At 47.6% G+C, this 122097-nt stretch overlaps 1 protein-coding gene across 1 annotated transcript; it reads left to right on the plus strand.

Annotated features, from left to right (window-relative positions):
• The first annotated feature begins 47231 nt into the window (after nt 1-47231).
• Nucleotides 47232-102326, plus strand: VDR (vitamin D receptor). The gene is made up of 10 exons (XM_087442491.1): nt 47232-47273; nt 67428-67507; nt 70333-70480; nt 80998-81128; nt 88127-88311; nt 88563-88686; nt 90955-91126; nt 97122-97273; nt 97487-97603; nt 98922-102326. Exons 3-10 carry the CDS (start codon nt 70335-70337, stop codon nt 99179-99181), a joined length of 1287 nt encoding a protein of 428 aa, XP_087298617.1. The 5' UTR covers nt 47232-47273; nt 67428-67507; nt 70333-70334; the 3' UTR covers nt 99182-102326.
• Nucleotides 102327-122097: the final 19771 nt, after the last annotated feature.

The raw sequence follows: 122097 nt of genomic DNA on the forward strand, positions 1-122097 counted from the left end.
ATAGGAGTGGTGAGAGTGGGTACCCTTGTCTTGTTCCTGTTCTCAGAAGGATGGCTTTCAGTTTTTCACCATTAAGTATGATTTGGCTGTGGGTTTCCCATATATGGCCTTCATTATGTTGAGATACTTTCCTTCTATGCCCATTTTATTGAGAGTTTTATCATAAATGGATGTTGGATCTTGTCAAATGCTTTCTCTGCATCTATTGAGATGATCATGCAGTTTTTATTCCTTACTTTGTTAATGTGGTCTGTCACATTGATTGATTTGTGGATGTTAAACCATCCCTGCATCGTTGGTATAAGTCCCACTTGGTCATGGTGTATGATCCTTTTAGCGTATTGATGTATTCAATTTGTCAATATTTTGTTGAGGATTTTTGCATCTATGTTCATCAGTGATATTGACCTGTAATTTTCCTTCCTTGTGTTGTCCTTGTCTGGTTTTGGTATCAGGGTAATGTGGGCCTCATAAAATGAGTTAGGAAGCATTCCATCTTCTTCAATTTTGGGGGGTAATTTGAAACGGATGAGTGTTAACTCTTCTTTGAATGTTTGGCAGAATTTTCCAGAGAAGCCATCTGGTCTTGGACCTTTGTTTTTTGGCAGGTTTTTGATTACTGTTTCTATCTCTTTACTTGTGATCTGTCTATTCAGATTCTCGGTTTCTTCTTGATTCAGTTTTGGGAGGTAATATGAGTCTAAGAATTTATCCATTTCCTCTAGGTTATCCAATTTTTGGCATATAGTTTTTCATAGTATTCTCTTATAATCCTTTGTATTTATGTGGTATCTATTGTAATTTCTCCTCTTTCATTTTTAATTTTATTTATTTGCACCTTCTGTCTTTTTTTCTTAGTGAGTCTGGCTAAGAGTTTGTCAATTTTGTTTATCTTCTCAAAGAATAAGCTCTTAGTCTCACTAATCCTTTCTATTCTTTTCTCAGTCTCTATTTCATTTATTTCTGCTCTAGTTTTTATTATTTCCCTCCTTCTGCTGACTTTGGGCTTTGTTTGTTCTTCTTTTTCTAGTTCTGCTAGGTGTCGTTTAAGATTACTTATTTGAGATTTTTCTTATTTGTTGAGGTAGGCCTGTATTGCTACAAATTACCCTCTTAGTACTGCTTTTCCTGCATCCCATAAGAGTTTGTATGTTATGTTTTCATTTTCATTTGTCTCCAGGTATTTTTTGATTTCTCCTTTGATTTCTTCATTAATCCAGTGGTTGTTCAGTAGCATGTTGTTTAATTTCCACATATTTTTACCTTTCCCAGCTTTTTTCTTTTAGTGATTTCTAGTTTCATAGCATTGTGGTCAGAAAAGATGCTTGATATGATTTCAATCTTCTTAAATTTATTACAGCTTGCCTTGTTTCCCAAGATATGGTCTATCTTTGTGAGTGTTCCACGTGCACTTGAGATGAATGTGTATTCTACTGTTTTTGGACAGAATGTTCTGTGTATATCTATTAAGTTCATTTGGCCTAGTGTTTCACTTAAGGCCACTGTTTTCTTGTTGACTTTCTGTCTGGATGATCTATCCATTGATGTATGTGGGTTGTTGAGGTCCCCTACTATTATTGTGTTGCTGGCAATTTCTCCCTTTAGGTCTGTTAAATTCTTTGGTGATCCTGTGTTAGGTGCATATATATTCATAAGTGTTACGTCCTCTTGGTGGAATGTCCCTTTTATCATTATATACCGCCCCTCGTCTCTCACTGTCCTTTTTATCTTGAATTCTGCTTTGTCTGATATAAGTATGGCAGCACTAGCTTTCTTTTGCTTGTCATTTGCTTGGAGTATCATCTTCCATCCCTTCTCTCTGAGCCTGTGTTTGTCTTTAGAGCTGAGATGTGTTTCCTGGAGGCAGCATATTGTTGGGCCTTGTTTTTTAATCCATCCAGCCCTCTGTGTCTTTTGATTGGAGAATTTGATCCATTTACATTTAGAGTGATTATTGATGTATGAGGGCTTAGTACTGCCATTTTGTCTCTTTCTTTCTGGTTGTTCTATATTTCCGTTGTTTCTTTTCCCTTGTATTTCTGACTGCCATTTCAGTTTGGTGGTTTTCTGTGATGGTTTTCTCAGTTTTCTCTTTATTTATAATTTGTGCCTCTGCTCTGATTTTTTGTTTAGTGGTTACCATGAGGTTTGTATAAAAGATCTCATAGATGAGATAGTCTATTTTCTGATAGCCTCTTATTTCCATTACCCCACGCAGGTTCCATCCTTTCCTGTTCCCCTTCTGAGTTACTGCTTTCACAAATTCTTTTTTGTTTCTGTTAGTTTGTGACTAAATTGAAGTGTTTATAGTTATTTTTGATGCTTTCCTTCCCTTTATGTTTTATGTTATAATGTGTTGGCTAACCTGTCCTGATAGAGAGCTGCAATTTTCTGAGTTTTTCTGTCTGTTTATCTCCTTGCTCAAATCTTTGTAAATCTTTGCCTTTTTGTTTCAGGTAGAAGGGCTTCCTTCAGCATTTCTTGTAAGGCAGGTCTAGTGGTGATGAACTCCCTCAGCTTTTGTTTGTCTGGTAAAGTTTTATTTCTCCATTGTATTTGAAGGATAGTTTTGCTGAATAGAGTACTCTTGGCTGAAAGTTTTTGTCTTTCAGTATTTTGAATATATCATTCCATTCTCTACTAGCCTGTAAGGTTTCTGCCGAGAAATCCCCTAAAAACCTGATAGAGGTTCCTTTGTAGGTTATTTTCTTCTGCCTTGCTGCCCTTAATATTTTTTCTTTGTCATTGACTTTTGCCAGTTTTAATATTATACACCTTGGAGAAGTTCTTTTTGCATTGATGTAATTAGGAGTTCTGTTGGCTTCATGTACTTGTAAGTCCAGTTCCTTGCCTAGGTTTGGTAAGTTCTCAGCTATTATTTCTTTGAACAAGCTTTCTGCTCCTTTCTCCCTCTCTTCTCCCTCTGGAATACCTGTAATCCTTATAGTGCTTCTCCTAATTGAGTTGGATATTTTGAAGAATTCTTCATTTTTTTAAAATCCTAGTTCTCTCTCCTTCTCCACCTGAAGCATTTCTATATTTCTATCCTCTAATTCACTAATTCTCTCTTCCGTAACGTCAGCTCTATTTTTTACGGTTTCTAGATTGTTTTTTATCACATTAATTGTGTTCTTAGTATCCAGAATTTCTGTTTGGTTTTTTTTTTTTTTTTTTTAGAGCTTCAATCTCTTTGATGAAGTATTCCTTCTTATTATTAATTTTATACCTGAGCTTATTGAACTGTCTTTCTGATTCTTCTTGTAACTTGTTGAGTTTCTTTATGACAACTATTTTGAATTCTCTGTCATTAGATAGTAAACTTCTGCGACTTCAGGATTGGTTTCTGGAGACTTGTCATTTTCCTTCTGCTCTGAAGTGTTACTATAGTTCCTCATAGTGTTTGATGAATTGATCCATTTGCCAGCACATTTGTCATTATATCAGGTCACAGATTCCACCTGCCACTGCTGGGGGGTGGGGGCAGGAGCTGTGTTTTCTGATCCCGCCCTGTCTGCTGTAATTGTGCTGGTAGGGCCACTCTGCATTTGTGCAGACTGGCCGCAGCCATTCGGCAGGTTGTGCTCACGTGAGTGGTCCCTTTGCGCTCAGTGGGCAGGTCACGCATCTCAGGCAGGGCCTCTGTGCTCAGTGAGTTGGTCATTCTCCCGCATGTGGGGCTGCTGTGCTGGGCAGGGGACTGGCTGAGCTGTAGCACTAGGCAGGAGGGGTGCTTTGCAGGGGCTGAGCCATCACCCTTCAGTGGGAAGCATTCCCATGGGAGGGACCGCCATGGCATGGTGGGCACTCCTGTGGACTGGGCTACCACTCCTATAGTGTTCACACATGGGCCAGTCTCCGCCCCCAACCCCCCACTTACAGTCACACTGGGCCACTGTGTGACAATCTGAGACCTGGATCGCTGCTGCTGGGGAGGCAGAGGGGTGCACTCACCTAGTTTCACTGCTTCCCAGGGATCCAGTCCACCCACCTTCGTATGTATGGCTGCGTGGATCTTTCAGGCATCCTGTTGTCCATGTAGGGAATGTTAATGTATGTCTATTTAGTTGTAACTTGGAGGGGAGACACAAAGGAAACAACTCACTCTGCCATGATGCTGATGTCACTCCTCCAACTAATTCTTTTTCTGTCTCTCTAGTTCCCTCTGGCCCTACCTCTTTATTTTCCTTTGTATCTCTATGTTGTTTCCCAATTAACTAATTAATTAATTAATTTTCAAGGAGCTATAGCTTGGGCGTAAGGGATCCCCTCCTTGAGTCCTTCATGGGACTGACACATGGGATTTCTTAAAGTTGGATCCAACACCTAATGAATGAGTCTGGATGTACACTTTACACATTTTCCCAGTCACATTTGGTCTAATTCCTAGGGCTGCTCCCTACATGTGCATGCACACACGCAGTCACACATATAGACGCTTGCTTTTACATATTCTCTCACGCATGCTAGCACATGCATTCACACACAAACACAAGCATCTAGATGCCATCCATCTATCTATCCTGTAACAGAAGGCACTGGTGTATCAAGAAAAGCCCCCTTTCACTGGCAGTCTGTGGGAGAATTCATCCTCAGGGACTTTGTCAAAAAACATCCTGATGGGCCATTTGGGTCATGGAAGGCAGTCCTTGAGGGGGATGGGCTTGGACTGAGACAAAGCAATAATCAACAGAGGAATTTGTGGCTGAGGGCTGTTTAGCTTAGAAGGAATTTGGATAAGGAAGGAACCACAGCGTGGTAGGAGGCTTGAGCCCAAGTAGAAGACAATTACCCATGGTGGGAATGTGGGGAAAGGGAATTGCTGAAAGACTTTTAAGAACAAAGAGTCTAATCATCAACATGATGATCTATTCGATTGTGAGGCAAAGGACTCTCCCTTAGTTACTTCCACATCTGCAGGAAAAGTCTACTGCAGCTACTGACCTTGGTGAGTAGCTTGGTGATGTTTTGAAGAAATCATGAAAAATGGACTGAATTAGGTGTTTTGTTTTTCAGTGCAGATGGAGAGTGGAAATGTCCATAGGAGGCAAGACATCAGAGAGAATTCCGTAGAAGCAAGAACTTAGAGCCAGAGGTGACTAGAGAGAAGGGAGGACACAAGGCCAACCGTATTCCCACCCCAAACATTCCTAGAGATATTGAGAGAGACTCTGGATTTCCCACTACCCATGGGATGAATGTTTGGGTTGATATTATCTCATCTCAAAGAACAAAATGACCCAAGCTGAGTTACATGTAAATGCACATATTAAAACAAGTGTGTGTTCACACTCACATGAGCGTTTCTTTCTTCTTGATAGAGTGTGAATGAGGCAGTGATTTGGCAAGTATCAGGTTAATTTTATAAACAAAGACAGCCAAACCAGAATATTTAGGTTCAAAAATCTACCAGTGGCCTTAATTATCTGGTTTGGCCATCTAGACTCAGCAAATTAACTAGAAAATTGCTAAGGTCCTGCATTTGTGCTGGACAGACACAGTTTTAGGGTGGCCTGCCTCCTTGCAGATACATAGATATCCGTCCAGATGTTATTATTAAGTATATCTCTCCACATGTTATTACATCTAATATATATTTGTAACCAACTCAGTGATTGTCCTAGATTATCTAGGACCAATCTTTCATACCAGGCTGGTTTTCTATAGCTACCTATCATGTGATGGAACCAAAGACTGAAAAACTAGGACATGCTAAACAAAGAAAAGGCCATTACTGCTTCTGTTCTCGTTAGTTTCCATTCTCTATTAATGTGTGCTCAGAAAATGCAATGAAGTTTACTATTAGCCTTAATTGCACATAACTGGCAAAGAAAGCCTGCTTTGAAAACAAAACCCCAAATAGGAAAATAAAAAAACAAAGGAAGAAATAGGAAGACGGCAGGTGTAATGACAACCTTTTGGGCCAAAAGAGAGGAGATTTGGGTTTGCACCTCAGTTTTGCTAGGGATTTGCTTTTGAAAATTTGTCAGGGTCATCACTGTTACTGTCATGGAGTCAGTGTAGGCGCTTTGGGGAAGTTCCTTCCAGCTCTAAAATACTGAGACTCCCCAAGAGTGTATAACTCAAGTAGATCATCGATGTTTACGAGGAGTGGTCTGATATGGTGGAAATAGTGCTTCTTAAACTTTAATGTGCAGATTAAACATGAATTGCCTGGGGATCTTGTTAAAATGCAGATTCTGATTCACTAGGTCTGGCTTTGAGATTCCTTATTTCTAACAAGCTTCTAGGGTTGGCGGATGTTGCTGGTCTGTGGATCATACTTGGAGAAGCAAAGGCATAAAACATAGTAGGTCTGGAGTGAAGTCCCAGGTTTCTTATCTTTGCTGCCCATAGTTTCTTATCTTTGCTGAGCCTCAGTTTCCTCTTTTGCAAAATAAAGAGTCTTAAATACATACTTCCCAGAGGATGTTGTGAGGCTATAGAAGATAACACATTTGAAAGCCCTCTCTACATTGTAAAGATCCTTACAAATGTTTTTTGTTATTCTTGTTTCAGGGTTGCTGGCTTTACCTTCCGAGAGACTCCGGATGCTGCTGACGTGGCAGGTGGACTGATGGAGTGATAGTGGTGTGCATCATGCATTTGCTCCACGGAGCGCTCACGTGAAGCTGTTTCCCTGGAAGCTGTTATTTGCAGCGCCAGATGCTCTCTGCGTCTCCCTCCGCCCTCTGATTGTCGGTCTGCTTGTGTTCCTGGCCCGGGACCCAGAGAGGCCACATGGCTTCCAGCTGTGCTGGGGCATCTGTTCACATTCCTCCCCCTCCCAGCTTGTGGGCTCTCACCACACGACTAGGGCTGGCCCTGGGCAGAACTCTGTACTAGGCAGTTTTTCCTCCCTGATTTCCCCTCAGGCAGCCAGTGCCATCATGCCCTCCTGCCCTCCTGCCCTCAGCTCACTCCACCCAACCCACCCCCATCAAACCTCAGGTCAGGAAAGCATCTGATGCTCAAACTCACAGAGTTAGCAATGGCTGATAAGACAGGGTGACCTCTCCCTAGGGGACGAAGCCAAGACGGGAGTGAGAACCACAAAGGAAGGGTTCAGGCCACAGTCCCTAGAAATGGCAGCAATTTTGGAAGGAGTTAGGAGGCCTCTCTACTACCTCTGAAATCCTAGACCATGGTGTCAGATCTGTTTGCCTTGCCATTTTCCAATTCCAGCCAGAAATATCCCAGCCTTGCGGTGTTCCTGATCTTGCTCCTGACCCGCTTGGTTCTTGGCCACGTAAGAACTTGGGCACCCATGTCATTATCAGCCAGGGCTTCTCAACCTGCTTCCCACCAGGACAAGCTCGGCAGTGGGTGCTCACGTGAGGACACAGTCTCCTCCAAGTCCACTGGGCAATGAATACTACCTCTTAGCTATAACTCTACCCTTTTCTCTCTTATTCAGTCCAATCTCATCCAAGTAAGGAAGAATATTATACAGATAACCTTGATTTGCTCTGATTATTATTTTTTCAAGTACAGTGTTCCTAAACTTTGATGCTTTATTTAACATTGGTAACAAACAGTGACATATAATACTCTGTTGAGAACTCCGTCCATAGACCCTGTTGCTCCAACATTGGGGCCACGGACTGCCTGCTCAAGAAGGGGATTTGATTTTATGCAACAAACTCACTGAATACCTATTATGTATCAGGCTGCCAGCCTTTAAAGATACAAAGGTAAATAAGACATGGGCACAGTAGCCAGCTGGAAAGGGAGGGAGCTCTGCCTGTCCTAGGACGCGGCATTCTCTCAGGCTTTTATCTCATCGACACCTCCTCTGGTTGCCATTATGGCTGTTTCTGCCACCTCTTTCATCCTTTCTTTTTTCTTCCTGGATGAATCTTATTTTATTTTTCTTTAAGTTTGTCAGGTTTAGCAATCTTCTCAGAAACTAGCATTTGAGTTTGTCAATTATTGCTCGTTTCTGGATTCATTAATTTTTGCTTTTATTTTTATGTTTCTACTTTCTTTGAATGTCCTCATGATTTTTTAATTGAATACGTAGCTCATTAACATTCAGTATTATTTTATTATCAATAGAGTTTAGACTATACACTTGCCAGTGAAGACTGTTTTCACTGCATCTGCAAATTTTGATGTGTGTTATTATTGGGTTATAATTTTCATAACTATATTTTTCTTTGACCTATAAATTATGTAGGAGAGCACTTGAAGTTTGCCAAATAAAAATTTTATTTATCTTTTTGAAACTGAATTTTTATTTTACTTCATTGGGGTCACAGAACATATAAAAATTATTTTTTGGTCTTTTTTGAGACTTGCTTTATGGTCTATTTTTGTAAATATTTTGTCATGTGTTCTTGAAAAGAATGTGTATTCTCCAGTTTGGGGGTGCAAGATTTCATACATGTCCTTCAGACTAAGACTTAATAATAGGTTCTATTTTAATGATTTCTGATTTCTGTTCTTATTCAATTTTTGACTTCTTAAGCTTTGAGTTTCTGAAAAAGATGAATGGGACCCTCTTACTCAAATTGTGGATTTGTTAATTTCTCCTTGTAATTCTGTCAATTTTTGCTTCACATATTTCAAGACTATATTGTTAAACACCTACAGATTTGGTTACTACTGTGTCTTCCGGACATAATATCTTTAAGTAATGATCCACTTTATCCCTGTAATGCTTGGCTTTTTTCTTGCTTTGAAGTCTATTTGCTATTAATTATTAATAATATTATTATTGCTAATATTAATATTGCTACACCAATTTTCTTTTTATATCATTTCACTTTCAACGTTTTTGTCTTACTATGAATTATGAACAAAATATAGATTGACTTTTAAAAATCCAATCTGAGAATCTCTGTCCTTTAGCAGATCCTTCATATCTATTCACACTATACACATTTAATTGCTGGTATCCTTGGGTTTTAAGCAGGAGGTATCCAGGGGAACTGAGGATGCCATTGCCATTCCCAAGAAAATGAATGTGAATTCTTCTCTCACAGTTCTCCTGAGTCCTGGCCCTGGAAGTTACCTTCTCCTGCACTGATCTTACCTTCTTCTTCCATGAAGGTGCTGTCATCTTCGGTCCCGTCCTCTGTCCCCCACTGCTTGGCTCACACAATCCACAGGAGCGTGTTTTACTGGGGTGTCCATTGCCTTCAGCATGTAGGAGGGATGGACAAAGGGATTGACTTGGTTCAGCACAGGGAGCCCCACTAGCATCTGCAAGTCTGAGCCAAACCCTCTGCTCTCCCAGGGTTTGTCCATCTGGGTCTTCCTCCATCCTTTTCTCCCTGTGTCACTGTGATTTCTGCTATCATAGTTCCCTCCACAACCCTGCAGCCTTGTGCACAGAGGCAGACACACACACACATGCACACAGACACACACACGTGCCTGAAGATTCTTATGCTGGCTCCAATATAAACTGGCTAGGGAGAATTTTGCTCTGATGAGTCCCATTAGCAGGAATATCTCTGCTTTTCTTTGAAGTTGGTGAAGCAGATATTCTTGTTTGAGGGTGGGAGTGGGAAAAGGGGAAGTGTAGGTAGGGACACTGATGTGGTGTCCAAATGGTGTTGATGGGGGAGACTAAAAAGCACCCATGTTTAACTCAGTTGTGAGTCCTGTGTTTCCTGCGTGCAGCAGGTTGGGCTTGGGGTGTCCAGACTCACTCCCCATCCAACCTGAGATTAGACCCCAAAAGGCTGCACTGAGCTTGAGTGGGGAGGTGATATCATTTCTGAAAGTCCCACCCTAGTGGCTTAGGAGTTGGAAACTGTGGAGACTGTGTGAGTGTCTGTGGTCTGGGGAAAGCCCTGAAAGGTAGGAGGCAAGGACCCTGATGTGCATGCAGTACATCAAGAGTCTGCAGGTGACGCGATGTGGGCAAGTCAAGAGAGGCCCCAAGAGACCTAGTGAGCAAAAGAGCACCTAAGATTTTCCTAATGCCTCATTACCTTCTGGCCCAGCAAGAGGGGGCTCTCTTAGGGCATGATCAGGTGCCAGGTGAAGTGTAGGGACCCAGGGAGACAGGGGTAACAGAGCCTGGGGGTGGGAGTGATGACGAGGACTTTGTATCATCAGGGCCATGGCCACCATCCAACCTTCACTGAACTGGCAGGATCTGAAGACCAGCTCATCAGAGACCCTACTGTGGGGTGGCGGCAGGGGATGGCTTCTATTGCTTGAAGGCCTTCTTGCTAGTGGGAAACAATCAAAGGGGCCAGGTTTTCTTGGTAACAAGAGAGTTCCAGAAACTCTAGCCTATGCTTAGGAACCAAAAAACCCCATTCAAAATGTATGTTCACACAAATCAGTGACCCAAATGATACATTGAAACAATTTCTAAACAATGTCCTATGGCCAATCATCCTCATTTTCAGTAACTCAAGGATGGGATTAAAAGTCGGCGACGGTGTGGGTGGGCATGTCTATATAACACCTGCTGCTTAAGCTAAGGGATCAAAGCTTCCACACGTGCTGATTGTGAGCGAGCTCTTTGCCCCTCATCTACAACAGGAACAGGGGCATATTCTTACCTGGTAACTCCCTCCTTTACTTCAGTTCCTCGACAAGCACACCCAGATATAACCCAGTCATCTAGCATCAGCTGGTCAAGACTGACTTGGATGGACAGAGCTAGATAACTACAGCATTCTTGGCTCTGGGAGCAGGGCAGCAAGAACACTGGGCTGGGGGCAGCAGGATCCCCTAATCTTAGGATCTCTTTATCACCCTGGATCTCAGGTTTTCTCCAGGCAGCTCAACACAAACCCAGATCTTTCGATCAACTCTGTGCAGACATCACCCCTGTGTCACCCACTAGCTCGGCTGAGACAGACTTGAGGTTTGTCTGTAGCATCTTGGGGATGGGGAAGAGCTCTCTGTCCCCCTTGACCTGCCTTGGGTCCTGTCTCCTCTGGTGGGGGTGAGGAGGGGAGTCATCGGGAGCAGAGGGTACATGGAGTTCCCAAAGAGCACCCAGGTGTCAGCCCCACTCAGAGCTCTGGAAGAAAGTATCTCAGCAGCGGGTGTGTGGGTGGGTCCCTTCCTCCCCAGCACCGGCAGTTAGAGTAATTGGCCCGATTACTGATTACCACCATGGCAAGTGAGGTGTGTAATTTCACTAGGGTGGGTGTGTGCTGGTGGAGGGCGGTCCTGAACCTAACAAAGTGAGTTTAGGAAAATGAAAGCTGGATTGTTGACAGGGAGGGCACACCTACACCTGGTGCCTCCAGGAGGAAGAATCTGCTCTAGGGGGTTCTTGGGGCCTGGAGTTGGGGGTTAGGGTGTTGATGGAGGTACTAATGGTACCCTGCGATCTCCAACTTTGAGTCGCTTGCTTGCAGTGGGTTTATCTTGCTTATAGTGAAGCTAATGAACTCTAAGTCATGTCCGGCCCTCAGTTTGTCTTTGGACACCAAACTGGGGAGGATCTGATGATGGCTGCTACCCCTGCCCAGTCCCCGTCTCCCCATTCAGCTTTCCAGCCTGCACTTCATGGGTACAAAGTCTGGCTGAGGGCTTCATGCCAAGCTCATGGGCTCCAGGAGTCCCTGGGGAGCCATGAAAGGCCTGGATGGCAGGAGCTATGACGCCTCTGTGTGCGTCTCGCCTGTGGTCTCAGGCAGGCTGCACATACCACAGGACAGCGTGGTCTTAGCCTCAGCCTCCACCGTTCCCACTGGCCACACTGACCCGGGCCTCCCACCTCCACCTTGGCTTGGTTTCCTTGTGTCTAGGGACCCAGGGAAGAGGGCCTGATTGTGCAAGTTTGGGGCCAGACCTCTGCTGTGGGGGTTTTCTCTGGGCTCGAGAGGGAATCGGGGCCACAGGGTAGAGTAAACAGGCTGTGTTCCTGGGAAGAACTGCCCTGACCAGCTGCTTGAGGTTGGGGGAGAGGGCCAGGGCTCCACACCCAGAGCTGTGGGCCAGGCCACACAGAATCATCCGGAGCGAGGGGAGACTGCACTCAACCAAAGGGTGAGCCCTCTCCTGTGCCTAATACCTCCCTGGCCCTTCATTTGAGCCTTCAGTCTGTCTTATCTTTGCTCGAAATCACTGACCTCGTCCTTAAAGTCCCACAGGGCTGGAGAAGCTGACCTCAGTGAGGCTGGGGACCGGGCCAACTGGGGGGTTAGGCCAGAGGTGAGAGATAATACTCAACCTTTCTGAGCCAAACATTGAGAGGGAGCAGGGAGTTGTCCAAACTGGGCAAGGAAGCCCAGTGGTGCATGTGGCGGGATTTGGGTGGCTCGAGGGCTCCATCTGTCCTAATAGTACTGACTTTGGCTCTTTACCAGAATTGATTTTTAAGTCTCTGGTTGGTCAGAAACTTTCCTAGGATCATTCTAAGCCTAAGGAGGATATTTTGGGAAAAGAATGTCCTTATTTAAAGCTGAAAAAAGCCAGTGTGATTCTTGCTGTTCTAGTAAATTTATCAATCCCCTATAATTTTCTTGACCCAAAAGATAACAAACTGTGCTCTTAAAGAAAGACTTAACCACATCCTTCCCCTGTGCGATCTCTTTGCTGCCCCTCTCCCTCCAAAACACAGCCTTACAGCCTGGCAGAAATGGTCAGTCCAGCCCACAACTCTAAGCATGGTTTCCCACCACTCTGAGTATATTGACCCTAAATAGTTCAGGCTGCCATCTCTGGGAAGCCCCTAATGACCTTTGGCTAGAAGCTCCCACAATGACATATGATACCTCTGTGTTTTGTGCCCCTCTGTGCCCCTCTGTGTTTTGTGCTCTCCTGTTCTGGGAGGTGATTGCACTCACAGAGGGTCCCTGAACTGGAGGGCCAAGAAGTGAGCTTTGCTGTCATGGGATCTTTCCCCCTTTGAGATCCTCCCCGCTCTGGGCCCCACCAGCATTAGTATAGCCATAACAAGGGTCCCAGGGTTAAGAATGGTCATGGCCAGGCCCATAAACAGCCCAGCTCATGGCCAAGTCAACATCACGGCAAGGCCAATGAGCTTCTTGGTTCCCTTATGTGCTGATCATTCTCTGTTCCTCACTCTACCTCTCCCCCAGACCCATTCTCCATCTTTCTCTGCTCTGTTCTGTGCTGACTCCTCTGGACAACATCTCCCTGGGCTCCCTTGCTGATTGGCTTCTGACTGGTCCAGGCAGGGGAGGCTCTTTCAGGCGATCAGAGGAAGGAGAGAGAGGAGAAAGAGGTCAGGTATTTCTCCCTGCTCCTCCTTGCTTCAAAGTAATTCTTTGGCAACAGTTCCATGCCCCCAGACTACAGTTCCTGCCGGGTGGCCCATTCTCCATAGTTTCAGCTCTCATTGGTCTCTGGCTACTATTGCTTCCATCATCCCTCGGGCCATTGAGGTCAAGGTAGTAATGATTTACTGCCATTCCCACACTCCATTTTCATTCCCCTAACCTTGCAAACACATCTACCAACTGACTTTTCTTCAAAATCTCTTCATTTGAACCCTCTGGGATGAATTGTGTTTCCTGAGATGACTGATACATCTCACTTCCTCCATTTCCCAAATAGACAGCGCTTCTCTGATTAACAAGATCCTCGGGTCAGTGCTCAGAGCCTTGCTGCCCTTACTTCTTCCAAACCTGCCTAAATGAGACAAGGGCTCTGGTCCACTCTATTCTTTCCATCTGGAGAAGTTGATTCTGCTCCTTCTCACCATCAGCCAGTCCCTTCCAAAGGGCCTGGTGGTGGACGTTAATGAACATTGTCAAGGCTATGGCCACACAAGTATGTCTTCTTCCCACATCATCAGGCAGAACTCCTGCGCATCCTCCTACCTGAAGGGGACAGTGCCAAGAGTGAACAGCAGGAATGATGCGGGTGGATATTGAACAGAACAGAAAAGAAAGACAGAAGCGAAAAAAACTGTATGGACATCCCAGACGTTAGTCAAATAAGAGAAGTATTTCCATGCTGGGCAGGAGATGATGTGGCTGCTGGCGGGAAAGAAGAGGGAGAATGTAGTGCTCAAGAATAAAGCCCAAACTCCTTGACATCCATGAAATTCAATGACTTGCCCAGCCTGGCTCAAACTCAACTTAGTAGACTCTCTGTGCCACTCCCTCATACTCATGCACCCCAAGTTTTCCAGCTACTTGTTCTCCCCTAAAGTCTCTGAGCACTCTAACATCATTGTGCTCATGCTTTGCCCTCTGAATAGAAACCCCCTCTGCAGTATTTTTCTATCACTGTGTAATAAGTATCACATACATAATGGCTTAAAAACAGCACCTGATCTCACCGTTCTGTAGGTCAGAGGTCCAGGTGGGCTCCACTGGGTTCTCTATTTAGGGCCTCACAAGGCCAAAATCAATGTGTCCTCCAGGGTGAGCTCCTATCTGGAGGCTCTGGGGAAGAATCTGCTGCCGGCCTCATTCAGGCTGGTGGCAGAATTCATTTCTTTATGGCTGCAACACTGGGGTCACTGTTTCCTTGCTGGCTGTCAGCGGGGGTCTCTCTCAAATTCACCCACGTTCCTTCTCATTTGGTCCCTCCATCTGCAAAGCTGCAATGGACCATCGGGCCCTTCTCATGCTTCACATCTCTGACTTAGTCTTCTGCCACCAGCTTGATAAAAGCCTCTGCTTGTAAAGGGCTCAGGTGATTAGATTAGGCCCACATGGATTATTTCCCTTTTGCCATATAATCATAAGAGTAACAGCAGGGGGTGAAGGTCATGGGGCCATCTTAAAATTCTGCTCACCACACTTTCTCTCCTTAGTTCAAACGTTGCAGAATTAATGACTCTCCTCACACTTCACTGACACTCCATTCGACCTCTTATCTCATTGTATTATTGAGCAATTTGAGAATAGGAACCATGCCCTACTCATCTTTGTATCTTCTATTGCCCCAATGCCTACCACTTAGGGGCTCAATAAACATTTTTTGAAAGACAAGAAGACAGGAAGGGAGGGAGGGAGGGAGAGAGGGTGAGGTAGAGGCCATAAGGACATAATGACAAGCACCTGAAGGGTCACCGGCTGTGAAGGATCACATTTCTATAAAGATGTTGAGGATACTAGGACCACTTCATTTTTTTTTTGACTTTCCTCTTCCTCCTCCACCTCCTCCTTCTCCTCCTTCTTCTTCTTCAAACTTGGTTTGGAAAAGTTTCAGACTCAGCATTTATTTACTACCCTCGGGAGGCAAGAACTAATGTTTTATACCTTTGTTTCCTACCAAACTGCATAGTCTATTCATCAAAAGAACCAATTCAAGAAATTCGTCCTAAATTGTGTAAGCCCAGTGGTCACTCCCTCTCTCACAGGGCAGGAACCAAGAGGACAGGCCACAGAGGAGAAAACCTGAGAAGTGTGGAAAGTTTTCCGGTTCAAACAGTTATGGATGAGGCAAGGTCTCTGAGTTTAGCACCAAGGTTTTCAGGGGAATGAGAAAAACCCAATCCTTTTCTATTTGGAGAATCATCCATTTCAATAACACGGTATCAGATTTCTCATTTGCATTCCACCAGATGAGGAGTGGGGGCAACGATCCCATTAATGCGGTCCTTCTCTTTCTTTAGTAATAAGGCATGGCCTGCAACACACCACTGATAAGGCAAGTAGCACCAAACCCAATGGCTTAGCCAGGCCCCAACTCCTCCTGCGGGAGTCCAAGTTGGCCCTTTCTTGCTCTTCCCACATGTTTCCAGTTTCCGCTTCTTCCTGCTCCAGACCCAGGTACCAAAATGGAGAGAGGTGACCCAATTAAGGAAGTGCATCCTTTTCATGCACTGACATGAAAAAAAAAAATAAAGGTGATACATGTATATGGTAAAAACCCAAACTATGGGCTGGCCCTGTGGTTTAGCGATTCAGTGTGCGCGCTCCGCTGCTGGCGGCCCGGGTTCGGATCCCGGGCGCGCACTGACACACCACTTCTCCGGCCATGCTGAGGCCACGTCCCACATATAGCAACTAGAAGGATGTGCAGCTATGACATACAACTATCTTTGAGGGGGAAAAAAAAAACATACAACTATCTGTGGGGCTTTGGGGGGGGGGATTAAAAACCCAAACTAAACAAAAAGATTAGACGAAAAGTAAAAATCTCCCTCCACACATTGCTCACCTACCCCAAGGTCCTCTCTCCAAAAGTTGTCATTGTTGACAGTTTCTTATAAAACTCCTTCCAGAGAAAATTTTTTATGGTACCTGCATTTTAGCCTCAATCATAATACTTCTGCAGTGAGTACACAGTTTAATTGGAGCCTGATTTCCATAAAGATCATTTTCTCTCCTCTGAACTATTAAGCCAATTTAGAAGCATTTAGCAAAACCATTTTTCAAGCAAATTAAAGTATTAAACCTGTTTCCAGTTCATATAAGACAAAGATGAGGTGTTATTTTCATTCCCCCAGATAGCAGCTTCCTCTTTTCCTACCCACTGCCATGCCCCTCTCATTTCCCAGTTTATCTGTCTGCTACCCAGATGAAGGCAGTCAAAAAGTTCAGAAAGATATTTCAATATTTTCTCTCCAAAAGATAGAATGTGGACAAAATCATCTCCTTGGCATTTTCCCAGCCTACCCTGACTTCAGCCCTTGATGGATGCAGCAAGAAGGCAATTACTGAGACATTCAAATAAGGAACAGCCATAATGTCAGGGAAGCAGGAATCCTTGCTAGTTACAAAATAACATCCTTGCTAGTTACATTCTAATTTACCTGTTAGGATGTAATTTGGAGGATTTATCAAAGTTGTGTACGTCGTGTGTGTGTAACTCTGTTTTTATTGAGGGTGGTAACTTTCCTGTTTATAAACAAACAGCAGAAGGAAGTGAGTCCAATGCTAGGACTGAGCTGAGCTGGGCCGAGCAAGACCTTAATTTAAAGACATCTCCTAAGAGAGATCTGAAGATCTAGATGTGGGGGTCAATGTTGGGCAAACGTCTCCATCTACTACTTCTGGGATCTTTTCCACTCTCAGTCCCGTTATCTACATATCTTCACTCTATTTATGGCTTCACAGATCATCGCAACTCTCCAATCCTCGAAACTAGCTTTCAGACAGAATCTAAAATTCCTTTAGGTGTAAAGTCATTTACGAAACCTAAAGCAGTGTCTCCAAAAGTATGAACAATGAAAAGGTTTTCACTAGATGCTCCAGGGAACACTTAAGTTTGGAAAACCCTGCAGACTACATCTCCTGCTTGAAGAGTTCCAATACAGACTTGTACATGGAAGGCCCTGAGAAGTCCTGTGTTGAAGAAATCTATTTAACGCTGGATCATTTATTCATTCATTCAAATATTTGTTGAGTTTCTACCATGTGCCAGGTGTTACTCTAGGCACTAGAGCTATGGCAATGAATAGTGTAGATACGGTTTTTCATTTTGATTGGGGGAGCAGATAATAGACAAGTAAAACTGTTAAAGATTGTTATGAAGAGTGATGTGGTGGTGGGGCGTAGCTACTCTAAATGGCATGGTCAGGGAAGACCCTCTCTGAGGACGTGACATTTGAACCGAGGCCTGAATGACTGGAAGAAGATCTGATATGAGGATCTGGGAAGAGCACCCCTGACAGAGGGGCTGACAAATGCAAAGATGCTCAGGCTGGGCTGAGTTTTGCATGTTTGGGGTCTCAAAGATGGAAGGCAGGTGCACCTGGACTAGAGAGAAAAAGGAGTGGTATAAGATGAGATCTGAGAGGTGGGAAGGGGCCAGATTATCCTGGATCTTGTCATCTACAGCACAGCATTTACTTTACCCAGCATTTCCCAAACTTAGTTGATCATAGAACTTTTTTTTCTGTTATAAAACTATCTATTAACATCCCATAGAACTGGTATGCTATGGATCTTAGTTTGCAAAACCCAGCCTAAAGCATTATCCCTCTCAGAATGTTTGCATCCTCTTGGAGTAATTGTGTTCTAACAGAGATTATTCTAACAGAATTAAGCTTTAAAGTTTGTTTAGACTCCAGGTAGCAAATGGGAGAGTATTTTCTTTTCTTTCCTCTTTTGATTTTTGTTTTAATGATAAAACATGTCCTGGTTGTCAAGGTTATTTTAAAAGTTCATAAAAGGTTATTTATGTAAATTATTGGGTTTTGTACATTTTAAATATTTTAATGCCAGTACTTCTCGAATGTTGGCTTTTTTTATTACACGCTAAAAAGGGTTTTTTTGGTGAGGAATATTTGCCCTGAGCTAACATCTATCACCAATCTCCCTCTTTTTGCTTGAGGAAGACTGTCCTTGAGCTAACTTAAGCAGTGCCAATCTTCCTCTATTTTGTATGTGGGATGCTGCCACAGCATCGTTTGATGAGTGGTGTGTAGGTCCACACCCGGGATCTGAACTGGTGAACCCTGGCCGCTGAAGCAGGAGTGTGTGAACTTAACCACTGTGCCACTGGGCAAGCCCCCTGAAAAGTTTTGAAAGCAGTATGATTGAACAACAGAAAGAGAGGAGGGAGGGACAAATAAGTTAAGATTCTTCTGTGTGGAAAAGAGATGAGCAAGTAGGACAGAGAGTTTTCAGCTATTATCATAGAGTTAAAGATAAAGGTCAATTATTCCTTATCCTCACTGAGGAATGAATAAGCAAAAGGGCACGAGCCCAGTAAAAGGAACTGAAATCAGCAATAAGGAAGAACCTTAAGACCAGCAGAAGAATGTGGCACTGTGAGGAATTACTGAGAAATAGCATAGAATGTTCTGGCCACTTAAGAGCTTTTTAGGGCCTGGGCAGGCTCCCCATCTGCCTGGGGAGATTTTAGGCTAACTTCCTGGAATCTCTTTTTGATACTAAGGCAGTGAAAGTGACAATAGGAGGGTAAGAAATTTAGAGAAAGGACAATTTTAGAGTTTAGGAAAGTTAACAAGAAATAGTTTCACCATGAGGAAGAACTCAGCTTCCAAAGCAAATCAATAATATTAAGATAAAAACAAAGGAATAATATCTGACGTTCATTGAGTGCTTGTTACATTTCAGACAACCTGCTAAGTGCTTTATGTGCATTACTTAATTTAATGTTCATGACACTGCTGTGAATTAAGAAAAAATTATCCTTATTATATAATCTAAGAAGCTAGGGCTTTGAGTGGTTGAATAACTAGCTCAAGGTCATGCAGTTCTTAAATGGCAGGACTGAGATTCAAACTTAGATCAGTTTGAGTCCAGAATCGTAATACTTCATTACTACTCTATACTGCCAAGACATAGAGGCAAAACATTGATCATTAACTTGTTGAATTTGAAGGTAAGGTGGGGAAAAGGAACCTTTTTATCCTAGGTTGGAACACAGACCTCTAAGCTAAATTTTTTTTCTTGTCTTCAGAGGAAAAGAACATAAACTGCAGAACAATAAGAAGAAAACTGAGATGCTGTGGGTGGGCAAGATTCCCACCAAAGAAGGTGACCAGAAGTTCACAGGAAACATGGAGACCTTCAGCCTCAGATAACAGGATCAATTTGGAAAGTAGAGCCTGAGGCCTGGGAATGTGCGGAGAGGTCCAGGCACTAACAAATCAGTCCTCATGGGAATAGAGTCGAGCAGATATGATTGTGCAGCCTTGGGAGGAAGCATGTGCCCAGGAATGACAGGGAAGGTCAGAGGGCGCTGATGAAGAAGACACTCTGACAATTGCCTGGAATGCCCGCATGGAACATGAAAAAACTTTAACACAAATTTAAAATGAGAAATTGGGTGGACTAGATAATGGAGTCAGCCTTCGTGTGGAGAAGCGGGAAAGGGATTCTATCCACTGAATGCTCCCAGCTCACTCCCACCACCGGCAATATGACTACTTAGCTTCTGCACCAGAGCATCTTTCATTGAGTTAGTTATTATGGACTAATGGGAACACATGTAATACACAAAGTGCATATTATGATTACACACACAGTTAAATACTAATACTAATATTACAGTGGATACCTATACACCTAGATTAAGAAAGAGAACACTATCAGTTCATCAGAAGCCCCTGTATCCTCCTCCCCCCACAGGTCACCATTATTCTAAACTTTGTGTTAATCATTCCCTTGTCTTTCTTTATAGTTTTGCACCTGTGCATGTATCTCTATTTATTAGATGATCTAATTTTGCATGTTTGAACATTAAATAAATGAAACCACTCTTTATATATTCTTCTGTCACTTGCTTCTTTTGCTCAATATCATATTTTTGAGATTCGCCCATGTGGATATGTGTTGTTGTAAATACCTTCATTTTTCACTGCCGTATGGTGGCATTTTTCAACATGCCACAAGTCATCTGTTCATTATACCATTGATAGATATCTGTTTTCCTCCAAGGCTTTTTTTGGTGACTATTATAAATAATTTTTAGTGAAGGTTTTGAATCTCCTGGTGCACATGAACAAGAGTTTTTCTAGAGTTCCTATCCAGGAGTTGATTTGTTGTGTTGTCTGAGCATATTAAACCTCATTAGGTAGTGATACACTGTTCTCTAAGGTGGTTCCAATTTACCCTGCCTTCAGCAGTGGACGAGAGTTCTGATTGCTCCACATCTTTGCTAAAACTTGAGTTGACTGACTTTTTAATCTGGGAGGTGTGGAGTGGTATTTTGCTGCGGTTTTAATTTGCATTTACCTGATTACTAACGAGGTTGGACTTTTCCCCTCATATATTTATGGACCACTTGTGTTTCCTCTACTGTAAAATGCCTATTCAAATCTTCTGTTTATCCTTTTATGTGATAGTTTGTGGGGTTTTTTTAAATGACTTTTATTCTTTATATATCCTTGATACTGATCCCTGGTTGGTTATCTGTGTGGCAAATATCTTGTTCCACTTTTTGGCTTGTCTTGTCTCTTTTGATGATGTCTTTTTAGAAATAGAAGTTCTCCATTCTAATAAAGTCAAATTTGTTAGTCTTTTCCTTTTAGTTTACCCCTTTTCTTTCTTGTTTAAGAAATCCCCCTTTCTAAACTTTCAATAAACTTTTAATTTTAGAATAGTTTTACATTTATAGAAAAGTTGCAAGAGTATTACAGACAGTTCTCATATACCTCACACCCAGTTTCCTCTATTATTAATATCTCACATTGCTCCAGTACATTTGTCACAACTAATGAACCAATATTAATACATCATTATTATCTAAAGTCCATATTTTATCCAGGTTTCCTTAGTTTTTCTGTTCCAGGATCCCATCCCGGATATCACATTACATTTAGTCATGGTATCTCTTTAGGCTCCTCCAGACTACGATGGTTTCCCAGACTTCCCTTGTTTTTGATGATTTTGACAATTTTGAGGAGTACTGGTCAAGTACTTTGTAGAATGTCCTTCAATTTGAGCTTGTTTGATGTTTTTTCGTGATTAGACAGGAGTGATGGGTTTTCAGGAAGAAGACCACAGAAGTAAACTGCCGTTTTCATCCTATCTTATCAAGTGTATATGCGTTACCATGACATCAATGGTGATGTTAACCTTGATCACCTGGCTGAGGAAGTGTTTATCAGGTTTCTCCACTTAGAGTTATGTTCTCCACTCCTTTCTGCACTGTACTCTTTAGAAGGAAGAGATAATGCTCATACCACATTAATGAGGAGAGAGTTATGCTCCACCTCCTAGAGAGAAGAGTATCTATAGATTATTTGGAATTCTTCTGAATGGAAGAGTTGTCTATTCTCCCCTACTTATTTACTTATTCAATCACTGATTAACATTTATTTATTTATCATGGATATTTATTGATAAAACGTGGGTGATGGAAACCAAATTTGTCACTGTTGGAGAGAGAGGTTACAGCTAAGCAAGGGACAAGGCTGGAGTAAACCTTGTGGATCTGGATGAGAGTTGAAGATGTTAATATGAACTCACGTTTAGCTTAGTATAGATCCTAATAGATAGATATAGAAATAATTATAGATGTAGGCGTGCCTATGTATAGCATATACACATATGTTTCCTGGCTCTGCCTGCTGAGAAGGTATACAATACCCAACAGCAATGAGCAACTTAACACCCAGATCTTGACTTCTCATACCATTCTCCAAAAAAAACAACCAGAGCTCTTTGGAGAAATGGCTGATTCTAGGACTCAGCAGGAAACATACAAGATGAGCATGGAGCATCTTATAGTGCCAGAAAGTGGTCAAAACCCCCCCACAATGTTGGGGGTATGTCAAAGGGACACAAAAGCCTTCAGAGCTCCCTATGGCCAAAGCAGAAACAATTTGAGCAAGAAAATAAAAGATGGAGTATTGGATTATAACCCAAAGGATAAAAGAAATCCCTTTCTAATGTCAATATTCTCCTATAACATTGTCTAAGAGTTTTCTCTTAGAAGGTTTGTATTTTCCCCCATTTAAACCCCTAATCAATTTGCAGTGGGTTTGTGTGTACTGTTAGAGGTAGAGATCCAATTTCATCTTTCTCCACATGGATAACCTGTTGTTCCAGCCTCATGTATTGAATAGCCCATCCTTTCCCCACTAATATGCAATACCCACTCTGTTACAAATAAGTTTCCAAACATTTGTGGATGTATGTTTCAATTCTGATTCATTGGGCCAGTTGTCTTTCACTGCCCCCATATCCCACAATATTAATTATTAGAGTTTTATACTATGACTTGATATTGAGCAGAGTAAGCAAATCACGTTGTTCTTTTTTTTAAATCAGGAGTGTTTTTTCTGCATTTGGCACTTGATTTTCCAAATAAATTTTAGAACTAGTTTACCCAGATCCAAGAAAAACTCTATTGGCTTTTTTATTGGAATTGCATTGAATTCATAATTCAATTTGTAAATAATTGACATCTTTATTATATTGAATTGCCTCAGCCAAGAACATGGTGTATCTCTCCATCTATTTGACCTTACCTAATATATTTCTATAGAGTTTTATATTTTTCTCTTTGAAGAACTCGAACATCTTTTGTTAGATTTTATTCCTAGGAAACTCATATGTTTGCTATTATTGCAAATTGCTTCTTTTCACTCTTTTGATTTTTCCACCAGATAATTGATGGTACATAGAAATGCAATTGATTTTATGTATTAATTTTGTATCCAGCAATCATGCTAAACTGTTATTAATTCTGATATTTATTTGTAAATGACTTTGGGTTTTCTGCACAGATAATCACAACACCTGCAAATAGTGACAGTTTAGCTTCTTCCTTTCTAATCCTCATAGCTTTTTTTTTTAATTTCTTGACTTACATAAACTGGTTAGTACTTCTAGTATGTCGAATAGAACTGGTAATAATGGGCATTCTTATCTTGTTCTAGATCTTAGAAATATTTCAAAGTGTCGTTAAGTATGCTCTTTTCTGTATGTTTCATCAGGTGGTTCCCATCTATGTCAAGTTTGCAAATATTTTTTTAAAAATCAAGAACGAATGTTGCATTTTATTGAACACTTTTTCTTGCAACTATTTAGATAATCATGTGGTTCTTTCCCCTTTAATCTGTTACTGTTTTACACCTTGCTGGATTTGGTTTGCTAATATTTTGTGTAAGATTTTCCTGTCTATGTTAATGGGTGAGATTAGCTTGTAATTTTCCTTTCTTTTACTGTTCTTGTCTGGTTTTAGTATCAAGATTATACTAGTCTCATAAAATGAATTGAGGAACGACTTTTCTTTATTGTCTGCAAGTGTTTGTATAAGATTGAAATGATAGGGTCCTTAAATGTTTGCTAGAACTTACTATATGCATCACCTTTTGTGCTCCACCTCACATCCTTCTGTTACCTCATTTACTCCAGCTATCACAACCACAACCAGCTACGCACTGGGGTAACCTGATGGCACCTTGCCTTGGCTGCCCCACCTATCTCTCACTTTCTGTCATAGGGCTTCTCTTCTACTGCTGTGAGGGGAGCCTGGAGAAACCTCTAGCACTTGAAGGTTTGCAAATCTGGAAGTTCAAGAGAGTTAACGCCCCATGAGGCAACTCATGACCAATGGAGGGTGGAAACTGGTGGATAAATGCTGACTTCTTCCATCCTTTGGGCAAACAATTCTTTTATTTATTTATTTTTTTGCTTTTTTGTTGTTGTTGTTGTTTTTATTATAATTTTTTGTTTATTGCAGTAACATTGGTTTATAACATTGTATAAATTTCAGGTGTACACCATTATACTTCTATTTCTGCATAGATTACATCATGTTCACCACCCAAATGCTAATTACAACCCATCACCACACACATGTGCCGAATTATCCCTTTCGCCCTCCTCCCTCCCCCCTTCCCCTCTGGTAACCACCAATCCAATCCCTGTCTCTATATCTTTGTTTATTGTTGTTATTATCTACTACTTAATGAAGGAAATCATATGGTATTTGACCTTCTCCCTCTGACTTATTTCACTTTGCATAATACCCTCAATGTCCATCCATGTTGTCACAAATGGCTGGATTTCATCGTTTCTTATGGCTGAGTAGTATTCCATTGTGTATATATACCACATCTTCTTTATCCATTCGTCCCTTGATGGGCACTTAGGTCGCTTCCAAGTCTTGGCTATTGTGAATAACACTGCAATGAACACAGGGGTGCATGTATCTTTACGCATTGGTGTTTTCAAGTTCTTTGGATAAATACCTAGCAGTGGCATAGCTGAATCATATGGTAGTTCTATCCTTGATTTTTTGAGGAATCTCCATACTGTTTTCCATAGTGGCTGCACCAGTTTGCACTCCCACCAGCAGGGTATGAGAGTTCCCTTCTCTCCACATCCTCTCCAACACATGTTGTTTCCTGTCTTGTTAATTATAGCCATTCTGATGGGCGTGAGGTGATATCTCATTGTAGTGTTTATTTGCATTTCCCTGATAGTTAATGATTTTGAACATCTTTTCATTTGTCTGTTGGACATCTGTATATCTTCTTTGGAGAAATGTCTGTTCAGGTCTTTTGCCATTTTTTAATTGGGTTGGTAGTTTTTTTGTTGTTGAGATGCATGCGTTCTTTATATATTTTGGAGATTAAGCCCTTATCAGATGTATGGTTTGCAAATATCTTCTCCCAATTGTTAGGTTGTCTTTTCGTTTTGTTGATGGTTTCCTTTGCTGTGCAGAAAATTTTTAGTTTGATGTAGTCCCATTTGTTTATTTTTTCTATTGTTTCTCTTGCCCTGTCAGACATGGTGCTTGAAAATATGTTGCTAAGACCGATGTCGAAGAGCATACTGCCTATGTTTTCTTCTAGAAGTTTCACAGTTTCAGGTCTTACATTCAAGTCTTTAATCCATTTGGAGTTAATTTTTGTGTATGGTGTAAGGTAAGGGTCTACTATCATTTTTTTGCATGTGGCTATCCAGTTTTCCCAACACCATTAGTTGAAGAGACTTTCTTTTCTCCATTGTATGTTCTTGGCTCCTTTGTCAAAGATTAGCTGTCCATAGATGTGTGGGTTTATTTCTGGGCTTTCAATTCTATTCCATTGATCTGTGTGTCTGTTTTTGTGCCAGTACTATGCTGTTTTGGTTACTATAGCTTTGTAGTATATTTTGAAATCAGGGAGTGTGATACCTCCAGCTTTGTTCTTTTTTCTCAGGATTCCTTTAGCTATTCGGGGTCTTTTGTTGTTCCATATACATTTTAGGATTCTTTGTTCTATTTCTGTGAAAATTTTTATGTGAAAAATGTTGTTGGAACTTTGATAGGGATTGCATTGAATCTATAGATGGCTTTAGGAAGTATGGACATCTTAACTATGTTAGTTCTTCCAATCCAAGAGCACGGAATATCTTTCCATTTCTTTGTGTCTTCTTCAATTTCTTTCAGAAATGTTTTATAGTTTTCGGTGTACAGATCTTTCAACTCTTTGGTTAAGTTTATTCCTAGGTATTTTATTCTTTTTGTTGCAATTGTAAATGGGATGGTATTCTTAATTTCTCTTTCTGCTACTTCGTTGTTAGTGTATAGAAATGCGACTGATTTTTGTATGCTGATTTTGTATCCTGCAACTTTACCAGATTCGTTTATTACTTCTAAAGTTTTCTGGTGGATTCTTTAGGGTTTTCTATATATAAAATCATGTCGTCTGCAAATAGTGACAGTTTCACTTCTTCCTTTCCGATTTGGATCCCTTTTATTTCTTTCTCTTGCCTGATTGCTCTGGCTAGGACTTCCAGTACTGTGTTAAACAGGAGTGGTGACAGTGGGCATCCTTGTCTGCTTCCTGTTCTTAGAGGGATAGCTTTAAGTTCTTCACCATTGAGGATGATATTAGCTGTGGGTTTCTCATATATGGCCTTTATTATGTTGAGGTACTTTCCTTCTATACCCATTTTATTCAGAGTTTTTATCATAAATGGATGCTGTATTTTGTCAAATGCTTTCTCTGCATCTATTGAGATGATCATGTGATTTTTATTCTTCATTTTATTAATGTGGTGTATTACGTTGATTGATTTGCGAATGTTGAACCATCCCTGCATACCTGGAATAAATCCCACTTGATCATGGTGTATAATCTTTTTAACGTATTGTTGATGTGATTTGCTAGTATTTTGTTGAGGATTTTTGCATTGATGTTCATCAGTGATATTGGCCTGTAATTTTCTTTTTCTGTGTTGTCCTTGTCTGGTTTTGGTATCAGGGTAATGTCAGCTTCGTAGAATGAGTTAGGGAGCTTCCCCCCCTCCTCAATTTTTGGAAAGTTGGAGAAGGATAGGTATTAAGTCTTCTTTGAATGTTTGGTAGTATTCACCAAGGAAGCCATCTGGTCCTGAACTTTTATTTTTGGGGAGGTTTTTTATTACTGTTTTGATCTCCTTACTGGTGATTGGTCTATTCAAATTCTCTACTTCTTCTTGATCCAGTTTTGGAAGGTTGTGTGATTCTAAGAATTTATCCATTTCTTCCAGATTGTCGAATTCGTTGGCATATAGCTTTTCATAGTATTCTCCTATAATCTTTTGTATTTCTTAGGTGTCTGTTGTAATTTCTCCTCTTTCATTTCTGATTTTACTTATTTGAGCCTTCTCTCTTTTTTTCTTGGTGAGTCTAGCTAAAGGTTTGTCAATTTTGTTTATCTTTTCAAAGAACCAGTTCTTGGTTTTATTAATTTTTTCTGTTGTTTTTTTCTTCTCTATTTCATTTATTTCTGCTCTGATTTTTATTATTTCCCTTCTTCTACTGATTTTGGGCTTTGTTTGTTCTTCTTTTTCCAGTTCCTTTACGTGCATTGTTAGATTGTTTATTTGAGATTTTTCTTGTTTGTTGAGATAGGCCTGTATCGCTATAAACTTCCCTCTTAGAACTGCTTTTGCTGTATCCCATAAATTCTGGCATGTCGTATTTTCATTTTCATTTGTCTCCAGGTATTTTTTGATTTCTTCTTTGATTTCTTCGTTGACCCAGTCATTGTTCAGTAGCATTTTGTTTAATCTCCACGTATTTGTGGCTTTTCTGATTTTCTTCCTATAGTTGATTTATGGTTTCATACCGTTGTGGTCAGAAAAGATGCTTGGTATTATTTCAATCTTCTTAAATTTATGGAGACTTGTTTTGTGGCTAATATGTGATCAATCCTGGAGAATGTTCCATGTGCATTTGAAAAGAACGTGTATTCTTTGGTTTTTGGATGGAATGCTCTGTATATATCTGCTAGGTCCATCCGTTCTAGTGTGTCATTTAAGGCCAATGTTTCCTTATTGATCTTCTGTTTGGATGATCTATCCGTTGGTGTAAGTGGAGTGTTAAAGTCCCCTACTATTATTGTGTTACTGTCTATTTCTCTTTTTATGTCTGTCAATAATTGCTTTATATATTTAGGTGCATCTACATTGGGTGCATAGATATTTACAAGTGTTATATCCTCTTGTTGGATTGTTCCCTTGATCATTATGTGATGCCCTTCCTTGTCTCTTTTTACAGTTTTTGTTTTAAAGTCTATTTTGTCTGATATGAGTACTGCAACCTCAGCTTTCTTTTCATTGCCACTTGCATGGAGCATCTTTTTCCATCCCTTCACTTTCAGTTTGTGAGTGTCTTTAGGTCTGAAGTGTGTCTCTTGTATGCAGCATATATATGGGTCTTGTTTTTTTATCCAATCAGCTACCCTATGCCTTTTAATTGGAGCATTTAGTCCATTGACGTTTAAAGTAGCTATTGATAAGTATGGACTTACTGCCATTTTTTAACTTTTTTTTTCTCAGTGTTTTAGTAGTCCTTCTCTGTTCCTTTCTTCTTCTATACAGAATTGATGGTCTCTTTAGTTTGACCTCTGTCTGAAAGCTCTACTCTTTAACTCCTCTCCTCCCTCCTTTTATGTTTTTGATATCATATCTAACCTCTTTTTTGTGCATTTGTATCCATTATGTTATTATCATGGAAATAGATAATTTTTCCTATTTGTGGTCTTCTTTTCACCTTAAATCAGTCCCTTTAACATTTCTTGTAGCACTGGTTTCTTGGTGACAAACTCCTTTAATTTTTGCTTGTCTAGGAAATTTTTGATCTCTCCTTCCATTTTGAATGATAACCTTGCTGGGTAGAGTATTCTTGGCTGCAAGTTTTTTCCTTTTAGCACTTTAAATATATCATGCCACTCTCTTCTAGCCTGTAAGGTTTCTGCTGAGAAGTCAGCTGATAGCCTTATGGGGTTTCCTTTGTATGTAACTTGACTTTCTCTTGTGGCTTTAGGATTCTATCTTTATCTTTAATTCTGGACATTTTGATTATGATGTGTCTTGGTGTGGGCCTCTTGGGGTTTATCTTGTTTGGGGCTCTCTGTGCTTCCTGTACCTGGATGTCTGTTTCCTTCCTTAGGTTAGGGAAGTTTTCATCTATTATTTCTTGAAATAGATTCTCTGCCATTTTGTCTCTCTCTTCTCCTTCCAGGACACCTATAACACGGATGTTAGTGCACTTGATGCTTTCCCAGAGGTCCCTTAGACTGTCCTCACTCTTTTTAATTCTTTTCTCTTTTACCTGTTCAGCTTGGGTAATTTCTTCTAGTCTTTCGTCCAGCTCGCAGATCCGTTCTTCTGTATCCTCTACTCTGCTTTTGAGTCCCTCTAGTGAATTTTTCATTTCCAGTATCGTATTCTTCATTTCTGATTGGTTCTTTTTTATATCTTCCATTTCTTTGTTGATGTTCTCACTGAGTTCATCTATTCTTCTCCCCAGATCAGTGAGCATCCTTAACACTCTTTGTTTGAACTCTCTGTCGGGTAGGTTGCTCATTTCTGTTTCACTCAGTTCCTTTTCTGGTGTTTTGTCCTGTTCCCTTACTTGGAATGTATTTCTTTGCCTCCTCATTTTGCCTCTTTCCCTGTGCTTCTGTGTACGTATTAGGTAGGCCAGCTACGTCTCCTGCTCTTGGATAGGTGACCTTATGTAAGTGATGCCTTAGGAGGCCTGCAGTGTGCTTCCCTCAGTTCTCAATGTTCCGGGGGTGACCCCTATGTGGGCTACGTGTGTCCTTCTGTTGTGGTCTATTTGCTCTCCCTGTAGGCACCCAGGGAGGCCGAGTTATGCTCCTGGCCAGCTGTTGTAATGCTCAGCTGCTTGTAGTTGTTGTGGGCCCTTCAGTCTCTTTATCAGGTATGGGGAGCCCCAGCACAATTGGCTGCAAGTTCTAATATCACATTTGTGTTGCAGTATTTCTTTTAAGCAAGTAGGCCGCCAGCGTGGCAGGTTGTTAGGCTCAGGGCCTTACAATTGCTATAAGCCTGCAGCCTTTAGGTCTCTTGTCAGCTCTCTGAGGATTGCAGCTGGGTGGGGCTGGCCTCAGGCACGGGAGCAGCTAATTGTTTCAGGCTTTGGAAGGTGGGGCAAACCCCCTAAGTGGGTCTTTGAGAAGCACAAGTCTTGTGCAGCTGACAAGCCCTGCCACCCACAGGTCCACACACACAGTCAACACAGTCCTGCCCTGTGTGCTCGCCCCGACCTCCCGAAGCGGACTCAGTCTCTCCACGGCGGGAGCCCCACACACTCCACCACTGCCCCACACTCTCCACCCGCTCCTTGTGCACGCCCTGCCCCACTGAATTCGGCTCAGTTGCCAGGCTGCAGAGAATCTAGTCACCAATCTATGCAGGCCCACAAGTTGCCTGAGGGCTTGTTGTTGTGTGGGGTCAGTCTCTAGGGTGGGCTGCCTGCCCTGGCTGAGCTGGATTAAATCGGTGCTCTAGTGGATGGGGCAGACCCTGAGCTAGCACGCCTCAGGGAGAACTCCAATGGCGTCTGTGTCAGCATGCCCACACCTGGCCACAACAATGGCCGCCGCCAATGTCCCAGTCCCTGGAGAGGTCTCACCTCTCACCAAGATGCACTCAGGGCCTCTCAGGTGAGTCTCTTTTCACCAAAGCACTGTGCACCTTTCTTTCTGGTGATTTTAGGTTGCTTTCTGAAACGGGTGCGTTTGCTCATGGGCCCTTTAAGAGCCGGTTTTGATTTCTCTGTGAACCAGCTTTTCTGGGGTTACTCCCCAATGTTTCAGTAGCAGGCAAAGTCAGATATTATGCCACTCATCTCAATTGTGGTGGGTCCACAAAATGCCCCCAGTGGGGGCGCTCCCTGGCTCAGGGCCCTGCTCCTCCAGGGAGGGCTGCATACCTTTGGGCTGCTCCCTGGTGGCCGTGAGGCACTGCGGCTGGTGAAGGCGGCATTTTTCCTCTCCAGAAGGGAGTTTCTGCCTCTTCTACCTCAGTTAGGATTGTCCTTTGTTGCAGGAGTTCCTCTTATCCAGTTTTCAGTTCTGTCTCAGGGGTAATTTTTCCAAGAGTAGTTGTAAATTGGCTGTGTCCACAGGAAGAGGTGAGTTCAGAGTCTGCCTACGCCGCCATCTTGACTTCATCCCTGGTCAAACAATTCTAAGGTACATTCCACCTGGCAGGACTGAGCATGAGCTGCCCATAGTGGTCACACCATTGGGTTGGCTGTCCCCCTTTCTCTGTTTCATTTTTCCTAATTCCTTACTCACTCTCCAAAAAAAACACTTCACTGCCCCAAATAAACCATCTGCACCCAAGCCCTTGACTCAGGCTCTGCTTTCTGGGGGAAAGCAGGCTACAACATCTACTTGTGATTAAGCTGCTTGGGCTGCTATTTTCTTTGTGGGAACATTTTTAACTGCCAATTCAATTCTTTTTCTCTAATTCTTATACATCTATTCAGGTTTCTATTTCTTCTTTAGTCAGTTTTGGCAAATTTTATTTTTCTAGGAATTTATCCACTTCTAAAACTTCAAATTTATTGGCTAAAATTGTTTATAATAGTTTCTCAACTATTTAATTTCCACAGTATCTCTAGTTAGACCCCCCTCCTTTTAATCTCTAATATTGTTTATTTGCATCTTCTTTTAGTCTCGATTAATCTTGCCATGGGTTTGTCTCTATTATTAGTTGTTTCAAAGAACGAATTTTAGACTTTGTTGACTTTTCTCTATTATGTATCTTTTTCAACTTAATTTCTACACTTTTTTCTTTTCTTATACTGTTTTGAGGGTCATTTTGTTTTCCTCCCCTTAACTCCTTAAATAAGATGCTTAGCACACTAATTTTGAGCCTTTAAAATTTTGTCATGCAAGCATTTGCAACTGTAACACACGGACTCTGAAGCCACATTGGCTGAGTCCAGTTCCTGGCTCTGCTACTTGCTAGCTGGGTGGTTTCAGTTCGCTTCTCTGTGCTTCACTTTCCTTATTTACACCTGCCTCAATGGTTGTTATGAGAATGAAATGAATAAAATATGTAGAGTACATAAAACAACGCCTACCTGAGTAAATACCAAGTAAATGTTAGCAGTATCTATTTCTCTCTAAGTACTGTTTTTCGGATACATAGTATTGTTATTAGTAAGTTCTTAGTATTTTTTCTTTTACAATATAATTTATTTTTCAGAAGTATGTTTTCCAATTTCCAGTTGTAAAGATTTTTTCCTGAATCTTTTGTTATTGATGACTGTGGTGTTCATCCATATTTCCAGCTCTGCTCCCTTCCCAGACCTATGGGAGGATCACACTTCACTGACCCCTGATGTTAGTCACAGCCAAGTGACTTGTTTTGGTTAATGAAATGAGAGTAGAAGCATTTAAGAGAGCAGCGTGCAACTTTCCATGCTCTTCCCTTTCCGCAGGGATTGGGAAAACACATGTTGTGATGCCGGTGCCCCCAGATCAGAGCAATCTGGGACACTGAGCCACATACAGAGGAGGCAGCTGCCCTGGAGGGCTGTCCACACCTTGAACAAAAAATGAACATCATTGTGTCAAGCTCCTCAAGTTTTGATATTTCTACTACATCATAATTTAGCCTATTCTATTTGATATTATTTCTATTTTAATTGAATGATAGTCCAAGAATGCAATCTGTTTGAAAGCAGTCCTTTAAAGTTGTTGAGACTAGCTTTATGACCTCCCCTGTGTCCAATTTCCATAAACAGTCCATGCAGGGCTTGAATAGTTTATTCTCTAATTGTTGTGTGCAAGGTTCCTTCAATGAATATTAGATCAAGCTTGTTAACTTCTCAATCCTCACTGATTTTTTGTTTCCTTAATTTATCACTTCTTGAGAGAGATATGTTAGTATCTCGCACTGTGATAGCGGATTTATAATTTTTTGACCATCCTGTCACTTTGTTCTATATTTTTGAGGCTATGTTGTTAATTCATACAAGTTTAGAATTATTTTAGTTTCCTGATTAGTTGACTCTTAATAGCATCTATCTGGAATTTTAAAAATGCAATCTATCTTCATCCTTTACTGGAACTTTAATTACAATTTATTGTGGTTATTGACATATTTTGATTTATTGCTGCCACCTTATTAAGGGCTTTCATTTGATTTTTGTACACATTACTTTAAATATACTTTTCTTGACTTCTTTTCTTCCACTTTACTTGGTTTGAAGGTATCTATTTGATGGTTATCGTAGCTATTTTTTATATTCATCCTTACTTTAATAAAGTCTGCAATTAATCAATTTCTACATCTTCCTCCTGAACAATACAAAGATCTTAGAACACTTTAACCCTAATCATCCCTGCCTGACCTATATGCTTTCATTACCCATTCTTTTACTTCTAGACTTTCCCCACCACCCAGAAATTAGACATTATAATTAGTATTTTAAACAGTTACTATAGTTAGGATTTACCTAGATATCCACCAATCTCTTTATTCAACTTTCCTTCTTGTATGTCAGATGTCCAATAGAAAATCATTTATCTTCTGCTTGAAATAAATTCTTGAGAAGTTTCTTTAGTGAAGATCTGCTGATTGTAAATGCTCTCAATTTTTATTGGAAAACATCTTTCTTTTCCCTCATTATTGAAGGATGGCTGCACTGGATACAGAGTTCAAGGTCCACAGTAATTGTCTTTCAGCACCTTGAAGATGCTACTACATCCCTGTCTTCTACCCCATTTTTGCTGTTGAGAAGTCAGCCAGAAGTCTAATCACCATTCCCCAGCAGGTGATCTGTCTCCTTGGCAATTTTCACAGTCTTCTCCTTTTTTAAAATTTTTTTTTTTGATGTTTAGTTTCCTATGATATTCCTAGATGTGAATTATTTTTTTTTTTATCCATCTTCTTGGCATTCACTGGGCTTCCAGAAGTTCTCCACAGTTCTGGAACCATCTCAGCCCTTGTCTCTTTGAATATTACCTCTTCCCTGTTCTATTTTATACTAGAATTCGATTTTCTCTCTCCTTTATGTCCCTTAATCTTTCATATTTTCCATGTCTTCGTCTTTCTGGTCTATATTCTAGACAATTTTTTCAGCTCTAGCTTCTAGCTTACTAATTTTTCCTTAGCTGTGTCTAATCGACTATTTAATCTAGCTAATCTAACTGAGTTTTAAGATTTAACATTTATTATTTTTTATTTCTGGAATTCTTTTTGGTTCTTTTCCAAGTCTAATTCGTTATTTATAGTCTCTTATTCCTTGCTCACTTTTTTGAGCTTCTCTTTTGTTTCTTTAATAAACCTATTAAACTTAGTTATATTCTGTGCCTAAAAATGGAAATATCTGAAGCCATTATGGGTGTATTTCAGCTAATTCTCACTCAATGTGCTTTATTTCCATGTGTGTTTTGTAACTTTCACTATGAGCTGCAATTTTCCTTGAAATTTCACCTGTGGCAAGTCTTTGAGTACTGGGATGAAGTTGAGTTCCTGCAGAGGATTTACATGTGATTCAGCCTGTGCAGTTCCAACCTAGGATCAGTTTACATTTTCTGCTTGAGTTTTTTTGGATCACACAGCCTATGAAATTGGACCACAAGCCCAGATGAGCACTGGCTTGTGGTTGTGAATTCTGAGGGGATATTTATTATTTTTCCTACCATCAGAATGACCCAAGCCAGTTTCCTTGATGTGCCCTTTTATGAGGAGGTTTATTTCTCATTCTCCTTACATAGAGAGTTCTGGGGTGTACCGTTTGAGGGCCTAACTTTATGCAGAATAATCCCTTGGCTGTATCTCCTGTCCCCATGCCCTGTGAAGCCATCAAAGGGAAAGCTCAAGGTTCCCAGGGTTCTAAATACACTCTCAGGGTGAAGGCTGGCTTTGGTTCATGCTTGTCAACTTGTGTTCCTACTTTCACTTCATTTTGAGTTCTGTCAATTTCTTTCTTTTGTGCCAGCTTGGTGATACATTTAAGATTAATGGTCGTTTAATTAAAATTGTTGTCGTTAAAGTTATTTCAACTGAGAGGGTCATTCAGGGTATCTAATCCATTGTACTGTTAGAAATGAAACATCTTTTTCAAGACTGGGGTTGAGATGAAGGTAATGCAAACTTGACACATACCATTCTTTGTCAATTGTTCTGATTCCAACACCGCTTCTTCTCAAATGCCCTCTACTTAGAAGGTGTTTGCTGTTTGGGAGAAAGAAACATGGCGATAAATCCTTAATTACTGCAGATCAAATGCCATCTGATAGTCTAATACAGTAAGATAACAAGTGATTAGAGAGGAGACTATTATTAATAACAAAGCAGGAATTGTGTCTCCTCACATTCAGAGCTTTGACAAGGAAGTAAACCAGATGTAGGCACCAAATTAGCCTCTCTATATGGCCAGATTGCATTGTCACACTGACAGGGTATAACATATTAGTCCAAAATTTAGGACTCATAGAATGGAGGAGAAGATAGGGGAGGGAAAGGTGATGTAGAGATGGATGTTTCTCTAGGGTTTCAGCTCCCAACATGATGGAAGTGGTTGAAATACTTCAATCATCTCTAGAAAACAACAATGGAGATTTTGACATTTGCCTTTGGGATTTACTTTAAATTCTTGTCAAGATCAAGAATAAGGTTCTTGGGAGGACGAAAAGAGGACAAGGTATGTCAGCATCATGGTGGAGTGAGTTGTTCCCTTTGTCTCTCCCCTCTAAGTTACAATTAAGTGGACATTCAAACCGACAGAGGATTCCCCACACAGCACAGTGGGATGCCTGAGAGATCCACGTAGCCTTACATCTGAAAGTGGGTGGATTGGATCCCTGGGAAGTGGCAGAACTGGGTGAGTGGAGCCCTTGCCCTCCCCGGCAGCAGTGATCCAGGTCATAGGTCATTATACAGTGGCAAGCATGTCTGTAAGATGAGGTGGCGGCAGCCTGGTCTCCGTGAACACTTTCAGAGTGGTGACCTGGCCCATGGGAGTACCCAGCAAGCAGCAGCAGCCTTGCCCATGGGAATGCTCCCCACCAAGTGGCAGCGGCTCAGCCCCCATGGAAGAGCCCTGCCCACCAAGTGCAGCAGCTCAGCTGAGCCACCCACAAGCTCAGAGTTGGCCAGCGCATGAAACAAAGTGCCCCTCCCCTCTTGCCTAGTGCAGCAACTGGCCATTGCCCTGCTGATTGCAATGGTCCTGTCCAGAGGAAAGCTACCCTATGGCGGAGCAGAGAAGCCCACCTGCATGTGAGTGCATGACCTACTAAGCAGCTGAGGCCAGCCCATGCAAACATTGAGCAGCCTTACCAGCACAACTTCCAGCAGACAGGGTGGGATCAGAAAACACAGCTCCTTCCCCCACCCCAGTGGTGGTAGATGGAATCTGTGACCTGATACTACAAGAAATGCACCGGCAAAGGATCAGTTCATCAAACACCATGAAGAACTACAGTAACACTTCAGAGCAGAGGGAAAATGACAAGTCTCCAGAAACTAATCCTGAAGTCACAGAAATTTACAATCTAAATGACAGAGAATTCAAAATAGTTGTCATAAAGAAACTCAATGAGTGACAAGAAAACACAAAAAGACAGTTCAATGAGCTCATGAATAAAATTAATGAGCAAAAAGAATTCTTCACCAAAGAGACTAAAACTAGGAAGAAAACAAAACAGAAATTCCAGACATGAAAGACACAACTAATATGATAAAAAAAAAATCGTCTAGAAACCATAAAAAATAGACCTGACATTACAGAGGGCAGAATTAGTGATTTAGAGGACAGAAATAGAGAAATACTTCAGGTGGAGGAGGAGAGAGAACTAAGATTTTTAAAATGTGAAGAAATTCTTCAAGAAATATCTGACTACATTAGGAAAAGTAACATAAGGATTATAGGTATACCAGAGGGAGAAGAGAGGGAGAAAGGAGCAGAGAGCTTGTTCAAATAAATAATAGCTGAGAATTTCCCAAACCTGGGGAAGGATCTAGACTTACAAGTACATGAAGCCAATAGAACTCCTAATTACATCAATGCAAAAAGATCTTCTCCAAGGCATACGATACTAAAACTGGCAAAAGTCAATGGAAAAGAAAAAATATTAAGGGCAGCAAGGCAGAAGAAAATAACCTACAAAGGAACTCCTATCAGACTTTCAGCAGATTTCTCAGCAGAAAGCTTACAGGCTAGGAGAGAATGGAATAATATATTCAAAATACCAAAAGACAAAAACTTTTAGCCAAGAATACTCTATCCAGCAAAACTATCCTTCAAATATGATGGAGAAACAAAAGCTTTCCCAGCTAAACAAAAGCTGAAGGAGTTTATCACCACTAGACCTGCCTTACAACATGATGAAGGAAGTCTTCCTATGAAATAAAAAGGCAAAGGTTTACCAAGCTTTGAGCAAAGAAATAAATTGACAGGAAACACTCAGAAAATCGCAGCTCTCTATCAGGATAGGTTAGCAAACAATTATAACATAAAACATAAACAGAAGGAAAGCATCAAAAATAACTATAAACACTTCCATTTAGTCACAAACTAACAGATACAAAAAAGAATTTGTGAAAAGAGTAACTCGGAAGGGGAAGAGGAAAGGGATGGAACCTGCTTGAGGTAATGGAGAAAAGAGGCTATCAGAAAATGGACTATCTCATCTATGAGATCTTATATACAAACCTCATGGTAACCACTAAACAAAAAACAGAGCAGAGGCACAAATCATAAATAAACAGAAAACCATCACAGAAAGCCACCAAACTGAAATGGCAGTCAGAAATACAAGGGAAAAGAAACAACGGAAATATAGAACAACCAGAAAGAAAGAGAAAAAATGGCAGTACTAAGCCCTCATACATCAATAATCACTCAAATGTAAATGGATCGAATTCTCCAATCAAAAGACACAGAGTGGCTGGATGGATTAAAAAATAAGACCCAACAATATGGTGCCTCCAGGAAACACATCTCAGCTCTAAAGACAAACACAGGCTCAGAGTGAAGGGATGGAAGATGATACTCCACGCAAATGACAAGCAAAAGAAAGCTGGTGCTGCCATACTTATGTCAGACAAAGCAGAATTCAAGATAAAAAAGACAATGAGGGGCGGTATATAATGATAAAAGGGACATTCCACCAAGAGGGTATAACACTTGTGAATACATATGCACCTAACACAGGAGCACCAAAGTATATAAAGCAACTACTAACAGACCTATAGGGAGAAATTGACAGCAACACAATAATAGTAGGGGACCTCAACAACCCACTTACATCAATGGATAGATCATCCAGACAGAAAGTCAACAGGCAAACAGTGGCCTTAAATGAAACACTAGACCAGATGAACATAGTAGATACATAGAGAACATTCCCTCCAAAAACACCAAAATACACATTCTTCTCAAGTGCACATGGAACATTCTCAAATGTTTCAAAACTGAAAGCCATTCCTCTGAGAACAGGAACAAGACAAGGGTGCCAACTCTCACCACTCCTATTCAACGTAGTGCTGGAGGTTTTGGCCAGAGCAATTAGACAAGAAAAAGAAATTAAAGTTATCCAAATTGGAAAGGGAGAAGTAAAACTCTCACTCTTTGCAGATGACATGATTCTACATATAGAAAACCATAAAGAATCCAACATAAAACTATTAGAAATAATACAACAACTACAGCAAAGTTTCAGGGTACAAAATCAACCTACAAAAGTCAGTTGCATTTCTATACACTAATAACAAACTAGCAGAAAGAATAGTCAAGAATACAAACCCATTGACAATCACAACAAAAAGAATAAAATATTTAGGAATAAACTTAACCAAAGAGGTGAAAGACTTATACACTGAAATCTATAAGACATTATTGAAAGAAATTGAAGAAAACATAAAGAAATGAAAAGATATTCCATACACACGGATTGGAAGAATAAACATAGTTAAAATGTCCATACTACCTTAAGTAATCTACAGATTCAGTGCAATCCCAGTCAGAATCCCAAAGACATTCTTTATGGAAATAGAACAAAGAATCCTAAAATTTATATGGAACAACAAAGGAACCCAAATACGCAAAGCAATCCTGAGAAAAAAGAACAAAGCTGGAGGCATCACAATCACTGACTTCAAAATATACTACAAAGCTATAGTAATCAAAACAGCATGGTACTGGCACAAGAAAACAGGCACACAAATCAATGAAACAGAGCCAAGAGCCCAGAAATAAAACCACACATCTGTGGACAGCTAATCTTTGACAAAGGAGCCAAGAACATACAATGGAGAAAGGAAAGTCTTTTCAATAAATGGGGTTGGGAAAACTGGACAGCTACATGCAAAAGAATGAAAGTAGACCATTATCTTACACCATACACAAAAATTAACTCAAAATGGAGTAAAGACTTGAATGTAAGACCTGAAACCATAAAACTCCCAGAAGAAAATATAGGCAGTACACTCTTTGACATTGGTCTTAGCAGCATCTTTTTGAATACCATGTCTACTCATGCAAGGGAAACAAAAGAAAAAATAACCAAATGGGACTACACCAGACTAAAAATCTTCTGCAAGGCAAAGGAAACCATGAACAAACTGAAAAGACAACCCACCTACTGGGAAAAAATATTTGCAAATCATATATCCTACAAGGGGTTAATTTCCAAAATATATGAAGAACTCATACAACTCAACAACAATAAAACAAACAACCCAATCAAAAAATGGGCATTGGATATGAACAGACATTTTTCCAAAAAAGATGTACAGAGGTCCAAGAAGCACATGAAAAGATGTTCAACATCACTAATTATTAGGGAAATGCAAATGAGATATCACCTTACACCTGTCAGAATGGCTATAATTAACAAGACAAAAAATAACAAATGTTGGTGAGGATGTGGAGAAAACGGAATCCTCATACATTGCTGGTGGGAATGTAACCTGGTGCAGCCACTATAGAAAACAGTATGGAGATTTTTCAACAAATTAAAAATAGAAATTCCATACGATCCAGCTATCCCACTACTGGGTATTTATCCAAAGAACATGAAATCAACCATACAAAGAGATTTATGCACCCCTACATCACTGAAGCACTATTCACGATAGCCAAGATGTAGGAGCAACCCAATTGCCCATCAACTGATGAATGGATAAAGATGTGGGGTATATATATATATATATATATATATATATATATATATATATATATATATATATATATATAATATATATATACACACACACAATGGAATACTACTCAGCCACAAAAATGACAAAATCGGCCCCTTTGCAACAACATGGATGGAACTTGAGGGTGTTATGTTAAGCAAAATAAGCCAGACTGAGAAAGACAAACACCATATGATTTCACTCATATGTGGAAGATAAACTAACACACGGATAAAGAGAAGAAATTAGTGGTTACCAGAGGGGAAGTGGGTGGGGGGAGTGGATGAAAGGGATAAAGGGGCACATATGTATGGTGATGGATGAAAACTAGACTATTGGTGGTGAGCACAATGCAGTCTAAACAGAAACTGATATATAATAATGTATACCTGAAATTACACAATGTTATAAACCAGTATGACCTCAATAAAATTGTTAAAGAAAAAAAAGGGGACAGGGAAGTGGGATATCGAGATTACTTCAAGGACAGCACCCTGCTCAACATCTCCATCCCAACCCTGCAAGGAGCCGATAGCTGGCATTTTCACGACGGGGCACCCGAACTACTTGCTTAAATGTTCTCTCTCGACCCATCCTCATGCACATTTTGGGTTTCATCAGAGGGAAAGGCAGGGAGAATGCGGGGGAGTGTCGGCAAGTGGGATATTATTCTCCTACCTGGGTAGGTCCAAGTCAAAGACTCCTGACCATCAGCTCTGGATGGCCCTTAAACTTCCCAGCACCTGACAGATGAGGAGCCTGGTGATGAATAAGGTACAGAGGTATGTGAGGTACACTGGGGAGCAGAGGGAGGGCAGGAAAGAAAGTTCGAGGGAGTACTTGGCTTGTTCAGACAGAGAAGAAGAGTTGGCAGAAGGAGAGTTAAAGGTTAAAACCTTCCAGTGAGGTAGGGCCTGTGAAGAAGGGATGGAAACCCCTGATGGTTCAGGCCTCTTCGCCACATTCTTTCTGGGCTTGGCAGCTTCCACTCAGAGGTCAGTCAAGCTGGACACCCCTACTCCCCAGGTTCCAGGAACCCCAACTGAGCGACAACTCTCCTCGAGAATGTGGGTTGAAGGAAGGTCCTTGGTGGTGGCCAAGCTTACCCACAAATGGCCACCACACCTTTTCCTGCTGGTTGCCACTGCTCAGAGAGCCTGTCCTGTTTGCCTCTCTCCTTGAATCTGGTTGGGGGACTGTGGCATGAGACTATTGGCAGCTGTGGTCCCAGTTACAGACCATAGTGGAATTCTACCTGGACCTCGCCTCAGGCTCTGCTTAAATAAGCCAAGCAGGTCAAAGAATTTAGCTTCTCAGCCTTCAAGAGATTCTCACTGATACACAGTGTGCTTCAATTTCTCCACGAAGCAGAGGGAAGAGGAGTTTCAGGGTGATGGAAAGAGTGAGACGTGGATGTCAAGGCAGTAGACTTGGTTTCTAGTCCCTGCTTTGCAGCTCACCAATCATAAACGTGGGTGGGTCACCTAAACTTGCTGAACCCTCTGGGTCTAAATCCCACTGAGGTCTGCAAGGGAGGATGCGTTACATGATCCACTGGGTACAAGAGGACAGTATCAAAGGCTTCCTTTTTGATTTGTTTTTTTGTCTTAAAAAAATTAAGCTTTAATATGTTTAATATACAGACTGACACCAGCACCCTCACTTGGTCCTCTTATCAGAAAGTCACGGGTCAGGTATGCTGGATGAGGTCTCTGTGTGTGAGGAAGGAGTGTCAGGGAAGTCAGTAAAAAGTTGCAAAAGTATCAACAACATCATTTGAAATATGAGTTTACATTCATTAATGTTAATGAGGAATCTCACCCTAACTGTATAGTATGACTTGAGATATGAGCTAATGATAGAATTTTGAAAATCATATTCAAATTTTTTTTTTTGCCAGTAGAGTTTTACAATCAATCAAGTTTAGAGACCACTTCTTGGCTCTGGGATGTGTAGATGATACAAAGCAACACAACTCCACTGTCATTTAGTCCAGAGTAAACCCCGCTGGAAGTGGAGGTGGACACCAAAAACAACAGTTTTGACAATGGTGACATCTTTCACAACACAGGACAATGGAGGCAAACACAACAGAGAGGGCCATCCGTGCTTTGTAGTATGTTTATCTCAGGTTAGAGGCCAAAGGCAATGGAGAAGAGCTGTCAACAGCCACATCTTCTGGAGTTGGGGCCCCAGGGAAGAGTTGTTTAACGCATTCCTGGGCTGCTGACGGAGTGTCCTTCCTGTTCTTCTGGAGAAAGACACAGGCGTGCCCAGGATGAGGCTTGCAGGGCTTCTGCTCATTGGTATGAAGAAAGGAGATCATTGCCTAATCATCTTCCCTGGAGACTTTCCTTTGGGGAAGGGGGGCTTCTTTTGAAAACAGTCAGCTTTTCCCTACTGACCTCTTCAGCAGTGATGTGACATTAACTGCACCGTCATCAGCGCCCAGGGTACCTACCCCCATGCCGCAGAGCCTCTCCACTTACCTCCCTCCCTAGGCTCTCCCCTAAGACACTTTTCCCCAGAAGAGCAAAATAAGAATTCCCCAAGGGTTAGGGGTCACTTTATCTCCTACTGGAGTCATAGTTGTTGCAAAACTTACAGCCACGGCAATAGATGTAGAAAGAACCCCAAGCCTCTGGTTTATTCCACGGATCTCTATGGTTGGAGTTGGGGCTGGAAGAGTCATCATTGTTGCTGGGGTTTGGATGGGAGCCCAGCAAATACCTGGGAGCCTAGGAGAGCTCTGGAGCTGCTTCTGCTTAGAGGTGGAGGTGGGAGTCTACACCTTCCTTTGGCCCCTAGGCTCTGCTTTACCATGCCAGCAGACGCTGTGTGTGGGCCAGCAGGCTGGCAGCCTAGGGCTCGAGGATGTGGGAGCAGGTGGGAAAGACAAGTGCCAAAAGCCCCGAGGAGGGAGACATGAGCTGGGCCACCGGGAATGGAGGCCTGGAGCCAGGCGGATTTGGATTGAAAAACCGGCGGTGCCCTACTCTTTCTGGGGCAGGCTGAGTCTGTGGACATTCACTTCTTATGACCTTGCACACAACTCTCCTAGGGCTGTCTCGTTCTTGAGAAGTCAGGATTTCTGAGATGCCATGAAGCATCCTGAGGCTGAAAGAATCCCCCCAAGCTGGTGAATACAGAGCATGGTATGATAACAGCTGAGTTAAGGCCACACAGGCAAACATTGGGTGGACACATACTGCCTCAGTGACCAACCCTGGCCTTGCCGCCTTGGAGGCAGGATCCTCCAAAGCCAGGGAGCCACTACGGGGTTCTGAGGGTGCTCTGTGTAAGTGAGGCTGGTCTCTCAAAGGCCTGTCTGGGAATCTGATGTTGCAGGTTCTAATTGAGAGGATTCCCACGGTGAGAGGGACTTTTTCAAACTTCGGGTCACAACCCATTGTGAGTTGTGAAATCAACTTGGTGGATCCCCAAAAGAAAGATGGAAGGAAGGGAGGGAGGGAGGAAGGAAGGAAGGAAGGAAGGAAGGAAGGAAGGAAGGAAGGAAGGAAGGAAGGAAGGAAGGAAGGGAGGAGACAAAATAAAAAACCTCACAGAGCATTTCTTGTTTCATAAAATTTATATACATGCATGGTATACGAGATCATGATAAAAACTTATTTCTTACTATGGGTTGCAGTTAAAAATTTGAAAAACATTATTCTAGGAAGACCCTTTTGTTTAGGTTGATTTCATTGCTTATAGTTTTTTCCATTCATTCATTCCACTTTCACCATCTGGAACATAAGCAGAGAGAACAGTCCTAACAGGGGTTAGAAAAGATAGATAAGTTAACCTTTCCGGACTTAATATTTTTTTAATCTCTAAAACAGGGGAACTGACTGAGAGGACGGCCTGGTGGCTTCTGTCTCTATGAATCCATGACTCTGTGTCTCTCAGAATGTTCTTTGGGAGTTTGCTGAATTAGAGTCTTCCCTTCATTCCCACCATGCCCATAACCATAAAATATTTAAGGAGAAAAAAGGGCCCTAAAAAAGGGAAAAGCAAACAGTTAGATGGGAGTGCTCCAGAGAGAGCTCAAAGGGCACCTTTTTACCTGGAGAGCAGCCTCTGGAGAGCTTATAAACCTCTGTCCATGGGGACAGGGTCTCCGGGAACCTCACAGGGACAAGGTGATCCACTCCAGCTCTGGCACCATGGCAAGAGGTTCTGAGGGTGCCAGCCAGCCTTGAGGACAGTGACCAGGCTGCAGAAAAGAGGAGCCCATCTGCTAAGGATAGGGTGCAGCCCTGTGGCCTGACTGCAGGCCTGCCCAGGCCACCCGCAGGCACCCATAGCCTGGTGGAGAGGCTGAGAAGCCAGACTCTGCCTTTCCCCAGATTTTGTGAAATGAAGTGCACAGGGGTGGACTCAGCCTGGCACCTCTGGAATCTCTCCTCCTAGGGAGGTCACACCTGGAAGGGCTCTTTTGTTTCTGCACAGACTGTTGAGTCTATAGCATGGTATCCTACACACCGCAAGCGCCTAGTAGATATTCCCTGATATAATTTTTCAGAGATGAATACTGACAAAAAACACAATCCGAACATCCTATAAGGACCACCACCCCTCCCAGGGACAAGTGAGAAAACAAGAACTGTTAACTTCAGGGAAAAGAAAGAGAAGATGAGTGTTTCCAGAGGTTCTGGTACATGTGTCCTGTAGCAGTCAAGCTAGAGGAGTTGAAAGCTATTAATTCTGTAGCACAGGACTGCTGCCTGTCATCAAAGTCTTCACAAGAACAGAATATGGATAGCAACCTCCCTTCCCAGTCCCTGGCTAGGGAGAAGCAAGATCAGGAGACAGGGAGTAATAACAACAAAAGCGGGAGAAGTGAATCTCATGTATTCCTGCTTCTCTACTTTCACAAAATTAAAATTCTTCCTAAGAATAAAGCTGAAGTGAAAAATCCACCTTTGTTCAATATAAATACAAGATGATTCATTATTAGGTGACAAACCAAGCAATATAGACAACACATGCTACAAAGACCAGAGAGTTGACAGGTCATTTTGGCCTGGAGATGTGGTGAGAGGCCTGATGTGATAGACAGGACCTGAAAGAGAACAGGGTCTGGAGAGACAGAGGAGAGAGAGCAGTTCATCTTCCCCTCAGGTACTGGGGGAAGATGAACAGAACTTGGTTAAGGACACAGGGATGGGGCTGATGACAGCATGTGCTAGGGGCTGTAATGAAACCTATATCCTGCAAATCTGCCAAATCCAGAACCTCTGAGTTTTCCAAAGCTTGCTTGCCTAGATTGTGGTCCAACAGGTGAAAAGCCCAAAGAAATATTTTTGGGGGGGGAGGCAGCATGGAACAGTGGAAAGTGCAGAGAGAAGTCCTGGGCTCAAGTGGCTCTGTCACTCTCCCGCCGTAAGAACTTCAACAACTCTGCACATCAGTGGTACCATGAGGAGAGTATTTTCTACTCTGCCTGACTCAAAAGGTCATGATGGACGTCAAATGGAGAGCTGTGAAAAGACACTAACAGTCAGTTACTATGGAATAGTTAGTACTCATCCACTACGACTTTTTTTTTTTTTTTTGCTGAGGAAGATTAGCCCTGAGCTAACATCCATGCCCACCTTCCTCTATTTTATATATGGGACGCCACCACAGCACGTCTTAATCAGCGGTGCATAGGTCCACACCCGAGGTTCTGAACCTGCAAACCCTAGGCTGCCGAAGCAGAGCATGGGAACTTCACTACACCACCGGGCCGGCCCCCTCTACTACTTTTTGATAAGGTTTATTTTTAAGATGCCTGGATCACCCATCTGGCCAATTAAGCACCACAAAAGTGGCTCCTGAGTGATCAACCTCTTACAGAGGCTCATGGAACTTCCTGAGAATGTCCCAAGGTGTTGGCTGCTAGAGATTTCCTCTTATACTTTTTTTGCCATGAGAATCACTGCTAGCTTTCCCGTGATGCTTTGGGCAAGGGGATTTTTTTCTTTTACTTTCATTACAAGCAGAGAATCCATCCATCAGACAGACAGGACCTCCAAAGGGGCACGTCCTTCATCTGTTGCTCAGAATAGATGGTCCATTCCCAAGTTCAATCAAACAATCTGTGTCTCTTCTATTTTTTTAAACCTTTTCGGAGAGACAGTTTCCACACTACTCCCTTAATGAACTGTTTCAGTGGTTAACACACTTCACTGTTTGAAGCTTCTGCCTTCTGTTTAGCCTCAGTCCATTTCTCTTGGTCCGATTATTGAGAGTTTGAGAGGGACTGGTTATCAGACAGTCTAGCATAACTGTTTCAGAGGCCAGGGCACCAGCCGACTTGCTGGGCTCTAGTACTGTCCTTCATTGAATGGCTGTGTAATGTTGGGCAAATCACTTAATCTCTCTATGCCTCAATTTCCCCCTATTTAGCTTGTCCCTTTGAGCCATGGTTTCCTCTTCTGTAAAAAGTGAATGGCAATATCTTCCCTGCCTAAAGGAGGTCACCAATGCTGGATGACCTTGTGGGCATCTCCATTATAGAACATTATGTTGTAAGCACTGTTTAAAACTTATACATTCTCCTACTGGACAATGAGGTGGAAGAAGGAGGGAACCATGTCTTTTTCATCTATCCTGTAGCATCTAGAGTGGTGCCTAGTACATTGCCATGGAAGCAATTGGAGTAGAGTAATTTTTAGCCAAAATATTTTATGGCGAGTTTTCCGCATCCACCTACAATTCCAGGTCTCAGGATGTACTCCTTACCTCCCTCCTTTCTTCACACCCATGTCGGGTAGGGGGGTGGGGGGGGGCTGGGGACCAGGGCCTGGGGAAGTTGAGACTGTGCTCGCTTGGATGAGGTTCGCGACGCACCGGGAACGTGGTCAGCCACGATCGCGGCCGAGAGGACATCGGGCGGGGGCGATGACGCAACTTCAGACTCCGTTTTCCGTTTACTCTTTTATCCTAGCGTGTGGGGTCGGGCTGGGCTCCCTGGCGCTCTGTAGCATTAACACGGCGGCGAGTGGCGCCCGGGATTTCCCACGAGCGCGGAGGGAACCGTTGGTGTCCGCGACAGCCGCCCGCCACCCCAGCGCCCCCCAGACGACGGAGGAGTCCTGGCCGGGTCAGCCTAGGTGCGGGTGACACACCTGAAAGAGGCGTCCGCAGCAGGCTGGGTAGAACCACGGCAGCGGGGATGGGGTGTGGGAGTGGGGGATAGGAATGCATCCCGGATCAACGCAGGCAGAAGCATGGACCTGCACACATACAACCATGGAAAACTCTCAGGCACGGAGGGCAGAAGCCTGCCTTGCCCTACGGACGGCAGTCGTGGAGGACCACACTGGGCAGAGCCTCCAGGCGACGGTGCAGTGGTTGATTCCAAGTCAAGATGGTTGCAGCGCGGCTGGATCGCCGGGCAAGCTAGGACTGGACCTGGGGGCGGGGCCCAGGGAAGGGGCGGGACCAGGGGCGGGGCCTTGCCAGGGGCGGGGCCAGGTGCTGGGCTGTCTCTGCTTGTCAAAAGGCAGCAGCCGAGCCAGAGGCGCCAGCAGCGCGGAGCAGCGTGCCCACCCGCCAGACCAGGTGCGGACCCCGGAGCGGCGGGGAAGGGGGTCCCAGGCTCGGGATTGGGCCCGGGGTGGGGGCGTCGGGGATAGTGGGCCTGAGTGCCCGGGTGCAAACACTAGAATCTAAGTCGCAGGGGCAAACTTGGCGACTGAGATCCGGGCTGTCGTGCCATGAGGCTGGGGCACTGAGGGGACACCGAGGTCTGAGAAAGAGCTGAAGTTCGAGCCAGGCTGGCCAGGGGAGCAGCGACTTCCTCCGCGCTCAGGCAGCCTAACGCAGAAATGCTCCACTAGCCCACTTCCCAGCACTTGGGCAACAAGAAGCATTTGTTTCCTTCCTCTGTCTGGGCACCCTGGCATGGAGTGGAGGAAGAGAAAGGGAGAGATTGGCTGTCGATGGTGCTAAGATCTCCTAGGGGTGGAGTGTGTGTAGCCTTATTATTTCGTAGGACCCAAGGATGATCACTTGCAATGGTAGAGTTGGATCTTTTAAGTAGAGCTTTTTTCTTTTTTTTTTTTTTTTTAACCACTAATGATTTTAGACCTAGTTGGCCCTAGTGCACTGGATTTATTTTTTCAGGAGAGCCTGTCCCTAGATGTCCAGAGGAACTCAGGGGCAAGCGTCTAAGCAAGGAGGGGCTCAGGGAGTAGGTTCTGTTTGGGGAGTGAGGGACCCCACCTTTGTGGGTGGAGGGTGAGGAGGATTCAGGGCCAGTATCTAGGAGGGAACAGCATGCTGTGTCGAGGGAGCAGTGGACATTGGCCCCCCTCCCCCCATGGACCACTGAGGCTGAGACCCAGGCTGCCTGGGCTGGGACAGCCCTGGGTCTCTGAGCCCCGGCCCTTCCCGCATCTCCTCCTCCTCCTTCTCCACCTCCTCTTCCTCCTCCTCCATGTGGTGAGTGAGTCAGCCTCCTGTCTGGGCTCAGTTGCAGCCAGAGGGGCCAGAGCCCAGGCAAGCAGTTGGGCAGGCATTTTCTGAGCTTTGCAGAAGCTCTCCTGGGCAGAGTTCAGCTCTGCTTCTGCTCCCTGCTGGAAGGCCGTCTTCCTCGTGGCTGGTGTGGCCACTCCTGAAGGGGACACCCAACATGGCAATGATTATGGGATGGCTATGGTATGATTCCAGAAGAGGTTGAGTGTGAAGGGATTATGGCTTTGTGGTAAATCCACATCTCTTATCCTTCTCCTAAGATCAGGAGGGGCATCCCAGCACTGCAGATTTTCCAGCCCCTCATTCCATTTCTGCTGAGTGATCTTGTTAGCAGCCGACGTCTGTTAGTGAGGTGGCTGTGCACAAGAAATCGGGAAGGTTCTGGGACTAGGGAAGCCATGGTGTTGGCAAAGAAGGTTTTTAACTCAGGCTAGGAAGTGGGGGTGGTTTGCTAAGGCGGGAATGGATTATCTGGACCCCAGATCCTCAACTCTATGAACTGAGAGTGTTGTGTGTTGGGGGACGTTCCTCAATCAGTCCCTGTCCAAGTGCTGGAGGGGGTTGTGGGTCCTTCTGAAATGGTGTTAGGACTGATGTGCAGCCAGACCAGGAGGTAGTAAGACTGCAAATTTTTCTCTGGCCTTTGTTTTGGGTGCTTCAGATCCTTGAGCAGCAATAGGAGCCCCAGAGCCGATTGCCCCCTACTCAGTGGCCTCTCTGGACCTATTTGAGAAGAATCCACAACCAGGCTGTGGAGCTGACTCAAACTGTAAAAAGCTGGGGAATTCACAGTCTGTGCCCTGGCTGGGTCCCATGGCTTTGGTTTGGCTGGTCCCTGATCAGCCACAACTTGGACCCTTTCCAGGGTAAAGGAAGAACTGGAGAGTGGGATAAGGAAGAGAGTTAGGAAGCTTTCTCGACCCCTCTCAGCTCTTCAGCTAAGATAGTCACTCGTCATTTGTATAAATATTGTGGAGGGCCGGCCCCGTGGCTTAGCGGTTAAGTGCGCGTGCTCCGCTACTGGCGGCCCAGGTTCGGATCCCAGGCACGCACCAACGCACCGCTTCTCCGGCCATGCTGAGGCCGCATCCCACATACAGCAACTAGAAGGATGTGCAACCATGACATACAACTGTCTACTGGGGTTTTGGGGAAACAAAAAAGGAGGAGGATTGGCAATAGATGTTAGCTCAGAGCCAGTCTTCCTCAGCAAAAAGAGGAGGATTAGCATGGTTGTTAGCTCAGGGCTGACCTTCCTCACACACAAAAAAAAAATTGTGGAAAGTCTGGTGCTGTTTGGGGTGCCTTGGTGATTTGTGTTTATGGTTTCTCAGTCTTCTCCCCTTACTCAACCTCAGAACTGATCCTCTTTTTAGAACTAAGTCCTGGAGGAAGCACCAAGAGGACCTCTTGGACCCCCACCCTCCACTCTCAGAACAAATAGCCAGTGTGCAAAACCAATATCTTCCATGTTTGGAGGAAGGCCTGGGGCCTAGTGGGCCAGACCAAGTGGCTATCCAAGACAGGACAGGGAGTCCCAGTCGTTCAGTTCTTTACCCCACATCCTATGGGGGCAGCGACCTCCTGGTCAAGAGCTGCCTCTGGAACCTCTGCTAGAAACCTGCCGTGGCCTAGTCGGGTTCTAGTGGCTGGAGAGTCAGAGTCAGGGGCACTGGAGACTCTGAGGTAGGACGGCATGCCGGTTTGTTGCTGGACAGGATGATTCTAGGACTCCAGCTTTCCATTTGTAGCTGCTGCAAGTCTGTTTTGGAAGCAAGAAGAGGGAAGTAAGGAAATAATGGGATTTGATTAGGAGCTTCTTGTATGCCCAGCATGGTGCTCGGCCCTCCGAGGAATGACAGGAAGCAGAACCCACGAGACCAGACCTCTTCCCCTGAGACGGTCTGAACCCCAGGGTGGGCAGCACTCTCGGGCTCTCTCTCCATTACTGTCTGGTTCTGAGAGGATCTAGCTGGACACAGCTGGTGGCTGTGGCTCTGGACCTCCAGGGCGTTGTTTTTAGTTATGCTTTCCTCTGATTCCTCCGTGCACGTCTCCTGTGTCAGTGCCCTCCTAGATGGGCTAGAGAGAGTGACCATCTAATTTATTGTCCAAACTGGGATACTTTTGAGAGTGAAAGGGGACGCTATTTATAGTTATGTGGGGACATTAGAGATAAACCAAAACTGTCCAGAGCAAACTGGAACATTCAGTCATTCTAGTGAACACCACTCCAAACCCAGTGGAGGCCACAGTGATGAAGAGAAGATGGGTGGGTGTGGGTTTAATGAGGAGAAGAAGATGGGGGTAGTGCTTAATGATGAGGGGAAGATGGGGGTTGCTTCATTCTGAGGGCAGCCTCAACACCCCAGCCTGCTCCCTGGGGTGCAGCCAATTGCAGTCTTATCCTTGAGGGCAGCGCTGCTCCCAGCCACCCTCTCCCAGGACCCAGCCTACTGCTCGTGCGACTTCCCTTCACCCTTGACTTGTGACTGGCCTCGCCTTTGGTTTTCCTGCCCCACCCGTACCTCAGACAGGGACAGGAAGGCCTGCCAGCTCCCCTTCAGCTGCCCCTGGGGGAATTGGGGTTCATACTGGAGCCAAGACATAATCTCATGCTTCCTCTTCCCTCTTCCCCATATCTGCAGCCTCTTCATTTTGTCTGTCCAGCTTCCAGACCTCTGGGGGCCACACCATCCCCCAAGAAAGTCCAGCTCTAAAGCAGGTAAACAACCAGGAAGGGCAAGGTAGTCAAACCTCGCCCATGTGGAAAAAGGGCACAGGTCACTTGTAATCGGGTTCCTGGGAAATGTTAAGCAAAGTGGAGGTCAGAGCCAGAGAGAAGCTTCTTAGCAGCAGATGGGGTCAGTTCCTTTGGACACTGGAGTCTGACTCTCCAGTCTGGTCGGACTATTGGGGAAATGGTCCAGGGTGGGGACAGACTGTTCTTGCTCAACCCAAGCTATAGGCGTTGGTGGCAGCAACTGCATCCTGCCGTGGTGACGTGTGGAAGAGAAACTGCCCCCCTTCTGAATCCTTGGTCTTCTTGGTCCAGATGCTCGGGGCAGGCTCCCTGGAGAGTCCCCAGAGGTCGGGTGTGTGAGTGATTGGGGTGTTGGGCGTGGTGAGGTGGAATCTTCTAATGACTTCGTAATGACTCTGTCTGCTGTGGCAGGAAGGAAATCATTCTCATCAGCAACAAATGAAAAGGGCAGGTGAGGACTTCTTGGGAAGTCTCACCCTTTGAAGTCACTTGTGGGGAGGGGGAAGGGGAGAGACCCCCTGGGCTGGCAGGGGTAGGAGGGGGTGGCTGGTCGGTAAATGGCGGGAGCGAGAGGTAGAAGCAGCAGGCACTTGGGGAGTCTGAGTGTGTGTCATGCTTTTGCAAACCTGCCCTGCAGGTCCCACGCCAAGGAATAGACCAAGCAGTGTTCCCAGAATCGGATACCACACAAAGTCCCCATTCTGCACAGGGAGAGTCTTGGTCCTGAGCAGGGCGTGGGCAGCTGCACCAGCGGGAAAGTGGAGTTTGGGCAGGACCCGGCAGCCAGTTCCTGGGAAGCTGCTGCCTCTCACTGGCCTCCTGATGACAGATTGAAGCTTTGAGGTGTTATGCAAGATGTGACATTCCAGGCACTGTGGGGCACCCAGGAGGCCCAAGGCTTTGCTGGTGACACACCCAGTGTGTGCCACCTGCTGACACTGGAGTTGTAGCTCCAGGAACAGCTACTCACTGAATGCTCAGCTCAGTTATACCAGGTGCCGTGCTGAGTACATGGCCCACGCGGCCACCCAGACCTGCCACATCCTGGTGAGATGGGAACCACTGTTATGTTCCTTTTACAGATGGGAAACTGAGGCTCAGTGAGGTTGAGCAACGTGCTAAGGTGACACAGCTGGCGAGTGGGACAGTCAAGACTTTCGCTTGGGTCTGTCTTAACCTCTGTGGAACTCTACCACGTCTGCATTCATGGGCATTCACGGGCGGCCACAGGGCGTTTAGGGCCATGACTTGCACACAATTTTTGTTGTTGTTAGTGCCATCTAGTCAATTCCGACTCCCGGCGACTCTGTGTACAGCAGAGCAGAACCCTGTGCTGTATTTTTGCTCCGTCCTCTCACCTTCTGGCGCTGTATCAGACAATGCTCCACTGCTATTCATAGGGTTTTCATGGCCCCTTTTTTCAGAAGTACATGGCCAGGTCCTTCTTCCTAGTCTGTCTTAATCCGGAAGCTCCACTGAAACCTGTCCACCATGGGTGGCCCTGCTGGTATTTAAAATCTTGGTGGCACAGCTTTCAGCATCAGAGCAACATGCAGCCGCCACAGTATGACAACCGACAGACAGATAGTGTGGTTCCCTGACCAGGGAAGAAACCCCGGCCGCAGTGGTGAGAGCGTGGAATCTCAACCACTAGACCATCAGGGCACGTAATAGGCCTGCAGTAAACATTTGTGAGCAGCAGGGTTAGATTTGCTGACTAGTTTGAGCAAGTTGGCCTGGGAGCAAGCTCAGTTTGCCCACATGTGACTCCAGGGACAGTGGGCTCTCAGAAGAAGGCTCCCTCTGCCAGCACCCTCAGGCCTCAGTACCTCTCCGGCAGTCTTGGGTACCTTACTCACGTAAAAATAGACAAGAACCTGAGAGAGGTAGCTCTGTGCAGAGAGATTGCATGGCATCAAAGAAGACTTGAATGGTCTGGAAGGCAAATAAGAAGCGCTCTTTCAGTTTCAAACAAGCCACTTTATTGATAACCTGCTATGTGCTAAGTGCACCAAGGAAGAAAAAGCCATGGTCCCATTGGCCAACTGGAGCTATTCTCACCTTGCTTACGTATTCCCCTCCTGGCTACTCCTTCAGGAATCCTCCTGAGCCCAGGCCACCTGGAAGGAGAAATGGACTCGAGCCTCATCTGAGAGCTTCTGCCAGGTGCTGTGCTGACCACTTGTCTTCTTTAATCTTCCCAGCTTCTCTTTGGAGTAAGTTACTGTTGTTCTCTCCAGCATGTATATGGGTAAATCAAGGCTTAAAGAGATGCAGTAACCTGCCCATGGCAACAAAGTCAGTCCGTGACCACTGTTCCACACTGCTTGCTGGTGTTGGGCTTGACCGTACAAGCCACTCCAAGTGCCAGAGCCAAGAGACAGAGGTAGGAGGAGGAAACACTTAGCTTGTTCCTCTGCTGACTTGTCCCTCAGCTGTGGTTCCCAGGGTTCCTTGGTGTATGACTGAAATCTTAGGCAGTGCTGTTAGAAGCTGTGCTATCGGCCTGGTGGAATAGGAGAAACACGGGGTTCAAGTTAGACACACTTGGGTTCAAATCCTGGCTTTGTCACTTTTTAGCTTGTGACCTTGGGCAAGTTTCTTAATGTCTCTGAATCTCGGGTTCCTTATGTGTAAACTGGGGGTTTAGAGTTGCGTGAGGGTTAGAGATGATGTAAGTCAAATGCCTGGCACGAAGGAGGCCCTTGAAAAGCATGTGCAGACAGTCATTCAATAGATATAGACTTCATATCTAAAATGAACAAGTTGTACTAGATGAGTTTCTAAAGCCCGTTTCAGCTGTAGTAATTGCATTGTCCTTCACGTAGGGACCTGGTTTCTGGCTTACGTGTGCACCTGTCTGATGTGCTGTGTACAGGTGGCTGCGTACACGCCACTGCCTGACTCTGAGAGCCCTGTGCAGGGTTTCCCGGTGCCGTTGAAGCCCTTCCTCACTGGACTTCCACCAGCAGTGGGTGAGGGATCCCTTGGTGACACAGCTTCCCCCACACTTGGCATTCTGTTTGGTTCAACAAAGAGCCTGGTGTTAGTGCTGAGCACATTCTAGGTACTCAGTTAGTACCCACAGAGGTATATTTTTGCCAAGTGGATTGGAAGGGATGTATACTTTCCTTGGGCATCGATTTTGAGGAAAGGACATGAAAGTACCAGAACCGTGTGTCTGCCAGCTAGTCAAAGCATGTGGGGCCAGAGCCAGTGATGGGATGTACATCTGTCCAGGGCTTCTTGATCATTTAAAGGCTCCAAGGGAGGTGAACTGAAGTTTAACAGTCTCCATTGGCCAACTGTTTGGAGCCTGGCCTTGTTCTTTGACCCTCTGGCTTGTCCAATCTGAGAAGCAGGGGGTGGCTGGAGGGTTGAGGTGGAAAGAACAGGGGAGGTGCCGTGTGGAAAGGAGCAGAATGCCCACAGAGAATCCCTTCCCATTCCAAGGATTGAACACACTGCCTGGGGTCACTGGGGAAAAGAAGAGTTAGATATACCCGGCGTCCTGGCAGCCACATAAACAGCCAGCTGCCCACCCACCCAGCCACCCACAGGACAGAAGAATGTGGCTGGCTAGGCAGTTGCATGGGCCACCCCAGCCCACAATCCTGTAATTACACATCTGGTCTGTGCCTGCCAGCTCCAGGGGCAGGCGAGTGCCTCTGCCCTGGGCCTCATCTTGGTCACCAAGCCCATGCTGGACTCCGTGGCAGGGCCCCACCTACTCATCAGCCACCTCCCACCCCCGACTCTGCCCCGGTGTCTCTCTCTACACCAAACTTTGACCCTTGTGAGGCTGAGATATCATATAATAGCTGACAATCATAATAAAACAATGGTTATTATAACTTCTATGTTCCAGGCACTGAGTTAAATGTTTTTCATGCATTTTCTCATGTATGTGTCTCAATAGTCTTATGAGGTAGGTAATATTGTTATTCCCATTTTATAGAAGAGGAAACTGAGGTTCAAAGAGATTAAGAGGTTAAATTTCTTGCCCAAAGCCATCAAGTTCCTAAATCAGAACCAGAATTTAAATCCAGGTCTTTCTATGTCCCGAATATATGTCCCTCCTTCACTTGGCCACTGCCTGTCCCACGTAGCGCCCTTCACCCAGCTCAGGCTTCTCCCTTCCTTCCCCTTCCCGTCTGAGGAGGGCTGGAAAAGGGGCAGCAGGTGGTGCCAGTGGAGGGTGAGTGGGACAGTTCCAGCCTGGCCAGGAAGATGCTGGAAAACACCTTCGGGGCAGAGTTCTTTGTTCCAAATGGCTCTGAATTTCCGGACTTCTGCCAGGGGCTGGAAGCTACTTCTGCCCAGCCTATTTGGCAAGCACACCCACCTCTTTGGTGCCATGATGTTAAGAAGTGGGGGATGGGTTGCCTCAGGTAAAATTCCATTATAATGAACTCCATTTGCCATCTGAATGGCTTTGTTGAACTGGAATTATGTTGACTTGTGTGCAGTGGAAGAATCAAGTATGCAGCCTGAGAAACTGGAGGTAAAAAGGAGCTAATTCATCATTGGATGTCTCTTAGTAAAGCTCCAGAAAGGTTTAGAACCTAGAAGGAGAAGAGTCAGACGCCCTTCTGGTTCCTCCTTGAATGCCAGTCTCCTGGATGGTTGGGGGGTGCGGGGGGCAGGGGGAGAGCTGTGTGCTGAACTCCACCTGGCAGTACTGTGACTCTTCAGTTGTGCATTTCACCTACTCTATTGTGAGCCCCTGAGAACAGGTCTGCATCCTATCTCTGAAGTGTCACCACTCAACACAATACCTAACACATCACAGATACGCTCAATAGATGTTTCTTGGATAGAAATATATTTGTAGGTAGACCGGGTCCCCGAGCGAGAAAGGAGAGTTGAAGGGCAATTGCTTTGTGTGGCGAAAACATCTTAAAAAATAGCTGAGCTGCAACTCAGATGAATTCTCCCCAGTTATTGAACCAATTGTGTGCAATAACAGGCACTAACATTTCCCGAGCAGGTACCTCATGCCCGGCAGCGTGCTAAGCACTTCACACGCATTATTATCTCATTTAATCTTCATGGGCTTATGAGGTAGGTATTGTTATTTTGCTCATTTAACAGGCGAGAAAACAGAAGGATAGAGAGCTCAGGTCATTGATTCTGGTCACACAGCTGGCAGAGAGGGAAGCCAGGGCTGGCACCCAAGCAGGCTGTCTCCAGAGCTCAGTGTCTTAACCATGTCTCCCTGACCACAAGGCTCTGCTGTCACTGTGGGCTGGATCTGGGGACCAGGGCCAGACGGGTAATGAGTGAGGCTGGAGGGATGCAAACCCTGGTGGGGTGGACCAGAGGGCACAAGCCTGGCCTACAAGGGCAGCCTCACTTCAGACCGGCAGAGTTGCCAATGGAACTACAGCCCAGTGTGGCCAAATGATCCAATTTTTTTTTATAGGAAGCTGGACATCCAGACTTTTTTCAAAAGTGAAATCTATTTTTTTTTTAAACACTGACAACTAATTTAAAAATTTATCATCACTGGTGGTGATCGGGGGGTGATGGTGGGATGGCGAACAGAACACATCCACGGTCAGGTTGGGCCTGCGGGCCTGCAGTGTGTCCTCTGGCAGTTTCTTTATTTTAAGCAGTGACTGTTACATAGAGGGTATTGTTTATATAGAATTCCTTCCTAAAGGCGGGAATGATCACTCTCCGTGGGCACTCCTCCCAGCCAGTGATAATACTTTAATGCAGAGTGTTTCTTTCTGGAGAGCTATCATGAAATCTTTCAGTCTATGATATTCCATGAATGAATTCTCTCCTTTCCTCCTTCCCTCCCTCCTTCCTCCCCCACTGTCTTCCCAGTCGGATATTTTCCCATAGGTATTAGAAAGAATGTTCTGGGTAGAGAAATCAAAAGGAAACTAACAGCCCAGGAAAGGGTCTCTAGGCAAAGAAAAAGTGGAATTTGGGGACTGGACTTAGAAGGCAACAAACGATGCTTGTCATGCATGATATGAAACCCGCTCTGCACCCTGGGCTTTCCTGGGCTGTCAGGAGCTCGTGCTGCCAGAGGGAGGATCGTGCTCCAAGTAATATTTCAAAACGCTTCTTCACAGCCTTCTACTTTATACGTGGATTTAGTCCTCCTCTTCCTCTTAAATACCCGGCAAATAAGAGTAAACTAATAACTAACGTTTTTATGGAATATAACAATTTTTATAACACACTTTAAATATTTTATCTCAGGCCGGCCCCGTGGCTTAGCGGTTAAGTGCGTGCGCTCCGATGCTGGCGGCCCGGGTTCGGATCCCGGGCGCGCACCGACGCACCGCTTCTCCGGCCATGCTGAGCCTGCGTCCCACATACAGCAACTAGAAGGATGTGCAACTATGACATACAACTATCTACTGGGGCTTTGGGGGAAAAATAAATAAATAAAAAATAAATAAATAAATAAATATTTTATCTCAGCTGCTACAACAATCTTGTGAGATGGGCAAATAGGTGTAGAATCCCCTTTTTGAGGCTTGGTGACGTAGCAGTGTTTTCTTCCTCTTTTTTCCTCCACTCCACAAGAAAGCAGTGGCCTTGGAGGCCTGAAACCCAGGGTGCAGAGAGCCCCCAGCTCCTAAAGGCCTTCCCTCACCTGCCACCCTCGCTCCCCACCTGGCGACCACAGGTGGGGGTAGGGGGGGCAGATAGTAAGTCCAGATCCCTTGACTAAGGTCCCCACCTCCCTGAAAATCCCGCTCCAGGGGGGTGCAGGGTGGGAATGGGAGAGGCCCTCAACTGATGAGTGGCCAGTGGCCAGCCTCCTCCCCAAGCCTACCCCCACCACCTGTCACCCTGAGCTATTGTTTCCAAAGCTGGGCAGAAAGTAGCTCACTGGAGGGAATTATTCCGTGTCTCTTAAACTTCAATCCTGGGCTACTGAAGAGCCTGGCTGCAGAGTTGTTTTCAGGTCAGGGGGAGTTCTGGGAGAAATAAGGGGTGGGGGAGCAAATGGGAAGCAGTGGGTAGAGGGGCCGCCACCTTCCCCCAGGGGTGGTGGTGGGCCATAGCCACTGGCTTCCTCCCCTAGAATGCTGCCCACTGGGCCACCTGACTCCAGCAGACAGAAGGGAGCCTGCCCAGCCAGCTGGAGCAGAGTTTCACTCACAGCTCATTTAATTGAGCACAGGCTCTGAGCTGGTCCATCAGATTCCTTCTCCAAGGATGTTGGCCTCTGCTGGAAAGAGTGTTGGGTAAAGGGAGTGGAAATTCTGTTACCTGGTGCAGAGGCCCGGGTGGGCATCAGGCCTGGTTCAGGGCAGCCCGGGGAGGAGCCTCAGCTAACTGCTGAGGAGAGAAAGGGGTTGTTCCTCTGGAGAGCCTGGATGTAGCTCCTCCTGTGCTCTGAGGCAGCATTGAAAGCTGCTCTGTGCATCAAATCTGTTCCATCTTTGCCTCTGGGTACCAAAGGAAAACCAGGAAGAGGAAGGTGGCCAGTGGGTAGGGCTGGGGGAGCAGGCTTACAGTTTGGAGAAGGTTCACGGGTTGGGACAAAGGCAGCTATTTCCTACCACTTTGTGGCCCTGGAGAAGAATCCTCCAGGCAGATTAGGACATTTTGGCCTGAAATGTTGAAAGAAGAAGGTTATCTTCAATTATAGATCCAAGAGGAAGGCTGGGCTTGTGTTAACGACAGCCAGCTGTGAGTGTGACATCCGTACTCAGGGTTTGGGCTGGCATGTGCACACATGTGTAGGGGACTTCCCACATGTGTCCATGTTGCAAGCTGTTTGTGACCATCGTGTGTTTGTGATTGATACCCTTCCTTAGAGTGATTCCTGGCAACAAGGAAGTGACCCTGTTGACTGGGAGAGAGGAGGGAGCTGAGCGGACTGTGGAGGCCAGTCTGGGCATCTGTGTGGTAACTCAGCTCTCCCCGTGCCCAGCAACCATATCTGGCCACTCTGGACAGATGGATGCACTGAGGAAGGATTGAGCGGGTGACCTGCGGCCGAGTCCTTCACCAACTTCCGTCTGCCCTCGCTGAACCTTTTGTTCTTTCTTTTGGTTTTTTCTCACAAAACCTCTTTTTTCTTATTCAGCTGGGCTGAATTTTCCAGAACTCGCTCTTCTTCCTCTCCCATCCAGCTCAATTACTGATGGTCCTATTCCCAGGGTAAAGGATTCCCCCCAAAGGAGGACAGGGGGTGATGGCTCTGGGTTGCAGGAGAGGCCCACTGCTTTGCTGACCTCCAGGGCCCTTTCTCAATGACCCAGTGTGAGAGAGGCTCCTTTTTATTCTCTTCACAGTGCTCAAGGTCAATTCGGGTTGAAATGGGGATCTGAATTGAGTCTGAAAGTCTTCAGTTTCAAACTATCATTACAATAATTGAAAATTCCTAATATTCCAGACTCAATGGGTTTACTAGAAGAAGTACTCAGTAGAGGAAAGAATGGACCATACTTCTGACAGGTCTTTAAAATGAGTGTGAGCTTTTATTGGTTCATCTCTTCCTGGTGCCCCTCTCTCTCCAGCCGTCAGGGACTAGTTTCTCTGCCTCGAATGCGCCCTTTCCCTTTTGCCCCTTAGCCTTTGCACAGGTGCTGTTATCTGCCCGAAACCCTCGTTACCCTTCTTAGCACTGCCACGTTAAACTACAATCCTTCCTGTCTCAGTTGAAAGGCTGAGAAGCGACCTCCTCTAAAGAGCCTGCTCTACCCGCCAAGACAAGGCCAGGTGCCTGCCCTCCCACGTGCTCCCATCATACCTGTGCTCACCTGTATTGTAACATGGATTGTACCCAATTATAGGTTCCTGTCTGTCTCCCCAAGTAGACTGTAAGCTTCAAGAGGGCAGGGGCTATGTCTTACTCACCAGTGCTTCTCTGACATATAGCGCAGGGCTTGCCACATAGTCAGTGCTTAAAACCAGGCAAGGGTCACCGTCAAAGATAAGGCATCGGAGGCCAGAACCAATGCCCACCACAGTGTGAGGCCAAGAAGAAAGACTGCAGCCTCCGTGGCGCTCCAAGGGGGTTCCCAAGAGGAAATCTACACAGAAGGATGGCTGGAACCCTGACCAAACAGAGGATCTGGAAAAGCCCTTTGGGGAAAATCATTCTAACAGAGGCACAGCCAGTGTCGCCTTGGGGTGACTGCTCTGCCCTCTAAAGAGAATGGAACCTCCCCCCTTGGCCAGGCCCTGAGAACTTCATGGATACATGAGAAGTGTCCACCTCCTCACTAATGACCCAGAAGATCGAGAGGATGTCTTTGGGTCAATCAGCCCCTTTTGGGACTGGAGCTGCCTGGTGGAGAGTTATCCCAGCCCTGCCCCTCTCAGAGGACGCAGGGATCCTTCACTGATTCTGACACATGGCCTCAGCCTCTATCCCAGGATAAGTGAATGGCCTTCCAGGGCCTCCAAGAGCTGGGAGCAACCAGGAGTCCAGGCCCGCTGAGCCGGAGCCAGCCCAGTGTCAGTGTTAGGGGCCACAGCGGGCCAGCCTGCTGCCAGGGCGGTTGCAGCACTGCCACTCCTGGCTCCAGTCCCCAGGCCCCCCACCTCAGCCTTTCCCAGTGCTCTGCCTTCTGCTCCAGGCGATGGGGGGCAGGAGTGGGGTGAGGTTGCCCTGGTAACAGACAGGGGGGCATCACGGGGCTGCTGAGCCCCAGGTCCCGCTAGGGGGAGAACAGATTGTGACAGATGTGTGACAAGCACTAGATGATGGAGGCAGTGGGAGAGAGATGGCACTGGGTGAGAAGAGAAAGGAAGGATGATGGGCAGAAGGGGTTAGTAATCAGTGGCACCTTGGGAGCCACAGTCCTTATCTTCCTTGTGGAGGAAAAGTCCAGTTGTGTGGCTCAGCTTCTCTGTTTGTTGGGGAGAGATTAGAATGATCCATTTTTCCCACCCTGAGCTGCCAGATTTTTGAAAGCCACAGGCAATGAGTGGGGTGGTCGGTTTTTCCCATTTCAGCAGAAATGTGGCTTTCTGGACAACGTTTTATTGGGGTGGAGCATTTGGAACGGAAGGCAGGCTTCCTGCCCTCCACAGTACCTCTCTGGGACCTATGAGTCTCCTCCTTTTCCAGGGCCTGAGCTCTCTGACGATTGTACTAACAACAGTGATAGCTCTAACAATGAGAGCTAACCTCTATAAAGCTACAGTGTGCCGGGCACCGTGCTGAGTGCTACGCAGAGATCTTGGTCCCTAAACAGCCCTGTGACCCAGGCACCGTTGTGTTCCTATTTGTAGATGAGGACACAGGGGTGGGCTTTGGGGGAAGCTAGACAGTAGTCAGGTAGCCAAGGGTATCAGGCTGGCCAAGGTGGTTGCGGAGGTCAGCGTGGGATCTGATACCAAGGATCCCGAATATCTCGGAGCTGGCGGGACCCGGGGTGGGGTGCTGACTTTTTGGTGCAGGAAGAGTCTGAGTGATTCAGAGATCATGTTGGTCCCAGAGGGAAAATAAGGCAAAGAAGGCTGGCTAGTGTGGCCTGGGGTGGGGCGGGCCTCAAAGCCGTCTGTCTGAGCAGGGGTGGACTCGGGCCTATGTGGACTTGGGCTGAGGGCCCAGCACTAAGAAAGATGCTTAGCCTGAGAGAAGCACCCAAGAGCACTGAAAACTGGGCTTGAGTAATACTTGGGAGAAAGAAGCATTTCTCTCCTGTTGTCCTGAGGCCACTTGGTTTTTTTGAAAATCCCATTTAGCCATTGGCTGCATCAGCAACAGCAGGAGTTCGGTCTCCCCCGAGTTGGGCTATACCTGCTCTCTCTGTATTCTTGGTGCTGTCCATTTGGGCTCCCTCAGTTTCTATTCCTTGATCTCCAAGTCACTGACAAAGAGCGTCCTTGTCCCATCAACTCTGGCCTGTAGCAGATACCCTTGGGGAGTACCCCTATCCTCGTATCCCAGGAAAGCCACCCAGAGGAGGGAGAGAGAGCAGGCCAGGTACATCCCACATCCCTCCAAAATACTCCCTGATTGTCTTGAGTCCTTGTCCATTTCTCTATGCCATGGAGTCTGGAGCCAGGAGCTGAAGTGGGTCAGGCAGGAGCGAGTGGGTAACCCTCACCCACCTCTTTGTTTCTCTGTATTGTTTGTGAGGGTGGAGTCAGTGTTGGGTGGTCCCGCTGTAATCTCCATCACAGCTTCCTCCATGGCCTCTCCACAACTCCCCTCCTCTGAAGAATGAAATTCCAACCTCCTCCCATGGCCCATTTTCTCCCCACCTCTGTCCCCCTGGAAGCTGGTGAGAGAGGTCTTGGGACTTTGCCAGGGGGAAGGCAGAGAAGCACTCTTCCTCGTTGTGTGCCCTTGGACGAGTCATTCCCTCTCTGATGGCCTCAGTTTCTTCAGCTGTAAAACCAGAGAGATTGGGCTGCAGCTTATGAATGGGCCGGTTCCCTATGTTTCATCAGTCACTGTCATTGCCCACGCTTTTCGGCAGTGACAGGACATGGCCTGCCTGTTACCTGGAGAGCAGTAATCAACCCAGAAATCTTGTTGACAAAGCTAAGGGCAGAGTTTCCACTGGAAAAAAGCAGCTTGCAGGAATAACTGTTGTTGATAAGAAGTGGAAATATATCTAAGTTATGTATCTCCTGCCCCCACTGCCTGTGGCCTCATGGGTTCCTGCCTCTGGGTTCTGCTCAGCTCCAAGAAGCTGCTAGTGCTCCCGAGAGTGACAGTCAGCCAAGAAAGAGTCTTGGTGAATGGCCAGTAGAGTGCAAGTTTGTAGCCTGGTTTCTATGGAGTGACCTGCTAACTTTGACATTGTATGGGGTGTCAGTCCATCACCTTTATCAGGTTCTCAAAGGTGATGTCTAGTCCCCAAAGGGTTAATTAAGAAGCACCTTCTGGGGTAAACGCCTTCCTGCAATTGTTGGGTCATCCACCACTTAATTTCCCATGGTTCAGTCAGTCATTAAAAAGTTGGATACACCTCATGGTGTTCTTAGAGTTGCGGTGCTGGGAGCCAGCCTCGCCTGGAAACAACTGAGCTCAAGACAGCGGAGGCAGGCAGGGCTGATGGAGCTCATACAGCCACTCAACACTCTTCCACGGAGCCCTTTTCATGGGCGGGAAACTGCTCTTTCCAGGTGAAGGCCATGGAGGCAGACGCTGTCTGCACTCACCACCTAACTTACTGCCTTTGTGGGAATCATGATAATTCCTGGCAAATTTACCAGGTATAAATGAAAATCAAATGTCGCCCAGGCTAAGCTTCTTCTGCTTTTCCCCTGCAATCTCATTCACATCATAGACATTGTAGATTTTTATATTTTTTATGACAATTTTCTGGCAGATGAGGAATGGCCCCCTTTTTCTAATTTGCATATTGGCTCCATGGTGTGGCCCCGCCAATCTCTCCTCCAGAGACCCTGTGGGAATGGCCTAGTAGATTTATCTTAGGTTCATCTTAGATGGCTGCAAAGAGCTGGTCTAACACCAGTGATGGAAAGCTACAGGGACTACTTCATCTGTGCATAATGAAGAACTTTCTAAGCGTAGAGCCATCCAAAGAAAACGGATTGCCATGAAAGATCATACCCCATCAAGAAAAATATTCAAGGACAGGCTAGAAAACTTGCTAGAATATTATAGGAGGGATTTAAGATGATTGGACTAGGTGGTGGTAAGTTTCCTTCCAATCTTGAGATATTCTGAGATGACTGGTATCTATTGGTTTGACTTTGGACATTGTAGTCTACACAAAATAATCTCCATCCATTCTCACCCATATTTAAAATATGTTTGTGTGTAGGAGCTGGGGAGACAATGGGGGCAAGAGGTAGTTTGGACAAGTTCTATTTATACAGTGCACTTTCCTCTCCCCTTTCCTTCTTTTTTGTTCTATTCCCCCTCAGCTTCTTCTGGGAGGTAATGCTGAGACTGATCTGGAAAAAGAATGTGGGTATACATTGGGGATGGTGGAGAAGGAAGAGAGGGACTCACCTTAGCTGCCCATGATATTGCTGTGTCTGAGTTACACTAGAATAAAGAGATGACAAATAAAAAGTCACATAGGTCATCCAGTGTTCAGTACTCTATGCGCAAAGTCGAAAGGATGATGAAATGAGAAACAGCAAGAAAAAGGTGTGCATACACAAGCACATATGCAGTTGTAGCTGGCGTGCACACGCGCCTATCTGCTCCAGAGAGGGCCCACATGTGGTTGACTCTGTGTGTGCCAATTTTAGGAAGAAGAATTTTCTCCTTCTCTTCTGGGAAATCACTTGGCTTTCTATTTCTTTCTAGAGGGAGGAGGAGCTTTGAGCCAATGTCAACAATTAGAAAACCCAGTTTTGGTCACTCCAGTCCCAACCTGGCTGAGCGAGGCCCCCTATCCTGGGCTCCCATTCTCCCTGGGGCCCATTAGGGCCACGTCACTCATCCCCTTCCCGCTCCTTAGCATCTGGGGTGAGTGGGCCTCACCTGCGCCAGCTGTATGTTGGGGCTCATCTGGTTACTGAGGGGTCAGGAAGAAAGCTCAGTGAAATGGTCTTAAGGCCTCACCACGATGGGGATTCTGGCCTTGGAGTTGTGTACTTTCAGAGCTGGAAAAGACCCTAAGGTCAGACCTCTTGTCTACCCCACTCCTCTGAGTCACAGCTTTACCGCCCTCGGGACTCCAAGGAGGGTCCAGGGAATGTGATGGAGTTAAACTGAGCCCAGCAGCACACTGATCCTTGTCTTGCCAGGGCTCTGCCCAGGACCCCCCACAGGCACCACCCCCCGAGACTGTCCTAGGCGAGACTCTTCCCCGGGGATGCCCATTTCGCAGAAGCACTGGAAGATGGCATGATTGTTATGTGAGTTGTCTGGCAGATGTGTAGAAGAGACAGTGCTTGTGGCTTCAATGACTGGAAGGAAACACGTTATCTCATTTCTTGCTAAGGCAAGGTCAGGACTGAGGTCAGGCTCTGCCAGGGGTTTTGATGTGGGATGCAGACCCCGGAGGAATGGAAGCCAGGGGCTTTCTGCAGAGCTGAGCTCCTCCCCACTGCTTTTCCGAGGCTCAGTGCTAGGGGTTTGGGTTTTTCTAAAGCAGGGGTAGGAGGGGGTTGCTCTGGGGACAGCCCCAGCAAAAGCAGTGGGATGTTCTATGTATTCAGAACATGAATTGGGAGTGGGGTGGGGGGTTGTATGACGTGGCAAAGGGGGGTGGTATTAATCTTTTTGTTCCATTTGTCCTTTTTTTACCCTGTGTCTTTGCCCCACTTTCCATGCACTTGGACCTAGAGGCTAAATCTAGCATAATCTCTCCTAAAAGGACCGTCTCGTAGTGCACAATTGCGTGGGGAGGGGAGGCCTGCCTGGTGAATGGGGTTTTCCCGGATAGGAGGGGCTGGCTGGCAGAAAGGGGATCCTGGCTGAGGCCTGCCATCCCTTGATCCTGGGATCCTTGGAAGGAAAAGCGCCACGATGTTCTTCTGACCTGGGGATGGTTTTCTCCCTGACTTAGTGGAAGTGAAGGGCGTCCAGGCCTTAGGGTTGGGGAAATGACTGAGATATATCCCTTAGGAGAGGCAGCAGAGCAGAGCCTCTAAGCTGCCTCAGTTTAAATCTAGGCCCCAAAGACAGTCAACTTCTCTGTGCCTCGGTTTCCCCATGCCTAGAATACAGATAATAGCGATAATAGCAGTACCTGCCTGCGAGGTTGTTGTGAGGATTAAACGAATGAGCGTAGGGAAGAACTTGGAGCAGGGCCCAGCACAGAGCACTAGTGTCTGTGCTGATGGTTATCACCAGAAAGGGAGGAGTCAGGAGGCAAGGGAAGCACTTGGGCATTGCAGACAACCTGTCCTGGCAGGGCAGGTCCCCGCCCCTGCCGTGGGACCCTGGCCAAGTCACTCAAAGTGCTCTGGACCTTGGTCTTGCCATCTATAGAGCAGGACCGTTCCTCACCTCACAGAACTGTTATGAGGCTTACGTATGATCCTGTGTGTAGAGCTCAGCAGGTTGTACATAGTCGATACTCCATGCACCTTTTTTTTAAACTCAAGGGTGGTGGTCCACCTGGGTCTCAAATCTGACTTCTGAAAATCTTAGGGGTTGAGGACACAAAAGCAGTGGTCCTTTCTGTACCCACTTGGTCCTCGCCTCAGTCTTCCTGAGGAACAAGCAGGGAGCCTGGGAAATTGACAAGGCCATGGGGTAGAATCCAGAAGAGCCTGGTCAGCTGGGGGCCTTGGGCAGTACAAGCAGAGGGAGCAAAGGCGAGCCTGGCTTGGGGGTAAGTGGCAATGTGTCTGTCTCCAGCAGGTACGCCTCCTCCGACCACGGTCCTGGGGAGGGGACCAGCCTAGTTCAGATTGCCTCAGCTCACCATCCACCGGTGTTTTCCTCGGCTGTTTCTTGGGGGCTGCCAGTGCCCGAGGGGGTGGCAAATGGGCTCAGTGGGCTGGCAGTCCTAAGATTGGCCCAGGTCTTGGAAGCCCATCGGGCTGTCCCCTTCCCTGCCTAGTAAAGGCACTAAGGGGCAGAGAAACAAAGGCTGGGGATCTGGACCTTCCCCATCTGTGGTTTGGCTTAAAGGCCTTTGCTAGGGCTCGGGGTCAGGTACCTGCACATCTATTATCTCCCCAGCCACCCCCTGTAGGTGTCAGTGAAGGGAGGAAGGAAGTGTGTGTATGGGTGGGGGTGTGTGTGTGTCTGTCTCTATGGGTAGACAAGCAGGGCTGGGTGTGGGTAGAAGTGGGGAGGGTGAAATTCTTGGTGACCCATCATGCAACTAAGACCTCGAGTCTGGGCACCAGAGTCAGCCCACCTTCAGCCTTCGCTGAGGCCTGGGGTGTTGAGCACGTCTGGGGAAGAGCTAAAAGTGGCAGAAAACATCCTGTTTAAAAGCAGTGCGTTGCTGTATTTAACCCCTGCGGCATCTGCTCCGCCTACACCCAGTCTCTGCAGACGGGAGATCCCAGACGCCTTTCTTTGACGCCAGCACAAGAGGCCAGGCCCTGGGCTGCGTCCCAGCCCACACCATTTCCAGGTCCCCTGAGGCTCCTCTGCAATCTCACCTGGAGCGTTGGTCTCCTTCCCGCCCTCAGCAGCGTGCCAGGCCACCTTCTGGCTCTGCTTCCCTGAGCATCCCTAAAATGTAGGGTAGGGGCCATGGGAGCAACAGGGATCCCTCAAAAGAAGCCCTTCCTCCCTCCTGACACCCTCTGCTGCGGAAGGAGAAGGAGAGCCTACAGCAGGAAGGCTGTTTCCTTTTGCCCACGTGCTAGTTGCTGCCCCCACCCCTTCCCACTGCTTCTTACTGCTCCCTGCCTCAAGGGAGGGCCGCTCCTGGCTGCTGCCGGGCTCCCACCCCTCACCCCTGCCAGCGATGACATGGCACACCTGCCCCCAATAAGCCCCTTCTGTCAAGTTTTCAGTCCTTGATCTGAGAATTAAAGTCCCTGGAAGGAGCCTCTCATACCCACTTGTTGGGCCCATTAGAGGACTGGCTACGGGGTCAGTGCTGATCTGTAGATACAATGTTTCCCCTTTTTCATTTCAGAGTCTTTTTGGTTGGAAGTGTCCCGGAGACCTCACAGAAAGGCGCCCAGGGCTGGACTTACCTGCCCCCTGCTCCTTTAGGTTAGTGTACCCTCATCAGCCACAACCTCCCTGGCTTTCTGTTTTCCAGGGACAGGGGTGGGCCTCGGAAGGTAATACTACCCGGGCTTTGCAAATGTGGGTCCTGTGTCAGCAGAATCCACAGCACCCCAGCAGCCCGCAGCTGAGCCCCAGAGCCATGCTGGAGTCAGGGCGGGAGCTCCGAGAAGGGCAAGGAAGGGAGGGGCTTGCTGACTCCCAGGCTGGGACCCCAGGGGGCTGTCCAGCATGGTGATGCTATCCACCTCCTATCCACCTCCCAGCTCCTCTTTCTCTCTCCTGCCCTCCCCTCTCTGCCTGTCATTCCGGGGAGGGCCAGCTCTCAGGCCATAGATGCCTAGGCATCTTTTCCACCTCTGGACTCTGGTCTTGGGCCCTGGCTTCTTGGTAGCAGCAAATAACCCCAAACAGGGCCGAGTTTTCTCTCAGTTCACCTGAAATGGTCCTGTTCACCTAGGCCTCTCGCTGCCAGGTTCAGCCTTCTGTCCAACCTAAGCCAGTGCCTGGGACCCCACCCCCGGGCCAGGAGCCTTCCTGACGTCAAGGCAGTACCTCACCCCATTGCAGGAAGGCGCTGTTGCCGTGCCGTGGTATCATGTTATTCCAACACCTTTGCATCAAAGCCTCTCCAATGAGCCCATGTGATGCTGAACACCTGTTAGACTGATTTGACTGATATTCCCCCCACCCCCACATCTGATTTCTCTTTTTTCCACCAAATTCACCGGATGTTTGGTCGCACGGATGACACAGACTCTGTAGCAACATCATGATGACTAGGAGTTGCAACATCTCAGCCGACCTAGGGTTAAGCCACAAGCATCCTAGACAGTTTCTCCTATTGCCCCACAATGGTACTGGGCCTCTGGGATCCCTGCCCACATCTTGGGTGTGTGCATCACTCTAGAAACCAGGCAGTCAGACTGGACTTGAGAGGGGCCATAGGGACAAGGCTGACAAACCCACAGGCACTTTTTCTTTTCTTTTTAGTTGTTTTAAAATTATAGGACAGGCATATAAAACATAAAATGGTGTTTTAATAATAATAAGATACCATATACCTGCCACTCAAAGAAACAGAATATGGCTACTACATAATGCCTCTGCATGCTCCTCCCGTTCTCACTCCCTGAAAGGTTTCTGTTAATCATTCCTTTGTTCTTTTTTTTTTAAGTGTTTCTGTCTCTGTGCATATGTATATGTATAAACATCATAGTTCAACAAGGATCAGTCTAGCTGTGATTGGGATGGGCCACAATGTAGCTATTATTACATTTAAGTTCTCAGGAAAAGAAAAGCTGAGAGAGAAAGTCTGTCTGTGATCAGGGTCCCCTCTACCCCTTTGGGATTGACGGTATCTATCCTTATCTGTCCCACTTCCTTCCTTTGGCGTGAAGCTCTTTGTGGAATTTTTTTTTTTTAATTAAGTATTTGTTTTGTGCATTTCGTAATTGTAGTTGCTAGAGGTACCTCAGGGTTTGGGCTACTCTGGCCTCATTTGTAAAGAGATTGATGATAATAGGACTCGCCTCATTGGGGTGATATGAAGATGAACTGAAATGAGACTCTACCGGGCTTTGAGATGCCAAACCTTGGCTCAGAGGTCGTGGGCCTAGTCACTGAAAAGAAGCTCAGAGCCTCCGAAGGGCCCCCCAAAATCTACCTCTCTTATGTCAGGGAAAGCTTTCTCTCTTATTTTTCTTCTGACTTGAGGGACCCTCCTGTCCTGGGGCCAAGGGGCCACTTAAACCTGTAATGACCCTTGTGAGGACTCATAAAACTGGGAGGCAGTGGCGTCTGACACTATTTGAGGGGAGGTCTGAGGTACCCCAGAAGCAGCTCTGAGCCTGACAGCGGTCAAGATCAGAGGTGGCAGGCGAAGCTGAGGGCCAGCTGCTTCCTGGGAAGGATTTCCCGAAGCTGTTACATTTTGTTCTCTCTCTCTCGTCTCTCCTTTCCTCAAGCGTGAAATCCATCTCTAGATGATTATGCCATTGATAAAAACCATCTCTGAAAACAAAATTAGTTAATCGCGTGTGACTCATATTACTCAGAAGGATGTTCGGAACAATCTGTTAAATTTGTATTGGAAAAAAAGAGGGATACGATTTTGATTACCTTGGTACCAGGACAGCAGGGCCCCAGGCCTGTCAGTCCGGAGCCGTGTGGCTGCGATGAGCTGGAACTGGAATGACAGGTCTGATTTGGGCCTGTGATCTATTCTGTTCCCCTCGCCCTCAAGAAAAGAAAGGCTGAGAGTTTCACTCTGCATGTGAGGCTGTTGGAGGGCTCCCACTTTTCTCTTGGGGGGTGTTGCTGGGCAAGATGTAGGCGTCTGAGCTGCTGCAGGTCTGCTACTGAGTGGTGTGCATACGTTCATTCATGTAATCCTTCCTCACATCCAAGAAAGTAAACCGCCGTTTATTCTTTGGTGGGGTACAGAGAGGTGGAACACCTCACCCAAAGTAGCCACCTAGTCAGCGGCAGATGCAGCCTTTGAACCCAGGTGGTTTGATTCCAGGCCAGGCTATGAGCGGCTTCACCACAGGGCCCCCCACGGAGTCACTCCAGCCGTGGGTGAGGGAGCCCTGCTGCTGCTCATGGCCAGCGGAGTGTCAGGAAGGTGAGCTGGGGTAGGGAGAGCCATGAAGTGAGGGTGCCAAAGAAATCCCGCTCAGGCCTGGGCCCTGGGGAGCTGCACAGCTTTACTGAGCTCCCGGCAGATGGGGGTGGAGGTGTGCAAAGGATGCCAGCTGGCCCTGGCACTGACTCCAGCTCTGGCCACGGTCTACCTGCTGTTCCTGCAGGGATGGAGGCAATGGCAGCCAGCACTTCCCTGCCTGACCCTGGTGACTTTGACCGGAATGTGCCCCGGATCTGCGGGGTATGCGGAGACCGAGCCACGGGCTTTCATTTCAACGCTATGACCTGTGAAGGCTGCAAAGGCTTCTTCAGGTGAGTCCTCCCCAAGGGCGAAGGGAAGGAGAGGAAGCAAGGCTTCCCATGAAGAGAAGCCCTGCATTTTCCGTGTCTCTTTCCTCACTGTGCCCATGGAATATGCCAGCTGTCACAGCCACTGGGAGCCACAGGGTCTTGGGGAGGCGTATCTTCTTTCTCCCCTCCCCTCAGCTCCAGCTGTGTCCTCTGACCGTCTCAGGAATTGCTTTTCTGATTTTGCTATGTAGGTCCCCATCTTTCCATTACCCATTGACCCATGGTACCCCTGCGCTAACCCATGTGTCTGCCCTTCCGGAGTGAACCTCCTAACCAGTTGATGATCACAGCTTCTTAATCCAAGAGACAGGCATGTCCTTGGAGAATCCCAAGAGTTTGGCCTCAGAGCCTGCCCGCCCATCCAAATCAAACCGTTCCTTGGAATGAGGAAAACTGCATCCCTGGTTGTACATCCGTCCTTGACCTGTGCGCATGTCTTCACCCAGGTCAGAAAGCCAGCCTCAGAATGCCCAGGAATGTCAGTAATGTGCCACCTTCCTGGTTGATCAGGGCCAGTTTCTCTACCAGCTGCCTCTTCTCCTGAGAGCCCAGCATTATAAGTGCAAGAGTATGGGAAAGAACTGGAAGGGCCAAATGAAGGATGTTCCCATCCAGAGCCAGGGAGGGGGGATGGGAAATTGATGAATTGCAGGATGGATGGGAACCATGAGAAATTAACATTTGGCTTATATTGGAGAGAGAGAAAGAGAGAGAGAGAGGTCTGGAAGAAGGCAGCCGAAAAAGAGCTTCTGTATAATAGTCTTGATTGGAGGTGAGTAAAGAGAAGGACAGGGCATTAGCTATCAAAGACAGGAGAGAGTGAATCAAGTCCAGAACAAGGACGCAGAGGTTGGCCTGGTTCTGTGAACTGAAGGGCTCACCAGCTTTGGGGGCCGAACAAATCAGAGGCCTCGGGACTCCCCCCCAGCTCAGGGACTCCCAGGCTTTATAAGGGCATGCTCCTGACTCATTGCCTTGAGCCGCAGGGTGTCTGTGGGTCATAACAGCCTGTTTGGCCAGGCCCGAGTTGCCTGCTTACCTTCCCGGCAGGCTGCTCCCCAGCTCGGGGAACCAGACCAGCAGCATCGCTGGCTCCAGGTCCTGTTGCCACGTCTCTTGTTCCTCTGGCCTAAAGCCTGCACTTCCTGCAGGGTGGGCTTTCCAGAGCCTGGGCTGTGTGTCCCAGGTGCCACCTGGACCCTTTCCTGCCAGGGTCTGGGAGTGGGGAGCTGCCTTCTGAGTGATCATGGAGAGGGAGCCGGGTGCACACATCAGGGCCGCTTCCTCTCATCAAACTGATCAGAAAGGTGTGGCCTGTAGTGCCGGCTGTGTCATTAATTAATTGTATGTCCTTGCGCAAATCTCTTGACTTCTCTATTTCAGTTACCTCAACTAACTATATAGGTGTATTAATATCTGACCTCTCTTGTGTATAGCATTAATGTGAGGATTAACAAGATGACATACATAAAAGAGCTTTAAAAACATAAAGCACAATATAAGTATCTATTTTTTGAGCCTGATGGGTCAATACTCAAGTCCTTGGTGGAACCCTGCCCTAATAAAATAAGCAGAAGTCTCTCTGGCCATTTACCCTCCTTTTATTTTTTCTTTCACACACTCCCTCTCCTGATTTTAGAGTGTGTCTATGATCCAGGCATTGGGCTAGGAGCTGACAATATGGAGACTCTCACCAAAGGTCACATCTCACCAATCTGCAACCCAGAGGTCTCCACGAGCTCTTGGGGCTGGTTTGGTTAGTTCATGGACCCCCACCCCAAATCTCCTCTCTTCCTAGGCGTCAACCCCTGGGATGCAGCTCTGGGAGATGGGACCCTTAGGAGGCTGCTTGTTGGATTAGGACATATTGGAGGTCAGTTCCTCACTATGCACCCCTATGCACCTGTGCTTGCTGCCCTCAGACACACCACTAGGCTCTGAATCCGTGCGAAGGACGTGTTAGGTATCTGGGTAGAGGGAGAAGAGGTTCCCCCATGCTCAGGGCCTGGTGTGGGAGATGGCAAAAGGGACAGGAATGGCACATTTGCCATCTCTCACACCAGGTTTCCTTGTGCTGTTGCTGGCTGGTGGCCACAACCCCTGCCTGTAAGGCCTACCATTGGGGCACAGCTGCTTTTGTCTTGTTACCCTGTCCTCAGTCTGCCTTATGTCTTTACTGTCCCTGTCTTGATGACTGAGCCAGGCTGCACTTTCTGAAGAGCCAACATCCCTGTTGTTGTTTGGCTTGAATTTTGTTTGATACACACACACACACACACAAACACACTCACACACAGTCAATCCTCATTATTCATGGATTCCATATTTGCAAATTTACCCACCTGCTAAGATTTACTTGTAATCCCCAAATCAATAGTTGCAGCACTCTTGTGGTCATTTGTGGACATGTGCAGAGTGGTGAAAAATTCGAGTCTCCCAATGCTCACGTTCCCAGTTGATGTCAAACAAGGTGATGTTCTGCCTTCCGTTTCAGCTCTCCTGCTATAAATGTGTCCTTTTTGCAGTCTACTTATTGCCACGTTTTTCGCATTTGTATGCTTTTTGATGATGATTTCACTTTTTAAGATGGTCCCACACATAGTGCTGAAGTGCAGTCAAGTGCTCCTAAATGCAAGAAAGCTGTGATGTGCCCTGTGGAGGTAATCCGTGTGTCAGATAAGCTTTGTTCAGACGTGAGCTACAGTGCTGTTGGCCATGAATTCAATGCTAATGAGTCAACTATATATATTAAATAAGGTATCTTTAAAAAGAAAACACACATGAAATAAGGTTATGTATTGATCAGTTGATGAAAATGTCAACCAGAGGCTCACAGGAACCTAGCTCTGTATTTTCCCTAGGAACAATGGTTCAGAATTCACTAACTCAGTGTTCACGGTGACTTTATAAAACATAACTACCACAAATAACAAGAATGGACTATGTATACATAATTTCTCCTCTTCTTTTTACCTCCTCTACCCACTTTTCCTTCTTTGCTTCATCCAAATTCTATTTGCTATTTTTCCATTTTAGTTTAGTTCAGACAGTTGTTTGAGAATCCTGTTGTGACTTATATCTGTTTGTGAAATTCTGATCCCAGGAAGGAAAGTCTATGTCAGTGGTGGGTACCTTCTCTGTGACATGCACCACATCCTTGGGAAGACAAAGATAAATGCAGTCCTTGCTCTCAAGGAATTCACTCAGCCCTTTCAGGCAGTTCCCAAGGAAAGAGCATCACTGTAGTATTGGGTCACTGGCAATTTTCCAAGCCCTAGGGGCCAGTACTCCTACTTGACTGTTTAGTGTTTGGTTGACTTCTAAGATAGTCAAACTAAACTGCTCTAGGATCTAGTTGTGGTCATCCCAGCAGGTCCAAGACTCATAGCCAAACCAAAGTATGATTATGAAGGTTGGACAGTGACCACATTCTATTGGTCTATGGTCAGGAATCAGAGACCATTACTGACCAGTTCCTCCTACAAGCTATTTCATGTTGTTTCTGCTTCCTGCTCCTCTGGCATTCATGGACATCCTCAGAGAAAACATTTCCAGTGTGAATAAAAGGTTGGCATGGGCAGGCTTGTAGATGATTATATGTCTTGGCTGTATATTAACAACCATAGTGTAAGTAAGGGCCAGAGGGGGCAAATACATAGGTCCACTACAAAATATAGATATAGTGGATGATCTATGGATGGGGTGGATCTCTGGTCATGGATAGCTTTGTCCAGGCTTTCATATAAAGGGAAAGGCATAAAGGACAGAGAAGAAAATCAGAGGGGCTCTTTTGAGGAAGGGAATGAAGGTTATGGTGAAGTTTAAGAGGTGGTCCTGGGAGGCAATGTTGGGAAAGACTACTGTTGGCCTCTCCATCTTGTCTTCTTCCTCCCTGTTGATACTTCCTTAATCACGACACTGTGAAGCTGCGTGCTACAAACACCAAGCTAACAAAGAGAGTGTGGAGAAATGCCTTCTTGTTTGCTGGCCCCAAAGTTCTCAGGGACCTTGTTAATTATGGGTCTTGTGGAGTTCAGTGGGCAAAAGGCAGGCTGGTGAGCATCCAGGAACACGAGGAATGTTCTGGCTTTCAGGAAGTTCACCCAGCTGATATTTGTAGGAGGCATGATGTGAGGGGAAGCAGAGAAAGGGGGCAGATGTCCAGCCACTTAAAACTCAAAGTGCTTAAAGGCAATAGAGTAAACAGAGAGGAGGGAGGGAAAAGAGAGTGGCTGCCCAGGGCATTCTATGGGCACAAGTGAATGGGTCACCAAGAAGTCCGTGTTGCTGGAGAGAACTTTGTCCAGGTCAGCTCGGCAGCTGGCCTCCCTCCACAGCTGCTCAAGGATGTGAATGGAAGAGAATGAGGGGGGTTATCTGTGGATGGGCCAAGAGTAATCTTTGGAAGCTTGGGTAGAGGATGCCAGAATATTTGGAGAAGGAAGGCCACTGGAGTTGTCAAGAAAGGCAACTGCAAGGATCTGAGATGATCTTGCATTTCTTTTTGGTCAGAGTTTTATTTCTTTAGGAACTCAGCCCTTCTATCAGGGCTCATTGCATGAATTTACTCTCGGCACGTCTTGGGGATCCTCTCTGTGCTTAGGCAGCATAAGGCCAACAGAGAGTATGGTCAGATGTTACCCTACACTTCCAAACCAGCCAACTCAGGTGCTGCCTCCAGCTCAGTGGCTTATTTGTCCTACAGGAGCCCTTCAAACAGCTTCTGCTTCAGGCTCTTGGAATTTGGGGGCATATTTTTGGCTGCTGCTCTGGCTTGGATTGAGACATGGTATATTTATGACGAGGACCATATTATGTGAGAATCCCAGAGGCTTTGGAATCAAACAGATCTTGATTCTAATCCCAGCTTTCACACTTATGGGCTGTGTGACATTAAGCAAGTTATTTAACTTTCCTGTCCTTTTTCATATCACCTGTAAGATAGGGATAATATCTATCCTGAAAGGTTGTTGAGAGCATTAGAGATAGGATGGGGAGTACCGGCATAGAAGGCTGTCAATAAGTGGTAGCTATTATCATCATCCCTTTGTTCTGTCTTAGTTTCTGAGAACAGACAATCCTTTCCTCTCCTCTATTGTGGAACCTGGAATGTGTGTGACTGTGATGTGTTGGCAGGGGTCTCTGAGAAAAGGTCCCTGAGCAGAAGGAGTTCAATATCAGGTGTGAGAAAGGAAGGACCAGGCCAGGGACTCTAAGAGTCCTTCACGTCAGTCATGGGCTCCGTGGGAACTGGCTGGTACTCAGAGAAACTAGACAGTGGTCACTGTAACTCGCACAAGGGCTGTGGGTCTAGACATCAAGAGCAACAACATATAAAGCAACAATGTTCTGAGCCTCTGCTGCCTGCAGAGGCCTGCCCTAGGCACACAGAGAGAGATGTAAGACATGGTGTCTGCACCAGGGTCTCAGACTCTCACTGGGATGGTTAAATACTGCCTTCTCCAGCCACCCTTCAGCACTCCCGCCCACTGCCTCTCGCTGCCAGCTTCTCACCCTTCCTTTTATTTTGTGCTTACTTTGTGTCAGGTGCTGCTTCTTTTATTTAATTCTTACAACAATCCCCCTCTGTAGGGTTGCTTCTGTTTTACAGATGTGGAAACTGAGGCATGGGGAGATGAAGTAACTGGCCCAATGTTGTGCATTAGGATTTAAACCCAAACAGATCAGTCTAACTAAAGCCTGTATGTCATTTTTTAGTTTTTAAATAGTTATAGTGGGTGGTGGATTTTTTAATAAGTAACGCCTATGTATGGTTTTAAAAAAGATGCAAACAGTTCAAAAGGGCATAGAAGTGAAAAGTAAGTCTCCCTCTCAACCCAATTCTTGGGGCCCCACCTCCTCCCCAGAAGCTGTCACTGTTGCCAGCTCATTGTGTTCGCTTGCGGATTCTTTGTGTAAAGTGTGGAAGTGTAAAGTGTGGAAGTGTGTTTGTGTGTATGTGCACACACGTGCATGTATACTGTCCTCACTGTCCTGCATCTTGCTTTTTTGTGTGTGTGTGAGGAAGATTAGCCCTGAGCTAACATCTGTTGCCAATCCTCCTCTTTTTCCAATCCTCTTCTTTTTTTGCTGAAGAAGATTGGCCCTGGCTAACATGCCTGCCCATCTTCCTCCACTTTATATGGGACTCTGCTACAGCATGGCTTGACAAGCAGTGCGCTGGTGCGCGCCCAGGATCCGAACCTGCGAACCCCGGGCCGCTGAAGCGGAGCACGTGAACCTAACCACTACACCACCGGGCTGGCCCCTGTGCATCTTGCTTTTATCAGCTAAAGAATGTTTCTTCAAGCTTGCTCCCAGTTCAGCATTCTTCCTCTGTTCTTTTCACAGTCACGTCGTTTGTGTGGAGGTACTTACTGTGAATTAATGAACCAGTCCTCTGTTGAGGGGCATTTAGGTTCCATCCTCCGCTTCTCCAGACAGTGCTGCAGGCACCACCCTTGTGCATGTGTCTTTGGGCCCATGGACTGGTCTACCCACGGGATGAATTCTTGGAAGTAGATTTACTGTGTGGAAGGCTCTGTGCATTTTACATGTTGGTAGATAGTTGCCAAATTGCCGTCCAAAAGAAGGGATGTGGGCTCTTTACCAGTGTTAACCTACCTTCCTTTAAAGTTGGTTTTTTTAACCCACCTGCTGAGAACACCTTGATGCTACCGCATATGAATGTGCTGTGTAGGTCCCACCTATCAGACCATGTTGGTCTTTCACATCAGGAGCTCCATCAGGCTCCTGTGTCCAGACCAGGCTCTGGGATTGCTGTGACAGTCAGACCTGCAGCGGAGACAAAGCCCAGAGCTGGTACTTGGCCCCAGGCTTGGGTTTTATACCATGTGTCTCTGCTGGCAGGGGTCACCTACTTAGAAGGACCCTCCTGTCCCAGGTGCTTGACACTTTTGTGAGCTGCTTGTCTCTCATGTTTTGATGAATTGGTCTCTGGCACAAGAATCGGTCAATGTCCTCTCTAACCCCTGGCTTTCTAGAAACTGTGTCTATATTTAGTTGCACCACCCCTACTCCCCTTCCTGAGCTGGGGTATAATTGCCAACCGTCCAGAGGATGACAGGGTTCCAGGCTCAGGGAGCAGCTGAGGCAACTGGCTCCCATGGAAACCCGAGGCTCTTGTTTCTCAAAACCAAACCAGCTCACAGGCAATTAGTGTTGGGAAGAAGGCAGGGCAGGATGTGGATCTTCAGGACAAAGCACAGAGCCAGGGCTGGCCAGTCTGGCTGCCCTGACTCCTTGTGGGCAGAGGCTAGATGACAGCCACATGTGTAGAAGTGCCCTTACAAGGCGGGAGAATGGGGATGAACTGGGCCTCAGAGCCCACAGGAACTGTGGCCCAGCAAACAACCATGCCGGGTCGGACGCACCTGCAAGGCAGCTGGATCTGCCTGTCAGAGCTGACGAAGGAGCTTTCCATCCCCCAACGCTGACCCCACAATCCAGACTGTGATGATGCTCTTTGTGATGTGTAACCTCCGTCTTCCCAGCTACAAGTCCAAGGCCTTTCTTCTGCTTCTGTATTTAGCAGAGCCAGGAAAGAGCTGGTTATCATATTTTTTTAATAATAATAATCTATGAAAGTTTTTAGGCTGCTTCTGCATTGCTCAAATAATGTGGGGACACACTGCAAGTTTGGTGGGCTTCCTTCCTTCCTTCTTCCCGTCCTTGTGTCCCTCTCCTCCTTCCTTCCCTCCTTTCCTTCTTTCTTCTCCTCCACCTCCTCCTCCTCCTTCCTCTCCATCTTTCCCTCCTCTTCATTGTCATCATGGTCCTCCCTGTCCTCTTCCTGCTCCTTTTCATCTCAATGCTCTTGGGCTTCATTCTACAATTATAAAGCTGGACGCACGGGCACTGCTTTTCTTCCCCGCTGTATTTTAATTTAACCCAGCTCTGCGTTCTTCTGGATCCCTACCCTCAGCCTCATTAGAGTCCACTCCTGTTGTCAGGTGAAGTTGGGCTGAGCGGCTGTCCCCAACTCTCCTGTATGGGGAAGCCTGGGATTGGGCTTCAAATTTACAACGTGAGAAAAAGAAAAGAAAGATGGTGAAGTTCCAAAATCTCTTCCCGAGCAACCTTGCCATTGGGCGAGGAGCCCTCTGGTGAAGATCAGAGACAGGCCCCCTAGAGCCTGAGGAAGGAGAGGCAGCCTTAGAAGGATGCAGGGCTGCTGCCTCCAGGGCCTTGGGAGCCTCTCAGCCTCCAGCACACAGCTGGAGAGAGGCTTTGGCTCATGGGTCTGTGGGGCCCCAATATGTGCTTCACTTAGTGACCATGGCCCTGGAGAATTAATAGGAAGAGCTCTGAGCCAGACAAGACAGTGGTGGGAGAGTAAAGCAGCCCCTCGGCCCCCAGGCAAGTTGCCTGGTTGTAAAAAAAAAAAAATGAAAATGAGAGTTTGCTCTGAATTAGAAACTCCTGGTCTTTGTGTAGGTTTAGAGAATTATGGGCATTCTGGGGCCTGAGCATTTGTGGTAACAGCTGGAACCTCAAGAAGTACAAAGTGGAAAGGAGTGAAAGAGGAACGAATCTCACGTCCTGGAATAGATAGCTATGTCCCATGGTGATGACAGTATCTCATTTCTGGGTGGCCCTCAAAGTTCTCAGGGTACCTCCATAGTCTCCTGTCCCTCTAGAAAGCTGCAATAGAGGGATAGAGGCTCAAGGAGAAAGGCTTCCTGTTTCCATATAGGCACGCAAGAACCCGGTGTACAGTCTCTCCCTGGGAAGTCACTGCATGGGCTGGATGCAGCCCTCAGTGGACTGGACTTGGGGCTAGACCACCCCCAATAGCCTAGCGCTACTCTACCCCCCATATGGCCTGGTCTGCTGGTGGGCCCCTTGGATGACGAGGGTTGTGACAGGAGTGTCCTGGGGCCAAGGTCCAAAGCGAACAGCAGCTACTTCCGGAACCACTAGGTCGTCCTTTGCCTTGAGCTGTGCTCAAGGGCCAGCTGCCTGGAGCTGTTTGCCTGTGGGCTCAGCTTCACTGAGCACCTTGAGTCTCTGAGGATGAAACAGTCTGTTCAATCCGGGAAGCTAAAAGCTGAGCCTCAGATACCTAAGGGTCCCAACTTGGGAGCCTTCACTTCTTGCTGAATCATTTCACTGATAAGTTTCTCTGCCTTACTGGTCCCATCTAGAAAATGTGGGGGTATATTAACAGTCTCTTGGGTCCCCTAAGGATCTTAGAGTCTGATTACCTGTGACCACCAGGAGAGCTGTTCCTCTGGTCTCTTCTCCACTGTTCCCATAGGTCAAGTTGGTTTGGCCCCCATCCGTCCATGTTGACTGATGGGTGTGATTGTCCTAAACCCGTGTGTGTTCTCACAAATGTGAACAGTGAGCCATTTTTCACCAAGAAACGTAACTAGAGTGTGACATCTGGAGAAGATGACATTACCAGCTCATCCCCTGGAGAGGGAAAGGGTTGATCCTGGGCCTTTGCTTTGAAGGCTAGGGCGTCTCCACAGCTCCTTGGAAGATGCTGCTGCTCATGGAGAAAGTGATTCCACTACCATCTTTCCCTGCTACATCCTGTCACCTGTCCTGCAGCAAAAAAGAAGGGCTTGCCCCTGCTGGGGCTGAGGAGAGTAAGAGGAACCTCTAGAACACGGATAATGAGAGGCCTCTAGGGGGGGTGTCCTTTATGTGGCCTCCCAAAATTCCCATGTCGTGTGGCTCAGGAGAGAAAGCTGGAATTAGGAAAATGAGCTGTCATGCTGTACATGGCCACACAGGCACAAGTACACACTTTTTTACATAGGATACCAGGGATGTGCTGGCTTCCTAGCGAAGAATCTTTGGTAGTTTTCCGCTCTTACAGAACCCTTGCTTCCTCTGCCTTTTGAAAAGCCGAGGCCAGACCTCAGAGCTCCCACCCGCTCCTCTGGCCTCTTCTCATTCTGGGCAGGTTATCTGAACGTCTACAGCTGTGGTTGGTCCTTTTCTCCCTTCTCCATGCACCTGTGCACATGTCTGTCCCTGGATTGGGGATGCTTTCATTATAGATCTCTGGACCCTAGAAGACTTAAAGCCAAGACCCGCATCCTCGCCTCTTATCACGGCTCACTAAAAGCAGGGAGGGCTACTCTGCAGATTTCAGTATTTAAAAAATTTTTCCTAGGCTAATTCACTCATATATTTCCTGTGTAACAAAAAAGGAGGGAGAGCAGAGTGCTGTAAAAGTAAATAAAAACAATGATGGGAGCAGAGTAGGCAGTGAAGGAGGAGGGTGCGGCTGGCACACACAGCCACGGGTGGATGGGGGTGTGGTGGTCACAGAGTGGCCCAGGGGCTGGGATGGGCCCCAGTCCTCTGTGGGAGAAATGGAGATCTGGAAGCCTCGTGCGCAGGTCTCGGTGGTCACAGGCCCTGTAGGCTGTTCTCCTGCAGCCAGGGTTTAGAGGCTGGAAGGTGGGTGACCCGGGGGAGGGCGTGTGCTGTCTCGGCAGGCGAAGCATGAAGCGGAAGGCGCTGTTCACCTGTCCCTTCAATGGGGACTGCCGCATCACCAAGGACAACCGCCGCCACTGCCAGGCCTGCCGTCTCAAGCGCTGCGTGGACATCGGCATGATGAAGGAGTGTGAGTGCTCAGGACCCGGGCGGGCGGCTGGAGCGGGACTGGTGTCAGTGGAAAGCTCTGGCTCCTGTGTGTTCAGGTTTGGCCAGAGAGGTCTGCCTGCCCTTCTTCCTTCGCTGCTGGCATCCGGGGTCCCGCGCTGAGGCGTGAGTGGGACCAGCAGCCTGGGGCAGTGTGGGTGGAACTCCAGGGTCAAAGGCACCGATGGGTCCCGCGAGCCTCTTTAGGATCTGAATATGTGTCTCGGAGGCCTGGGAAGGGCCCCCCCAGTGTGAGGCCTGTGAGGAGGAAGGCAGGGCACTGCCTTCATGAGCCCCCGGGTCAGTCCTCCTCCAAGACATCATCACTATTCTCACAGCTCCCTGTTCCCTAGACCTGTGGGGAAAGGATGAGTCTCTAGGACTCCAAGGTTCTTGGGACTTTGGGAGAGAGGCTTGCCTGGGTGGGGAGGGGCAGGAGGGATGTGGAGAATAAATATTCAGAGCCTAGCTGGTGTCAGGTCCCACCCCACCCCAGCCTTCTAGGCACTCTGGTGCTGTGAGCAAATCTGGGAGCTGGTGCCCAGGGGAGACTAGGTGGAAAGATGTGATAAGGGGAAGCACTGGACTCTGGCATGACCCTCTAGATCCAGATGGAGAAAGAGGAGCGATCCTCTAGGACTTCCTGCCCAGCTCTGGGGTTGGAGGAGAGGGCCAACAGGGCAGATCCACATGTTCTGACTCACGTTAAAAACAACCCCTGGACTTTGCATCTGAGCTCAAGTACCAGTTACTTGGTAACCAGGGTAGCCATTGAATTCGGCAGACCCTGGAGGGGCTAGCCAGGCCCTCCCTGGGCTGGAGGCAAGGGCACTGGACTGGAGGTAAGGGCACTGGACCGGCCTGAGCATGGGTGCCCTCTGCACGTTCAGCCCCCACCCTGCCCCTGGCTCCCTTCTGCCTGCAGTCTGCACCCTGACCCCCTCCCCAGCCCTGGGCAGGGCCTATACCCGGCTGAGCTGTGGGCCTGGGAGGCTCAGGAGGGGTGCTCAGATGTAGGCACCCTGGATGCCCTCCTGGCTATGGGGCTGTTTTCTGGCAGGGATGGGGGGGCAGGTACAGGAAAGAGGCATCCTTAATAAGGGAAAAGTCACTAGGTGGGTCTTAGGAGATGGAAAATGTCTTCCTTGATGGAAAACAAATTTTCTGTTGTTGGGAAACAGAGGCAGGGTGGAGGCCCTTGACAGGCTCCCCTCTGGTGGGTCATAGCCCCTCACTCCTGATTCTGGCTCCCCAGCCAATACTGGCAGCGCTGGAAGAAGTTTCCAGGCTGTCGTTCCTCCTCGCCCCCCCCCGGGAACATGCAGGCCTGGACATGCTGATCACTCCTAGCCCAGTCCCCGGCCCCACCCCGACTCCTGTGTTTATCCTGGAGCAGTGGAGGCTCAATGCCTGGGTGCCCTGTGGGGCTTCTCACGTGTTGACTTAGTGGGGCCTGCTCTGTGCGAGGCACGAGGGTAGACTAAGATGCAGCTCGCAGCCCCAGCACCTGCACCCACAGATCGTACAGCCTCCACAGGGCAGGGAACCTGGCTCTAAGGCTCCAGCCAACCAAGACTGGCATGGAGTCACACCATTGGGATTCTGCCACAGGAGATCTGGTAGGGCCACCCTCACTGATGTCCCAGAGCCCCATCTCCTATCTCAGGAGGAAGGAGATGTTCTATCAACTTAGAGTAGGAAGAACACTTAGAAATCATCTGAGAGCCAGAAAGGTAAAAATATCAAGATTAGAGTCAGAAAGCATGTTGGAACTAGAATCCAACGCCATGTCCCCTCCTAGATCCTTCTGGTCCCCACAAAGAGCACTGTATCCATGGTGGTGAGCAGGCCTTGAGTGTATCAGGGTGCCCCTGCCCCACATGGTAGGTGGGCCAGCAATCCAGAAGTAGATGCTCACCACCAGCCCTTAATCAGCTTTATGCCTCAGCCACCTCAACCCCAGCCTCAGTCCTCCCCCATGGAGCCCCCGGCTCCCATCCCGCTATAGCCCAGGGCAGCCCCAGGCCCCCATCCTGCTATACACCCAGTGGAGCTCCGTGCCCACCACTGTCGTGATGCCAGAGTAGGGACCTATAGTGAATTAAGGATGGGCTGATGGGGCTGAGCTCTCAGGGTCTGGGCCCCAGAGCCCCAGTTCAAGTTAAAGCCCCAGAGCCCCCTCTAGGCTTGTTCTTTCCAGTGACCTGCAGGGAAGGTCCTCCAGGGGGAACTGTAGCTCCCTGCCAGGTTAGCCCAGCTGTGGGATGCCTGTCAGTGTGCCTGGGCCTGGAGCTCCTAGTGCAGAACTCTAGGAGAGCTGCTCATTTGTCACCTGAGCTGGCTGTTGTCCCCAAGGCCTAGCCTCCCAGAGACAATTGAGTGTCAACATGGGTAAAACCACAGGATACTCTAGGGCTCCCATGAAAGGAGCTGCAAAACCAGGCTCCTTTCTGGAGGGGGTGGGGGGTGGGGCCCTTCCCTAGAAGAGGCATGGGGAGGGGAAGGGGAGGAGCCTGGGAATGAAGGTTTATTGACCACCCACTGAGGGCCAGATACAGCATCAGGCACATGCCCTTGCTTGTTAAATTCTCACTACAATTCCTAAATATGTAAACACTTCTGTTGTTTTTAATAGATGAGGAGACTCAGAGGAATTAAAATATCACATCTCTAAGCTAATAAGACGTGGGTATCGGCCTTCTAACCTTGGTCTGTCTGCTTCCAAAGTCCAGGCCCGTGGGTTCCATCCACCCCAGCGCAGCCCCTCAGACACCCGCAGGGCCAGAGCTCCTCCACATGGGCTTCCAGGCACTGCCTGGGGCCCTCAGGGGTGGGCTGAGGAGGGCTTTGTTCCCCTTGAAGACTCCCTTTCTCTCTCTTGAAGTCCTAGGGACCTCTACATCCTTGAGCTCAAAAAATCGCATAGCTGAGTTCTTGCTTCTTGTAGATCTGTCCTGCACAGAAGCACATTTCGTGTTAATTTGCTTCATGCTCTTCCAGATGTGCGTCTCTTCTACCCAGCATGAGCACTGCACCTGGCAGGTAGCAGGTGTTGAATGACTGAATGTTAGCTCCCCATCATGCTTCTTTGTATGTCTCCATCTCCTGTGGGTCTAGAGATCAGGAAGATATCCCAAACCGGACACTGTCTGTGTCATTCACTTGGAAAAGCTTGATCCCCACTTCCTTGATGCTGTCCGTAGGCCTCCAGGGGCAACTTGAAATTTTTTCAAGTTGTTTGTGCTTTCAGATCTTGACTCCCTAACTCGATTCTCGACTTCCTGGAACAGGGAATGTCTTGCACGGGAATAACTTGAGCAAAACCGTTTGCACCCTCAGCAGGGAGCCTAGATGGAAGGCAGACAAGTTACCGAGCAGCCATACGGATTTCACAAAGTCAGTCACAGCTCATGCTCTTGATTTGTGGGAGAGCCCAGCAAATGCTCTTTCAGAATCTATCTGCTCTTATTCTAGGTCAAAGGCTTTTAACTTCAAAACAGGTGTCCTCCTACATGATAGTAGTGGTATTTTTAGTAGCAATTCATTGAAAAAAATGATAAAAAAAATTCCTATGAAATTAATAACCCCTTTAAACAAAAGATTTATTTCATAAATCACAACAGCATCTGTATATGTGATACTTAAGACTTCTTCAGTCCCCAGACCGTGTCACCTGGAGGGAGCCCCGTGGATTGGCACCCCCGTTTGAAACTAGCAGATCTCAGCATTTCTCTCTCTAGGTTGGTGGTCGTGTGTGATACAAGTGATCCAGAGGAACAATGTCGGAAAGTTAACCTTGAATCTTCTTAACTTCATCCTTCTAAAGTAAATCATTTACAGACTCTGCTACTTTATTTTTTCACACTCTCCAGATGGACTGGAACACTTTGTGTGTTCCATGGCTGAGGACCAGAGTCCTACTGAGCAGTCATAGCCGATTATAATCAGAGGCAGTGTGGGGTAGTGGTTATAACCACGGACTCTAGAACCGTACTGCCCAGGCCTGGATAGCAGCTCCACCACTTGATGGCTGTGTGACTTTGAGCAACAGGTAGAGCCTCTGGGCCTCCGGTCCCTCATCTGCAAAATAGGGATAATAGCACCTGCCTTAAGGGGTTGCTACAAGGACTAAATATATATGAGTCAATATGAAAGAAGCACTTAGCATAGTGCCTAGTACATAAAAAACTCTCTATATTTTATCCATTTTTATTAACACTATCTTTATTACATAAAACTCGATCACAAGTATGTCCTGCTCCCAACAGATTAGAAGTAACTCTCAAGGGGGATAAAGGCTCGCTTCTAGAGATAGACACCAATGAGAGGAGACGACATGTAGCTTCACAGAAGGGAGGAAACTGAAAGCCATGAAAAGTAGCACAAGAACTCAAAATCAAAGCAGGCTGAGTCATATAGTGCAGGAAAACAGCCCTAAACAATTCCGAGGTCATAACCTTGTTCCTGCAAAGTACAGTAATTGTTCAGAATGATACCTCTGAATCATCAAGAAAAGGTTACATGATGTTACAGGTGTTCCGTTAGAAGGTAATCTGTCTTGAAAATATTTAAATCACAGTTATTTAAATTAAACTTGTAAGCTTTGCTCAGTTATCGGTGGACTGGCCTATGCCATTCCCGATGTGGTAGGGTGTACATGCAGCATTGGTGCACTGTCCTTTCCTGAGCCAGGACAATGACAAGCACATAGTAGGTACAATCAGCATTGATGTGTTAGGTGTCCAATCTATGAGACTACTGAGCAAGCACCATGGCCAGGAAGCCACACTGGGCTGGCCTTGGTGGGGGAAACACAGGAATTGTAAGATGTGACCCCTGCCCTTAAGTAGTCTACAGGCTAGTGAAGGAGACCTTGAACTTCTTAGCTCTCTCTCTATAGGCATTTACTGGAACCTGTACTAACCACAAATATTACAGAGTGGAAGACAATTGGATGCCAATGTGTATGGGAAAAACTAGACGTACCACAGAAATAAGAAATGAGAGCTCAGTGCAGATGAGGGCAATCAAGAAAGGCTTCATGGTGGAAGAGGGCTGTAAGCTGGGTGCTGAAGAGCTGATAGACCTTGCACAGGTTTCGGGGAGAGAAGACCCAGCTGGACAGGCATCCAGCACAAGTGGAAATGCAGTGGCAAGAGTGAGCAGGTCGTGTTCACAGGTCAGCAATCCCAACAGGACTAGAGCAGACGCTGTGTCCACGGGCACTGGGAAATGAGCTTGGAAAGTTAGGAAGAAGTGAAATCATGGAGAATCTTGCCTTTAGTTTGGACATGGTAAGCAGGAAGGATCCAGGAATTTTCTGAGCAGGAGAGTGACACCACAGTATCACAAGGGGTGGTTCAAGCCTGTGGACACCCATGGCGTGGCTGGCAGAGCCAGTCCCCTCTAGCTCCGGTCTTGTCGCCTCCTCCGCCCACCCCTCAGCTGAGCAGGAAAGACCAGACACTTGACCTTGGAGTCCCCAGGCTAGGGCCTTGCACCCTGCCTTGAATAGGATGCTCCCCACACCTTCCTCTCCACCTCACTTGACCTCTTCGGATCTGAGCAGACACCCTCTGTGGGAGGGGAGTTGGCAGCTCTCTGGGCAGGTGAGTCAGTACCTGGGTGTGGCCTCCTCAGTCCTCCTCCTGGTATGTCCTACCTCAGCTGTGGAGGGAATGTGCCATCTTTTGCTGCAGGCTTCCCCTTTCTGCTGTGCATAAGGCTCTGGTGGCCCATTCTAATCCCCCATAGCCTCTCCCTTACCTCCTACAATTTCTCTCATCCTCCCCCGACCTAAGAAGCCTGGACCAATAAGCCTTTCTCGAAGCCCAGAACCCACGCAATCCCGTGTTCTGGTTCCTTTCCCTGCTGTTGTGAAACTCCCCAGCTCTGTGGGCAGAGGCCCGGGCAACACCAGCACAGAGCAAGTAGCTACAGGCCGAGGGCCGTGGTGCCCACTCCTGCTGTCAGAGTTCTGCAAGCCCCGGCCGGGAGTTCCGTTTGCCCGGCTGTTGTGCCAGGCATCCCTGCTCCCAGCCCCACCCTCTGGGCAGCTGCCCCAGCACAGGGAGGCAGGCACCACCCCCAAAACCCCTGCATAGCCTGAAGGTGGGGTAGGGTCTGACATCCTGACCAGCAGCTGGAGAGAACTTCCCAGATTAGAGCTGTGAGGTGTCATCTTCAGGGACTTCTAGAGGACTCTAAAGTTTCCTTGGGCAGAAATTTCAAGACTAGACAGGTGGAGGAGGGGTTCTGTGGCAGGGAACCAAAGAGGCAAAGTCTAAGTTGGTCAGAGTAGATCAAATGCCCAAGTTCCATGTCTGGAAACTTGGACATGGGAATGGCCATGTCAAGGGGTCTTCTCAGCATCTCCTAGTTTCCAGCACTGTGACTGGCCACAGAGTGACTCTTTCACCCTCTCTGCACCCTGATGTCTCCCTCAGGATCACAGACTATGGGGAGAGGGGAGAAGAAACGAGAGCTAACATTTAATAGAGCATCTGTCCTACGTCAGGCATGCATTCAGTTCTCAAAACAGTCGATCCTTTGAGGTAGATGTTATCACTCCTCCACCCCATATACACACACTTTATGAAGGAAGGAACAAAAAAGGGACCTGAGAAGAGACTGTATGGTCCAAACTTCTCATTTTATAAATGAGAGAACAAAAGCCTGGAGACTTCAGTTTGCCCAGAGTCATACAACTTGTTCTTGAGAACCCAGACTCCCTCAGCCCCAGACCATCCCACCTCTCAAATCCTTGTTTTCCTCTTCTCCCATGCACCTGCCTTTTCAACATAGAAAACTCAATTTTCCATCCATATCATGGGCTTGGAGTCCCCCACGGCAGGGAGGCCCCAGTGAGCTCTGAGTGTGTGGGGAACAGCCCTCCCCTCTTATGCCTTTAGCACCTGGAGGAAGGTTTCTTGAGGAGCTGCAGGCCCAGCCCGCCTGACTCCCCCCTTCCTGCCCCCACAGTCATCCTGACGGATGAGGAGGTGCAGCGGAAGCGGGAGATGATCCTGAAGCGGAAGGAGGAGGAGGCCTTGAAGGACAGTCTTCGGCCCAAGCTGTCCGAGGAGCAGCAGCGCACCATCACCATCCTGCTGGACGCCCACCACAAGACTTTCGACCCCACCTACGCCGACTTCGACCAGTTCCGGGTACCGCTGCTCGCTGGCTGGGAAGGAAGGAGAGCCACAAGTGTAGCTGGGACGTGGAGAGTGGGGTGGAGGGTGAGGGAGATTCTGGCACAGAACCCGGGAAGGGATGGATGCTGCTCTGTCCCTGTGGCCCTGGGGAGGCCTCCCCCTCCCATAGGCCTTCCTCAAAGCCACTCTTGTCAGAGATCAGGGACAAGGTAGGAATGTCTCCCAGAAATGTGAGCTTCTGACATTCCATCTTTCCCCTCCAGCCGCCAATTCGCAGAAGTGAGGGTGGAGGGAGCTATTCCTTAGGGCTCTCCTCAAGACACATGCCCAGCTTCTCCGGGGAATCGTCGTCTTCCTCCTGCTCAGATCACTGCCTTGTCTCTCCAGGTAAGTGGGACTGCACCCCCAGAGGCCAAAGGAGCCGGGAGAGGACCCAGAGCTTCCCATCCCACCTGCCCTTTCTTTTTCAGAAGAGGGGTAACTTGCCCAAGGGCCCGTGCTGGGAAAGAGGCCAAGCTGGGGTGTCTGTGGGGCAGGGTCTGCCTACAGAGCATTTGCTCTTTCCTCTGAGCCAGGCTTCTGCCCCGGCTCTGTCCCTGGGGATGACCTGGTTCCTTTAAATGATATTTTGAGCCTGAACCCTTTGGGATTTTGTTTTTTGTTTTTGTTTATTTTCCCCTCAGTTTTATCGAGATATAGTTGACATATAACACTGTATAAGTTTAAGGTGTACAACATCATGATTTGATATATGTATATATTGCAAAATGATCACCACAATAGGTTTGGTTAACATCCATCCCCTCACATAGTCACAAAGATTTTTTTTTTCCCTTGTAATGAGAGCTTGTAAGATTTACTCTCTTAGCAACTTTCAGATATACAAAACAGTATTGCCAGCTATAGGCTTCAGAGCCTGGGCCCTGTGGAAGGTGAAATTTGGTGTGGAAGGAGAACATGTGGGTCTCACTGCAGCCCGCCTTACTCCTGAGCCCTGGGGGACCACTAAGGCCTGGAGGACTTATCCCCTCCAGCTCATCCTTGCTTTCTTCTTATGGTCCTTTTCTACCTTCCTCTTCATCTTCTGCCTCATCTTTCTGCCCTTGTCCTTTATCCCTCTACCTCCCACCCAACCCTGCTGCCCTCTGCTTGGGACTGGCAGGGATGGAAAAGCCTCCTCACCTCTGGTAACTAGAACCCCCAGATATGGTACTTCCAGACTCACTGATGGATCTGGCCCCAGATCCAGAACAGTGGGAGGGGCCCCTGTGCCAACTGGACAGAGATGGCAGTGGAGCCAGACATCGTGTCTACCCACCTGGGAGTGACAAGACAGGGTGATCAGGGGATTGACTGACCCTCCAAGCCCCTCACTTTGTAGGGATCCCTCCTATGTGTTGATTTTCTCTACCCACCTTTCTGCTTTTTCCCTGGATGGCATTCGTATCGATGAAGGTCAATCTGCATGTTATACATTGGTCTGTATTTTAGCTTTTAATAATAATTCCATAATATTTAGGAGTTTTGATTCCCTCTCATAGGTTAATTGATTTGAGGTGCTCACCCCCACCAATGATATTTCAGTATAGCATATATTTATTTAAAAATTCAAACTAGTTAACATTTTTAGTTTTTAAAAAATTATTATACAGAAGTAATACGTGTTCATTGTAGACATTCAGAAAATGTAAACTAAATTATATATGTGTGTGTGTATATATATATACACATATAATCTTTAATCTTACTACCCAAAGATAATCACTGTTAACACTGTGATGTATCTCTTTTCCATCTTTTTTTTTTTAACACATATGTATATTCAGATATGGAATTGCGCTATACACAATCTGGTAACTTTCTTTTTTCTTTTAATAGTATATTGTATCATATTTTCATGTCATTCAGTATACATCTAGAATATCGTTTTTGAAGGCTGCATGGTATTCCGGAATATGAATGTGCAATAATGTATCTAAATCCCCTATCATTGGATATCTATATTGTTCCCCAGCTTTTCATTAAGATAAGAATATGCTTGTGGCTAAATATGTGCACTTGGAATTTTTTCCTTATGACGAATTCATGGAAGTGGGGTTACTGGTCAAAGAGTGTACATAACTGTAGGCTTTTGACCCCTGTCATCAAGTAGCTTTCTAGAGACTTGCACAAATTTATGCCTCCTTTAGCCTGCACAGGGGTTGCCTCATTCCCTGCATCTTTTCAAACACTTGTGTCAACATTTAAACAGATTTGTTTCTAGTTTATAGGTGAAAAGTGTAGATGTTCTACTTTGCAGTTCTTTGGTTACTAGTGAGGTTGAACATTGTTTTGCAAAAGTTTATTGGTTCCAAATTCGTTTTTGATTTGAGATCCTTGGGAACAACATGTGGTCTGTGAAATCACCGCTTGAGGAGGTCTCGTTTCTCGGAGTGTCTCTGATCTTTGATTTTCCTGCCCCACTCTGCTGAAAGAAAAACAGGGGCCTTCTAGAGGGAAGCCTGGGCTAAAGAGTGGCCTTGGAGAGAGGCGGTCACCATGGGATTCCCAGCTGGCCCTGCTGCCAGGCCTCAGGAGGTCCTCAGAGGGCCAAGCAGGAGGAGGCCTGGCTCAATATCCTTAAGTTGTTCCTTCTCTTCCCTCATCCTTCTCCAGACATGATGGAACCAACCAGCCTCGCCAACCTAGAGCTGAGCGAAGAAGACCCAGATGACCCCTCTGTGACCCTGGGTCTGTCCCAGCTCTCCATGCTGCCCCACCTGGCTGACCTGGTCAGTTACAGCATCCAAAAGGTCATTGGCTTTGCCAAGATGATCCCAGGATTCAGGTAAGAAGCTTCTGAGTCATCTGGGGAAGAGAGTCAGAATCCTAGACTGAGCCAGAAGAAGGCTCGGAGATCCCCAATCCACTGCTTCCCAAAATAGAGACTCAGGCCCTACCCCAGACCTCCTAAATCAGAATTTCTGGGCTAGGCCTAGGAATCTGTATTTTAGGACGTGTAGCCCATCCAGCATTACTTGGCAGGCCAGCAGTGGAGAGCTATCCATTCCCTTTGGATGATGGAATGGAAGCCCAAAGAGGTTCAATGGCCAATAACAGGATTTCTAGTGTTGGAACCGTTGTGTCAGAGCCAGGTCTAGAAATCTTAGTTCACCACTGTGTCCACTCTAGTTGGCTTGGGTCTAATCTTAGTATTATCCCTTTAAATTAAACCTTCATTAATCCTCCACACCCAATTCTGAAACCAGGATGAAGTGATAGAGAGGAGAAAAGATTAGGCATGAAGACTTGTGAAGTAATTTTGGAATCCCAGAGGGAGACAGATTTACTGGCATATGTGACCTGAGCATCCTTTATCCAATTTGCCCTTCACCCAGAGCCATTTCTTAACCATAATGAGAACCTTTTGCCCAAATTGATAAGCATAAGGAATTTTACTGGAGTAGAGATCCTCCATTATGGATTCATTCACACAAATTTCATTCATTCATTCAAATGTTTTATTCTTTTGGTAATAATGGCATGTATAATACTTACATTTAAATAGTCATGCAGTGTTAAGTATTCTTAAAAAGATAGAATGTTGATGCTTTTAGTGGATATGTTGGGAGGTAGTTATATCTATATTTATGTATATTTTTATCTTCATTCATTCTAAAAGCTCATTTGGAATATTGTCATGAAATACACAATGTGGTTGAGAGACAGAAAAAAATAAATCAATATTAAGCATTATCATCATCATTTCAGGTAGTACCAAGCATCGCAGTTGTAGCCAAAGGGGCAAAATGTTTCCTACATACTGATGCTTAGATTCAGGGCTAGAATACTGGGAGCTGAAAAATGATTTGAGATTGGCCAGCTCTGGATGGAAACTAATATGAGGTGCCATTTATTCTTTCATGAATCTTTCTACTGTTTAGGGAAGCCATCAGTTACTGTCTAAATTACCACATTGCCTGCTAGCTGATGGTAATTCACAGAGCTAACCCCAGCACTTCCCAGTTTGTTTTTGCCTGAGACAGCTGGCTCTGTGTTATTTTATGCTTCTCACCAACCCAAATACCAGGGATTCTCCAAGGCTCTTCCCCTGGAATTAATGTGAAAATTGTAAAAAAGAGAAAAATATCAAATGGCGTTGAGACACTCTTACCGCATTGCACATTTTGATTGTAGCAAAAGGAGTCAGGACCACTCTGGCAGGCAGGCAGGAGCAAGCTAGTGAGTGTCACCTGTGAACCAGCAGCGCGATGGGCCTGGGATTTACCCTCCAGAGCCTTGCCTTGGAACTGACAACAGATTCCACTTCGCTCAAGTTCCAATTCCCTCCTCCACTCTTCACATTACTGTTTTCAAACTCCATGTGTTCCAAAGTCTTGTTTTGTGTAAACAGCTAGAGAAAAAGCACTTCAAGGTGCCGATGGACACACTGTAGCACCTGGCTCCCATCCTGATTCCAGGGAGCAGGCCTCAACTACCCAGGGTTAATCCTTCCTTGCCCAGTGAGGGGTTGGATGAGAGGGCCCCCGAAGCCTGTCCAGATGCTAGGGTTTGGTGCTTCTAAGTGGTTGCGGATTACACACATGGGAAAACTGTCCTAAAAAAGAAAGTTACTCATTTAACTAGATTACCCCAATACAGCCCCCTCCACTAAGTAACCTGAGCCCCCATTTTTCTCCCATGCCCTTGGGCCCATCCCTTACCCTCACCACATATACCCTGACACAAATAGCACCACCTGCCTCTCAATTTCTCTCCCCGGTGACTACCCTCTTCCTTCCCCTTTCAAGCCTCATTTTCCAGACTTCCTTAGTCTAGCTCTCTAGTCATGGCCAGAGTGAGGAGTATGTGAGCAGGTACTAGAGCGGCCCAGCTACTGATGCAAAACCGGTTAAACTGATCCTGAAGATGCTTAGGCTGGCTTCTCTCTTTTCAGCCTGACTCGAGAAGTCCACAAGTGGAATGTTTTCCAATAAAAATAGAGCAGGCTTTAGCAAGAGCTCTTGGGGGGACTCTGATGTGGATACTTTCTATGGCCAGACGGAGGTGATGCTGAGCCTGGCCTGGGGCCGGAGCCCAGGCTCCAGCGGGACCCCAGGCGGGCGGGCCAGTGCAACGGCTCTCTGGTTCTGCCGGTTTCTGCACTTAGGGGTTCTGTTTTTCCAAGAAGTGAAAGAGCAGTGGCTTTGTCCCCGGTAGCTTTGATCTTGCTGCCTGTAGGCAGGGGTGGAGGGTGTGGGGAGGGCAGGATGAGACTTCTGTGTGGGTAAGTGTGCTGGGGACAGGTTGAGACTCCAGTGCAGGCAGGGGACCAAAGTGGGGCAGGACTGGATGGGCTGTACTGGGTGTGAACTGTGCACCACGGTGTGGCCACAGCCCTGCTCCCGCCTCCCACCTCCCACCTCCCCTGCATCAGCCTCTCAGTCTGAGCCCCACAAATCTCACTCCCTCAGCGCTGCAAAAGAAATGCGTGGAGGAAGTGGTGTCAGGAGCAGTATCTAAATGGCCAGGAGCAATCTTGCCTCTGAGAACCAAGGACCCCAGGGTTTCACTGCCAAGAGACAGAGTTCCAAGCGAGAGGCCAGATCGGCAGGAGCCCAGCCCAATGGGCTTAAATGCTTTCAACCTCATTGCCATTTCCATTCCCAGGGGCTCCTTCCAGGGTCAAAGGCCTGGGGGTCCCAAGGCTTCCCTTGCCCTCTGCCCTTCCCTCTCTAGTCCCTCGTTCATCCATCCAACAAACAGCAAACTGTGAGGGATCAAAGTTGACTAGGACGCAGTCTCTGGCCTCCAGGGGTTCAGTGTCTGATGGAAGAGATAGACATGTAAACAATTGCTGCCAACAAGATAAGAGGCTAAGAGAGGCTTGCTAGAGGTACCGTGGGAATGCAGGTGGGGAGGGGCTCGCCTCTGCCTGGGGGTGGGAAGATGAGACAGCAACACATTTCCAGAGTACATGGCAAGTGCCCAGAAGCGGCTGCAGGTGTAAAAACTGATCAGGGTATAAATATTACCCAGGTCCAGGGAGGAGGAACAGAGCCCGAGCTGGTGCCTATCACAGCAGCAACAGCTCTCTTACTGGTTTCACCTTTATCTCCATCTCTTCCCCCACCCACCACCATCCCAGTTTTGGCTGTGAGCTGCACTTAGAAAGTCCCTGTATTTCCAGGCTAGGGGTGGTGATTTGAGGTCGTTCTAGGTTTGCTTTCATAGAAGTAGCATGTCTGGATCACAATAGGCAGTGGTCCCCCTGAAATCTCTCTGGCCAAGCATCTGTGGATGTTGTTCTCTTCTGGCCATCCATTTTGAGTGGGCCCTTGAACAAAGGGTTATGTACAAAGATATTCCTCACAGAACTACTTATAATAGCAAAAATTAGAAGCAACCAAAATGTCCAAAAATAGGTGAATGGGAGTCTGATTAAATAACTTATGGTATGTTGAAATGGTGTAACATTAGACAGCCCACTGTGAACTGGGCTAAAGAAATTTTAGTGATGTAGGAAGTGGGACATAGAATTAGTATGAACTCAAGTAGGTTAAAAAAAAAAAAAGAGAGGTGCCAGCCTGGTGGCGTAATGGCTAAGTTCACACTTTCCACCCGAGGTTTGCCAGTTCGGATCCTGGGCACGGACCTACGCACCGATCATCAAGCCATGCTCTGGCGGCGTCCCACATACAAAATAGAGGAAGATTGGCAAAGACGTTAGATCAGTGGCAATCTTCCTCAAGCAACAAGAGGAAGATTGGCAACAGATGTTAGCTCAGGGCCAATCTTCCTCACCAAAAAAAAAAAAGAGAGAGATTTGCATAGAAAAAAGATAGGCAGGAAATATACCAAAATGTTAATTGTGGGTATGACTAATTTTAATTTGCTTTTATATTTTTTCTGTATTTTCCAAAGATTCAATAATGGACATGTTTTATTTGTATAGTGAGTTAAAACCCAAATGAGGGTGGTGTTAGTTTTTTTTTTGAATGTGGATTGAGCATTTAGAGAAAAGTGACAAGGATGGTGAGACATCAAGACACAGTGTCGTTAGGGCTCTCTATCCTGGAGAAGACACAAAGGGCACATAATAGCTTTCTTTAAACAGTTAAAGGGATGTCCCATGGCTAATGGAGAAGTCTGGTTCTGTGTTCCTTGAGAGGACAGAACTACAAGTAGTGGGTGAGTGTGGCTTAGTGTGGGTTGTAGCTCAATAGAAGAGGCTCTTAACTCAAGAGCCAACAACCTCATGGCTGTATCCAGAGGCCGTGAGCTCCTTGGCACTGGGACAATCCTGCAGAGGTAGTGTGAGAGCCATCTGTCAGGAATACTGAAGAAGGAATCGTCCACATAGCCTCTAAAGAAGACCCTTCCAACTCTAACACTTTGTGATGTTTTTTTTCATTGCAGACCTTTTGCTGGCCATCCTAATCATGCCAGCCTTTTCCTTCTCCATCATCTATCACCTTTGACACAGAACTCTCATCAGTTGACATCCACTTCCCATCCTTTTACAAACCGAAGTGCAGCCACAGAAAGGATGATAGCCTATCTACAAGATATCCAGGTGGAAATACACAGTCAGGAAGAGAAGGAAAGAAAAACCAGAAGCAAGTTGATCTGTGGGCCCTGCTTTTTCCTTGTCATTGTTTGCATAAGCCCAGCTTGTGACTCAAAGTAGTGGAACTAGTCATTGGCCTCTTGACTCATCAGCATGTATTTATTGACCCTCTTGTTGTGCTCAGGGCTCAGTGATCAGTGTGGGGGACACACTAAGGTAATTAAGAAGTGGTGCTGGTCCTCAAGTAGCTTACAGTTAAGAGCCAGAGACAAGCATATAAAGACCAGAGCTGAAGGGGAAAGGGCAAAATAGCAATGTGCAGTGGGTCTTAGAATGGCTCCAGTTCTGCTAAAGAGAATCAGGGGGTGGGGGTGGGGCTCCAAGGGACACCTCACCGGATTCAGGACCAGAAAGACAAGATGGAACAGAAGAAGAATGGCATTCTTAGCTGCAGCTGTTGCATGCTCAAAGGCAAGAGAACACACAGCATCTGACTGTGGACTAGTCCAACGATGCTAGAATGGAGGGTTGGTGGAGTTTGCGATGGGAAGCAGGGCTGGAAAGACAGATTGGAACCAAGTTATAGAGTACAGGCTTGATCCTGGATGTCTGATAATCAGGAGGATTTCTGAGCACAGGAGTGACACTTCCCTGTAGCAGCAGTAAGAAAATGAATGAGAGACCCAAAAGACTTGACTCCAGGATTCTAGAGGGAGAAGCTGAAAAGGACAGTGGAGCTCTGAACCAGAGCAGTCCTGGTAGGAGTGGGAATGAGGTCAAGGGATCAGAGGTGTCCTGGAGAAAGAGTTGGCTGAGCTTTAGTACTGGGAAGGACTGGAGGAGAGGTGGGGGGGGGGGGAGAAAGCATGGGAGTTGTTGAAAATGACTCTGGCCATACCTTTTATAGACCACCATATTCATTCCATAACCCTGGGAGCTTCCTCAGGCTCTATCTTCCTGTCCCTAATAGCTCTGGCTGCTTAGGCCTGGGAGATCCTGGCAAGTCACTGGGTTATCCTTGTCTTAGGACTTTCTTTCCTTTTCTTTGTCTTCCTTGTCTTTCCTTGGCTCATAATCACAGTCTTGAGTTGTTCTCCCTCAAGAAACAATCAGTCTTGTCCTTTCCAACTAGGCTGCAGACTCCTCAATGGAAGACCCAGGGCACATGCTGGTCACCTGGCAGGTGTATACCTGTCAAAACACTACGCTGATTTGCATTACTTGAAGGTCTTGACCAGTAACCTGACCCCAAAACCCCTACCCTCCCCAACAGAGACCTCACCTCTGATGACCAGATCGTGCTGCTGAAGTCAAGTGCCATTGAGGTCATCATGTTGCGCTCCAACCAGTCTTTCACCATGGACGACATGTCCTGGACCTGTGGCAGCCAGGACTACAAGTACAGTGTCAGTGATGTGACCCAAGGTGAGTCTGGGCTCCGCCACCATCCTCTCTAGCTCCCAGACTCTGGTTCCACCTTTTTGGGATCATAGGCCCCAATAAAGCACATCAGAGGGGATGAGGTAGCAACAGAGAGAGAAGGGTGAGGGTCAGGACCAGTTGGAGTGGGATGCAGGGTGAGGTGGGGTGGGTGGCTCCTCAGTTCTGCCCACAGCATCTGGCCATTCTCTCTCATAGCCGGACATAGCCTGGAGCTGATTGAGCCCCTCATCAAGTTCCAGATGGGGCTGAAGAAGCTGAACTTGCATGAGGAGGAGCATGTCCTGCTTATGGCCATCTGCATCGTCTCGCCAGGTATGGAGCCTAGCAGTGAGGAACTCAGGGATCTGAGACATGGAGAGTATGAAGGAGGAAGCCTTGCTGAGGGCCAGCAGAGCAGTCTGGAGGGAGAGGTGAGCAAGGAGAAACAGACAGGAAATACCCACTTTGCTGGGTTTGCACAGCCCATATGGTGTGTACATGATGAAAGGTCACTCACTGCCCTTGGCCTTGCTCTAGAGAGATTGTGGGTGATTCATAGGTGTGATTCTGAGGAACTGGATAGATGGGGTTTCTCAGGCCACAGACAGGCCTGGATGTTCCCATTACTCAGGCTCTGCTCTTGTGTGCACTGGACTAAACTTTCCTGAGGTCCTCTGGGGGCAGGGTACAAAACCCTGGGGCCTGTGGATTGTTCTGCATAGACAGTTCCCCTGACAGATTTTGGAGGCAGTGTGCTGTAACCTTTGAGCTCTTCTGCCTGTTTGGGGTGGGAAGAGAGAGGGAGGCTAAGGAGGAGGTTATTGTGGTCCTGAGGATCTTGTACTAGTGCTGAGGACCAAAGCGGGCAGCCCTGCCTCAGCTTGGCCTGTGTTCAGGGAACAAGGAAGTGGCCTCTGACCAGGGATGCTATCCTGGGCTGGGGGCCTAAGGAATGAACATGGGCTTCCCTCCCTTTGCCCAGCCAGCATTCCTTATTCATTCATTCATACGCTCAGCAAGGATTTATTGAGCACCTACTGGGTACCAGGCACTGTGTTAGGCATAGGGATTCAGCAGCAAACAGGACACAGACTTCTCTCCCGTGACGTGTAGGAGGAGACCTTAAACAAATACTATTTAACAACTAATTCCTAATGTGGAGGGAGTTATAGAAGTACGTGATACTTTAGCAGGGTATAATAGAAGGAGGGAATCTGATTGTAGTCTTGGACAAGGAAGTAGGGGCTCATCAGGAATGGCCATCTTGAGGAAGGTCTTTTAAGCTGTTACCTGAAGGATCAGTAAGTCAGGCAAAGATAAAAGAGCTGAGTTCCAGGCAGAGGGAACACAAATGAGAAGCGTGGAGACTAGAGAGCATGGCGCATCAGGATATTGCTGGAAAGATGGAGCATAGAGACAGAGGGAGAGAGGTAAGGTGGGCCCACAAATGGACATGGGGCTTGATCCTAAATGCAATGGGAAGTTGTTGAGGGGCTTTAGGGAGGACTGTGATGTTATAGGTCAGCAGTCATATAGGAGGATGCTGAGGTTGGGTGTCTGTGTGTGGGCCAAGGGTGGTGGGGAGATTGAACAGTAAGGGACCCAGCTCAGAGCTCCTGTGCCTCCTCTGCCCACCTCCCTGTGCCCACAGACCGTCCTGGGGTGCAGGACCCCGCACTGATTGAGGCCATCCAGGACCGCCTGTCCAACACACTGCAGACCTACATCCGCTGCCGCCACCCACCCCCGGGCAGCCACCAGCTCTACGCCAAGATGATCCAGAAGCTGGCCGACCTGCGCAGCCTCAACGAGGAGCACTCCAAGCAGTACCGCTGCCTTTCCTTCCAGCCTGAGAGCAGCATGAAGCTCACGCCCCTCGTGCTCGAGGTGTTTGGCAACGAAATCTCCTGACCAGGGCAGCCTGTGGTGGCGCCTGGGTGGGGCTGCTCCTCCGGGGCCGTGTGCTGGGGCCTGGGGCTGGCTGCTGCCTAGCAGGCCTTCCTGCCCCCTCTGGAGTTCAGTCCCTCCTCTCCATCCTCCCCTCCTTGCCTGGCCCATCCTCTCTCCTGCCCAACCTAACACCAGGTCCCCCTTTCCTGCAGGCCACAGGCTGCCCCCAGTCCCTCAAGACCCCAGTCATGAAGAGTTGCTGTTTATTTGACCAAGAATCTCAAGTGGGGGCAAGGGGCAGAGGGCAGAGGCTGAAGGCAGGGCCTCGCCTGGGGATGCCCCCATCACTCTAGAAGTGGCTGCTGGCTGGTGCTGAGGGAACAGGCAAGCAGGAGAAACACACCCATTCCTCAGGGACAGAGAAACCCAGACCTCCCCCTGCTCCAGGCCCACCTGTCCAGAGCCTGGGGAGGATCTCCCCCCATCCCCACCCATGAAAAATAACTGGCCACAACCCCACCCCACCCCCACTTCATCCTGCCACCACTCTGTGCTGTTCTGTCCCAGGGCAGCTTGCCACAATGGGGCCTTCTCCTTCTGCTTCCCCATCCCAGACCTGTCTAGGACACTCACTGCCAAGGATGGACAAAAACAAGATGACTAAGGTCACAACTCCCCCTCACCCACCTCTGCTGGCCAAAAGGCACTTGCCTAACCCCTCAGTGCCCACTTTATCCCATTGCCATAGTAGCATTCTCCTTGGAAGTAGCTATGGTAAGGTGGGCTTTCTCCCCATGCCTGGGGCCACTGGCCCAGAACCCACCTGCTGAGAGGCCCAAGGAGGGAAGAAAGCAGGGCCCAGGTGGTGGGGGACAGACAAGCTAAGCCTCACAGAAGAGTAGTGGGTGGTGGCCATAGCTGTCCCTGTCACCAAGCCCAGGGCTCCTCTGCCTGGATCTAAGGGGTTGATTGAAGTGGGAGCTCTCCTTCCGACCACCCATGTGGCAGGACTGAGTTGCGTCCAGGTTGCAGAGAAGCATCAGGCACCATCCTCATTCTCACCCTGCCAGCTCCTTATCTCCCACCCCAGAGAGAGAGGACCTGCCGCAGGCTCCAGAGCCTCGCCCGGCGGCCGCAGTCACTGGTGTGGCCTCGCCCTGGGATGGCCAAGGGTAATCCAGAGATCGGCCCACTATCCCAAGCACCCCACAGTGTGGAGAAGCAGTGCCCGCTCTGCTTACCAGCAGGGGCCACGTCTTCTCCACCTGGCAGGGTGGGAGGGAAGAGAAGAACTTCCAGACCCAACAGCCAAGTCATGCTCCCCCTGTCCACCCAGGTGTGGTTCCAAGACTGCTGGTCCCCAGGGAGAAGCAGGAGCTAGTGCGCCAGCCCCTCACAGTGTGGGTGGAGGGAGGAGATTGGCCTCTGGTGTCTAGTCAGAGAGAGCATCTAGGGGTGGAGCCATGTGGGGCTGGTTCCCTTCTTATTCTCACTCTACAACCCCAAAGTCAGAAGGGGCCTGTGGGGCAGGGCAGGGGTGGAGGGTCCATAACTGCGAACTCAGACCAGTCCAGGAGGTGGGAAATCTCGTCTGTTTACTTGGGGGTGGGGATCCTTGGTGAGTGAGTGAGTCGTAGGTGTGTGGGACCAGCACAGAGGGGGTTCTTCCAGGAGGCATAGAGGTCTTTCAGATTGTTGCTTGAGTTTGGGGAACACATTGCATTTGATGTCTCAACAGGAGGGAGTTAATGTCCGTAGGATGCCCGCTCCACCTGCGTCTGCTGTTCCCTGGAAACCCCCAGAGCAATCCGACGTAGCACTGCAAAGCCCACCTGGCCCAGTGTTTCTTCAGGTGGAGAAACACCTAACAGCCATGGTCCTTAGTGCAGAATACCATCCTTATGGCTGAATCTTACGTTTATTGAGCATGAGTTATTTCCAGAATCAGACTCCATTTTGTACTACGTTCGAATATAGTGGGTGGTAGGGACCACTGATGAAGAGATATTTAGGGAGGGAAAAACTTACATGGTGAAAATTCTATACATTCATTCTTGTTGTTGTTATTTTATAAATTAGGGACAGACCTTTGTTATTTGATTTTAGCTGCAGAATATGTTGGTCCAGCTTGCTATTCAGTGGGAGAAAAGGCTTGAAAAATCGCTAAACTAGTTCAACCCCCTTGTTAAAGAAAACTGACCCTGAGAGGAGGGCGTGACACACTCAAGCCCATAGAACTAGTTAGAAGTGACGCCACGACCGGACCCAGACTTTGGACTTGGATTCAGTGTGCGGTTCACTAGACCACACTTGAGCTCCGACCCCATTTCCCATTCCCCAGGGGCCTGACTTGGTCCCTTGGCGGAAGCTCTGGATTTTAGACAGAACCAGTGTAGATCCGGGACCCCGCCTTCCTTCCCTGGATTCTCACCCCGCTGATGCATCAGGAGGAGGAGGGACACCTCAGCCACATCTCAATGTGAATCGGACCCCCACCCCCAACGTGGTCCTGGTCGGATGGGGTCTCTGCCTCAGCCCTGTGTCATGCTGTTGCCTTATCAATAAAGTGCATTTGTCTTTGTAATGTCTCCACCTTCCCAGCTCTCCCTCTGGTGCTGCCTCCTCCTCAGGACACACAGAGAACACCAGTCACTCTGCCCTGGGGTCCACAACAACCCAGCCCACTCCCCAGGGAAGTCGCGGAGCTGGGGGGGAAGAGAAGAGGAAAAATGAGACTTCACAGGGCTGAATTGGGAGAAAACCTTGTCATCTGTTCTATTCTAGAATGAGAGAATGTGGAGGTAGACATTTACAAATCTAAAACTCTTAAAGTATATTATTGGAAACCTGGGAAAATGTGCACCGAAATGCCAAGCAAACCAGATTCCAGGACATAGGAAAATCCTGCTGGCTGACTGGAAGCAAGTCGGAGAATCCGAGTGAGGCCCACAGAGAAGGCTGGAAAGCTGGGACTAAAGCAGCAGCAGAGGGCTGTACAGAGTGCCTCCTAAGTGGTTTCCAAAGAGGAAAAAAAATTGCCAGAAATTTGCCCAAAAAACCAGTGCAGAAAGCTTTGCTTGTGGTTATAAAAATGGCTTATACTTGCACAGCGCTTAGTTTGTGGCAAGTCCTGCTGTAAATAAACGCTTTATGCAAACCAACTTGCTTTATCCTTATAAGGACCCGAGGGGAGATGGACTGCTACTACCCCCATTTGATAACCCCCATTTGATCCCCATTTGGGATAACTTGCCCAAAGCCACGCTGGTGGTAAGTGACAGAGGTGGGATCTGAACACTTGGCAGCTGGTTCCAGAAGCCGCTAATTGACTGCTGCGCTATGCTGCCTCCCACTGAGTTGAGGGGCCTGACACATGAGAGACAGTCCTGCCAGCTCTCTACTAATGAGGACGTATGGGAGGTTCCTGTTCCTGAAGGAGGCCCTGAGATGGGGAAATTGGAGGTGCTGGATTAAACAGTGCTCAACTCTCAGGAAGTATTCAGTCACATGTGTTATGTCCCATCAAGGGTGGCTCTTACCTGACAAGCTCAAGAATGAAGCCCAGGCAACTGTTATGTGTGTCTTATATTCGAAATGCTGTGCTAGTGACTTGGAGAACTAAAAATGACACCTATGTATAAACAGGACTCCCAAGGGACCCAGAGAGCTAATGCACTCCCCTCCGTTTCCCGAGGAAGTGAGGTTTATGATAAAGGTCAGCATCGCTAAACACAGCAGGCAAAGTAAACAACCAGAGACACAGCATTGTGATCTGTAAATGAGAATTATGCCCAACCAATGTATTTATTTAGGAAAAGTGGGCCTAGGAACCTGTGTGAGATTTACTTTAATTTTTCAGAGGTATCTGAAAGATTTCAAACCAAAGGCCAAAAGGTATCACTGTGGGATGGGATGGGAGTAGGAGAATTTGAGATAGAGCCTGAGGGCTATTTTGTCATGAAAAATGAGTGGGCTTAGAGTAAGGAAACCAACAGTGCATAGATGGGCATGCCTCTGGCTAGAGACATGTGAAGATGAAGTTCTTGGAAACTGTTAGGAGAATCTTAGCATCTTATGGATGATCTAGAGGAACACAGAATCTCCAAGGCTGTGTGTTACAATAAACTTTTCTGGGTAAACTGAGAGGAATGCACCCCAGAAAGACCTTCTGGTTAGGATAAAGTGATTTTAAGTTTTCAGATTCTAAACTCTGGTTCTACACCTGTGCTGTTCAATAAGGTAGCCACATGTGAGTATTTAAATCAAAATTCATTAAAAGTAAACATTTAGCTCTTTGGTTGCACTAGCCACATTTCCAGTGCTCAACAGCCCCAGGGCTACGGGAATGGACAGTGCAGATTCAGAATATTTCCATCATCGCAGAAAGATCTATTGGACAACGCTTGTCTACGCAGTGCGTTCTTAGCTGGTACCAACTGCAGATGATGTGCTTCTGTTGATCTGTTGGGCAGAAAGCCACTAAATTATTTGACATTTCCGATCAGGGAATATCCTCCCTTTACATCAAGCAATGCTGCACCCGGACTGCTGTGAACAGGTCGGCTCCGCCAAAGGGACATAAAGGTAAAACATCTCACAGGCCATGGGGTGTAGGTTCAGAGCTTCACGTGGCATAAATAGGTCAGTGGTGTTCCGGGAAATATTGATTCCTTCAGCCCTGGGGGCAAGCGAACAGGGCTGTCCAGAGTGGCCAGAGCCTTCAGGTCAGTGTCTCTAGCTTCTGCTGGGGCTCCTTGAAGCCCTTGGAGGCTGTCTATGCAGTGTGGTGTCTGTCTGTCCCATGGCCCTGCAGGGGACAAGGTGATGAGTGGCATCTGGCACTCCTAGCATAGCCAAGGCGATGCCTCATCATGCCAACGTGCTATCGGTGCCTACTACTCATTGTAGGCAAGAAGGCTGTGAGGCTCACAGAGGAGTCTGTGCTCCAAGTGACCAGGAAGCACAGCAGGATGTGGAGCAGTGGCTGGCGGGCAGGGGAATGGATTTAGAGGGGGCCGTCACTGCTCCAGACAGCTGCTCTGAATCTCTGTCATATGCAATATACGAGATGGATTGCAAGTCGGGTTCCGGGGAAGCCGACTCTGAAATGTAGATTGAAGTGGCACCGGTTTACTGGGGAGAGGTCTCCGGGTCACCAGCTCTGCTGGCAGGGAAGGAGGTTGGATCAGGTAGAGGGAGCAGTTGGGCTGCAATGCAGTCTCAACAGAGGCCTTGACCAACCCTTAAAGGGAATTCTAAAACTGGGATGGCCCTTCAGATGGCCCCAAGTTGAAGGGAGGGAGCTGGCTTTTATGTTGCTGCATCAGCTAGTCATTGGATGTAGGCTGTTCCAGGAAGAGAGTGTGACCTTGGCATGACCTTAAGTTAGGGGGCTCTTTTCAGCCAAGGGCCAGTAGGACTGGGGCAGTGGTTGGGGGTGGGGGGGTTCATCACATTTTGTACAACCAGGTGGTCCTTTCAGAGTAGGCTGCTCTGCCTTGGGGAGGGGCTGGAAGGCTTCCAAGTCTTCTCTTTGGCTCTAGGGATGGAGGGAGATAGCACAGTCCCTGGAGCTCCCTCCAGAGGAGGGTGTTTCCAGCCTCTCCCAAGCTCTGGACTATCTGGTGGTTTTTCCCTAAATCATCCTGAGCTTCACCACTAGGTGGTGCTACTGCCCTCCTGGGACAGGTTTGAGCCAGTACCTGCTCTGCCTCTGTCTCTTCCCATCTCCTCCTAGCTTTGTGAAGGCGGCTGAGATCCAGCCAGGCCCTGAGTCCCTGCTACTGCAGGCACCTGATGGTGTTTATCTTTCCTCGTCCCAGCGACCAAGCAGGACAGATAAGGGACCTGCTCTCTGGCTTTCCAGGCCATCTCTGGAGTCATAGCCAGGGGAGAATCTAACACTCACCTTTAACCAAGGGCCCCCCGAGGCTGAGCTCATGTGGCCAGGGCCTCTGAGCACCTTCCATGCTGGCCTCAGGTTCCCTCTGAGGTCCAGCGTGGCGGTGCAGTCCTTCCAATGTTTCCAAGCACAGACACAGCCCTGATCTCAGTGCTGGGGACAGAGCCATGAATAAGATAGTCACTGCCCCCAAGAAAGGCAGAGTCCAGTGGGAGAAGACAGACCTACAAACAGACCATCACCCAGCAGCCCAGACAGAAGCCACAAAGTGGAACACTTAGTGGCAGAAACTGCTGGGTCCCTCTCCTGGCTTTGCCACTTGCTACCTGTGTGATCTTGGGCAAGTTACTTAATGTTTTTGAAGCTCAGAATCTTCATCTATACAATGTGAACAATAATAGTACCCACTTCTAGGTTTGTGATGTGATATAATCTGCATTAAGCGCTTATCGAAGTACCTGGGCATAACTCATGACTCATAAATGTTGGCTAGCATCCTTATTAGGTTGCACAGTGGAGGGATGGTCCAATAAGTTTTCATCTGGAGTTGACATTGCTCCCATCCACTGACCACTGGTTTTTGCTGGGATCTCTGGACTGGCCCCAGATGGATGTCTTTGGCCCCTCCTCTGGATCTCAGCCTCCGGAGCTCTGAGATCCTGCTCCATGAGCATCTACCTGAGCTGCGGGAAGGCGTCATTGTGCCATCTGGCCACCAGGGGGCAGGTGTGCAACTTAATAAGCCAAACCGGCCTCAACTGAAACAGCCCGCTGGAGAGACAAGTGTGGGAAAGAGATAGGAAGGTGGGCCCTGAAATCTGAAACACCTGGCACTCGAGTTAATACTGTCGCCAGCTTCTTTCAATTGTGGTCTTTCTTTGCCAGCTTCACTCCCCACGGTGACCACCGCCATCCCGACTTCACTGCACGCATATTACAGACCCAAAATGAACGTCGGTCTTCTCTGGGAGGAAGGGTTATGCCCAGAGAAAGGGGAATCAACATGAGCTTTGAGAATCAGGTTTGCTCTATGTTTTGTTGTGTCATCGTTTCTCACTCGTCCACTCCAGCGTTTCCTGGACTCCTGCTCCTTTGGCGACCTACAAAGCCCCCGGTGATCCGGCCGGCCTGCCTCTCAAGGGTCACGTGTCACTGTCCAGCCGTTGCAACTCAAGCCACTGCCGCATCCAACCACTTGCAGCTCTCTGCCCGCGTGCCTCGGTGGCCGGCCTCCACACCAGCAGTTCTCAAACATTTGGTCTTAAGACCCCTTTACGCTATTAAAATTAAGGCCCCCCAAAGAGCTTTTGTTTATCTGGGTTACAGCCATCAATATTTACCACGTTAGACATGTAAGTTGAGAAATTTAAAAAATATTTATGAAATTTTTTTAAATAACAATAATGAATCTGTTATGTTAGCATAACACAATTTTTATTAAAAATAACCTTTTTCCAAAGCAAAACAAATTTAGTGACAAAAGGGTATTGTTTTACAGTTTTGCAAGTCTCTTTAATGTCTGGCTGAATAGAAGGCAACTAGATTCTCAAATCTGGTTCTGCATCCCATCTGTTAGGATACCACACGTCACGGAACCTCTGGAAAACTCCTCTGTACACAAGTGAGAGAATGAGAGTAAAAAAGAGAAATAATGTCTTACTATTATTATGAAAGTAGTTCTGACCATGCAGAGCCTCCAGCTGGGGCTTAGGGACCCACAGGTGTCCCCAGACTACACTGTGAGACTCATACAGTACCTTTCCACGTGTTGTTTCCCTGGCCTGTTACGTCCGTCCCTTGCTGCTCTTTTTTTCAACTGGGCAAGCTCCTTCAGCTCCTTTAGTTTCCAGCTCAGCTTCAGGTCTTGTACAAATATTTCTGTGAACTTCTCCATGCTTGCTCCCTACTTGCCTCTTCTGGGTAGAATTGTGCACCCACTCTATTGTAGAATGAAGAGTGCATTGTAGTGTGTTTTAAATTTCTGTTTTGCCTTTGGGGCTCCCTACCAAACTGGAACAAAGGAGAGATTCCATAAATATAGCCGAATAACTGAGGAATGAATGAATACGGGGCCATGTGCTACCCACCTCTGTCAGCATCTAGAAGATCTGATCTTCACAATAGATGTCAAGTTAAAAAAGTTCTGCTTGGGTCCCTGCTAGAAAATGAAATGCAAACAGACTTATGCAAATTTGAACACCTTCCCTTGAACTTTGGAAACTGAGAAGTTAAGTCCCTGTGGCTTCAGAACCCACGTGCTAACGACCTCTCCCTAAGTCATCTACCACATGGCCCTCATTCTGTACGTGGACAGTTTGTTATGTGGACCAAATGTAGATCTTAGCATTTATGCCCATTCATATTTATCTGATCTGATTTCTCCCACATCTTAGCCTGCCCAAAACTTTTGAATCCTCATTTTGTCATCCAATCTTCTGACCATCCCTCCCGGCCTTGCATCTTCCAAAACTTGGGTCTGCAGACCACGTACTGGGTTGGCTGAGACAGAGCTAAGACGATGCCCTCCTGTGGGTGGACATTAGCTCACTGACCAGAAACCCTTGCGTTCAGTTGTTCAAGACCTCCTCGGGAGCCAGGGAAGGGGGTGGGTAATGAGAGATTGAGTCACAGGAGAAGGGAGGAGTTGGAAAGACCCAGGCATCTGCAGGAATTTGGGGAGCTTGTCAATGCTTCCACAACCCCTCTCTCCTCAGGACCTGACAGTCTCTCGCCAAGTCTGAACAGATTTTATAGAATTAGACCAGATCTGAGCCAAGGATCAGGGATCCAGGGATATCCGATATAGAGAATGCAGGAAGAGGTGGATCAAGTATCAAATTCCAAGCTGGATTGTTTTGCAAGTTCTGTCTGAGCTGGACTCAGGGAAGAAAGACATAGTCTCCTGGATACTGGTTGCTGAGAGGAGGAAGGCGTCGGGCAGTGGGCAGGACTCTCCTTCGGCCTCCATACCTTGGTGGGGAGTGGAGAAGGCACACCTAGCCCAGACTGGCAGCCCTTATTTACCTCAATGGGGCCTCCCCACTGCGCTCTTCACTTGTACCCAAAATCCTACAGGGCATCTGAAAAGGCCTGTGCCACTCTGACCCAACCCCATCTACTTAAAAATCCTACGGACACCTGTGAACATCTGTGGAGCTGGTGTGGGACTAGGGCGAGGCGAGGGCAGGGGCCCCAGCTGTGTCTGCGCCTGGCTCCTGTTTCTCCATTTGCCTACCGGGACGGCGGGGTAGGTCAAGCAGCCCATCAGAAAAAGCTCAGCCACCAAGGCCAGCCCAGCCTGGGCACGGAGGACTGTGAGTCCCAGGTTCCGAGGTCCAGGGAAACCCCTTCCTGCTGTCCCTTCTGTTTGCTCTGCTGCCCCCAGACCCCCACCCCAGTTCCACTGATTTAAATTTCTTCCCCTCTCCCACCCTGGAGCTCAGGGGAGCTGAGTGGCAGGGAGGGGATGGTGGAGCAGCCCTGGGTGATAAAGCGGGGATGGGGAGAGGTGATAAAGGGGATGGGAGAGAAGCCAGCCCCACTTCCTCTCTGATAGGGACCCCACCCCAAGGGGCTCCCTGCCTCCTGCCGTGTTTACAGGAAGGCCTTGAGGTGGTAGAGGCGTGGATGGGAGGGGAGGGAACCTTGTTGGTGGGCAGGATATCAGTGGCCTTGGAAGATGACCGTTCAGCGTTGGTTCGCTTGGCTGTTAGTTCATTCTTTGAGCAAAGGCTTACCACAGCTCCTCCCACCACAGGCCAGCCCGCTGCTAGGCTCTGAGGGCCACAAAGGCAGGTGGGGCTCAGGGGCTCTCCCACCCAGTCTCCACACCACTCCTGGCTTGAGGGAAGCAGTCAAGGTAGTAAATAAGAGTGTGGACTTTAAAATCAGGTCACCCTGAATCTTGATAGTGTCTCTTACAAGCTGTGTAACTTGGGGGAAATGACTTGAGCTCTCTGGACCTTGTTTCCTCATCGATGAATGGGGACATAGAGTTTTTGTGAAGATAACACGAAGGAAGGCTTGTAGCATGGTGCATGGCAGGACCTCGTCTAGGGTGGCAGGTACAAACAGCAGACACAGCATCAAGGGAGCAGGACTTGAACCAGCTGTGGGACTGCTGGCAATCTACCCTTGTTCTGTCGCTTTCTGTAGAGTGAAGATAATAATGGTGCTGACTTCATAGGTGTTGTGAGGACTAAACGAGTTAGTTTACGGTGTTTAGAATTGTGCCTAGCATGTAGTAAGGGCTTGATAACCATTAGCCTTTATTATTGTAATTTTCATCACCATCTGGGGATCCTCTCCTCTAACCCATATCCTCTTCCTTATGAGGAGCATCGTCCCCCAACATACACACATCCCATGTCAGGGTTGGAGGAGGTGGAAGTTGGCACGCACAGGTGGACCCCTCTTGTGAAGGATCAAGCTGGCCCTCCAGTGTGCTCACAGCCCTGCTCCCTCCCCAGCTCCATGTGCTACAGGGCAGCTTCTGTCTCCAGTGGAGCCATTGAGGCAGGAGGAGCTGGTGGGGGAGAGCTGGTTGAGGGGCGCCTGGCCCCAGGGCACCCTGTTGCAGGCCAGGGCTCTGCTCAGCCCCATTATCTCCTCCTGCAAAGCCTCCTCCACCCGCCAACCCCGACCGAGATTATAGACCCTCAACTGTCTCCAACTGCTCTGATTCAGGGATAAGGCTGGACTCTCGGCCCCACTCCACACATGCCCTGGCCACCCCCACCTCTGCCAGAGAGGGTTGAGGGGAGCTGCTGCTTCCCTGAGAGCTGGGGAGCTGGGGGGCACGTGCCCCAGGGGCTGGGGGCTGGAGACCAAGGATGGGGGCAGCCAGGAGGACACTGCCCCCCACCCTCAGGCTGCTTCCGGAGCACGAGGAGGAAAGCCAGTCTCTGATGGGAGAGATCTCGAAATCTCCCCGGTCTTCCTCTTGATTCAGTGCTGTTCTGTCTCTCTGTGTCTCCAGCCGCTTCTGCAGTTTCTGCCTCTCTCTCAGGGTGCTCTTTCCCCACCCCCAGAGCCCCGAAGCTGCACACCTGGCTCCTCACATCAGATAACCAACCACAGCTCCCTTCACCCCACCCGCTTCCAGCAGCCCCCTCCTCGCCCCCTGCCCTCTTCCTCTCCTGCCTCCCCCACCTTGTAGCTCCCTGACTCACCTGATCCCCCTGGGGAGGGCTGAGGTGGGGCCCCCAAGCCTTAAAGCCTTACTGGGTAATGAGGGTGTGAGAAGACAAATCTTCCTACCCCCCAACACACACATGCATACACGCACGTGTGCACACACTTACATACACACACACTCACACACATGGAAACTCTATACCCCTGTACCCTGTAGGAAACAGAGTGAGGGGGTGGGACCCAGGGACCAGCCTTGAGGTATGAGGAAAATCCAGCCTGAGGAAGTGAGGGGGTGGGGGGCTCACAGAAGGGGCTGCCTCTGGGGCTGGGGGTTCCACAGCTTCCCGCTTCTAGGCAGAAAGAAGCTTCTTCCCTTTTCCAAGGCTTCCTGCTTGAGTGAGGTCATCTGAGTCCTAAGGCTAGAGGCCTTCCCAACAAGGCCTCCCTCAGGCCAGGGTCTGGGTTGGGGAGGTGGATGGATGCATCTGGGCCATTTGATCTGGGACATTTGCAGCCTCCCACCCCTCAAGAAAGGCCAAATAGGGAGGAGCTAGGGGTGGGGGCCCTCGTGGAGGAAAAAGTGCTGAGACTGGGGGATGCCAGGGGTTCTGGAAGCGGAGAAAGGGGTGAGAGCTGGGCAGGATGGTGAGAAGAGGAGTGGTGGACACAGGAGGGAGTGGGCAGGGACTGGTGGGTGCCTGGGAGCTGGGGCTGGAGGTTTTAATGCTTCTTGACAACAAATGAATCATAGGCAAATTATGTGGAAATGATGGCGTAAATAAAGATGTGTTATTTCAAGGCCCCAGTGTGTCGTTGTAGGAAGAGAGCTGAGGGGGGAGGAGTGGGAGGCTGCCCAGGCCGGATGGTGCCCGTAGGTGGGGGCCCAGGTAGAGTTCCTGTGGGGGGCGGTAGAGGTGATGGCCCACTCACATCTCATGTCACCTTCAGGGTGATGTGAAACGGCAGGTGGCCGACCACAGCCCGCCAACCCCTCCCCCAGAGCAGAGCAGCCTCACATCTCCTAAGCTCCTTGGCGATCCCCCCAACCCTCCCCTAACCTTAATGGGGCCACTGCTACCCACACACATTGCTCCCTTTCCTCGGGGCCTGCTCTAGACTTTCCTTGGTCCTGTCCTCTGGGGACTGTCCCTCCAGACCCAGGACAAGGTCTTGCCCTCAGCAGTGGCACAGGAGCCAGTGGACCTCCGGGAGCTTTCAGTGGACAGACCACCCTGGAACCCAGACAGGGAATCTGGGCTTTTTCCATCAGGAAAGCGCTGAGCTCACACCCACAGTGACAGTGCCTGGCACATGGACAGAGCCCAGTAAATATACCTGCTAGATGAATGAATTCGTGACCTCCATAAGGTTGTCAGGGCCTCCTTATAGCCCAGTCTAGGCTTCTGGTCAACCTTCATCCCCCCTCTTCACAGCTCTTCCCAATGCTGACAATTATTAAATGACTAGAAAAATGTATACACTGCTACCACCCTACACAGCCATTACCTCGTGCCCATATTTCCTCTCGATCTTTTTCTCTATGCTTATCTTAGGCTTTTTTTTTTAATACAACTGCCATCACAGGGCATGCACAAATCTATATTCTCCTGTGATGCTATGTTGCATTCATAAACATCTTTTTAACAGCTTCATAATTTTCTATTAAGTGGAAATATAATTTACTCACAATTTTGCAATTGTAGGTGTTCAAATTGTTTCTAATTTTCCATATTATAAAGAGTGTGGTGGTGAACATAATTATGCACATATTCCACTCCCCCCTCCCTGAATTTTGGCTGTTGAAATCTAGTTTAGGGTACACTGGATGGGGTTATTGAGCCAAAAGGTAAAAACATTTTATAGCTCTTACTATATATCGGTAAATTGATTTCAAAAGAGGTCACACCTCCACCAACAGCATGTATATTTCACTGCACTCTCACTAACATTTGAAAACGGTGCCTACCTTCGTCTTGTTATAATTGGCATCACTTTGATGACAGTCAAGTTGAACATTCTCCTGCCTTTGCTTACTAGCTGTGTTTCCTCTTTCCCTGAAGAGTCGTTTCTGTGCTTTGAACTTTAGCCTACCACCGTTTTAGTGTTTCTTGTCAACTGGTGTGAGCTCTCCCTATCAGAATGATTTTAAATCGTCGTCGATTGCAATCGAATGCAAATCTCTCCTTTGTGACATTCTCTCCCACTTTGGATTCTGACATGGCACTTCCCCTTGCTTCATTTAAATCTCTGACTGTTCCCTCTCAGCCTTCATCTGCTGCCACTCCTCTGCTCCTGAAATCTTTGTTCTCTCCAGTTTAGGTATGTAGCCATCTTCCCGGTTCCCTTCCCTTCTCTCCTCTCTTCTCCTCTGCTCTGGTGGTCTCATCCACAACCACCTACAACTCCAGCTCTCACTGATGATCCCGATCTTTATTGTCCTTCCCTCCCCTTCTAGCTCTAGGTAGCAACTGTCCACTCAGCATCCCCAATTGTCCCACAAGCACCTCAACTCCATACATCCATAGCTTGACTCTATATTCCCCTCCAAACTGCTTCTCTTCCCATATTCCCTAGCTCTGCTGTTTGAATACCTTTGGGTTTGACGTTGGGTTTGGAAGGGGAAGGAAGAGGGTAGAGGCTAGCACACCTGAAGGGGGAATGAGATTCTACCAACCATTAGCTTAAAGGAGGAGGGCTGGGAAGAGGAGGAGAAGGACAGTTATCTAGGGAGATGCTGCTCTGCGACTCAGTTTCCCTGCTTGCCTATATACTAGGACAGGTTCCAGGTCTAGAGGTAGATGCTTGGAAGTCGAAGTGGGTGGCCGTCCTCCTAGAGCAAATTAGCCCTTCACGTTGACCTCACTGGCCTCCTCCTCTACGTCTTGAGCCTTTTCCCCAGCAAGGGACTAGAAGGGCTGAGGAGGTTAAGCTACAAGTTGTCTAAACCTGTGCTGTTCAATACGGTGGCCACTAACCACAAGTGCTATCCAGCCCTGGAAACATGGCTAGTCAGAACTGACACTTGCTACAAGTGTGAAATATACATGGGATTTCAAACACTTAGTATGAAAAAACGATGTAAAATATCTCCTTAACAATTTTTTGTTTTGATTACATGCTGAAATAATATTTTACATATATTAGGTTAAATAAATATACTATTAAAATTAATTTCTCCTATTGTTTTTACTTTTTTTTAGAAAATTTAAAGTTACGTATGTGGCTCACGTTCTGTTTCTATTGGATGGTGCTGGTCTAGTCCCTCCCAGCTGGCAAAACACGGGGCTCCAGGCTGAGAGGCAGTGACAGGTCATGACAGATACAGATGCAAACCCCACTGGAGATGTGGGCCAGCCAAAGCTTCAGCCAGATGTCACCAACCAGTCAGACACTGAAGGACAGACTCTCAGTGGTCGGTCTCCCCCAGGAAAGGCAAAGCAAAGCAACGCAACGTTTCCTGGATAACTCTATAAGCCTGGACTTCATGGAGCCCTCTGGGCAGGGGCTTGGCTCTCCTGAGCTGTTCCTGTGGATGCCCTGTTATTCCAGTAAATCAGTCACCCAGGGCCACCCCAGAGCTTTCGATCTCCTCACCTCAACAGTTCACGGAGAAGTTCTCCATCATTCCATTGGGCCAGGCCCTGGACCCCTCTCCAGAAGCCCGTGGGCATCCTTCCTGCTGTCTGGAGGCCTGTTCCCACCAGTTTGGGCTTATGCTCAGCCCACCTGGAGGCTAGACGGGATGAGAGAAAAAGGACATTCTGGGCCTCTAGACACACTGCCTGGGTCGCAGGCATATTTTATGCTCCATTTCTATTGCCTCTCTTTCCTGTTGTCCCACTGATAGGGGAACAGAAAGAGAATAGGAGGGGGCCAGAATGGCGGACACAGCCCACTGGACTGCGCCCCTGTCTCATTCTCCTTTGCCTGTGCCCCAGCTGAGCCATAGGAGGGCACTGGGAGCTGGGGCAGCAGTCTGCCCCTCCTCCTCCCGCCTAGAAGACTCCACCTCTCCCAGGTCCTGGCTGGGATCCGAAGGCCCCAGGCAAGTGGGGGAAGGGGAGCCACTCCTACTTTCCCAGCAGCTGCTGCTGCCTCTTCCTGTTTTGCTAAAACTCTGGCTCTGGACCCAAGGGGGTGGGGGAAGTCACCAGCGGTTCCCGCCCCCCAAAAGGTCAACCTCATCCCCCTGGTCCTCTTAGCTAGTTATTTATAGCCCCGTAGGCCCTGGCTGAGGGAGCTACGTCGCTCCTCCTTCGAATGTCTGCAGCTGTGGCCATTGCCCCAGGGATGCAGCCAGATGTGCAGATCACTCCAGATGTGTAGTGCCAGGATCTGGGAGAGGAGGCGAGGCCCTTTCTGCAGTCGGTATGGGCATTCCCTACAGCCTGGTCCAGACTCCACTCAATCCTGAGTCAACCTCTGAGTACCTGAGGAGGCGCAGGGAAGGCGCCACATATTTTCCCCATTGCCAGAGCCTGGCTGACTACCCCGTCCACCCCAGGAGGGTCAGCCTGGGCTATGGACCCGTCTGGATTCTTTTGCATAAATTAGGTCAGTACTCATTTGAGACTGAGTTTGTAGGAGAAAACTGAAGCTTAGAGGGACAGAAGAGACAGGACGCTGTCTTTCGTTCCTAATGTCAGCCTCCAGCTCCATACCTAACAGAGCCCAGTGTGCGGCAGGCTGTGGGCTAAGCCCTTTACTTCCCCATCTCATCCGTCCTCACAACGACCCTAATATGGCAGGCACTTCACACCTCAGTCTGCAGATGAGGAAAGTGATCCTCCAAGAGGTCAGATAACCCTTAAGATCACCCAGCGAGTAAGCAAACTCCAGCCCAAGCAGCCTGACTCCAAGTTCTCACCTTTGATCACAATACAACCCCACCTCCCTTTAGCCATTCCTCTACCCATTTTAAATGGTTCCTTGAAGGTTCAGTGTAGACACCTGGAGCCCAGCCTCAGGGTCTGCCCAGGGGGAAGAGGGGCGTTTGTCTCTCTGCCTCCCAAGCCCTCCTGTCCCTAGCCACTCAGGCCAAGCTGGATCCAGGGATGTGACATGGGCAGAAACTTCTAGAATCACTGTTCCAGGCACAGAGAGGGGCAAGCCAGAGCAGGACCCCTGCCCCAGCCTGCAGAGACCCGATGATCCATCAGGGCCCTTCCAACATGGAACTTCCTTGACACTGTGAAGCCAGCATCTCCTTTGCAGCATGGGTTGGTGGAGCCTCTCATCCGATGGTTCTCTCCACCCCAGACTCTCTGTTTCAGCTGTATCCTGCTCTCCAGGAGATGATGAATTCCTCAATGATAGGGGCTGTGGCTTCTCTTGCTTCTGTGCTCAAGAACCTGGCACAGAGTAGATGCTCAATAAATAAGATATTCTACTAAATGAAAAAGAGTATAATGGTGGTCATATTTGAATATAATGGTGGTCACCCCATTTCACCTTCACATTAGCTTTTCACTCCTTTCATGCCTCCACTGCCCTGACACAGGGCAGCATAGTCCAAACCCACCCTAAAAGACACTCTTGGGGAGAGAGGTGAGTGTCCTTAGGGCAGGACCTCCTCAAGGTCTTCCCTAGAGATTCCAGGGCCAGAGGTAGGGGCCTCCAAAGAGGAGCCATTAAGGTTTGTAACAAGATGGGACCCTGCCCTCCAACCAATATAGCCACTGGGGCCACACAGGGTCCTCCTGGGGGCATGCAGCCAGGCTGAACCCCCAAGCCTGCCAGTGGGTGGACCACAGCATCCCTGTAGGGGCCCACTGGAGCGAGTAAGTGTGAGCTGGCTGCAGAAAGGCATTTTGCAACTCAGACGAATTTCTTCTCGCTCATGATTAGAGTATGGCCCAGTGGCTGCCTCCGTGACCATAATCTCTGCTGGCGCAGGCATCTCCGGGGCTGGGCAGTGCGGGCTGTGGAAGGAGCACTGACCTAGAAGCCGGGCAGTTCTCTGCCCGACACTGATTAACCATGTCATCTCCGACAGGTTATTTCCCCTTTTGGTCCTCAGTTTCCTCATCTGTAAAAGGAGTGGTTTGGATTAGGTCAGGGCGTCCCAAACCTAACCACACCTTAGAATTACCTGCGGAGCTCCAGATTGCTGGGTACTACCTGCTCCCCTGCCCCAAAGACTCAGATGGGGCCCAGGAATCTGTTTTCCACAGGTTCTTCTAAGTGATTTTGATATAATGCCAGCTTTGGGGGATCCTATAGACCAGATCATTTTATAAATCATTTGCAGCTCTTAGGAGCAAAATTCTAGTAAATGGAATGGCCATCACAAGAGGTTTTGGTGCTATGGGGTGTTATCAGAGGGAAGGGTAGTTTTTTCCATCATCATCGTCATCATCTTCATCATTACTATTATTATTACCATTTTGCCGTTGGCATAATTGTTGTGGAGAGATGTGCCCCCGTCTGTTTGTTTCTCTCACTAACAAGGCTCTGGCTTCAGGGGGCCCTTGCTTACCTCAAGGCTGGGAGTGGGGCTAAGAGAGGAGGGGAGGGAGGGATGGGCCTTCCCTGGTGGGTGGGGCCTCTTGGCAAGGGCACCTCTCTCTCCCTCTCTCCTGGGTGGAGTTTGGCCGGATGGGCTTCGGTACCCACCTCTGGGGCTGAGAGAGTGCCTTCCCACCCAGATTCCTCCCCCAGTTTTGTGTCTCAGCCCCAGAGACCGCCCCCTTCTGCTCCTCCCATCCCCACTTCCTCCCCAGGCTCCCTCAATCCTCACCAACCTCATTCCTCAGCCTTCTAATCTGTTGGCCACCCCTGGCTTCCTTGCCTCCCTAGCCTCGCCCTTGCACATGCCATTCTCCCTACCTGGAATGTCAACCCTCTCCACTCCCCCCACACTGACTTACACTTTTGGGCTCCTTCAAAACCCAGCTCAAAACTCCTACTTCACTCAGGCCAGGATCACTCAGGTCTTTTTTTTTTTTTTAAAGGTTTTATTTATTTATTTTTCCCCCAAAGCCCCAGTAGATAGTTGTCTGTCATAGCTGCACATCCTTCTAGTTGCTGTATGTGGGACGCGGCCTCAGCATGGCCGCAGGAGCGGTGCGTCAGTGCGCGCCCAGGATCCGAACCCGGGCCGCCGGCAGCGGAGTGCACGCACTTAACCGCTAAGCCACAGGGCCGGCCCACTCAGGTCTTTCCTCCTTGCTATGTACTCAGTTACGCTTGGAAGAACAGAATCAGGAAACTGCTTTCAACTCAGAGAAATAAGTGAAGATGATCTAAACCAGCTCCTTCATTTGATAGATGAGGAAACTGAGGCCCAGAGAGGTTGTGATTTGGCCAAGATCACACAAATAATGGGATTTTTTAAATGGTTGGCTTGGCCAGAGGCTTTCAAGTATTTTATGTGTTTGTTTTGTTTCCTCGATGCACTGTGATCGATAAGAGGGCAGAGACTGTGTTTTTGTTTTTGCCTTTAATGTATTTTATCTCCGCACGTGTGTGTGGGTTGTGTATCCAGGGGCTAGAATAAACAACTGCAATATTTCTTACACCATCCAGACAATCCTTGTAAAGCTCACAGTGGTACAGACTTTTGCATATATTCTTTATATGGTCTCAGACCAGCCCTGTGAGGTAGGTAGCCAAGATACTGCTATTTTACAGAGCAGGAAACTGAGACCTAGACAGGTGTGACCCAGGAAGTTAATGGCAGAACTGGGCCTAGAACTCAAGTTCGCTGACTCCCAGCCGCAGCCCAGGGCTGATATCTGCTATGCCTCTCTTCTAGCTCTCTCCTGTGTTCCCGGTTGGGGACCTGGGGCAGTCAAGGGGCGACCTCTGCCATCTTTTGCATTCATTGTGCCTTCTTCGCCTTGGGGTTGAGGAGATCCTGTTTTTGGCTTCCTGCCCCTCCCCATCCTGTCCCACTGCCTTCTCCTTGTGTCCCCCCACGGCACTGTTGGCACATAGCATATACACATACACTCAGAACTGCAGGTGTCTAGGGCAACAGACCACAGGGGAAACCACATCACCTTTGTTGACACTGGAGGGAGGTAGGGGGACGGGGGCAGGGACTTGCTTCGTTCTCTACACCTGTCTCAGTCCCCACGGTCATCTCGCCTCCCAACCTGAGCCATCTGGACTTGTAGCCATGTCCCAGCCATTTCCTGATTTATTGACCCAATTCTGGCCCAGGAGGAGGTATCACCTCTTCTCTCAGATCCTGAAAGCCTAGATGAGGATCTGCCTGGCTGCCCCCCAAACCCACACACCCCCAATCCTAGCTGGAATACTTACATAGCTCCTCTGATCCCGCCTGTGCAATGCAACCGAGAAAGGTGGGAACCAGGGACGAGAAGACACGGCTGGGGTCACTGAGGCAGGAAACTTGGCATCTAGAATGTCACACGTAGATCAATCAGGACCTCAAGTAACCAGGCTATGCTGGAGCAGAGGACCTGGCAGCAGCTTCTCCATTGTTTTGACCTGTTAGAAAAAACTGCACAGGTTCTGAATCAGACTCATTTGGGATTAAATCACTTACTGGCTCTGTGACCTTGGGCAAATCATTTCGTCTGTCTGAGCTTTAGTTTGCTCGCTAAAACAATGGGGCTAATAATGAGATATAAGTGAAAGGGCCTTGAACAGCACACGATACAAAGGAGACGCTCAATAAATCCTAATTATCTCCCTTCCCCACCCCCTCCTTCCTTCCTTCCTTCTTTCCACTTGTTACATCTGGTCCCATCACTTACTAGTTGTATAACTTTGGGCAGGCTTCTTAACCTTTATGGGCCATACTTTAATCATGAGCATAACAAGGATTATTGTTGAGAATAAATGATCCGGGCCGGCCCCGTGGCTTAGCGGTTAAGTGCATGCGCTCCGCTGCTGGCGGCCTGGGTTCGGATCCCGGGCGCGCACCACTTATCCAGCTATGCTGGGGCCGCGTCCCACATACAGCAACTGGAAGGATGTGCAGCTATGACATACAACTATCTACTGGGGCTTTGGGGGGAAAAAATAAATAAATAAAATCTTTAAAAAAAAAAAAAAAGAATACATGATCCAATGTTTGCCAAGGGGCTAGCATAAGGCTGCGACATGGTAAGTAGCCAGCAAAACGTAGCTAAGAAAGGAAAGGAGAGGAGAAAGAAAGAGAAAGAGAAGGTCAAGTAGGCCCAGAACCCCAAAGAGAAGCAGAAGGGGGGTGCCCTCAGGCTTTGTACTGGCCAGAGACTCTGGGAAGACTCGAGGGAGCCAAGTCAGATCCTGTGGGGCGAATCTCTTCTGCTAGGAGCTTAGCTGAGCAGCCAGTGAGAGGCCTGGACTCAAGAGCCCTTAAAAACAAACTTCCTATGGTAACCAGGGTAGAGGAGAGAGAGGTAGCCTGCATTTTTCTGCCTCATGTCTCTTAGAGTTCCTGGAGACTCTCTAACATACCCAGCAAGGGGTGTGTGACTTAGAAACTGGCTTAAGCCTCTGCCATCGGGGGAGGGATGGTGATGGAGTGGTAAGTAAAGCTGGCAAGGGACACAGGCCAATTTCCCAGATGCAGGTCTCACATGCTGTCTTTTGCTCCATCTATACGTTGGGGACAGTGAGTCCTGGTGTGTGTAGAAAGCCATGTGCTGGCTAAAACGGGGACAGACAGAGGCAGTGGGGGATACCCTCTTTGCTCAAATCTCTCAGAACCCAGTGATTAGGTCAAAAAGAAAAAGAAGGCTGACAAACGAATACATGAATGATGCTCATGGTAGAAATGAGCAAACGAGGGCCTGATTTCAGTCCAGAAATAACTACAGGAGTCCTGGGGGTACTGGGAGGGGGCATTGTGTGGCTAAAGGAGAGAGACAGCAGGGGAGAGGCTGAGAGTCTGAAGTAACCAAGCAATTTTTCTGGATGCTGTGGACACTGAGGAAGGATTTGGAAGGCAGGCAATCGGTCTCGAAGTGTGGGCTGAGAAGAACACACATGAGTGGAAGAACATGTGTCTTGCAGAGTCGGCATGGGGAATCATGGGAAAAAGGGTGTATTGGGGGTGTCCAGCTTGGGAATGGTCCTTGAAGACCATGAACATCTGTCCGAATTCAACAAGTAACCCATAGGGAGCTTGAATTCTGTGCAAGGCACTTAGCAAGACACTACAAGAAATGCACCCATGACTAAGGCAGTAGCTGGGCTCAGGGGATGTCCACTCTTGAACATTCTTGGAAAGAAGGAGGAGAGTTGAGACAAGTAGACTAGGTGGATGAAGGTCAATGTACAGAGAAAGACTGACAATGTGCTGGGGTGGGGTCCTGTAAGGGAAAGAAAGAATCTCCCTGGCTATGGGAATTGGGGAGAGGCTCCTAGAGAAGGTGGTATAGACCTTGAGGATTGGAAAGATTTCAGTAGGAGGAGAAAGGGACTGGGAGGACATTCCTTTTTGGAGGGAACATGATGAGCCAAGGTAAGGAAGTGGGAAAGCATGAGGACATGACGGGGAGCAGCGAGCAGCCTGGTAGGGCTGAAATAATAATAGTAATAAGAGCAGCTAACATTACTGAGCACTAAGTACCAGAAGGCACTGGGCAGAACAGCCAAAAAAAAAGAGAGAGAGAGATGTGTGTGAAGTGTGCTGCCATGTTGTAGGAGGGCTTGGATGCCAGGAAAGGAGTTTGTCAGGATAAGTTAACAAGTGCAGAGGGGCTGGATCTGCCTACCTAGTGAGCACTGGGACAAGGAAAGGGACTAACTTAGGAAGTCAGCTGCTAAAAATCCCAGGTAGCAACAGGTGGTGAGGCCGGAGCTGTGCTTGTGGGAATAAGGAATCTATGGTCAGCACTTGGACCTCGGCATGGCCAAGCCCTCCTAGGCCACTGTGGACTCTTGCTTCCCATCTGACGTGGCTCTGCCTCTGGCTTAGCCTCAATTTCTCCTTCTGTAGAGTCGTGAGACTCTAGGGGCTCCTAGGATTGAGGGAGGTAGGATGGGGTCAGAGGGAAGCTGTGCCCTGCCTTCCAGGGGTGTTGCCTCCCCCCACAGGAGAGCCTAGCCTTTGGGGTGGTGAACCTTTCCTCTTCCCAGGATCCCCTGTGTTTCTGACCCAGCAAATTGCCGGAGGCGACAGGGCTGATAGCCTAGGCCGGGAAGCACAATGGCCCCTGACCCTGAGGTCCTCAGCCCCTGACCCCTGAATCTGACCTTCCCCTCCTGCTAAAAGGGAGGGGGGCAGGGAGGGCTGCTGTGCAAAGCGGCCGGAGCTGAGTTTATTAGCTGAGGGAGGGCTGGAGGCGGCTGCATTCCGACTCACAGACTGGAACATTTCTGTGATCCGCTGTAATGCACTGGGAGACACTGGGCACATTGCTGAAGTTTGACTCATAGGGACCGGGAGGGGGAAAGTATGGGGGAGGGTTGTGGAGGGAGAGGAATAGGAGGAAGAGAGGAAGAGGAGAGGAGGGAAGGAAATCCCTTGAGAAATTTCTTTAAAAAAAGAAAACTTTCAAAATCCGCACCACCCCCATCCCCTTTTTCTTTTAATAGGAACAGGCTGGACCCTTCTGTTACCCTCAGCAGGCGTGGGGGGGTGGGGGGTGGCAGAGGGGGAGGGCTGGGCAGTGATTCAAATCAGATCCTGGAACTTTCCTCAGGCAAGTCGTGCTTGGAGGGGTGGGGGGGGGTGTCCGTCTGGGATTCCTTGCGCGGAACTTGGGACTCCACGCGTGTCCCAGCGTCCCTCCGTGTCGCCGTTTGCTGGTGGGCTGTGCGCTCATGTACTTGTGCGCGCGGGGGTCCTTCCCCGAAGCGTGTCTGTGTCAATGTAAACATGGATGCACGCTCGTGTACGTTGTGTATGCAGGCTGCGTGCGCTCAGGTATCGGGGTTTCCGGGAATTGTGCGCGGGTCGGGGCGCCGCACCGCGGCTCGGGCTGAGCAGCAGCGC

This window comes from Ceratotherium simum, chromosome 17 (assembly GCF_057802395.1).
Source record: "Ceratotherium simum simum isolate JZ-2026a chromosome 17, ASM5780239v1, whole genome shotgun sequence".
Taxonomy (NCBI): Eukaryota; Metazoa; Chordata; class Mammalia; order Perissodactyla; family Rhinocerotidae; genus Ceratotherium; species Ceratotherium simum.

Bases quoted from the DNA above. Each gene is read 5' to 3' on its own strand.
- VDR (XM_087442491.1), top strand. From the start codon at position 70,335: ATGGAGGCAATGGCAGCCAGCACTTCCCTGCCTGACCCTGGTGACTTT. The intron at 81,129-88,126 runs GTGAGTGCTCAG...CTGCCCCCACAG, and splicing joins CATCGGCATGATGAAGGAGT to TCATCCTGACGGATGAGGAG. The intron at 88,312-88,562 runs GTACCGCTGCTC...TTTCCCCTCCAG, and splicing joins CCGACTTCGACCAGTTCCGG to CCGCCAATTCGCAGAAGTGA.